At 31.4% G+C, this 144,179-nt stretch overlaps 1 protein-coding gene across 2 annotated transcripts; it reads left to right on the plus strand.

Annotated features, from left to right (window-relative positions):
* The first annotated feature begins 12,738 nt into the window (after positions 1 to 12,738).
* On the plus strand, positions 12,739 to 104,578 carry LOC134722018 (uncharacterized). Of its 2 annotated transcripts, none has more exons than XM_063585433.1 (4): positions 12,739 to 13,241; positions 95,554 to 95,928; positions 98,539 to 98,755; positions 102,206 to 104,578. In XM_063585433.1, exons 1-4 carry the CDS (start codon positions 12,789 to 12,791, stop codon positions 102,382 to 102,384), a joined length of 1,224 nt encoding a protein of 407 aa, XP_063441503.1. In that variant the 5' UTR covers positions 12,739 to 12,788; the 3' UTR covers positions 102,385 to 104,578. The 2 variants fall into 2 exon arrangements, with proteins under 2 accessions (XP_063441503.1, XP_063441502.1); XM_063585432.1 differs by lacking the exon at positions 12,739 to 13,241 and adding an exon at positions 65,392 to 66,327.
* Positions 104,579 to 144,179: the final 39,601 nt, after the last annotated feature.

Raw genomic sequence — 144,179 nt, forward strand, 5'->3', positions numbered from 1 at the left:
GAGTAGGTCTATGGTCATCATATTTTGTTTCAACCGGATTGTGGTTATTCGGAGTCAACGCATTATCAAGATATGTCTTATATTATAACTTAAGGATGTGCTCTACTATGTATCAAAATAACATGCTTTTTAAAAGACAAACAAACAAAAACAGAAAAAATTAAGGGTTCTCTATCCTGTTTTCGAGGTATAAGCCATTGAAACTTTGGCAAGAAATAGTTCTCTCTAGACGTTTTATTCAATTAACAATTACATCTTTTTACTTTTTAAAAAATCAATGCAAAAATATAGGAGTTTTTAAGATGAGATTTTGAACTACTAAGTATATGTAATTATATAACGAAAACATGTAGGGCTTAGTGCAAAAAAATAGTTTTGTTGGCAAAACATAAATAAAACCAAAGAATACCTAATATCTGACAAAAATATAAGAGGAGCGAACTTAAATTGCCGACATTGTATTTACCAATGACAGGACAATAACAATCACATTACATACTGTGAACTGATGCTTATTATCAAAATTTATTTACACCCATATGAAATTTCTGACGTTTACTGACATTATCTCTTACAATAGCGCTAACCCTCTCTCTTTAATAACAGTTTCATCAAATTCCGTTATATTTACATGATGCATTAAATAAACAGTCACAATTAATAAAATAGTCAAAATTTGGGTACATCAGTCATCATCGCATAACAATTTTAAAAGGGACAATCAAACAGAACACAAAAACATCTATCTACGAACACATGGATTGACTTGAGTGTCTGACGTCATAATTTTTTTTAAACGTCACATAAATTTGTCGTTCAATGTGCATACAAACAGTTTAAAATTTATATAGGCAATGTAAGCACTATTTAATAGTTTAGTTCTATGTATGTTGCAGTGTTGTTTGTGTTTTATTGCACTTCGGTATTCTTTTGTTTTGTTGTTTTTCTCTTATAGTTAATGTGTTTCCATCGGATTTAGTTAGTAATCAGGATATTTTTTTACTTTTAATCAGGTTATGACTTTTGAACAGCGGTATACTACTGTTGCCTTTGCTTCGTAGAAACAAAGATTTCGTTGAGAAGCTAGGCTTTACAAATAAAAAAAACCTGATAACATACATTAAAGCTTTATGTATATGGTTAACAGTTATGTTGACAGAGTGAATGCTTTTATTAGTGAAGCAGTTCTAACAGTTATGGTAGTTATATTACCGGAAAAGGAATGAAATATAAAAATGAAGATGTGGTATGATTGCCAATTAAACAATTATCCACAAAAGACCAAACTGACACAACCATTAACAATTATAGGTCACCGTATGGCCTTACCTGTATCTTTTTTTGTTTCTTTTGTTACCTTTTCTGACATCGGACTCGGACTTCTTCTGAACTGAGGTGTGTATTGTTGTGTTTTTTCTACATTAGCTAGAGGTATAGGGGGAGGTCAAATTTTAGAAAACATATTTAACTCAGGACTATGTAAAAAGATGATAACGTTTTTTGTTCTGATTTGTGGTTAACTGCTTGCTATTATCAACTTTCATTTAGACTGTTTTGCAATGTAAGTCAACCTGGTATACATTGTTGAAGGTAAAAAGATGTCATGATACTTTATGCCCACACAAAAAAAAGACATGATGGCAATAACAAGAGACCAAGGCACTTAAAATAAGGCACACAAAAACAGATTAACTTGCATGAATACTTAGGCATACAACTTATTATTATAAATTCAGTGTCTTTGAGAAATTGTAGAGTGTACGGTGTTGTCTGGAATTGTATCTTACTTTTGCTTATGTATACCAACAACAGGTAGGATTAAACTATGACAAATAACACAAGACAGATATTCTCTGGAATTTATTTTTGCCAAGTTAAAATGATTAGAATTAAGTTGCTTATTTTCATATCTATTTATTTCTTACATGTACATAAAGCACCTCATGCAAAGCAAGCATAAGTTTATTGTTTTGAAGGAATAAACATATTACCTTTCCTCATTAAATTATCAATAAACCTGATGGAGGTGTTAATTGTTAAACCGATAAAACGTGTCTACTTAATACATGGAAATTTATTGTGTTAATCAAGACTATATCGTTTGGATTTATATTCAGAGCCAGGTAAATAAATCAAAATATATATTCAAAGTCGATTGTATTATTTTTATAATTTTAATGTTTGAATCTCGATGTGGTCGTAAACATGAACATGATAGTATCATTGAATAAAAAATAAAATTAATATCATACACTATGCTTATCTGAGTATTTACAAGCTATAAAACCCTAATGCAATAATCAATCTTTAATCGAAGTAAGCTTCGAAATATTACGACACAACAATTAGAGGCACTGCAGAATATATGTTGTTCACTTAGTTGTTTGTGCATCGTCACAAATGGCAACTCTCTAGCATTATATACTACGATGATATAATTCATGACTAAACTTTCTTTTCCTTGGTGTTAAGTTTCTTTCGCTCTCCCTTTTATTGTCCTTGCCCAAGGCACCAACAAGGGTTAATAATGCACAGGCACTGAAAGAAGGTTGTGGAGCTAAAAAAATAATTGTTAATGCTCAACCGTGCCCGTGAAGCCCGGTGGTCATTATCGTTTAAACTTTTCTATGTCATATGTTGTCACTATCGAAGTTTATAGTCAAACACTTTGTTTAAGAATATTTTACCAGTTTAACTTGGTCCAATTCAAAGAGCGTCACTAATAATTTACTCATATTTTATTTGGAGAAAAAAAAAGAACTTTGATTAAACAATTCACGTTTAAGTAAGTCTATCCAAGTCTTAATAAAATAGGGTGTGATTTTTTTCCATCGAAGTCGGTCAAAGTTATTGATCAATGTTTTCTCTGACGATTGTCACTATCATGAAATTCACCAAAAAACTTTCAAAAAGAAAGCTTGTCAAAGAACAGCTTGAACGTGAAAGTGGATCTGTCAACAGACGATATGAACAATGTTAACTTGTAGATCTGGTCTTGGGGATGAATTCATCAATTTAAAGTAAATTTATTGTTCGTCTAAATTACAGCCGAACAATGCTATATCTGTATATGTGAGGAAGCAAATATTTGTTCTTCCCTAGGTAGGATTTGTACTCATATATCTGGGATATCGTGGTACCAAATCGCCTTGCACTATGTCCACCACGCTATACTACTTGACCACCTAGGCGTGATAAAAATCAAGCTTCCTCAATGCTCTTCAACTTTGTATTTATTTGGCTCCTTAACTATTTTGATCTGAGCGTCACTGATGAGTCTTATGTAGACGAAACGCGCGTCTGGCGTATAAAATTATAATCCTGGTACTTTTGATAACTATTTACACCACTGGGTCAATGCCACTGCTGGTGAACGTTTCGTCCCCGAGGGTATCACCAGCCCAGTAGTCAGCACTTCGGTGTTGACATGAATATCAATTGTATGGTCATTTTTAAAAATGTTCTGTTTACAAAACTTTGAATTTTTCGAAAAACTAAGGATTTTCTTACCCCAGGAGTAGATTACCTTAGCCGTATTTGGCACAAATTTTTGGAATTTTGGTTCCTCAATGCTCTTCAACTTTGTATTTATTTGGCTTTTTAACTATTTTCATCTGAGCGTCACTGATGAGTCTTATGTAGACGAAACGCGCGTCTGACGTATAAAATTATAATCCTGGTACTTTTGATAACTATGTAGGTGTGCGTGTGTTACTTTTCCTCGTCAGATTTTATCTAGCGTCGAAACACAGTATATGATGATGGAAAATTACAAATCAGGCAATTATCTATCCCAGAGCATCTTACAAATTAATGTAGAATGCAGTCACAAACATAATTATATTATAGGTACTCTGAACCAATGAAAAGTCTACAACATATATAATCCATCGGATCACCAGCAACGGTGATACAAGACTGAAAACATCCTACATTTATTTGTACAAACTATTACTACCCCTTTTTATATTACTATTTGCAATTGTATGCGAGTTTCATACAAGTAAGAGGTTTAGCGCTATAAAATCAGGTTCAATCCACCATTTTCTACATTTGAAAATGCCTGTTCTAAGTCAGAACTATGTCAGTTGTTGCCCATTCGTTTGATGTGTTTTATCATTTGATTTTGCCGTTTGATTAGGGACTTTCCGTTTTAAATTTTCCTCAAAGTTCAGTATTTTGTCTTTATAAACAGAACAAAAGATATTTCAAAAGTACTTTTAAAAGAGGAATGTTCACTTCAACATTGCAGTTCGCTGCTTTTCTTTTAAGTTTATACATATGTTATATACATAATCATAATTATGAATGTTGCTGTAAAGATTTCCTGTGGCTTTAACTGTAAAATCGACTATGATACTACATAAACTTTAAGTAAATTTAATAAATCTTACTTTTTTATAGATGTTTGGTGTTGTTTATATTCATCTTTTTGTTTTTAATCTTTAAGAGACAATAATACACAGATCATAAAGTTAAAAAATCGTAGTATTTGAAACCAATGTGTGAAGTCTTTTACCGTTAGTTTGTAATTAATTCGTCAATTCCTATGATGTTATGTGTACAAAGAAGTTCGTTATATTGCGGCTTTATTGTGACAATAATTGTGAGTTTTTAAATCTCGTTCCATATAATTATATCAATTTCGAGATTAAATAAACGTCATAAATGCATGTCAGTTTGTGGAGTCCTGGAATGTCGTTTAAGGAAGACGACGGTTTACATGTTGTTGGTTGGGTTCCTGTTGTTTATTCTTTGTTTTTTATGTTGCGTCATGTGTACTATTGTTTGTCTTTTTCATTTTTAGCCATGGCGTTGTCACTTTGTTTTAGATTTATGAGTTTGACTGGTCCTTTGGTTTCTTTCGTCCCTCTTTTGTAATGCATTATTATATTATTAGTTACACGTTTCTCTGGGCGGATGGCTATTGCTTTTGTTTGTCTGGAGTTATCATGTTATCGATATTTTTAAGCATTGTCATATAAGTGGGAGGTTTGGCTAGCCATAAAATCCGACTCAACCCGTCATTCCTTTCTGCAAAGTACCAAGTAAGGAAAATGGCAGCTGTTATCAAATAGTGTGTTCTATGTATGTTAGCGTTTGTTTATGTTGAATTAAGTATCCGGTTCTATTTTCCCCTTATAGTTGATGATTTTTTTTTCTCTCAAGCTTATTAACAGCAGTATACTACTGCTGCCTTGATGTAATTCATGTATATATTGTATATCTCTCTTTCTTATTTTTTCGTTGTTTTACGGTTGTAAGTTTCTAAGGTAACCTTGATATTTTTTCTGATATGTGAGTGTCAATTAGATATCAATTTCATATCAGAATAACAAAAGGTTTAACAGATTAACACTCATAGGTAACACATACAAAAACGTATAGGTTACAGAGATTAACACTTAAACATTACACAGTTTAACACATAATTAACTAAGTTTGTTGACCGTTATGGCGACAAATATGTTCTCTTTGTCGTAACTAAAATCCTCTTTTCTCTGAATGTGGCATACCTAGTTAGAATGTGATCGTGATTGTACTTACATGAATTACTAGACGGACGCCACGTGTGGAGCAGTATCTGCTCACTATACCGCATGAGATACTCTCTGGTTTTTGGTAGGGTTTATGTTGCTCAATCTTCAGTATAAAGCAGGTAGATAGTTACTCTCCTTCCATCATATTAGAAGCTCATTCATCTGCAAGGAATATCGGACCTTTTGTTTTCTTTGTCATGTTTTGAGTTCTTTTGATTGTCTGTTGATCTTTTTCGATTTAGCCATGGCGTTGTTGATACAAATAAGAAGATGCAGAACAGTTTTACCGTCATAATAACTCTTGAATTTACATAAAAAAACATGAACATCTGTAAAATACTTGAATGGCTAAGTTTTACTATAAATCATTTACATAGACTTTTTTAAAAGATAATCCTCTATTCTATGTCAATCTTCAGAAAATAATCTTCTATTGAATTACAGGTATAGTCAGAGGAGAACTAATCAATCAATGCATCAATGTTAAAGTAAAATAATTCTTTACTTTCATTAAAACCCGCCATATTGTGTATGTGCTTCTCCAAAGTCTGTAGCCTGCAATTCAGTTGTTGTCGACTGTTGCTATATGTCAGATTTGTTGTTTTTTCATTATTTTGTACATTAACCAGGCCGTTAATTTTCCCGTTTAGATTATTTTACATTTGTCATTTTGAGGCCTTTTTATTTTGACTATGAGTTGTGGCTTTTACTCATTTTTGACGATCACAAGATGGCCTATAATTAGTTGTTAACTTTTCTGTCGCAGTTGATCTCTTGTGGATAGTTGTTTCATTGACAATCGTACAACATCTTTTTATTTTTTTATTTGAATGACGGACCTGTTTGCATCAGTTAAATTAATTTAAAAATGAAAGACATTAATTAATAACATAAGACAGTCATATGACAAACAAGACCCCAATTATCATCATATTTATAGTAACCTCTATCATCATAGATTGTTTACGGAAATGTATGTAATAATAACAAATGTCTTTTTCATTCCTCCTTTATGTCATAACTAACTTAATTACATGTGATTGTTTTAACATGTTAACACAAAATAACAATGAATGATTTAATATTGATAGTCCTCATTATAAAATTATTGTTTATAGACGTTTCTTCGGTGGAATGGTCATAGAAGGTAATTTTATAGATATGCATGTTAAATTCTGCAGAAGTATATAATTACAATCTATAGTTCAAGACAAATTTTTTTTTTTAACTACATAATAATTTTATTCATCAAATATTGCTTTTTACATAAACCATCAAGATTCCAAGCTTCTCTTGACATACCCTGTTACAATCCACTGACTACCCAGGGAATAATCAGCTGATTAAATTAATTGACATACATTTTTTACAAAACTCTATATTAACAATTTTAAAATATTATTCATTGACTATGTGTCTTTTTATTGAAAGTAACATTGGACTTATTGCCTTATGTCCATTAAAATTGGTATCTACTCTCTTGGTGTATTCGTTAATAAAAATTCTGAATACGTCTATGTTTTTTTGTTTTCTGTTCAGATACGTAGTTCAAGACATGTTAAAGTAAGCACTTATATTTTGACGAGTTTTTTTAAATACGTAAATGTTTACACATAAAAGATAGAACCGAATTTTATAATCAATACTTGAATGCATACGTAAACATATAATTCTATTCCTTTCTTTAATACTGACATAACTTGTTTTCAGTATACAACGTTTTCAGTTTATTTTTGGCAATAGTAATCCTATATGCGTTTTATCATTATAACACAATGATAACTTATCTATATCGTGTTGTCTAAGCATAAAGGAGGTTCCAGTGGTGTTACAATAATTTCCTATTCCGATATAATATCACCAAATACAAATTTGGATTTACATATGTTATATCAAGTGTTTGTTTTTGTTCTATAAAAGTAAAAAAGATCTGCATGTTTAGTTTTAACATATTCATTTGCATCGGCTCTCTGCATGTTTTACCTTGCAAAATGAAGGAAAGAGTCCTCGACACACTTATCTCAGGGGTCATTGTGTTTAAAGTATCATAGACAATGAGGTCATTGTCTTTTAAAAATAAGTTGGGACGACCGAGACGACGTCAGATCATTGTGTTATACTCACCGTATACGAATATTAACCAAAGGGGAATGACCTGAATCTGTTTAAAACTTGTCCTGTATATAGTTTATAAATGAGATGACCTCTTAAACATTGGTATAGATATGAGATAAATGACATTTTTTTCATTTACACTTAAATGCATTGGAATTTTGAAATGTTTTATTATTTTTTCAAAACATTTGTATATATGTAGCATATTAGAGATTCCCAATTTTACTAGAGTTGCAGTTATCATAATACGCAATTTATTATTTGTAATAGGGAAAGAAGAATTGTCTTCTTCCTTTATCCCTGTCTCTGACGTAGACATTGTCTGTAGCAATAACCCGAGGTAACAGATAATCTGAAAAAGATTCTGTTCGGACGTTTTGTGTATGTGAAATTGTGAAAATGCAATACGACATCTGCATGCAAAATTTCATTAAAATCAATCGAAACTGCACATTTATAAGAAGTATGGAACGTTTAAACCACATCTATAAGATACAAATATATTATATTATAAAATACCAGTTAGTCAAGGGAAACTAACATTAGGAAAATTGAAATCCATTGCGTATAAGATTCCTTTATACGTATCAAAGAACAAACAGTAGGTGTTTATTGTTGAACCGAATATAGTAAGTAGAATGTGAGAAAAAAAGGAATAATTTGATGCTCATGTATAATTTTATGAATAATACATTGCGTATCTATATTAGAGAGATTAAAATTGGATTGGTTATTCCATTGTACAAGGATCTTCATGACCGAATGTGATAACGTGGTGTAATATCAATTCTTATTCTTTGCCTTATTAATGTTACGTATCTATATTCGCTCTCGTTCCGTTATCGTTTCCTTTAATTTATATTTGGAAACAAAGTATACTGATGATACACACTAACGCAACACTTTATATTTTGGGGAGTAACATTAGATTGAAATATTGTGAGATATATGCCGTTTTGGGATAAGAATAAGTAAATTAAAGGGCAGATCGGTCAATAGGAACTCATATACGCTAAGGTTTCTTTTTAATAAAGTAGTCAGCAGCTAATGTTCCGCTGCTAGATAAATTTATATAATGAAAGTGTAGCTTATAAATATCAATCAGTATAAAATTCTTCTTATAAGACAACGTTCATGGATATGCCAGGTAGTTATAACTCTATTGTTTGCATTTCATATATATACATCTGTTTAGTATTTATAGTAAGGTTTATATTAGTATTATTTGATCACTATTTCAAGTGCGAATGTTTATTTTATAATAGATTTGTTAATATTCAAAATAAAGATAATCCGATTTCTTATATCATGCATGATTATTGATAACAAGTTGTGTGGAATATAAATACGTTAATGTAATATCAACCTAAACATGTATCCTAGGGTCAATTTAATTTGATTTTTTGACAATAATTCATCTGATATCTTACAAAAATAAACTGCTTTCAACCTACACGTTGACTTTCAAGTCAATTTTGATACATTATAGATTGTTTCATGTATTTGCAATTCTTCCAATTAAATTTGGAGTTGGTTTAGAAATACCATATTAACTCAATTTACAACAATTACTTCAAATTTGTCAAAATTTGTAAAAAAAAAAATGACTGCAATGCTTGGGAATGAATTGAATACTAAGAAATACACCCCAATCTGATGAGATTTTTTTACATACAAAAAACGAGGCGAAACAGAGCATGGCAGCATGCTTACAAATAATGCTAACTCATAAGTCGAGATAAAGTGGCATTACCATTACAAAATCAAACCAAACTAAAACCAAAAACAGATTGACGAGATATAGAATTCTAAAGACTAAGCAACACGAATACCACCGTAAACTGTGGATAATTTCAGATAGTTTGGAAAGATAAGAAGATCCTGCTTCTCATAAAATACATTGTTCAGACACATCCAGTAATTTCACATCTTACAATTATGGCAAATTAATAAATGCCACTTAACTACCTTTTAGACATTACCAAATATAAAAGCATTGGTATATTGAAATCTTTTACTTACCTTGAATTTTTTACCAATAGATCTTGTATGTCACCTGAGCTTCTCCCGGTATTTGGAATCTGTTTCTCACTTTAAGATTGTATTTTTGTTTGTTATATATGTCTGCCTATGTTTTTAATTTCAGGCGTCAAAAGAACAAATTAAAATTTTGGCGCTACTATGGAACATAAAAGCTTTTGGGCTTTCTTTTGGATTTCCCCCTATTGTGTCATATCTGATTCCTCAGCAGTCTACTAGTTATGGGTTTCCCCAACGTTTCCGGTATTTGTAACAAGCCCTTTTGTACATAATCTTTCTTGGTTGTACCCTTATAATTGGACTATCCATGCCGGATTTCTTTCTGGGTTGTCTACCTTATACTTTGACTGTCCATGCCGGATTTCTTTCTAGGTTTTCTCCCATAGCCTTTAACTTTCGATGTCGGATTTCTATCTGGGTTGTCTCCCATAGCCTTAAATTTTCCATGCCAGATTTCTTTCTAGGATTTCTACCATAGCCTTTCACTTTCCATGCCGGATTTCTTTCTAGGTTTTCTCCCATAGCCTTTAACTCTGAATGCCAGATTTCTATCTGAGTTGTCTCCCATAGCCTTTGATGTTCTATACCGGTTTTCATCCTGGATTGTCTCCGACAGCCTTTGACTTTCCATGCCGGATTTCTTTCTAGGTTTTCACCCATAACCTATAACTTTCCATGCCGGATTTCTTCCTGTATTGTCTCCGATAGCCTATGACTATCCATAATCATCTACAAGGTAGTAGGGTAATTAACCAATAACTGGATGTTTGGTTTGTGGGCACCAGGGTTTGTTCACTTACCGTTTGGGCTAGCATTCCTAGCAAATGATTATCTAACCTTCCGAGACCTTTAGATTTTGACTGAGGCCTTAAGGTGTCTTGTTTCCATCTGTCACAAAGAGGAGTAACCCATAATTGGGCTCAATAGGTCTTATTGAATGAGAGGCTGTATATAGCAGAAAAACTTGCGCATAATAGAATAACCGAAATCTGCAAAGGACAACTTTTAGTTTGAATTTCTGTAAAGGGCATATCTTTGCTATCATTTGATATCTATTATTTACATTTGTTCACAAGTTATAACGTCCATAATTACGTTGACCTGTAGATATGAATGGCAGTTGATGTTGGTTAAACGTCAAGGAGACAGCAATCCAACAAATAGAGAGAGACACTCACTTCCTTATCTCCGTCCGACTGGTCTTCATTAGCTCGTTAATAGATCACTCATATTGTATCCTAATTGACAAGGAAGACAGTGCATTACAATTAAACATGTGTTTAAATATACACCTCATTTATAACTATCAATATAGTATTTCAATTAACAGTGTAAACTGTCAGTCGACGAAATCTCAGAACATCATTCATTTTATTTTTGTGATGAAACAACATGTCAGAATTAATGAGTAAATTCCAATAACTATGGGATGTGAGGGGGTTAAACTTAACCTTTTTAGGGGTATTCACCGCAATGCATTCTTTAATTACATTTTTGATCAGTAATAAATTAAAAATTGACTATAACCAATCATTCTTGATATAGCTTTTACTTACGTGACATTGGTATTACAGAAGAACTAACCAACATAGAATAGTAATATGTAATATCGTATTATTAATTGGTGGCAGAGTACGTTTGTCCTAGACGATATTTGTTGTTACTTCCGTTCATTATAAATATTAAAGGTCTATATTGTTGGAATGATGAATGAAATTTGAAGTTCGAAAGATTATTTTATTTGTCCAAGTCCTTCAGTCAGGATTGACACAAAATGAAATTGGTTGTTTTATTCAGTTCCTTTTGTGTCCTTAACAGTTATATATTTCAAACTATTGAAACATTTTGTGCGCACGGAACATATATCATAATCATATACGCTGCTTCCAAAAAATCAGACCTCGAGGGTTCTAACCATCCTCTAGCATGCGGTTTGTTTCAAACTTAGTTTAGATTTATTTCGCAATTATATATCTAAATATGATTAGGGTTAACTGCCCGTTATTCTAGAAAGATGTGCACATGGCGATCATACCATATTTGTTTTCGAGAAAAATAACCAATGTACAACTAATTAGAAAATATTGGAAATTTAAGCTATTGTGTACAAAGCCTAGAATATGACAGTTGCTTTCGAATTCGTTTGATCTTGTTTAACTTTTGATGTTGCCATTTGATATTTGTTTTAAGTTCGGTATTATTTGTTATTTTACTTTCAACTAGACAAAAGTGTATATATTTTGTTTTGTATATTGCATCTTTTCGTAAAAATTGAAATATTTAGAAGACCATAGATATATTGGTTATCATATATTTGAGAAGACTAAAACTAAATGAACAAAGAAACCATAACAGACATATTTAGGTTTTCCGGATTAAATAGTTGTTCTGCAGATTGCAACTTACTTCGAGTGTATCGCAGAGTGCAATTTCATTAATTCGAACAAACAATTCAAATTGAAGAGTACAAACTCAGGATTCACTATTAGGACTGGCGTTAATTGATTCAAATGACAAACACACTTCCTATGCAGAAATGAGTCCTTGATGGCTTCAGTGAACGACAAAATAAATAGAAGTTGTTTCCGTTTGTCAGATTCCCACGGACTCAACAAGGTACCTTCATCGATGGCAATATACTGTATCAGATCTCTAACAAGCATGAAGACATATATAACAGTGGTATTATTGGAATAATTTGGTTGTACAGTACAACGTTTAGCAAACGGATCTAAGATAATATATCATGATTTAATTGTCATGAAATTATCGTAAATAAATTAGTGCTAAATGGAATCGATATTAATGTCATTTGAAGAGCTCTTACTAATAACTTGATTAGTTTATGTACAAAGTACTTCGCACGCGTAGTAACAGTGGTGTAAACCAACAAAAGTTATATGTATATTGATGTTCACTTTACCAATAATCATTTGACATTTCAAAAATGGCATCTGCTTCCTATTAATTATTTTAGGTGTATTATTGGAAGATAAGATATTTTGTGTTCCTACATGAAACTGGTAAAAAGCACTTTTATATTGTTATTTTGCAGGTTACGTTTTATATTGTGAATATAACATAGGTGGAATAATGTCGTGCATTCCAAGTAAAAGCGACTCTAATCCACTTGCACATCAGATTCAAAATAATGTTTTGACAACTCTACTTGTTGTGATTGTTTTCACTGCAATTAAATCTTACTATGACAAAATTCGAAGGGAAAAAGCACGTGTTGCAGTTTTTGTCATAGGAACAGGACCGGTTGGGGTAACAGCCGCGCTAGCAGCGGTGCAGACAAAAAGAGTAACACAACTGGTTTTCTATGAACAAGAGGAACGAAATCAAGTGTACGATCGAAATTATCAGATCTGTTTTGACCGAAGGAGTACAAATATTCTAAAGAAATTACATGTGGATTTTGATAATATTGAAGGAATATGGGATGATCGATGCTTTTATACACGTGTTGGAAACTACATAGAGTATATATTTTCAGCTATAAAACGGAGTAACACAGAAACTAAGATATACTTTAACAAAAAGGTACGTGTTTAATTTATAATTTTGATAGAACTGAGCCCCCTTTACTAAATATGGATATAATCTATCCTTTTTATCCGAGAATTTTGCAAACGTTTTCTCACATTTATATTATATGCGCACGAAACATTGTATATATGATACGATATGTTCGTGTTATCATTAAAATAAACACTTGTATGCCATCTGTTATGGTTATTCTACTCTAACAGTTAAAACTTGTGTCCTTAATTATAAATGAATTTTCAAAGTGCATATAATGAAAATGGGTGTACATATCATTGTACTACCGTCACATTTGAGTTTTGAATGTAATTTAATCGTCATCACAGATGGAACTTTTTGATTTAGCGATTTATATCAAACCTTTCGTATACATTGTGACGTTACGTTTTATTAAAATTTAATTATTCTATACTTGAAATACGACTCAAATAAGTTTATTTTTATATGTAGGCAGGGTTTTTTTCACAAAGTATCCCTCGAAGAATTGTTTTGTGTTTAGTGTTCAGTCATTCTTTGTTTCCTTGCTGTATCGTCTCACAGGAAACACACGTTAATGCTCATCAGCTATATTACAAAATGTTTCTACAAAATCTGTTTACCGTAAAAATTCATGAATATGGATTGCAGGAAATTAGAACCAACATCTCGACAAAAGGTTTCTTTTTCATAAAACTCAGAGTGAATACAAATTTAACAAAGCAGATATTTTTACGATATATATTTAGATGCCATTGTTAAAACTCACCTTGAATACAAATTGATAGAAGCAACTATGTTTTCGAAACATATTTAGCTGCCAGTGTGTAAAGTAAGGAGAATACCATTGTTTATTTTATTATAGGTCTCAGTTGAAAAAACAATTAACGTTTCAATATACAATTGCCTCCCTGTTTTAGCCTAACATTGTACAGTGTATATAAATCGTGACCCTATTCATCTGAACGTACAGAATCAGTTATATGATAATTAGCAGACTCACGCGGAATTAATTTCTCAATATCTGCTTAAGTTTACATTATATTGGTTTCATTTGTGTTATACCAACAGAAAAGACTTTTTTTCTCGATATTATATATCAATTGATTAGTTTTTAGAAATAGAAGATTGATGTATAACTAATTCTGAATAACAGAAAGTTGAATTTGGTAGTAACATCCGAACAGATCATTTTGTCTTCAATTATATGGTATTCTGTGACCGGAAATTAGTTTTATGCCAGAATGGTGACATATAATCACACGCTTTCAGATCAAATTATTTATTCAATGACATTTTTAACAAGAAAGGGCAAATGTTTCTTTTTTATTATATTTGTAAGCCTGTTTTCAATTGAGTCTTTTCATTTCCTGGTGACCTTTGGTTGAAATTCACTTACAGAAGAAAATATATATTTTATTTGTTTTTAGTTTTGTGCTTCCTGTAGTCTTACAGAGTAGTCGGATTTTGTACTTTTACACTCTAATTAGTGGTCAGGGGAATGTTGAGTACTACACAAACATGTTTTACTCAGCCAAATTATTGTGTTGACCGTCTCAATCCAGGAGCCTATAATTGGCTCGTTGTTTTGGTTATTGTATGCTATATGTTTGCTTTTCGATTACTCTTTTTAACACAAATAGGCCGTTGGCTTTCTTTTTTGAATAGTTGAACATTTTATCTTGACGGCGCTTTTAATAGCTAAAATATTATACGATATGTTGTTCCACACTGGTGCCCTATAGTTGTTTACACCTTACACTTTTAGCCATATGTGGATAAGGAAGATGCTAAGACCCCCCTTATTTTAATACTGCTAAGGTACCATTCTGAATAAATTATGTAGTGGTGAAAATCACAGTTTGTTGGTTGATATATTGCACATTAATGCCATTTGTTAGCCTACAATAGAAAACAAGATTACCTGTAATGAAAACTAACAGTAATTTATATCTAGATGCGTTACATAATAAGTAATTATAAATGATTGATTGTTTTTGTGTGTCGGTTTTACTACGGAGATACTATAATCGATATCTTTTTTTATATATACAAAACTTACTTATAACGACTATAAGTGTTTTTTCTGTCATATTGACTTTGAATCCTCTTCCAAAATTAATCATGGAAGTCGGAAACAATGTGAGACAGATGCTCACTTGTCATTAAATCAATATACTTATATAACAAAGGAAGATCTATAGAAAGGAATCATTGAGTAGCATATTATATACAGATGATAGCTGTTCGTGTCAAGACTCTGAATTTCATTGTCAAATTTGGTTCCAAATTAACGAAGCATGGATGATGGCGTGTCTTTAACGAAATTAGAAACGCGTAGATCATTTATCCGATGCAAAAGGAAGAACAGACAAATTATTCTAACTATCTATAACATTTAAAGGCATATATTATAAAGAGATGAAAGTATGAAAAAAAATGCATTTTTCATTCCGTTATGAAATTAAAAAAATATGTTTTATTATCGTACATGGGTCAATAGATTTATATGAATATAACATGTGTGATAGACCTTGATATTTCAATATCGCAGATTATCAAATCATGAATTCATTAATGCATCGGTTACGAACAAGAGTTATGCAATATTTTCAATTTTAGATAATTATTTATTGCTTGATTGTTATGGGCTGTATGTCCAGTAGGAAAAATTTCATCCATCAATATATCAGAACACATTCACAACCAATACAAGAAATATATTATACCAAGTGGTGGGTCGATGGAATCGAGGGTGGGAATTTGAAAAATGTGGGTACACAATGCATGTAGTAGATTAGACGACTTATGGGCTTTTCAAAGTATATACAACGATTCTTTCGCGATTAATGAGCTTGATCTTGAAATCACTTCAAATATGTACAAATAGTGGTTTACATTTGCATATAGCGTTGCGAGTGATGCTGTAACAAAATGTGTTATTAAAAGTGGCTCGTAATATCTACTGTGAATGTTCATCTGAAAAACAGTGACATTTGGACATTTGTTGAAGATCTCAGGAAGAAAAAGAATTCGATTCCAATATTCAATTGTCGTATACACATCTTTATACCACTAATTAGTCGTAAATGTAACCTTGATATGTCAATTATTATTAATTAGGGAGGAATGTTTCTTCTTCATCTGTCTGTCAAAAACTACCATAAAAAGAAACCGGATATAATTAGAAAAAAATATCCATCAAAAATAAATTAAAGACAGTTCTTTGATATGAACCAAAAGGTATACTGGGTATGCATCAATCAAACAACAACTAACAAGATAATGAAAACGGAGAAAAAGACATCTAGACATGTCACATGTGTTTCTATTGTGTTAATGCCGTAAGGCAAAATACAAGCGGCAAGCTGTAAATAGATATAACAGTAAATACAAAAGAAATGCTAAATGTATTTGTATTAAGTTCCTTACATGACAAACAAAGAGATACAATAATGTACAGGGTGCAATGTACCGCTCTGATGCACTGCAGTTTCAATGTATTAATTGATAACCGTCTTTACGATGCTATTTCGTTGCTAGTTAAAAGAGTAGGTACGGTATGGGCTTATTTTGGCCTCAAAATTCAGGTTTATCTGTTGAAAGATTTTGAAACTTTTTAAACACTTTTAAAAGTATTTATGTCAGTCGATTCCATTGGTTTAAATGAAATATTTGAACAGATTTAGTCACTAAAGACGCTCAAATTCAAGCTTAGATATTAAAAATCTATCAAATATGCCAACTTTTCAGATTTTTTTTGACAACAATGAAAGTGGCCCCATCCGTGTTTATTCTCAATGGTATGTATTATCATCAGATAAAACTTATGCGGACAAAATTGTATTTAGTTATTAAGAATGTATACTAATGCAGTCACTTCCATATTAGACGGAAACCGTCTAGAAATTAACCAAAATGCTACCATTTCAAAGGTTTCAGTAATTTTGCATGACTTTATGATGCTTGTCCCCGGTACATGTGCATTGTTTTGTCAAACACAACGCATTTTTATGTAACAGACGTAATCTTCTTTCCAACAAATAGCTAAACGTGTACAATTTAACAATTTTGTAATACTGCTATATTTTGGGACAAGAAAAAGGTCTTACTGGGACAACTCCTTTATGTCCTGCGAGTACCTATAATACATTCTAAATTCTACTAATATCTAAGTTTAAATTTCTTTTTTATTAAATTTCTTTGTGATGTTTATAGTCATGTCAGTGATAATTGAATTTTCTTTATTTGACACAAAGTTGTGATATTGTCAAAACATGTACAGATATTCGTGGCAAATAGTCATTTTACATAATATTTACATAGTTCAAACGTTCTATACAAATTAAGCTTTTGTTTCTCTGAAAATCAGAAGTGAAAACCATTGCATTAGAAAATCACATTAACTGCATAAGTACGACCACTCATATCATATACGTAAAACTTGTGTGAACCATTAACGTAGAAGGTTGCATGCAAGAATCGATTATGATTTATATTATGATTCTGCAGACGCCGGTAGATATCTTTGGCATGCGAAGAAATTGCCGATTTTCTATTTCAACTTTCCTATAAAACCATCTTGTAAAACACTTTATATTTATTGTGCATTCATTCTGGCAGGTTTATTGTTCCAAGATAACTTTTAGTCAGTTTTATCTGTAAATATAATTGTTTGAACAAATGGCATTTGCAAATCAAAACAAAAATCTGAACCGTCGAATTGTGTTGGTTAGTTATTTGTATATTAAATATATTTCATACTCGATAAAACAGAGACACAGGAACATGCGCTCTGTGGTTCGTTTATAGATATAAAAACTTACTATGCAGTAGGCTGTATGGTTACCTTTAATTGTTCACTAGCTTGTCCTTTAGTCTCTGATAGATTGCTAAATGGCAAACATTCAACTGCTCCTTACTTTTATGCTTAAAGGGATAAACTCATTTTTCAAAAGTTTTCATGATATTTTACAGTTCGTTTTGATATCGATATTAAAGAAACCGAACTCCAAATGGTTAAAACAAGTTTAACTACAAAAAAACATATAACTATAATGAGGACATTGAAAAATGATCCGTCAAAGTAACATTTTTATTGTTTTACTTATATATGCAAAACTTTCAGATAAGATAAATAATTTCTTGTTTAACATATGGATATCTAGCCTATAATATTTTAAAAGCGTAATTGAGAATTTGTTTCAATAAAACGTCTGTTACTATAGTGGACGTGTATTTAAAATGTTCAAGTATGTGTTTGCATCCTCACCCCGTATAACCCCGATACAAATGAATCCGAACGTTGACACGTTCGAAGCGATAAGCAGGACATCATTTGGGATGACAATAACTTTGAATGCCTCTCTAGAACTTATTTGAGTATATAGAAATATGTCAATGAGCATGTTAGTATCTTTATTCAATTATGCAGTTGTTGTAAGTTTTAGATATTGTATAAACGTTTGATTAAACTGCTTGATGCAAAACGCACAGACATGGTGCAATTTCATACGGTTTACGATGTAAACAATGCTGAATATCTTTTCGTGCATACACCTTTGAGTATTAATACCTTAAGCAATACTAAATAACTAAACATTGAATTACTACGTGCCTTCAAATGTGCCCTAGAACTTAGAATAAACGCAATATCATACAAAATAAATTTTCTCTGACTGTATTGTTCGTTCCACCAAATGTGTCGCGTTCGTTGTGCGTTTTGAAATAATCACTGTACAGTTCGTTGACAAAAACCGTGACAAACACTTTCTTGTCAAGGTTTTCGAGATGGTGTCGGCGACCCTTTTTCTGTATTTTATTGTAAATGTTTATCTGTTAACTTAGTCAAAGTAGTTGAACTTAAAATATCTGTCATACAAAGCCAAAATTGAAATATGTAACTCGCGTACATCTGCATGGAATGTTTCTAATTAAAATTGAGACTTTCAATGTTTTTCCAGATGAAATGAACAGTTAATAAATATAATCCAGAGGAAAGAAAGTTTCAAAAAGTATAGTACAGTCATTAAAACTTTAATGACTTTCTTTTCACAATTTGAGGCTCTTCCAAATGCCGATGTTGGTCCAAATTCGCCTAGACGAAAGCAGACATACATGAAGGAGCTCGTTGAACTTAATTTGCCGAATGCCATAGATGGCATTCCAACTGCTTTAATTTTTTTATTACTTTTTTTTACAATCGGAGCTTTGTATATGTGGTGTGATGGCCAGTGAGACAACTGTCCATCAAAGTTTAAATGAAGTTGGCGTATAAACTATTATAGTCCAATGTACAACATTTAACAATGAGGAAAACCTATACCATACAGTCGCCTAAAAAATGCCCCGATATGAAAAAAAATATGAAAAAAAAACGATTAAACTAACGGTTAATAATGTATAACTTATGAAATGACAGATCTATATAACCAATGCACTGCAGGATTCTGACTTTGGACCGACAAAACAAAGTGCGGCAGGTTTAAACATGTGAGCCCCCAACCCTCTCCCTAACATGGAACACTGGTGTAACAGCAAAACATGATAAAAAAAGTTCAGTTGCAATTGGCTAAACTCATAATGTCGGTACAAGGCACAAAAACCATATACATAAAATATCGACAAAGGAGTAATTGTAGTAACTGATAGTTATTTCAAAGCGAATTACAACTAAGAAGTAAATCGTGTATCCAAAGTGTTTTAATCAGTATATCCTACGCCTTAAGGTAAAGACGTAATAAAACGCACGAACTTGTGCAATGCCAAATATGAACAGTATCGAGAGGATGTACGGTATTATGAGTTCTCATAAGTGTGCGTAAATTATAATAATGTTAAGTGATGTTTTGATTTAACAGGTAGAGCAAAACTTTTTTTATTGTGGCCAATTGTTTTTTTGATTTATGAAAGAATTTGGTGAAGGGTGAGTGGGAGATATACTATAAGTTATAATCACTTTGGTCTTTTTCCGATCGGCAGTAAAAACTGACTGAAGTTGGCCACCCATTTAGTTGTGTGGGATGTAACAGTACACAGTCACGTCCTGTCCGAATGGGAATATAAAATCCAATGTCTCGTGTAAAGAGAGTACCACGCTAACTACAGAGTACGAACCCCTGCAAAAACTTCAAGAGAGGTCTATAAATAGCCTGTTGAAAGGTACCATTTGTGTCCTAATAAAATATACATCATTTTATCCAGTGGCAATCCGAACGTCCCTGACGTAATTCCGGAGGGTCTCCTAACAGGACTTACATGTATGTGTTGCTACTTTGTGCTTATCCTGAACATGCATGGCATATTTGCAAGTGATCGTTAAGCAACCAACAATCAGCCATTATGTACGCGTGTCATAAACAAATAAAAGGGTCCATATAGAGATTCTATTGTTAAGTACCAACAGTAAAGAAGAAACAAAGCAAATGTCTAAGGTTAGGTTGGTGATTGATGCTTTTCTAACCCATAATTTACCAATGACGCCAAGGGTAACTGGGGAATATAAATATGGTCCCTGTGGTCTTCTGTGAAATTAATCAATATTTGAATGAAATGCATATGGGTGAGTATAGACTTTAAAGGTGTTTATAATAACCAGAATGACCTGACCAATCATTTACATTTTTGCACCACAGTAGAAAGACTGTAATGTTCGAGGAATTTAAGCATAATCTTTATACCATAAAAATTAAACAAACACAAAAACTTGAGTGTTGTCTCTTCATCTTTATATCTTCACTTTGAAGTAACTGTATTACTATTGATGGCTATCAGTTACATGTTCCTTGCATACACCTATTCTTGAGCCTTAATGTAACTGTATGGTAATCTATGAGCCCCTTGTACCCGCCTCTGAGATTCAGGCCAAAAGGCTTAACCTATAATCCATTGATTATATTTGAGTTCTTTCTATATCAAATAGAAGATGCGGTATTGAAACAGCTCTTCGCAAGAGACCAAACGAAACAAAAATGAACAACTATTATAGGTCACCGTACGGCCTTTAACAATGAAAAAGCCCACACCGCTATTAAACACACCGAAATAACAAATGTAGTCAAGTGCATACGAGAAAACTAACGGCTCAATTTTTGCACAAAAGTGTGAACAAAAACATATATACAACCACTGAATTACAGGCTCCTGGCTTTGGACAGGCACATACAGAATATGGCGGGATTAAACATGTTAGCGGGCACCCAACCCACCACCTAACCGTTCATTGACTGTTGTATGGTAAACACTTTCAAATATGCTATAAAATTAGAAATCGGACGTGTGTATCTGTATGCTTTGTCATAGTTGCATCTGTTGAGTTATTGTATTTTCCTACCAATTCACACTTTTGTATACATGAGGATTTTTTTAAATGTAAAAATTTCCTCCAAGTGTTTTTCGACAATACAACAGCGTTATGGGTTGCTGTCTTCATGTCATGATGGTAAATTATTATTTTCAAACATGCATATTGGTTATAATCATACCAAAGCATAATCTAATACATGCAAAATTCATTGACAAACGCAATATTTTGTCAACGAAGCGTACAGTATAAAAAGGTGTAATGACAACGAAGCGTACACAACATGAAAATAGAGACATTTTAAAACGTGTATTTTTTTGTTTCTAGATACAACATAAACAAACGATCTTTATAAGTTTGTTAATTTATACTATGAAGTTTTCAAAAATGTATGTTTTAAAAACTATGAGGTACAAGAAACAGTAAGTTTTGAATGTATAAAAATACCAAGCACGTTTTATCATTGATATCGTCGTGCGTTTTTTTATGTTTGTATAAAAAAATGTCACATTTTTGAAAAACCTTTTAGGAACTCATGAGTGTTATAGCAAAGAATATATTGGCGCAAAATATACGAAGAATAGATATTGGATTGTCTTTAAAAGTATGAATTCCTTACTGTCTGAACTCAGTGCTATACGGGGTGCTCGACTCGAACGCGTCAACGTCCGGTTTCAACTGTATCGGGGTTATACAGGGTGATCCTATAGTATTAAATCTTGTATACATTGATATCGTAGTGTACATTTAAAGTAGATACATGTACAGTCAAGGCTTTTATTCATTTTATTCCAACAACACAGATACAATGTACCTTACTTAATCTTAAATCGAAAAAAATAAGAATGTTTGCATGTTATTTGTCAGACACTCGTTTATTCCTTAAAATTACCAATGCACCCGGTTCAATACACGATAGTATTGGCTATCAAACCGCATCTTCTTATTTAAAAGATGGTATTATATCTGCATAAAATAAACACGGAATAACGCTGCAAGTTCGATAGATACGACAAAGCAAATAGGCGGGTAATTTTATAATGAAACTAGGAAATGATATGACACTTCCCCAATAGAAAAAAAACAGATTTCCTATCCCCTCATGCATTACAATCCTTTCGGTCAAACGTACAACACTGGCAATTAGTGCTAGCTTTAGAATAACAAAACCCAGTTTCTATTCCTATACCTTGGCCCATAATAATTGGAGTCATATATGTTTAAATACCCACCTACTGTAGGTCTTTAAAATCTCCTGTTACCCGTTTTGTTTGTTTGACATGTACAATTTAGCTCCCCTTCGCACAGGAAATAAAGCTTCTTGATTGAACTGGATCCCTGTTGTTGTCAATTATCGCTTCCCTAACCTTCGGTGCAAAGCTGTAGATGGAATGGTGGACAAGTTTACTTCTAGCCCAACCCAACGATAATAATCAACTTAAAATGTCGTTTACACGGATTGATTATAAATATAATGTAGTGAAACGCAGTGTAACATCAAATTAACAATAATAGTATACAATTAAACTGTCAATTGTTCTTGAACAATTGAGAGGTCTTTCCTTTTTTAATGTAAAATACATGTTCCAACAGACGTAGAATGTATTGAAAAGGTCAAGGTCAACCTTAAAAAGCTCGAAAACACACTAAAAATCCTTTAAATATAGTTAAAAACACTAAATTCGCTATCTGGGACATGACCTTGACCTTTGACCTTTGTCAAGGTCATTGGTCCCCAATGCCATTACTGAAGACCTTAAGGGTCTAGGACCTTTGGTTATATAGTAAAAGCTGATTTTGTCTTTTCAAAAACCTAAAACAGGGGTTATGCCCCTTATAGAAAGGTCAAATCTCTTTGGTCAAAATGTAACAAAGTTGCGCCATAATGACCCAAACATTTTCCACCATTTAAAACTTCTGTAAGTATAATGCTTTCTGAGATTATCCCATAACAAGGTGTTAGGTCAAAGGTCAAGGTCAACATACAAATTTGACCTTGAGGTATTTTTTAAAGATACATGAAATGATGATGATTGGTGAAGATCCTATGTGTCTTCGACTTATGGTTTCTGAGTTTTGGTGGCCAACCGACACCGGTTAATTTTCATAGGGGCATAACCCTACCAATGAGTCGTTGAATCTTTTCGATCCAAATGTAACGAAGAACCGGGGTCTGGTCCTGAACAAATTTCACCCTTCATTTTTTTTCTACCTATTACGGTTACGGTGTTGGAACGATAACAAGGTTTTTGGGTTTCGGAGGGATTACTCCGAACCGACAAAATATTTCGACTCACAGGGTGAGTTCCGGATAGGTATTCATGACACCGATACAAAGTGTGAACATGAAAGCGACACGTCTTACGGTTACGGAGGGAAATTTTGTCAAAGTTTGGCGGAACAAGAAGACTAATAATCAGAAGAAATACAGTAAGGTCTTTCCCTTTAGTAAAAGGAAAGACCTTAATTAGGATGTTAAATGTGACATTAAGAATTCATGCATAAATTAAACCAAATGTTACAAGAGAGACGATTACTAGTATTTGAAAGAAAAAGAAGATCGGCAAATATTGGTTAACGAGACGAAATTGATCACTTATACCAATGCATATGCGAGATTCCTTGTTCTCAAAAGTATTGCATGGGGGTTATTATAGTGTGTGTAATTGAATGAGCGAAATAGTTTCAATCATAATTTTCAAACATCAAACGAAACAAAATAAAAACTAAAATAGATTCAATAATTTACAAAATGATTAGTGTTGTTTAACTTATAATTGAATCCCATTTCATAAGAAAGAAAATTGATAAAATAGTTGTTAAAGATGAATATATGTATGAATACTCTGAACACGTCAGTAAAGATAATACATTTACAGAATAGCACGCCTGCATTACTTACAATAATTCATTTATCATTAAACATATATTCCACAGTAGAATACAATAAAATATAGAAGATGCCTTTGGATTATTGTGGTCTTAGATTGATATCCCATTGACATAAATCAATTACTATTTTCATTCAACCATTGTTCATTTATTGAAATTATCATATGTACCAAGCAACGCTTGAATATTTTTCTGGATATCATTAATTTTTAGTGCTAGATGTTTCTGACATAAATTGCATGATATATGACTTTAACGTCTTACTGCCTTTTTTATAGACTTTATTGGTCCAGCTAACATTATATAAATAAACTAGATGGCAATGTAAAACTACTTGATGAATGTTCCTAAAAAAATGTCAATGAAGATACTTTGCGGTTAAAATTTCTAATGACAATCTTGTTTCCAAAATTTTAAATGATATGAAAGAAAAACGATGTGGTATGATTGCCAATGAGAAACTCTCCACAAGAGACCATAGAAATAAACAATTATAGGTCAACGTACTTGTTTCAACCAATTTTGTTCAGTTACTGCAAACAGTTGAAATAACCGTCATTTCATTTGATTCAAGACATATATATTCCTATTGGTCTTTCAGCAACGCGATTCTAAATAGTTTAATTGTCTACTTGTGCTACTTCTGACACGGCTATATAGATTCTTTATAAAGAACGTATAGTTTAGGGCGGCATGATTCATAAATCACTCATATCAGCAAATTAAGTACTTCGAACTTACTGCGAGCAGAACTTGAGCGGTTTAATATTGTGCCTTATTGTTTCGTTTGTACTTCTTGTGGTTATATATTAGTACTTTGTTATTTCTGACGCAATCAATGATTGCAGTTGATACAACCCACTTCTTGTACTTCAAATCAAATAAGATAACCAATCCAAAAGTGCATTGTTCTGTAAATTGGATGTTTATTTGTTGCATTTTAATTGATAGAATTTACCAATTTAATACTAGTAGTACTGCGCTTTATGCTACAGGACTGTAAACATATTTCGCTCTCAAATATGATTTTTTTTCTTAAACTGACCGATTTTTCTTAAGGAACAGGATCAACATTAAATAGACCATTATTATGCACTGACTTGACATATCAACGATATAATGATGAGGCTTAGAAGGAAGCTCACAAGGAAGCTATTAAACCAAGAGTTCCAAATGGTGAAGTTGAAATCATTCCTTCGTAAATTTTACGGACGCCATCACGAGTTGGTTGACCGTTATGGAATAACCGTTTCACAAATGATATCGGATATGTTCCTAACGTCGTAACTACAATCCCCTTCCCTTTCATGAATTTGACCTACCGAATTAGACTATTTACCGGATTTGTAATCACATAAGCAACACGACGGGTGCCGCATGTGGAGCAGGATCTGCTTACCCTTCCGGAGCACCTGAGATCACCCCTAGTTTTTGGTGGGGTTCGTGTTGTTTATTCTTTAGTTTTCTATGTTGTGTCATGTGTACTATTGTTTTTCTGTTTGTCTTTTTCATTTTTAGCCATGGCGTTGTCAGTTTGTTTTAGATTTACGAGTTTGACTGTCCCTTTGGTGTCTTTCGTCCCTCTTTTAGAAACGAGGAAATGCGATGCTTTGCCGATCAGTTTTCCCGTTTCGGGCCGAATCCTTATATCGTTGATATATCAAGTCAATGCACTATTATTGTCTTTATACTGCAATCTAGTATAACATTTTCAATTGTCGTTTAGTGTGTAAATGTTATTAATTTGATTTAAATATTGGGGGAAAACCCGTTAAAAAGGCCTCATATCATACAAACGGAAAAACACGCAACACAATGAAATGAAAACCGCAATCGATGGTAAACGAATTCGTTTGCGTACAAACTAAAATAACAAGAAAATACATAAAGCATAATGCGTTAGAGGTTGCAAACTAAACATATTAACAAGTGAATTATGTTTTTCAAAAAATTGTAAACGAAACAAGTTTGAGTCGGGAAACGCATTGTTGTTTATATTGTAAACGTGAACAGTTTGAAGAGGTCCTATGAATAATTAAATATAATTTCGGCATCTTCTATTTGAATTATTCATGATGAAAATAGATATCAGGTAGGTGACTGTTTATGACATAGAAATATACAGTCAACGCATTTTGACTGCTAAAAACACCGACTGCAGAATAATGAAAATAACTGCCTTATTGCGTTATGAAAACAATTTCGTTATGTACTTTACATATCAATCTATTATCATCGCTGTATACCGGTTTTATAAATCTGAACACAAACATTCATACAGTCTAGTTGTGTCTGAGTTAGACATAAACAATCTGGGTAGAGAATGGTATAAACAATGTTTAGTTCAAAAGAGACATGTTCGGTACATGTTAAAACAGCTGACGTATGTACTTAACAGTTCAAGTACCAGAAAATCATATTTTTTGTCTGCTATTTTTGTCTGTGTTTAGCTTTAATAGAACTCATTAATTGAAATAAGATGTAAACACGACAAACAAACAATTACTTCTACGTCATATGGTCTCGTGTGGAGAGTTGTCTCATTGGCAATCATACCACGTCTTCTTATTCGTAAATGAAAAACAAAATAAAAGAAATAAGTTTGATTATTTGAAAACAAATCTGACATCGGGCAAGACTTTACTTAAGACGCAAGCTACGTAAATATCGTGTTAGCGTGACTTGTAGAAACAAAAAAAAACAAAAAATGATACAAAATGGGAAAAGCAACCAACATTGAATGCACTTTATGTGACATACTGTAAAAACAAATAATAAGAGTTGTGAAATTGGATCTTTTACTACAATTGGAAAAATGGAATGAGTTTTTGGAATTTTTGAAAAATTAGTTTAAACATGACATTCTATTGGTATTGTTGTTTTCTTGAAATATCAAGAAATGTAAAATGTGTCGTTCGTAATATACTCGTTTTGTTTAATTTTGCTATTTGATTTGGGATTTTCCTTTTTTAATTTTCCTTGGAGTTCAGTATTTTTGTGTTTTTACTTTTTTCTATGTAAACAAATGTTATAGAAAATTATGAGAATATTATGTACTCAATATAAATGACTTGCTTTGTCCGTTTGATATCTCTCGTTATATTACTGTTGTAAAGCGCCCATTCATTCCTCACTAAAATGTTTATTTCACTTGAAAAATACTAACCTCTAGACAAAAATGGACTTACGCATCATCATTATATTGCCTGATTGATTGTTTTACTGTTGTTTAAAAAATGGCCAATGACTGACTACTGGAACACCTATATAAAAGTTGATTTTATCATCAATATAATATAACACCTGATGACTACTAGTAAATCCTGGTTTTATTGGTAAGATTGTACTTTTGTCTAAAATGGACACTATGTCATGTAGTACGGTGACCAGACACAATATTTTTTAGATTTCATCGTCAAACATACTATATGGCTATATTATATATCATTGGATTCGGATAAATGAGTACTATTGAAATATCGATGTCGTCAAAACGAAATGTGGTAACAGTTTTGCATAAAATGAGGTCAAAGATCAAATTCTGTTTTTCTTTTTTTTTTCTTCCATACTTTCAAAAATTTGAAAAATATGTATACAAATTTTGGTTAAATTCTAGAAACAGACATTTTCTTATAACAATTATCAATGAATTATCTCGAAAATGTTAAAAAAAAAATGATAAGAAATCGATTTTTTCTGGAAATTGGCGTTTTTCAAATACTTGTTCTATTACACAAGATTAACACATATTCTGTTAAAATTACAATAGTTACCTTGCCGGCTGACATTCAGCCTGATCAATAAATGAAAATTATTAATTTACCTGCATCCTACTGGCATATTTTGCATACGATCATTCATGAAATTCATTAAAACTAAAAACAACTCAATACTTTGAAAATAGTTATAATTCAACATTACAATCAAAGAGATCCACACAACAGAATTTTATCTTCTGGTTAATTGTCAAGGAACATGATTTGAAATTTTCTACTTAATTCTGACCCTTTACAGGAGCAAAGCCCCGGACATGTAAGGTTGTGTAGTGACACAAACACATTACTCTTTTTCGTGCAGATTTTCCTTTCAATGTAGAAACAAGATCCTGACAGAATTCTGCTGAAATATGCCCTTTAAAATACACGGGGTGTAATGCATCATTTTACTCTCGCCAACCGTATTCTAAAGGTGACGGATAGGGAATAGCATTGTGTAATGCGGTCCAAATTTTCAGTTTGAAACGAAGTACGTAACAACATACTGTTTCAGTGCCGTCTCACAGGAAGGTATCCTGACTAAACTTACATCTTTACTAGTTGCAAACTTGAATAATTATTATGATGGAGTGGTTTTAGAGAGATAGTGATGATCATAAACCTTTGAAATTATCTTTCATGCCAAATCAAGGGCTTCGTCATTGTCAATATTACCGAAACTCTAAAAACAACTGAAATAGTCGTGCATGTACTTCGAAGTCTTGTAGACAGTTTGTATACCTACTCCAAACAGAGACGAAGTTGCGTCGCATCCGGTAAGTACATGTGCAGCAGGCAATAGTTTACAAATTGTTGGTGAAAGACACATAGTTATTGAATGGGTGAAAATCTCCGCCCATCATGTACACTGCTAATGTTCCACATCTGCAACCACAACTTGCTTATATGTGACATTTTTGTTTTATAATAGCGAACACACAGAACAATTTCACTTGTATAAGAGGTCCGTATGATTGTTCTTTCACTCTTTCATATTTCCCTTAACTCCGTGTCAAAGTTTAAAGCATTGGGTATAGGCCTTCTCTTGAGTGCTGAACAAGCTACGACAACCATGAACAGTGTTGGTATAAATAACTTTGACAATTTCGGTATCAACAAACGTTCTGACTATGTAAAGATCACATGAGGTGGAATCTTATGGGATTTGTAAAAGTTTTCCAGTCAGGAATACTTCTCCGCTCTTTAATCTGATACACTTTGATTGAAGCTGCATATAGTCTCTGTGCGGCGTTCCCTTTCGGCAGACTTTTAGAGTTGTTCGTGTCATAGCGGTCAAAATCATGTGCTACTATGTGCGCCATAGAAATTCATTGGAACATATTTTTTTAATAGAAAGCTACAAGGACCCAGTATGTTTGACCTTTTTAAGCATTAATAAATTGAACCAATGCCATACCATCTCCTTTGTAAGTTGTGAGTGATGGTATAAAGGAATGTAGGGAAAGTGCACCAGAGACTTAAGATTCGAATTGCCTCACAAAATCCGACTTGCATGATTTTCTCATGGTGCCGTCATTTTGAAAAGGGGATAATGGAATAGGTGCGACAAGATATGTTCTATGATAACATCATCTCTACATGTTGCCGAAATCAGTGCACGTCTAATTACAAGTTATGGATTTATGCGACCTGAAAGTATCCCCCCCCCCTCGATCTATAATTAAGGTTTGTGTTTGACTTTGATATTGGACTATAAAAAACCCTTGTGATCTTAAGAAAGAGCACTAGTGATAAAATGTTTAAAAATGTTCAAGCCTTTCTCGACAACTATGAGCAAAGAACTTCAAATATGTCTTGAAGAATGCATTTAAAAAGAGATATTGATAAAACATTGAGGGTGGGATTCTACACCAAAGGGGTCAGTCATGGATCATTTAGATGGTTCACAATGACAATAACATGTTCTTCATCTCTTTTCTTTGCTGTTGGTTTTGTTTTTTCTTGTGAATTTGCATAATTTGCAGCAATTCCATCCCTTTTCAGCATTACACGACGAATGGATTCTATGAAATGTCTAGTAAGGGTCCATCTAACAAACACAGACTTTTGTTTTGTTATGCCTACAGTACAGCCTTATCACCTTGAGGCTTTTAAAACGATATTTTCTGGTACCATGTCATAGTTCTGTCAAAATGTCCAGGAATCTAACTAAAAAGCAAAGCAGCCATCTTTAAAAAGTGATCGAATGTTCTCAGATAATTGAAGCATATCGAGTATCCACCTTCGTGCAGTACAAAAATATAATGTTACATTTGAGATGACGATCTCAAGGAAGAGACCAAATTTCCTCTCGTTCTGCTCTAACATTTGCCAGCTAAATGTCTACTGCTTCAAGGAACATATCCTAGTATGTAAATGTAAGTAATACATCACATCCCAATTGCGTATATGTATCTATAAGAGGCTGTATATGAGCTTTGAATAGCTCCGTCATATGAGCGTTATGAATTTTGTCTGGCTTGAATTGATGAAATAGTGCTCCTGAGACAAATGAATTTGATATTATTGATTAATGAAGGTAAAAATGTATGATATATCATATAAATGTTAATTATTTAAAAAAAATTAGGAAATTAAATTGGAACGTACTCTATTAAATGCAAAGTATTCGTAGTGTTAAACTTTAAAAAAAAATCTTTAATAACCAATTAATTTTGCTAAACTTTATTTGAAATTGTTAAAATAACACGAATAAGATGTAACAACAAAGTATATGATAACAGAAATCATATCACGGATGTTATTATACAATGTTGACCTCAAAACTTTTCTTAGTCGATTTTTCGTTCAAGTAAACTAACGTACATCAAAGCCCATTTTACGAAAACTGCACCGTACGATTTTTTGACGCAAGTCAAAATGTTAAGTTTAACCTTTGAACTACCAATACTGTGATTTATAGCCGTATAGTCCGAATGACAATTAAACTCCTTAAATAAGCGATTTTTCCTTACTCGGTCACCGTACTAATGTATGGTAGTTCTTTATGTCTTCGTCTACAATCAATTAAGCAATTTTTCCAGAATGAAAGGTGTGCAATACTGTAAGTGCTATTGTAAGTTATAGATTCACTACAGTTGTAAACACGGGAAGTGAGTCTCACTCGTAGAAATATTTATTTTTAATACTTTACCAGTTGATTAGTTATCCACTGTAGTGTAATGGTCTTGAGCAATTTAATTTTGAGGTATCAATTCCACTACTCAAAGGTAAAAGGACATTGCTTTTGCATCGTTACAATTAACATATATTGTATTAATAATGTCTGAGTTAATTGATATTAAATAGTATTGATTGGAAATCTACTGCTTACTTTGTTGAACAATACATTAGAAATATGGCAATTATCCGTTATCATGTCAATCATTTATACTATAGAAAATATATTGACAGCCTGTACTATCAGTATGTTAGTACAATGAATCAAGATAATGTATGCTGCTTAATAAACATGAGGTATAGATCAATGGTGTAAAAGGCGACTATACAATTTATAAATTATAACCATAGTGCATCAAATTTAATGAAAAAAAATAATAAGTTATCGGCAGCACATATTTGCTTAAAGCGCTCTCTCCTCTTTCAATGTTTCCGTTATCAAAAGCTCGGTCAAAGAAAAAGGAAGGAGGTTAATGGTTACTTAGAGAACAATAATTGAAAATAACTGTCACGGAGCTGTTATAAGGCACTGGCTTTTAAGACTCGTGTTCATATATACATATTTATTATAAACAAGTTCACTATATATATACTTTCATTAAATTACATTGTTAATACAGAGACACGTCCATTCTCTTTCACTAACTAACTTCAATTCTCTCGAAACTATACATTCACTCACTTTTATCATCACCAAGGCCCTGGCTACTTTCATGACTTTCTCACACATTAAATCGTCATTCATTTCCAGATCACACAAGTATAGGGACAGAATATAAACAAACAGAGACATAAATTATACATTTCTAATTAGAAATGATTACAGTTAAAACACAGCTGCATTATACATTAAATTTAACGGTCAATCAGACAGTCTGCTAAAGTTCATGAAAACAATAAATCTACAAATACTTAACACGCTTGACAATAGCAAATTTTGGCAATTAAATACTGATCTGAGATAAGAAAAAATTTTGCAAAGTTTCACCCTATGACATAACTTATCATAGAATGACTTCAAAACGCTTTCACTGGGTAAGTTTTGTAGAAATTGTTCAAGTAACCAAATTAGATATTTTAGAACAACAAACTCATCATAGAGTTGAAAGAAGGGGAAACTATTATAGCAAGAAATATGACAGTTTTTTTTTAATAAAATGTTGTATTCCTCATTTCTAAGTGGGTGTAAGAACACATTCTTTTTTCCCCTATATTTTAACAGAGACCATCACGTTACGACTGGAGTTTGTGGAGTCATATGTTTTGGTTCATTGCAATCTATTTCGATACTTTCGATATATTACGTCAATAACGTAAGCTTACTGGTATGAGAAGGAAATATCGAGTGTCAATGCAAACAATTCAAAATCTGTAATCGAATATGACCATATTGGTTGGAATATTAACAGAACGACTATCAACAAGACATTTATTGCTGCAAGGAACAATTATACCAAGCGAAAAACAATTTTATTCTCTTATTACATTGTCTATAAGTTCATTAAACATTAAGCACTACGAAAAATATTCAGATTTCAAAGAGGTGATTTCAAGCCATACGAAAGTCAACAGTTTTTGGTTCAGTTTGGTTCTGAAAATTCAACTGTTCTTTTCTAACGTTGATACCATTAAACACTTATCGCTGTTGTTTTTTGATAACATACACTAGATAGAGAGAAATAAACTTACGCGACAATAGAAGTGTTTCTTATGTGTTTAAGTAATATTCATGCAAGAAAGAATTTGGTGAAATTGTAATATTTGACTTTCACGTTGGAACTAAATGTTCATGTAATAACTGCTTTTATATATTGTTTGAATTTTAACAAATGAAACAGAAAATATCACTCGTTATCTTTATTTAAATCATGATAAACCGATTTGACATGAGAAATGATATTAAAATATCGACGATATTGGAATTTATTCAATAATAAGAATAAAATTATGTTAAATCGTTTTTGTGCATTGTTGAAACGTAAGTTTTGGTTACAGATTTTTATTAGATGTGAACAGTTTATAACATAGTTTACTTTAGCGCCAACGCTGATCCAAAACTTTTTGTGTCACGGAATTTGATATCATCATTTTCAACTTTTGGCTACAGATCACTTTAGATTGATTGTTGCACGTCAAATGTTTCCTCTAGGTCTTAGGTCCGAGACATGCACAACATCATACTTTCTTTTTTACAAATCATTCAAAACCCGCTCTGAAGGATAGAATGTGCTATTTTTATTGAAAAATTGTTAGTGTTTTAACGACACTACTAAGCACCACTTTTAACCTATTCTGTGTCGGCCAGTGTTTATTGGTAGAGGAAATCGGAGAAAACCACCGACCTTCGATAGGAAAACTAACGATATTAATTAATTTTGATTAGAGTCGAGTACTCTTTTGAAAAGATTTAATTAACCTTGAAGTATAATTTTTAAAATAAATCCATGCAAAAACCAAATTATGCTAATTTTAATATTTTATGACAACATTGCATTTTAAGGTCATATTTAGCTGTGCAGGTTTGATTGCATCCTGTTATTATCATCCAATTATCAAATTACGAAAACGATCACGCTGCATTTATAGAAATCAAACAGTTTAATTGCAAACATTAATGATTTTAAAGCTTTCATAAAGGACATTGTTAATTTTGCAATCATATTTACATCATTACTATGTTTTTATGTAGTTCAAGGAACTGGCAAGAGATAACGGTGTTTTTTTTTTATGTTTTACAATTTAGCTACATGTAGGTACTCAAATGAACATCTAATATATCTGTCAAAAATAATATAGATAAATATACCAAAAAATAAATTTGTCAATGATGGTTTATTGGATTATATTATCAGTAGCATAACAAGATCATTTCTATAGTACAATGTCGAATTTGTATTTCGGCATGTCAAATTCAATGATGTGTGCAATATTGAATGGTTTATTGCGCGAAAATGAGGCCACTTGAATTCCAAAACTACAAAAAAGTATTTTTCAATTAAAACTACCAAATCACTATTTCCTAATGTTCATTAGGCTGATTCAAAGTCTTTCTTACAACATCGTTTATAAATTTGTTACTGTGCATGTGTATTTGCATGAGGGCTTAAAACTCTTGCATAATGTTCAAAGAGTGTAAAAATAGCCTCATTTGGAGATTTTATTATTATTGAAACGTACGTCTGGCGTAAGTACAAAATTGTGAGTTTTTTTATATATATATAGAGCCCAGGTGGTCGTGTGGTCTAGCGGGACATATATATATATATACAACTCGTCTAAACATCAACCCAACAATGTTAGATCTGTAAATTTGCTTTCGCAAATTTTTGGTTCTTCCCTCGCCGGGATTCGAACCCATGCTACTGTGATATCGTGACACCAAATCGCCTGCACTGCAGCCGTCCCGCTAGACCACACGACCACCTGGGCTCTCAAAAAAAGAGCTTTTGGTGGCCATATGTTACCTTTCCACGTCAGTTTTAATCTAGCGGCGTACTACAGTACATGATATATAAGGCATGAAGATGTTATTGTTACAGATCAGCTAAATTATCTATAGTAAAGGATCCTACAAATTAATGTAAGATACAGTCACAGAAAATAATTATATTCATAAGTACGTCTGAGTCAGTGACAACCCTACAACAGATGTATCCATCGGATCGCCATCAATGATGGTGATACATGGCTGTGTACATAATGTATATACAACTCGTCTAAACATCAACCCAACAATGTTAGATATCTACATTGTTGGGTTGATGTTTAGACGAGTTGTATATACATTATGTACACAGCCATGTATCACCATCATTGATGGCGATCCGATGGATACATCTGTTGTATGGTTGTCACTGACTCAGACGTATATATATATATATATATATATAACAAGTCTAAAAGAATACAACATCACTAAAAACACAATAAAACGAACAATATGTTAGATATTTCAGATAACACATATCCTTCTTCGGTAATTGCACGATGAAAAATGAATCATGTCAATTCAAATTAAGACTCTATCAAAATCTTGATTTATACAATTTAAGCGAACGCTGGAACAATTTTAAAATTTTCAAACACACCGCAAAGACTACAAAAATATGCCAAAAATAAAAAAAGTTATTTACGATGTGAACTGGCACAACTCTAAATTCCCAAAGGTGTTGACAGTTGAGATGTTAAACAACTGCGTGGAAATACAGTCCCAATAAACAGTCCTGATCGATCTAAACTGGTATGATATTTAAAATATGACAACGGTAGGGCATGCGCAGTTGCATCAGAGACTGCGTATTTAAACATCTAAAAAATATAGTAATTTGATGAAAAGAAAATTGAGTAATAAATGTTTACTAAGGTTTAGTAATAGAACGTGGCTGCGTACTTACACATCCTTGCCAACTGTAATCAAAACTTATATAATTCAAAAATTCCTGAAAAGTGTAAGGGTCCAGTACGGAAGCCGTAGTAACTGGCCACAAGTGATGACAGGAAATTAGTGATGGTAGGAAAAATGATCCATCGCCCCGTAAGATTTATCGTTGACTTTTTATTCAGTCATTTAATATTTTTACCTTTTTGTAGTTTGCATTGAGTGTGCTCACTCGATCCGATATTCTTACTGCTTATTCCATCATGCATTTGCAATTTTATTTTAAGAAATTAAGATCTTTTACTATCAAAATTATCAAAACAGAACATCATATTTCAAATTTAGAAACGTACATTGACCAAGGAATTATTCCAAAAGGGTTAGTTTTAAAAGCTTCTCCACTTACAACAGGCGATAAGTCAAACAGATTTTTACATAGATGGAAAACTATTCTATACAATATAGTTCCTTTAGCCTGATGAATCTTTTACGTCAAAAAGCAATTCATCAGGTTAATAATCTATACAAACTTAGTGGTGACTTGCACTGCCGATCTCGTGACCTATTATCTGGTCTTGAACTTGACGAAATTCAAGTACGCCTTAGTGATATCAAACGTATTGAGTCACATAAGCTTCATGTCAAGCAGATAAACAAATTTAAACGTGACGGCGTGAAAGTTATCCACCCTTTAAACAGTCCTTCAAAAAAGTCTAGTAAAAAGCCTCGCAACCGTAGATTTCGAAGAAAAATTCATATTACGGCCAATCCCAACAACACAGTTGTCAATTTGTCAACAGTCTCTTTAACTGAGGATGAAACCAAAGTCTTATCTAAGGGTTTGAATTTTTGCCCTACTCCAAGTAACATAGATAATATGAAACTGGAGGATGACCTCAATAACTTTGCCAGAACCCTCAGAATTAAAGAATACTTTGGTAACAAGGATAGAGAGGAGGATAATGAGGGAGACACAGCCACGTCCAACTCGGAGGACGAAATCATAATTCCGCATTTTAAGAAGAAGAGTTCATGGATTCCAAAGCCTAGCAAATCAGCTACAGTGGAAGATGTTATTGACAAAATCAAATCGGATGTTGTACATCTCGCCAGCAACAAATACTCGTCGTTTTATAACACCACTCCTGACGAGAAAAAAGCCATATAATCGCTGAGAAACCGACATGATATTGTTATAAAACCAGCAGACAAGGGAAGTGCCGTTGTGATAATGGACAAAGCCAACTACATCGTGGAAGCAGAGCGTCAGCTCTCTGATGAGAGATTTTATAAGAAACTTGACTATGACCCTACTTCCGAGTTTAGTTCCAAAATTATCACTGCGTTACAAACCATGCACAATGACGGTCACATAGATGAGGATACAATTGGATATTTAAAACCAGTGAACGCCAAGCCTGGTCGATTGTATCTTCTTCCTAAAATACACAAGGTTAACAATCCTGGTCGACCCATTGTATCCGCTAACGGCCACCGGACTGAAAAAATCTCCGAATTTGTAGACTTTAATTTAAGATGTCATGTAGAAAATCTTCCTTCTCACATTCAAGACACTACAGATTATCTTCGCAAAATGGAATCCATGCACCCTCTTCCTCCGGAAACCCTCCTTGTCACTTTAGATGTCACCTCCTTGTATACCAACATACCTCATGATGACGGAATACAATCGTGTAGGGAAATATGGGACTCTCGCAACACTTTAGAACCACCAACCGAATGTTTAGTCCAGCTGCTTACTCTGTGTCCTTAAATGCAACAATTTTACCTTTAATGGTGATAATTACCTTCAAATAAACGGGACAGCGATGGGGACGAAAATGGCACCGTCTTACGCCAATATTTTCATGGGCAAATTAGAGAAACATATTATTTCATCGTCTTTATCCAAACCTCTGTCTTGGTTCCGTTTCATCGATGATGTTGACATGAAATGGATCGAATCCCAACAAAAATTGGATGCTTTTATCAGACATGCAAACAACGCCCACCAGTCAATTAAATTTACATATGAAATATCCGACTCTAAGATATCTTTCTTGGACACAACTACATCTATAAAGGACGGTGTCATATCAACAGACCTCTACTGTAAACCTACAGATAAACATCAGTACCTTTCTCCCCAAAGCTGTCACCCCAAACACTGTACAAAAAGTATCCCGTACAGTCAAGCTCTCAGAGTAAAGCGGATTTGCTCCTCTGAGGAGGCTGTCACTCAGCGGTTACAGGAACTTCGCGGATTTCTCATCAAACGAGGTTATAAGAAATGGGACATACATAAGGGGTTTGCGCATGCTAACAATAACAGCCGCAAAGACCTGTTACAGTACAAAAAGATGAGGCGCAGCAAAATAGTTCCATTTGTGTTAACATACAATCCCGCTTTTTCAAACCTTTCACGTTTGATCCGTGCCAATTGGCAAAGTATTGCCAATCACCCAAAATTATCCAAAATCTTTCCCGATCCTCCTGTCTTAGCTTTTCGGAGACCAGCAAGTCTAAAAGACTTATTTGTAAAAGCTGCCGTCTCCTCTAATAAAAGCTGTTCAACTACAGGATGGTGCAAGTCGTGTGGTAACAAACGATGTCTGACTTGCCAACAAATAGTGAATACTCAAACATTTACTTGCCACTCCACTGGGTCTGTGTACACAATATTTTGTAATGTAACTTGCAAAACCCAGAATGTTGTATACATTCTTCAGTGTCGATGTGGCATGCAGTATGTTGGCGAGACAGAACAGCCATTCAACAAACGCATGAATGGTCATCGTAGCGACTACACATGCAAGCCCGACCTCCCCGTAAGTCGTCATTTAAGATCACATGGGCACGCCCAAGCTGATCTTAAAAAACTTACCATCACTATCATAGATCACAACGAGGATTGGTCAAAGGCCGACAGACTTGCTCGGGAAAGTTTTTGGATAAGAAAGCTGAGGACAGTTTCCCCAGAGGGCATTAATGAAAAAACATAGAAGAGTCACTCATTTTTCCTACCATCACTAATTTCCTGTCATCACTTGTGGCCAGTTACTACGGCTTCCGTACTGGACCCTTACACTTTTCAGGAATTTTTGAATTATATAAGTTTTGATTACAGTTGGCAAGGATGTGTAAGTACGCAGCCACGTTCTATTACTAAACCTTAGTAAACATTTATTACTCAATTTTCTTTTCATCAAATTACTATATTTTTTAGATGTTTAAATACGCAGTCTCTGATGCAACTGCCCTACCGTTGTCATATTTTAAATATCATACCAGTTTAGATCGGTCAGGACTGTTTATTGGGACTGTATTTCCACGCAGTTGTTTAACATCTCAACTGTCAACACCTTTGGGAATTTAGAGTTGTGCCAGTTCACATCGTAAATAACTTTTTTTATTTTTGGCATATTTTTGTAGTCTTTGCGGTGTGTTTGAAAATTTTAAAATTGTTCCAGCGTTCGCTTAAATTGTATAAATCAAAATTTTGATAGAGTCTTAATTTGAATTGACATGATTCATTTTTCATCGTGCAATTACCGAAGAAGGATATCTGTTATCTGAAATATCTAACATATTGTTCGTTTTATTGTGTTTTTGGTGATGTTGTACTCTTTTAGACTTGTTATATATTATATTATGTAGTGTACTGCATCATGTTTATATGATCCATCGCCCCGTAAGATTTATCGTTGACTATTTATTCAGTCATTTTATATATATATATATATATGAAGGCTTTCAACAAAAAAAAATGCTGCTACACATTGTATCGTTTTCAATGATGTTGTTGCACTACAGTATTTTTGTTGGTTCGTTGTTTTCCTCTATAGTTGATGTGGTTCCCTCGGTTTTAGATTTCAACCCGGATTTTGTTTTCTCTTACTCAATTTTTGACATTTGAACAGCGGTTTACTACTGTTGCCTTTATTTATGTGTCAATTACATTTTAAAGAAGGGCTTCAGTTTAGTTATGTTTTGTCCAAAAGCTGTGTAAAATGTAAAATAACAAAAATACCGAACTTTAAGGAAAATTCAAATCGAAAAGTTCATTAACAAATGTCAAAATCAAAACCTCAAACAAATGAAACGAAAGGAAAAGAACTGTGATATTTCTGACGAGGAACATATATTTCCTTAATAAGTAAAAATGACGCATTGATATCTTTGGGTTAATTTTCTGCTATTTGGTCGGGTTGTAGTGTCTTCGACACATAACCCGTTTGCATTCTAAATTCTTAGTTCATGCAAACGTTACTTGTCATCAACTATCTTTAATTTGCATGCTTTTAAAACAAAATATGTATATATGTTTTGTAAGCTCTATATTACATCTAATAAAGTGTGCCAAAAAATTGAAGATATTGTTATAAAAGTTAAAACATGATGAATAAATGTCTACGAAAATTAATGTTTATCTATTTAAAATATGTAATTGAGAGAAGACAACAAAACATAAGTAACATTTCATGCTGAAGTGAGTAACATTCAAATTTCAAATAACATACACTATAATTGTTAAGCCTTCCATTCAGTTGCAATCGGAAAAAAAACAATTTCTTTTAATACTTATCAGACTGATCAATTTTAGATTAAACGCTTAAGATACGTTTAGTCAAATACTATGCAATAGTACCTGTAAAGCAAGACCGTAACTTGTATTTTGCATGGATACTGAGCTTGTACATACGTATCAAACTTTTATCATAAAGATTCTATCGTTATCAATATTGCCGCAAAATGCGATAGTGCAATCATTTTTATGTGCTAAATTGATTACTTTTTGTTTATGTTTCTACAGACTATAACATTTAAAATTCAAACCAAAATAATAAAATTTCAATGTAAATTGAATTTTATTTTTCTAGAATTTCATGTGAAAAGAATGTCTATGAAAAAGGATTCCAAAAAAACCATGTATTGATAACGAATTTTGTATAGAATGCAAGTTAAAAAAGGAATGGATACAAATATTGTGAAAGAACAATAGCGTTGCTTTAATTCAAATCGTTTGAATTGTGGTAAGTATAGACGAGAGAAATAATCAATCGACCAGGAGAAAGAGAGAATTACAAGTCAAACATTCAACATGTATGTTGAGCACTTTGTGCTGATACAGTGGTAACTCAATAAGATGAAATTGAATCAACAAGATTTCGAGTAACGGTAAAAGACTTACCGTGTATGTGTAGCGATGGACGGAGTCAACTGTAACAGACGAAGTTATACGAGCATTCAAATAATAGTAAGACCCAAGATGTGAAATGAATCAAAGTAAAATACGAAGATGCTATCGGGGAATACATTTTGTTATCTCGGATCCAGTCTGACCGGACTACATTATCGTAAATCATCTACACGTCCGATAGTTTTTACGTTAAGGGCTTAAAGACTTTAAATGTCGAGAAATCATATGGAAAATATATACCCACATCTTCCCTTAGCGTTCAACTAAAGTATTGGTTAGGATTATGATGATACATGTTTGTTCTAAAGTAAAGTACAACAACTTCTTTTAAATGTCATAAGAAGTTCCTTAAATCGTGAAAATGAATCCGCAAGTGTATTCTTTTTAAATTATTAAGAATTCTGCCACATGCATGTATTTCTTTTCCCTACAGATGTTACTTATTATTTAACTGAAGTCTAATGTATAGTGTACTTGTTAAGCCTAGTTTATATTAGATTTAAGCTATAATTTTGATATTTTCCCGAATGATCCCGGAAGAAATGCCTGTATTTAAACCTTTAATATGATGCTATTCATAATTGATTAATAATTGTTCTAGAATGAAAAGTAATAAACTTAAATTGTATGTTTGCATGGTTAAAAGGTTAAGCGTTCAAATGGTAATAAATATTGAATTATAACGTTTCAATCTTAATTATTCTTGCCACATGACGCGATAATGTAATCATTTTTATATGCTTTAATCGCTAAATCTTTTGCCTGTTTCAAAGAAACTAAATATTTTAAGGGATTCCATTTTTGCAGAATTATGCGTGATAATTATTTCATCAGAGCATGTATCGATAATGAGTTTTTCATACAGATTATTGTAAATGTAAGACATCAGTACATCTATAAAAGAACAAGAATTGTGGTTTCATTTGTAATTCTTAACCAATCGAAGTCCTGATAATATTCGAACCCTATGGTTGTCGTTTGATGCTGTATATTACATTTATTTCTCGTCTATTGTTTTGTACATAAATCAGGCCGTTGGTTTTACTTGACTTCATAAACATACATCTATCAGACTGATAGTTTGTGCTTCAAAACATAAAGGAAGTTTAAGTCGAGTAACTATATGGAAATTATATACCAACATGTGCCCTAAGGGTCATAATAAAGTATTCACAAAGATTATATTAATAAGTGCTAACATAAGTTGGCTGATTATGTACAGTCATCAAGGAGATCAAATACAATACAAGACTATTCATCATTACAAAGCTGAACAATTATTGACACAATTCTGCTGTTATGTCTCATACTTTACAATAAATATTTGTTTGTTCTTCACTTAAATTGATAGTTACTTCTAACCTTGATTTATCGGAATATATTATACGTAATGTAGATGTGTTGCAATTATTGACAGAGAAACCGATAAAACAGATATGTCAGTAAAATAAAAACAATTGTGTTGTAACAAAAAGAGGGAAATCAAAACTGTAAGCAAGAGAAGACAAAAAGACGGAAAATATAACAATTTCAATAAAAAACTTAACATTACAACATTGAACAATATGTTATTTGAAAATCTAACATGAATCGTGCAATAAAATAAAAAAAAACACACAAAACATAGAAATAAATTTATCAAAGCAGTTCAACTTCAGAAGGACAAGTTTAGTTGAGTTTAGTTGAGTCTAATAAATATTTACTGTATCCTCAAACGTGGTTTTATAATCTGATATTTTAAATCGATTGACATATGATAAGAAAATACGTCTATCGACGTTACATAAATTATATATGGGTAAAATCCATTAAACACATTTAAACATATGCATTAGAAGCTAAAATAAGGTTTTTTATTTACATCTCATTTCGATAATTTTGTTAATTTCTAGTAATATAAAGATCAATAAAATGTGAACAAACTTAAAACAGGCATTTACTTATAAAGAACATGGTAGATTAAACCTGATTTTATAGCTTACTTATTCTTTTGTTTTTTGAAAGAGGCATAGAATTGTCAATAGCAAAATGGTGAAACTAACACCAAGTAATATTTAAGTATAACAACTTATTTCCATTCTCCGAACATCTTTTTTTGTGGAATAGTCCGATTAATTTGACTATTATTCAAAATATTCCAAATGCATGATGTTTATCATATCGTTGTAATAGAGTTTATTGCACAAATTTGACAAACATGTAACAAATGTGAACGAAACCTGCATATTGTTGAATATATCACGTTGAACTCTTAGACTAAATATTTATGACTCTCATAATAATTAACGATATGTATAACGCTGTTTGTGAAGTTGTCCTTGAAGTCTCTTTCAAAACTACTAACATCTATCAGATAAAACGTTACAGAAAAAAACTTAAAAAGAAAGATCAACCCCAATTGTTTGGTTTAATTAAGGATTGTAGATAGAGAAATTGAAAATATTTTTTGGAAAAAAGTGAAGATAGGAAATTTTATTATACTTATATTATATAGTAGCAAGTGACACACTTATGATATGCTTTTTATGTAGCAACTACATTTGAATGTACATTTGAAGGCACATACCATTAACATTAGATAGGTTTTGTAGCATCTGCGTTTGAATGTACGTTGGTAGACAAATGACGTTAACCAGTTTTGTAATGCAGGAATGTTATTGAGTACATTACACATGTAATGTGTTGGCATAAGGCTTGTGCAATGTATAATTAAATTTTTCATTTTACCGCGAACAATAGTTGGTAATTAGTTGTGTAAATAGACTTATGCAGGAAATCTAGTTTTTAATCAAATTCATTGTTGCACTCAGGGCAACTCCAATCCTATTGTTCTCAATTGACATGTCATCATAAGAAAGAAAACCTGCAATAATTTGCACTCTTATGTTGATGGAAAACTGTTCAATATTTTGATTGCCAAAGGCAGTGTAGAAATTTAATTTAGCATTTACCGTCTTTACAGCGGAAACGACAGAAGAAAAAAATAATCATTTGTTGAATTTATATAATTTTTTTTCACACTTCGTGAACTTCTATGTTCATGTAAGAAGTTTTGGATAAAGATGTTTTTTTGGTTTATTTAGTATTTGAATTCGTCGATTAGAACATATCACCTTAAAAAGAGTGGGAATTTAAAGAGAAACATGTTTAATAAATCAATATTACATGTAATAATCATCGTTTTTGGTAGATATAGGTTTACAAATTTAACAACGAGTACATCTAGTAGAAGAGTGTTCTTATCATTTGAAAAAAAGATAATCAATAGACTGATGAAACAAAACATGAATGAAAATAAATATTAAAAACGCTTTATATGAAAAGCAGTAAATACTGCTCATTTGTTTTTATCAGCGTTTCAGTGTTGTCAGTGTCTTGTAATAAACTCAGATAATCAAACTATAATGAAGTTAAAACGAGAGAAGTAGATACTGGATTTTTACATTTATCTCTCATACATTTCATATTTTTAATCACTCATGATCAACATGAGATGTATAATACATTGTTGTGTATTAGTATTTAACAAATATTTGCATAACATTAGCATTTTGTTATACTTTGGCCCCAATCAACATTAAAATTACATTGGATTGAGGAAATGCGCAGTGGACGCAGTACAATTGGCACCGGCAATGTTAGCATACACTTGAAGGGATAAGTTTCATATTTTAAGCAATTTTGTTTCCAGTGATGACCTGTGTAAAAACTTTTTAGCTTTTTAGTTTGGTTCGTATCAATCATTTATAGTGTTTATACTGTGTTTTGAAGTTTCATCTTTTCGAATTTGACCATGCCACTGTTAGTTTTTCGTTGACTTATACACCTGGAGTATATTCCGTCTCTTCATCAAGTATTTATAGTTAGTTTATTAATAGCAGACTCGTGTAATTTCATCTATTCGAATACATTATTTCAGCCTTTCTCGATTTGAACTGTATGTGCATTGTAATCATTAATACTTTGCGCAGACTGCTGTGAACCTTTGTCAATATATAAATCATTAAATAACGTATCAATTTTTGACAATCGGTTTCACTTTTTAAGATTAAGAACCATGCATGACAAAAATATAAATCAATGGGGCTTTTTTTTTACACATTTATTTTGTATTTGCCTGAATCAACCTATAAAAACAATGTGGTTAAAAGTATTTTGTAAGTAAGTTTAAGGTTTCTTACTAATGTCACAAACTATTGAGCGTTTTGATACTACACTAGGTCAATGACACTGCTGCTGGACGTTTCGGTATAACAAGCACAGTAGTCAGCACTTCGGTGTTGACATGAATATCAATTTTTCATTTTATTAATTTCCTATTTACAAAACTTTAAATATTAAATAAAAAGCTAAGGATTTTCTTCAAACAGGCATAGATAACCTTATCCGTATTTGGCACAATTTGTTTTGGAATTTTGGATCCTCAATGCTGTTCAATTTTGTACTTCTTTGGCTTTATAACATAACTTTTTTGGTATACGCGTCACTGATGAGTCTTATGCAGACGAAACGCGCGGTTCGGGTAGTAAATTATAATTCTTGTACCTTTGCTACTATTGAAGGAGTATAGCTTTTGTTCCTACGTAAATATAACACATAGTCTTTTTACAAAGTAATTAAGAGATTTTGAAACAATTTAGGTTTTGGATTTTTTTTGTTTTATGATGATAAATGTCCGTGCCGTTTCAATAACTAGTTGTGCTGCTTTTGGTCATAAACCACATTAAAAAAAGTTATCTGTTTACTGTTAGTTTTAAATTAAAATGCAGAATTGCAGAATTGCAGGCATAAATATGTGTTATCTTTCCAAATACCAGCGTGGTTGTAAAGACAAATTCCAATTCTTTATTCTATATTTTATTAGTAGAATATATATTTTGTATTTTATCAGCATGGCCATATAACAACATTTCGTGACAAAAATTTAAATCACCGGATTATAGCAAGTTGTTACAACGTCATTGTGCAACAGTATTATCGTTGTTTCATTGGTCATGAAAATTACATGTCAGACGTGCCCTTTCGTTTGCATTATATTTCATATAATCAGTTATATTCAAGTGTCATCATTATATACTTACTATATAAAAAGCTTTTTTCATATTTCCTTTTCTTAAATTTCTAGGACTATTCTATTTAATTTTGTAGGACATTCTCGTCACTTTCTTGTATGAAAGAGTTTGTTAGAGAAACTCAAATCAAGCGTGAAATAAAGTTGAGAATGAAAATAGGGAATGTGTCAAAGAGAAAATGACCCGACCATAGAAAAAACAACAGCAGAAGGTCACAAATAGGTCTTCAATGTAGCGAGAAATTCCCTCACCCGGAGGCGTCCTTCAGCTGGCCCCTAACCAAATTCATACTAGTTCAGTGATAATGAACGCCATACTAACTTCAAAATTGTACACAAGAACAAGACTGACAAAGACCAGAGGCTCCTGACTTGGGACAGGCGCAGAAATGCGGCGGGGTTAAACATGTTTGTGAGATCTCAACCTTCCCCCTATACCTCTAACCAATGTAGAAATGTAAACGCATAACAATACGCACATTGAAATCCGAATCTGATGTCATAAGATGTAACCAAAGATAATAATACATAAAAAAACAACAGACACTAGCAGTTTACTTATATCAATTAAACTGACTGAAAGATTAAGATTTCATCATATGAACATCAGGCACAATTCTTCCCGTTAGGGGTTTAGTACGTATACCATACCATCATAACATATATGAGAAGAACATCAACCGTGTCATGCCAACAAATGATTTGCATGTTGAGCTATATTTATGAATGATGTCCCTATACCGATGATAAAATCTAGTAAATGTTTTGACTAGTTTGTGATATCGAAAACACTGGTGAAATTATTTTTCAGTAATGCATAAATTTCTCTCGTTAAAATCTAAAACTTTGGAACATAAAAAGACCGTACTTTGAACTATAATGGTTTACTAGTACTTTAACCAATTGTGACTTTCATGGAAAGTTGTCTCATATTCTTCATATATCTACTATACATTCGAACTGTTTTAGCCTTTTTCTCAAAAAATCATCTAACTTTGTTTTGACAGCTACTGGTGAATTTTCTGGTAAATGATAACAATATTGATGTTTGTCCTTGGAACCCTTAAGAATGTATTACTACCTAAATTGTGAATTCTTCTTTGATTTTAATTAGGATTCAATGATTGGTGTCATCAGAAATCATGAACCTTTTAAAAAAGTTTGTGCTTGTGCAAACATCACTGATTGACTAGATGAAAATCAAATAATGACTAGAGTTCAGTTGCATTTGCTTATTTCTATATAAAATCTAGCTTATCATGTTTCTATATTTTCTCTCCCTGTATGTCAGTTTCACGAACATAGCGAAAAATGCCCCAAAAATGGATAAATTTTAGTTCAAGATCTTCTATTGACAATTCAGTCGCGTAAATTGTTTTATAGTTATCTTTAATTTTCTGCTGACAATTTATACCCACATGTCATCAAACATCTATTCATGATGTGTCGAGATCTACGTTTCATTATAAATATAGACGTACTTTAACCTATAATGGTTTAATTTTTAAATTGTTATTTGGATGGAGAGTTGTCTCATTGGCACTCACGCCACATCTTCCTATATCTACTTTCAAATATTTCGATTTTGCTTTACGGAAAAAAGTCAAATCAAAAGATGAATTTCTGACCGACGCAATTTGTAAAGTGTTATACGCACTAGGTCATGTGAAATCATTTGTCGACCTTAGTTTGCTCATTATATTTACTGCTTACAGTCTGTCCTTATAAAAAAAATTGAAAACAACACGTTTAATAATGTCATGCGTCCGATGTTACTAATAAGATACTATACTTTATAAACATAGGAAGATGTGGTGTGAGTGTCAATGAGACAACTCTCCATTCAAATACTAATAACAACTTATAAAAGTAAACCATTATAGGTCAATGTGAGGCCTTCAACATGGAGCCTTGGCTCACACCGAACAACACGATATAAAGGGCCCCAAAACTAGCGTAAAACAATTCAAACGGGAAAACCAACGGTCTAATCAATACAAAAAAATGAGAAACGAGAAACACGTATAAATTACATAAACAAACGAAAACTACTGAACAGTAGTACAGATCTTTATATAAAGGCAGTAACTGAAGTATGCAATCGATGGCAACTTTTCGTCGTAATGACACATTTGATGTATTTGATATATATTATACTCCTTTTAAGAAATTGTTTGAAAAATATTGTGATACATGTCATGAATAATTCATTGATATTTGTTTGCTTAAAATAGTTTTATCTTTGGTTCTCCCTCTCCATATTTTCCAAAAACAGAAAGATTTTTTTTTTTATCTCTTTTAAGGAATAGTTCACGTGAAAAAAGTAAAACTTATTTATAACAAACTAAACATATCGAATTTGTCCTGATAAAGCTAAATTAAAACAAATCCCGCAGACACCAATTTATGATAGAGTACTTCTATTGTCGAATGCGCTCCGTCTGGCAATAGACAATGGCGTGTGAATTTGTTGAATCTTTACCAAAATATTAATTGTCGAACAATTAATTCCCTAAGGCCATTTAACTTCAGTAGATAACACTTTTAGTGCAAAGGAACTCTCAACAAGTTGAATTAATGTTCATTGGTACTCTTTGAAATTATGAAGATGAAAGAAAGATTTATTTTCCAATGACTTTCTTCAACTTGTTTAACTTTTATTGATGAGGTTATTAATGTTTGAATTCTAGCTAGAAATGATCAAGCACCTGGCCATGATTTAATTCAAGTAGTGAAACTCTTTAAAAAAGTATTCTTGATTACATTTTTTCCATAGAACATTCAATAAACGTATACAATTTGGTGAAATGTCGTCTTTGTTAATTAAAGGGATTAAAAAATATGTGTATATTTTTCTCTCTAAAATTCCAAGTTATCCATTGACAGATGCATGTCTTAAGTCATGTTCATTTTTACTATAATACATTATTTCAAACAACATATTATGAGCAGCATGGTTTTCTCTATAGTGAAACATTTCATTACGTTTATTTCTATTATAGTTAATTTAGATAATATTTTACAAGAAATTTTAATACATAGTCTATATTGTTTTAAAGCTATATTTTATAAAATTGAATGTTCTTCGAAGCTTGAGATAAGATTGAATGGGTATTTACCTATACCAATAGAGTAAAATATTTTTTTCCGAAAATAACAAGAAACCGACAGTTTTACGAATATAGATATTGTTGAAACTTTTTTTTTTTAATATTCATTTTTTATTGAAATCTGTACATTTGTTAGTAATGAAAACATCGAATACCGGTACCTTATCCCGGCCTCGTTAATGTTAGCAATAGATCATGTAAATATATATGTGTTAGTATTTGTTAGTTCATTTTACAAAAAAAATATATCAGCTGTAGTTACAATATAATACAACATTTTTCATTTGCAATAAGAAAAAAATAACATAATAAAAGTTTAAAAATAAGGACCACAAATACATGTATACATCATATGAGAATAATCATTTTAACAAACATACAGATATTCAAGTTTTTTTAAGAATGGAAAATTTGAGGAAAAATAAGTTAAATTAACCAAAATTTAAAATAAAGAAAAAAAAGAAAAAAGAAAAAAATTAATACAGAAAAAAAAAGAAAATAAAAATAAATATAAAGTTCTGATGAATATTTTTTATGCAACTTTTTTTTATAGTTCAAAAATTAACATTCTATCATGTTTTTCACATATGAATTATAATAGGATTTTAATTACAATCAAAACAAATGAGTAAATAGAATCCACAATTTATTAAAACTCTCAAGTTTAGTGTTTCTTACTGCTATACACTTCTCTAAATTATATAGATCTTTTAGTACTTTCTTCACAGCATGAATTGATATTGTTGAAACTTGATTGTGTAATGTAAACACACATGTCTATAAAGAATATTTTATAATGCTATAGAATTGTCGTTGCACACCTTGAATTTGGAACAACCCTGTTAAGGTGGCTCGTGGGTACAAAAATTTCAGCAAAAAATTAAACCTTTAATTTTTCATTACAAATTTTATTTATTACACTATTAGTTATTACTTCATGATATGGTACAAAAATCAACCCAAAACTTCGATTCGGATTGGCCCCAGATGACTTTTAAACTATTAATATCATTGAAAAAGCTCCATATTATCTCCCTTTGCAGCAAAAATGCATTTTTTTGGCATTAAATTTGAAATATCTTTTTTTACTTATCGGTGACCTATATTTTGTATTATTGTTTTCAAATAGGCTGTACAGAAACTAAATAATTGTAAACTTTAAGCGATTTCTGTAATTAGCTTTTTTTTATTTCGATATTACCTAAACTTTTCCTATTATTTCAACAGAAAAAAAGGAAATTAACAAAAATGTATGCTCCTTCCAGAGGCAAATTGTGGGCTTAAATGAACGGTGACCCCATTTTTTTATTTCATTTTTCTTTTAAGTATATGATAAAATTCATTTATACAAAAAGTATAACGAAATCCTATATTAGACAAAAAATTTGATTTGTACCCAGGAGCCCCCTTATACAACTTTCATAGGTAATGAAAATAAAGATATAAAACAAAAAGCAATATATTATAGGACAAAAAGTGTATATGTTGATTCCAAAATTACAATGGTTATGATAAAGAGGCCAGGATCTACTTCAATAATTGTAAATAGAGATATTAACTGATCATGTACATGTTCTTGTTTGAATAAGTGTTTATTATTAAGTTATTTAAGAGCTGTATGCGAGAATATTAATAATATGCCAATGAAAATAGATGATTTTCCAAAAGACATTTATTGTATACGGCGTTTCTCAAAGGAATGCAGCATATATGACACGATAATATTGAATAAACAAAGTTGTGTGGTATAAATGAATAAGACAGCAACCGAACTGTATTTAAAATACATCTCAAAGTTAACACACATTGTTTATAAAATTTAAAAAAAAACTGATGTCTCTTCAATATATCAAGCTATCAAATTCTAAAACATTTAGCAAAAAACGGATAACATAAACTTGAGAACCAGACGACCATTCACAATCCGATACATAATTCACGACAGTATATCAAAACGAACTAAATGATTTTCATGATTTTTAACACTGAAAATTGACACCGTATTCATCCGTTGTAAAAAAAAATCTTCCTGGAAAATAATTGCAATTTAGAACAAATGACTGGCATATTTGTAGGTAATTGATTTTCTTATCGTAAAAAATATCAGATACCAAAGATGTCTCAGGACGAACAATTACTGAATTGAGAAAGCGTTCCATTATTTTCGACATTTTTTTTTTTATAATAATTACTGTGGCTGTACTGAATTTCGCATGATGACTTTAGTGACATATCTAGGACTAGACATTTATCGAAAATTCTACTTAAAATGAAATTTTTTGTGGACTGTTGAAATAAAAATTACTTAAAAAAGGATAACGGAAATCACAAAATATACTGCACAGTTTAAAATACTACATCAATAACCAACACGCTACTCAGTAGAAAAAAAGACTTGCAAGCAACAAAAATATACATGATAATAGCAACGAACGTCATCGAACGTTAATGGAAACACAACAGTGATACAAAGTACAAAACACCTGCAAATTAGTAATTACCCCTACAGTACTGAGTCTAAACATATGAAAATTGCTACTATTTCATATTTCCTGTATAGAACACATGTAACATAGTTAAAATAATAGAAAGAAATTATTTTCATACTACATTGTTTAAAAATAAATCTTTCTCTATTGATAAGAATAGGATACGAATCTTAGTCTTTGACTTTTTAGCGATAAGATGAAATTTATATTATCACTGTTGTGTTTCCATTAACGTTCGATGACGTTCGTTGCTATTATCATGTATATTTTTGTTGCTTGCAAGTCTTTTTTTCTACTGAGTAGCGTGTTGGTTATTGATGTAGTATTTTAAACTGTGCAGTATATTTTGTGATTTCCGTTATCCTTTTTTAAGTAATTTTTATTTCAACAGTCCACAAAAAATTTCATTTTAAGTAGAATTTTCGATAAATGTCTAGTCCTAGATATGTCACTAAAGTCATCATGCGAAATTCAGTACAGCCACAGTAATTTAAGTTCAACAATGAGTGTAAAAAACAAATTTACGCTGGTATATATATATATATATATAGTGTGTGAAAAAGAAAAGAAATTAATAGAAAAATCTAAATCAAAATTAAAGTAAAAAAGGAGCAGACTTTCACAAAAAGTCGAGGAAACTTTACCAGTGTAAATATGCGATTAATCAAAATGCACCAGGTTGAAAAACTCAAATAATACAGAGGAACAAACAGTGTTTACATATTTTTTTTAAAAAATTTAAAAATTGAAACCTTCCAATGACAGTCGATGGAAAGTGCGAAATGAGAATCTGTTTCTTATTTGATGTAGCAAGTCAACGCAACTGTAGTATACCACTGTTCGAAACTCATAAATCGATAGAAAAGAAAACAAATCCGGGTTACACACTGAAAATAAGGGAAACGCATTAAATATAAGAGAACAACGACACAACAATAAAATGTGACACACACAGAAACGAACTAAGCATAAGACAAAATCGATGAGAATTGAAACGTAATTAGGTTTCATACAGAAATTTGCTGATATATGTCTTTATATTAAGCTATCCACATTACACCATTGATATAGCATCGATATAATGCTCCTTAGTAAACCTTAAACTATTTATGTTTGACCATGTCGAGGGTCGAACCTACGAATTCGAGAACTTAGTTGGGCTCTTTTCCCAGACATTCCCAAGGAAGTTTTGTTATGCTAACATTTCGATTGCGGTCTCAATTTTAGACTTTGTTTTGTTTTAAAAACCTGCTTTTAAAACTAAATCACATTGTGTATTACTTTCGACAAGTGGACAAAATTTAACGTTTTGCTTTGATAATGTTATCATGTTAAGGGTGTTAACGATTTACCCAGATATATGTATATAATTATTCAAAGATATTGAAATATAGAACACAAACTTTTGGATATTATCGTGTTATTTGGTTCCTGGGGTGAACAAAACAGTTAAAATCGTGTCTTCATGGGAACTCATCACTCCAAGATAGTAGTTTATGGGTAGAATTATCTCTCTTTGGTCGGTCTTAATTTTAAGTTACGGAAAATTATTTCATTGCAACTGTCAAAAGCGTACACATGTCTCCATACTTTAAATACTTACCTATACTGCTTTTATTCATCTACTCAAATATCTCAATTGATAATACTTTCAACCGGAATCATTTTCATTAATGCATTTCATTGCTAATTGAATACTATAAAATAAATAAATAATGAGTCCTTTAATCTTATTTCAATAGATCTTGAAAGGAATCTGATGTACAGTAGTTGTCGTTTTTATGTAGTTTATGCGTGTTTCTCGTATTGTATATAGATTAGACCGTTGGTTGTCCCGTTTGAATGGTTTAACACTAGTAATTTGGGGGCCCTTTATGCTGTTCTTGTTGTTCGGTGTGAGCCAAGGCTCCGTGTTGAAGGCCGTAAATTGACCTATAATGGTTTACATTTATAAATTGTTATTTGGATGGAGAGTTGTCTCATTGGCACTCACATCACATCTTTCTATATCTATATAGGTTTTTTTTGTACTAAAGATTTTCTAATTAACTATATCACTTACTTAAAATCTACTCTCAAACTTGGAAAGATTAACATTTGTTATGAATAAGTTTGTGATTTGATTTTTTTTAATGCCATTTTAAGCACCGCATGTAGGCTATTTCGTGGCGGCTAGTTTTTTTATTGGTGGAGGAATTCGGAGTGCCTGGAGAACAGTCAATTAAGATTGGGGTCGATTGCACCCGCATGAGCGGAGTTCGAACTCACAACCTTAGTGTTGACTGGCTAGTAAGTACAGTAGTAACTACTTAGACCACTCGGCCACTAAGGCCTCTAATTATGTTGTGTAAAGGATGGTTAAAATTAAATGCACATTGCAAAATGAATTTTAATAGATTCTTATAATATAACCCTGTGATGATTTTTATCCAAACAATGCATTTTATTTACATCATAGTATAGTTGCAGGTCTTTTCTGGTGAGCTCATCTCAGCTACGTGTAGTATTTACATTGTAATTTTTGGTAGTATCAATCTTTGTGTTTTCTAAACGAAAACAGGTGTCTGAATTCGTGAAGACAAAGTCAACACTATACTAGTAATATTGGTTCCACTAATTGATAAAATATAAAAGTGATTTTCTATTTTCTGAGAGTCTTGATATCTTGAGTATAATTTTTTTTTTTGGGGGGGGGGGGGGGGGGGGGGGGGGAGTCGGCTCAGCATTACTTCTTTTGCAAATGCTAGTGTTCGAGATTTATGGTTTACTTCTACCTGGATAGTTAAGTGAATAGATATAGGAAGATGTGGTGTGAGTGCCAATGAGACAACTCTCCATCCAAATAACAATTTAAAAAAGTAAACCATTATAGGTTAAAATACGGCCTTCAACACGGAGCCTTGGCTCACACCGAACAAAAAGCTATAATTTACTAGTGTAAAACCATTCAAACGGGAAAACCAACGGTCTAATCTTTTAAATCATACTAGTTTATTTATATAACATAGATATAAGAAGATGTGGAATGGGTGTCAATGGGACAACTATCCATCCAAGTCACAATGTGTACGGGCAAACGATATGTTTATTTTAATAAATAAATAATGTTGTTCAGTATATCTTTGATAATTATTTCCTATATTTACAGATCGGACCATATTAGATAACGGTTTCATAAGAATTACGTTTGCTTAACTATCAAACGGGCATAACCGTAGACTTGAATGTTATCTATTAATCGATAGCTCACATGGAAATGTAGGCATTTAGACAGTTTTTCGTTTTACTATTTTCTAAAAAGTTATTACAGTATGAGTATTATAGATTACTTAGGACAGGTGTAGTTTACTAGATGTAAAGACACTGAACGTTCTGAAATGTTCTTCTGTCAGTTATTATTGATAGTAGGTACGTCGTATGTTTCTTGTTGTCGTGATACTTATATTCCAACTAAACTGTTTAATTAAACCTAAAACAATTGTCACATTCAAATATGTGAAGTTGAGACTTGGTTTTATGTTGTTAATCACTTTACTGGTTTTGATGTAATCTTTTGACACAATGTCTTCTAAACTGTTAGTTATGTCTGCTTGGAAAAAAGTGTCAATCTGTAAAATACAGGTTTCAACTCGCATGTCTTTATCCTCAAGTTTGTATCACTGTTTATGAACTGGTCTATTTTATGCAAACTTTAATTGAGGCTTTAAGTTAGTATAATAATACCTTGATGATTTACATGAGAGAATTAAAGTAAAAAAGAAAAATAAATCTTTTTGATGTCTGCAAACAGAACTACATAACTTTGTTTTCCTTCATCTTTTCTCAGTAGAAATTTTTCCTTACCTATTTTTTTTCACACTAGCTAGGTGTGTTATAATCACAGTTTAACACCGCTGGTCAATAGTCATATATCGATTTTACTGAAATAAACCCGGGTCATAAACTTATACCGAGGGAAACACAAGACTATAAGAGGAAATACAACGGAACAACAGACACACTGAACTGTAACAACTACAGATGCCAACATACTTAACGGACTATTTGGTAACAACCGCAATATTCCTGAGTATGTATATGACAAATAAAAAAAATATTGAGTTGAATCTGCTTTTATGATATGGCTAGCCCTACCTCCGTGGCATAATGCAATATTAAAAATACCTCTAATGACAACATAACGTGTCTGGAATACAGAATAGATTACCCCAGATCCTCCAGGACCGAGTAATACATAAATAAATAACATAACAGTAAAATACAACATGATACAGATACCACATTTTAAAAGAAAGTATGATAAAACTTTTTATAAATTATTTTCTTTCTTTATAACGAAGCGTTTCTGGAAAATAACGCACTTGGAAACAGTCCTTAAAATAAAGGATGTTATACTGTAATGTGTTTATCATTAAGTCTACTGATCACAGGGATTTAATAAGAAAGATTAATTGTACACATATATTCATTGGAATTGTTTGGAAACATTACACTTAGTACTTTAAATGCTACCAAGTCAAATTTCTGAGGGTAAAGGCAATATGAAATTCCAACACTATCAAATTTAAAACTGTACAATTATTGAATAATTTTACAATAACAATATTTTCGAAAAAAAATAAATAGCAGAAACTATCAAAGGAAGAATCAAGACTCATAAATCGAGGAAAACTTTGCAAAAAACAACGAAACATGCAAAACAATAGACTAGAACCAAACTAAAGATTGAAAGGAGGTGATCACCGGTATCCCAATTAAATTAACAGATCATGATCTACAGGAGACATCCATTTCGTTTCTCGTGGTAACAACACATTTGTTATATAGTCTCAGTAAGTAATTTCATAATCGAAAGCGTGTGTGTTAATTTTACACGTTTCAACTGTAGCAACAGGTTGAAATTGGAGACGCAAAACATAACCTGTGAACTGAGTCCAGTTGAAATAAAGTTCAGTATATTTGGTTGTTTATGCGTCTATCTATTCTTTTAATTGCTGCTTTTTAATTTAATGCTTAATTGTGCTTGCTGGACCTTTGTTTCTATAAAAGATATTGGATTGTCGTGGGTTTCTATGTGTATTTCTCCGAATGTTTTTAAGTTTTTGGTCAAACTTAATAATTCACAATTAATTTTGAGATATGGCAAATCCTTCGGTAGGTTTTTCAATTTCATTTTCATCGTTTCCTTTTCTTTGTTGACTGTATGCTGCATGTTTTTCATCACGACAAATACTTGAATTTCTGATGCAAACTCTTTTATTTTAGAAGATTGCTCTCTAATTTCCTTAACTTTCTTTTCTTTTTTGGTAAGTTCAGCTGTGCATTTATCAAGTTTTTCCCTTTCATTTTCAGTTTTCGTTGTTAGTTCCGACAATATAATTTCCTGTAATTGATCAAGTGTTTTGTTTATTTCTTCACGTGTTTGGTTGATTCTCTCTTTAATTTTGTGTTCTTCGTCATTGATTTCTGTACCATTATCGTAACAAGACACAATACCTTGTTCGATATTTTTCAGTAAGTTCTTTATATCTTCATCGAGGTCAAATATTGCTGCAGAGTTCTTTGATCCTTTCGCAGCGTCATCTATTCCTATAATATTATCGCACTTACTATGATCTAACTGGATGCATTTCAAACACAGAAGTTGATCATGTTGTTGACAAAAGCTTTCAAGTTTCTTGCTGTGTTCTGAGCAGGTCTGACATACAGAAATGTCGGAAATTTTAAGATGATCAATTATAGATATGATAGAGTGATTTCGGAGAATTTTAACAGTTTGGTGACTTTTGATACATTCTTCACAAAACCCTTCACCACAATCATTACACCATAGCTGTGCCACTTGTACAACTCCACAATGCTGACAGGCCTCACACACCAGTTTGGAAGGTTCAGCCATTTAAGAAATTTAACTGAAAAAAGACTCAAACTGCTATAAATTTAACGTTATGACACAATACGTTCTTTTGAACAGCTAGCAATTTAAACTCCATTTTTACACATCATTTAGAGCAGGGTTTTTTTTATCATTTATTGAAGTTCGTATCTTACACAAGAAGGAAGTAAAAAAGTGTTCTAAAATGTACTTGACGTTTGTTATCGTTTCTATTTCTACAAACAAATAATCTTTAGATGTTCCGAAAAAGAAATATATGTAATCCATTTATCATAAGCATGTATAAATTCTTATATTATTGGAAAAAAATAAGTTTTACCTGTTTACTTCCTTCGTATGTTGTACTTTTGATAACCATTGTATAGAATATTTAAACCTACAGTTGAGGTCCATTTCAACCTTCGCACTATGTAAAATCGAAACAAGATTTCCGGGAATAGGTACAAACCAGATTTCATCCACCATTGTTGACATAAGGATGTGCCTGTACAAGTCAGGAATATGACAGTTGTTTTCCTATACTAGATCTGTTTGAGCTTTTGATTTCGTCATTTGATAAAAAGGACTTTTGGTTTGAAGTTTCCTTGGAGTTTGGTATAAGTTATTTTTTTTATTTTTATAAATACCTTCAACATTTAAGTTTAACCAGAGACAAATAGTATTATATGTCTCTGGTTTAACCTAAACTACCATAAACTAGTATTGAATGAGACATGTATCTCAATTGAACTCCGATAATAAATTAAAGACACAAACCATATAAAAACACAAAACCTGTAAAAACAACAAAACTTCTTAAAAACAAACAAAAAACATATTAACGAAACATATTACGTCAATCATTATTTTTTTAATTATTTTTAAATTTTAGTACAGAACACATTGCATCAGGTAGTAATTAAATATCGGGTAGTGGTAAAATTCATTGAATTATATTTTCCAGTCATATGCGTAATACGAGTCATGTATTGTCCTTTTTTAAACCTTTTATAAGTAAACAGAAGCCATTTAGTTTGTAATTTGGACACATTTTTAGTTATTGTAGGAAGTGTGTTTTTTTTTTTAATATTTTCAACAGTTTGTATTGGACCATAACTGTAGCTACCTAACTTGTCGACTGCAGTTCAACGTAATTAGAAAAAATTACCAACTTTAAATGTTCAAAACAAGATTATTATCCACGAAGCTTGGCAGGTAATAAATAACAGATTCATAAATAAGCAAAACAATAACATGAATAATAATCTAAACGAGAATAGTCATACTTATATATGTTATAAAGAATAAATCATTTGTTTGAACCTATCTTTATTTTAACATAAATTGATCCAGTGTTCATACCTCCTGCACCGCAAAATGGTCAATCAATTTAATTACAGTCCCGGAAGTAGTATTGTGTACTCAAATTTTACTTATAAATTAAACATTAAATCATATATAAGTTATATATTATTTTATATTTTGCATTATTGTTACCTTGTACAAGAATGTACTTGTATCATCAGTGAGCGGTGTCGGATAAAAATCTACCTTATGCATTTGCTTGTATACATAAACATGTATAAGCCTTTGATTGATTTTGGAATATTTTAATACGAAATAAAAGATACTTTTTTATATATTGTGTGGAGTTTTTATAACAACCCAATTTTCATCAGTGACGCTCATATCAAAAAATTTATAAAGCCAAACAAGTACAAAGGTTGAAGAGCTTTGAGGATCCAAAATTCCAAAAAGTTGTGACTAAGACAGCTAAGGTAATCTTTGCCTGGGATAAGAAAATCCTTAGTTTTTCGAAAAATTCAAATATTGAATTGAATGTATTAAAAAAGTACAAATCCTTAAATTAAGTCTTACTTCGGTTCTTTCGATAGCTCATTCGGGAATTCCAGATGAGTTTTTTGGCGAAATCAAATTTCTTTATCCATGTTTTAGCAATACTAAGTATCTTACAAAATATATGGATATAGACACTTTATGTTATGTTACATTACATATTTGATACCAAAACACTTTTACTTATTAAAGCATTGTATATACATGTTAAATCTATTGATGATTGTACATATATGCACTCAAGATGTATTGATAGCTGCAAACAGAATAAGAATGATAACTCAGTATTTTATAAAAATTTCATATTTAAAAGTAAAGTTATCTTTCTTGGATTAGCAACTATCAAAATGGCATATACAACAAATGCGAAAAAAACCTGTCTATATCAGATGTTTCTTTGACATCTAAGCTATTGATTTGACATCTAAGCTATTGATTTGACATCTAAGCTATTGATTTGACATCTAAGCTATTGATTTGACTTCAACATATTGCTAAACTGAAATGACAATAGTAGCAAACAAGATATTCAGGGAAGTATTTAAATAAACAGGTGTTTTAATACAAAATTATGCATGGGAAATCATTCGGATCACAAGTTTCAAAACAGACCAACGAACATAACTTTGAATAAAATCATGTTCACCTAACATAAATGTGCAAACTCCTAATAAGAAGTTGGTATTCATAAATTCGTTCTATTGCTATTCGATAACGCATTGTCATGATTAAAATGCAGGCATTGGTCGATAAAAAGTGCACTGATATTATATGCAAACTTTTGGACAGCAATATAGTATTAATGTCTTTTCGTAAATTGTCTACTTGCCAGAAACACATTTCAATTGTTTTTGTTGGAAACCATTAGCCAACTGTCTGTCCATCCTAGATGGCTGTCTGTAAGTTGTAAGCTTTCAAACACAAACAGAATGTGAAACAAATCTTCCTTTATAGTTATGTATGCGCCTTTTAGCGTTAATAATTGGTCAAGTATATTACAGACATAAAGACATGATGATTTATTTGAACAAATGGTTTCGTTGTGTGCACATGAATACAGAATAAAACCAATTACCAATTCAGTTTTTGGAATCATTTTAAAGTGTTAACCATGATGCTAGATTAAAAATCTTGAATTTTATATTTTTTGGTTAACTCCATAAATCATGTCAAATATTTTACATAATTGTGCTTTAATTTTTCAAATTGTGAAGAAACTAAGATTTTAACTCCCTCAGGAAACGTTGACCTAAGAGGGACTTTATTATTTCTTAATGTTCGTTATGTCCTTTTTGGTAATAAAGGTGTTTACTTGTTTCGCTTCTTTTAAAAACTTCCTTGGCTTTCAAATCTACAGTTTTGCACATTCCTGATGTAAATAAATCCAGATAAACGCTTTGAAGGCCTGAATTTATAACTTTTTCTTTTATTTTATTTTTAAGGCTAATCAATCAAATATAGGCAACAGTAGTATACCGCTGTTTGAAAAATTTATTAATCGATTGAGAAAAAAAACCCTGGTTACAAACTAAAACTGAGGAAAACGCATCAAATATAAGAGAACTACGCCACAGCATAAACAAAACATTAAAATGTAACACACACAGAAACGAACTTCAATACACCTTATCGCTATTAGCCTACTCGGCCGGCCTTTTGACGCACACAACAATCACTTTTCCATTGTGGCGTCAGAAGTTTTGTTTTATGACGTCAAAATTTTACGGGAACCTGTGTGGTATCCAGTAATGGCTGACAAATAGCGATAAGGTGTATATAACAGTGGTCATATTCCTGACTTGGTACAGGTCATTTTAAGAAAAAAAGATATACATGTTTTGGGAATATTTATTTAAAGTAGTTACTACTGATGTTAAAATCTCGCCCAACGATTAAACAAAATTGCAGCAAACAAACGCTACGGGAATCGAATTCGAAAGCTTCGAGACTAGATATGTCGACAGGGTAAGTGTTTCCATCTACGTGTGCATCACCTGCCATGCAAACCATTACGCAATCAAAACGTCGCAATCGGGAATAAGACTCAACAGTTACGATAACAGATCAGTCGATTTTTCTGGCATCTTTATTGTCGTAGAGGTTTTAAGACCGTTAACAAACATGTCTCGTGTGCTTTGAGATACGGACATATAACATGGGACGGTCCACTTATTCGTCAATTCTTAAATGTTGTCGTTAAACTAATGATATATCGATTTCAGTCGTCGATGTACCTTGAAACTCAATTGTTGAGTAAGGATCATATCCGTGTTCATGACATTTGTATAATAAAAATATGGGCTAGCATGACGTAAAAGATATGCATACGTCTCACGGTGGTGCAAAGGGTGTGTTACTGCTGAGAAAGTAGACGACGAAAACTGAAATCATCACGTTTGTCGTAGACTCTAGTTTAAGATATGTGCCAAAAAGAATAAAGATATCAAGAAGAACTTCTAGTTCGTAAAATCCTAAGTATCACGTATATTGTGCATGCGATACAAGCTTTCACTGATGTGTGGTTGATAACAGGACATCATCAATATTTTAAATTGAACCTAAATAAAAGACCACCTTTCTTAACTTTGTTAAGATATTGTATCCGTCTTTGTAACAGTTATTTTTATAGTATGAACTCTGGTTATGCAAGTACAAAAATTGGCCGGAAAATAGAGAAAAACAACTAGTATACATAGCCATTGAAATACTGACCGCCTGTTGCCATATTAATCCACATAAGTCAACAAATATGATGTCGATCCGAAATTCAGCATTTTGATGACATGATCATTCTTGTATTTGTCACACACAGTTGAATATTTCACAAGAAAAGAGTTTTTACCTACAATTATTGTTTGTAGAAAAATATTAGTTTACTGAGACAATTTATCTGATTTTTCACTGTGAATAAGGAGTCGTATATAGCAAAATAATTTTTTTTTTATAAATGTTTCATATAACTAAACACACTGTAAATATTTCGAATGAACATCTGTATAACTTTTAAATTCCAAATCTGATTGTTGAATATACAGTGAACCCTGTTTTAAGAGATAACTTAAGGGAGAGCAAAGAGGTAGTCTCAATAGACAGGTTCTTTATATATGAAATAAACTACAGAAGGATCTGAAAATAATGGTCTTATAACACAGGGGTTAACTTTGTTTAATACGGGTGGTCTCTTAGACAGGTTTGGCTGTATTGCCTTCCAGTATTTCTGTATGCCATCTTTCAGTTTCTTATGTTTTGTTTTGTATAGTATTCTCTGTTTGTTTTGGTATTTTTTTGTGCCATGTCGGTGTTTTCTCGATTTATGAGTTTGAATGTCCCTTTGGTACCTTTCATCTATAGAAATGACGATTTCATTTGAACATCATAAAACAAAACTTCGAGCCAATTTTATACATTATATGTATATGAACGAACTAATAAGTATTCATATAAAATCACCGTATAGGCTTACTATTCATAATATAATAAATTCTGTGGTATTGAATCTAAGAATAAAACGTTATATAGGTTATTAGTAACACATTGACATGAATATATAAGTAGGTAGAATACTATTAAATAAATACTCAGTAACAGTACGTGAAAGTGATAAAAATACTCATCATAGATACCAGGGTTGAAATATAATACATATTCAAGCTGACGGGATATATTTTTCTAGATTCAAATATGCCAACGATAATATACTGCAAGTGAAAATGATACAAACTAGACTAGGCAAACATGTTTTAGTAAACTAAAACTAATATCTCTCCGACCTCAATATATATTGGTACCTCTGGTAAACTATAAGGCATAACACACATATTTCATTACTAGTTTTGTCAATGCAAATAAGAATGTAACATGGTTAATGGATGAATATCTTAAGTTATTTTCTATATATTGAACAATTCATGATATGACAAAATAATTTTTAAGTTCATTAAGAACTAAAAGCTCAAATTTGTTTACCAGTTGTTGCAAATATACTCATCATAGAAACCAGGAGTGAAATTTTGTATCTGCGCCAGACTCGCATTTCGTCTAAATAAGACTCATCAGTGACACACGAATTAAATAAAGTTTAAAAGGCCAAATAAAAAACGAATTAAAAAAGCATTAAGGACCACAAATACAGCTAAGGTAATCAATTCACGGGGTAACAAACAAAACAACAATTCAAAGTTTTGTACACAGTTTATTTATATTCATGACCAAATCAATGATAATTCATGTCAACACCGATGTGCTGACTACTGGGCTGGTACTACCTTCGGGGTGGGGTGTGTCAACCAGCAGTGCAATAGGGTTCTACACGCCTCGACACATCATGCATTCAATCAATCGTTAAAAGTCGAAGCAAGTGTGCGCATAGCAATTAATAATTATGTGTTCATCAAAAATTAAATTCTTAGCCTTACAGGGGATACAGCAACTTATAAGATATGATATAATTATGTTCCAAAAAGTGAAAAAGTTCGGTAAATACGCTTATATCAACCGGTTTGGTTCAATTTTGTCAAAATAAGCGGTTGTATACGAAAGTAGGTCGAAGAAAATATTCCCTTGAATTTGACAGTTGTAGGTATTTAATCCTACATTGTATTGCAGTAAAACCATTCCTATGTCTTGGGTATTTCAAAACACCATTATTTTTTATTTGGGATTTCTATAGAAAACTTTGTATTCTTGAGGTTACATGGTGACTAAGCCTTGTACACAGAAGAAGGGGAGCAATTTGATAAGTTAACTTCCAATGATGTTTTTTTTCACGTATGCAATGAAATGTTATGTGAACTTTTTTCTATAGAACTGGACAAGATAAAACTTTACTCGTGCCAAGTATTTCTTTATTTGAAACAAAGATCAATTCTGCACATTTTTTTGAAAAGTAGACTAATAGGGGAAAATCAATGGTGGTATTACACCTAAAGACTGATGTGAATTGAGTGATGCACCAAAGCTGTTTTGATAAACGTTTTCAACAATATGTTTCATTTATATTCAATATATTTAAGTCCAAATTATATTAAATCATATTTAAATCCAAATTATCGGCCCAATTCTGGAATTACACAATCTACAAATGGAAATAATATGAATTAGAACAAGAAAAACCTTCCATACAAAAGCATTGTAATAAATGATATATAAATATAACTGTAGAACTGCTTTGATATTTTCTTGATAATTAGAAAAAGGTGTCAAAAGAAATATGTATAAAGTTCTTGAACCGCATTACTTCTTATAACCGTTTCACATATGATATCGGATATGTTCCTTATGTCGTTACTACAATCCCCTTGCCTTTTCATGAATGTGACCTACCGAATTAGACTATTTACCGGGTTTGTAATAACATGAGCAGCACGAAGGTGACCCGTGTGGAGCAGGATCTGCTTATCCTTCCGGAGCACCTGACATCACCACCAGTTTATTTTTGGTGAGGTTCGTGTTGCTTAGTCCTTGGTTCCTATGTGTTGTGTCATGTGTACAATTATTCGACTATTTATAGATATAGAAAGATGTGGTGTAAGTCGTTTTCATATTTCGTCTTGGCGTTGTCAGTCATCGCCACTGTTTATTTTCGATCTATGAGCTTAACTGTCCCTCTGGTATCTTTCGTCCCTCTTTTAAATACGTTCGTTCCTAAACTAAAAATTTACAGGGGAAATGTGGTACAATGTACTACATCATAGCAAATCATATTGTTTCCCTTTTACGTGCATCAAATGAATATACGATACCATTGTTCAGGAATAAAATAATCAATAACAATTTAATGTATAGGTGAATTTGATTTACGCTGAACCGATTCTTAATAGGTATTTTACATTTAAGTACAATGGTAGTACTTAGATTTTGATAAGCAAATTGATATATTTTCCTTTTAACCCGAGAGAGATATGGCAATAAAATGATAAATCACTATTCAATTAACGTTTTGCATATGGTTAATATTAAATTAATTATAAATATTGAAAACGTGGTTGCTTAGCCCTATCTTTAATCTTTTTCTAATGAGATGTAATCCGCTTCACGCCTTCTGTACATTTTAATAATATCAGTACGTTAACATACGACACAGTTACAGTGATAGGGGTAAACGATCGTATATATAATAACGATCAAAGAAAAATTGAATAAATATCGCAGTGTGCTATAACGTCACTAGTGATCCTCAGCAGCAAGAAAGCTTAATGACCACAATTCAACGATCTGTCGCAGTGGTTTGTTTCCCTGTAGCGACGTACCGGTTTTAACTTAGTTATTATAAGTGGATTATTTTTATAGGAAGGTAAAAATGACAACAAGAATTAATCTACATACATGTGTTATTTTTAGCATACATGGAAGAGGAAAATATGTAGTTCTGATTTGAGAATTGATCTGATCGTATAAAAAGTATATTGATCTTCACCGACAGGTATATTTTGTTTGTTATTTATACGGTGTTATAAAACTGTCTATTAATGTGAAATAAGATATGCAACGTCTGAAAAAACAATCAAAGCAAAATCATGCAACGGTTCGGATTGAGTAACGACAATTTACTATTTAGTGAATATTTCTTTGAAATGGATGAATTCGAAACACAAGTTAGCTTATTCATTACAATAGCTATATTAGCTGCATTTGCTGGATCAAAGGCAATTTATGACCGGTACCGAAAATCATTCACCAAAATTAAAGTTGTGGTTGTTGGCGCTGGACCAATAGGGTTATCGTCTGCCATTATCGCTCTTAGATCAACAAAAGTTTCAAAAATAACGATTTTTGAAGAAAGGGAACGAAACGAACTTATCTACACTTCTTATCAAATAAGTTTTGATGATCAGAGTATTCAATTCTTGAAAAGTCTTGGAGTAGATTTTGATAATATTGAAGGTTGTTGGAAAGGAAACTATTTCCAGACAAACGCAGGTGTTTATATGCAATACATTTTAGAGAAATTAAAACTATCATCAAATAAAACAGTATGCGACATTCATTTTAAAACACGGGTAAGTACTGCCTAGTATTTAAGAAATAAACTATATGTTGTACATGTGATGTGACTTGAATGCTGAAATCCGGAATCATTTTTATTATTGAAAACTGGCAACTAGTGTGGGTCAGAATGGTAAAGGCTATAGCTTTCAAAATTAGGCCATTCAAACTTACATCAAAGCAAAATGTGCTTAGTAGTGTCGCTAAACACGGCCAGGAAATTTATACTAAAACACTTTTAATACAACATACACGTATTTGTTTTATGTCATCCATAAACGTATTTCCTCGTGTAAGTTATTGAGAAATATGTATGTAAACAATTCATTTACACGACATTTTAAATTGGTTCACAGTGAAAACGGAACAGAAAGTCCGGAAACTTTTACCAAAACTTCCGATTTAAATGTATTACTGCGGATGTTAAACTCATTTAATAACATGTAAATATAAACTGTTGCATCGAGTCTGAAGTATTTGTTGGTTACCGTGGAATGTTTAATGCATAACAAATTTTAATGAGAATTCAATATGTATCACTTAATCTGCATATAATGAGATTTTTCAACATGAATGTAGATAAATTACAGACGTAATACAACCTACAGAATGGTGGTCATGATTAAGAAAGGTTAAAATATAATTAATTTTCACTACATTTTGATTCAAGCCTTTTAAACTTTATATTGTTTATACAAAAGTAGTACCTATACTTTGTGAGTCTGTCCATTACCTCTTGAATATAAACTAAACTCTAAGACCCCCATGTGGTTGTTGGTCAGCAAATAGAATTAAGGTCTCCGGGACGTCTCCCATTATAAAGTTAACTCAATACTTTAGAAGAACTGACATCCATGGGTATGCACGATATACAAATCTGGTTAGAATTCGGACTTTTCATCGAATATGTCGGAGAATTCAACAGTCTGCTTACGTTAAAGACTATGCACCAGGTTTTTGGGGGGTTAAGGGCGCTGTTGCAACATTAATTTCTGATCCCATCCTACATACCCTCTTTCTCTTTTTAAGTCTACATTTTAACCTATCCAATTTGAAAATACAGCTTATTACATGTATTGTTGTTTTCTTTGAAAATGCATGAAACATGTCTTACTTGACGTTATGGAAACAAACAACTAATCAAATTGAATGAACCAATAGTAGGATATTTTTTTGTAAATAAAAAAAATAATGTTTTATACAGTTTACGCTTTTCTTGATTTAACTTCTACAGAAACGCTCAATCTTAATTTAAGCCCACAAAGGTATAAAACCCTATAGATACGTTTGGAGCTGAGGATGTAAGAACCTTAGTTTCCTAACAATTTCTCGTTATCTTTAGTTCTTTTTAGGGTTGGTACTTTTCAATGTGTCAACGGGGTGTTTTAGAAAATATGTTAAAAACCATGTCGGTACTGAAGCACTGCTTCTGATCTGACGATACCCTCGCGAGATAACAATCCACCAGCGGTGGCATCGACCCAGTGTAAATGTCAAATCTCTATTTATGGTCTGTAATAACGAATTACGAATAATAAGTGATAATTGTATTGTTGATATATACGAATACCGAATGGCTCTTATACTATAGTATCACTCATACAGTACTGTAAATATGTGCACTTGATAAATAATTTAAACGATTTTTATGTTGTTGTTGCATATAATGAAGTAGTATTTCTAACAGAGCTTTCACACGTGTTATTTACAAAGAACAGAAAACTATAAATTGCATAATTGTAAAACTTAATTAAAAACGAATTAGTTTTTATACTTAACGAAGCTGTCGCATGCTGTTTATTGCTTTTTTGCATTTTCTTAACTGGGTTTTACAGTGTATCACTAGTTACATGAACATTGTTAGTTACTTAAGTTTTATTTTAGATACAAACGTTGGTACAATTATTTAGAAAAAAAATGGGCGTCAGCTTTCCAAACCCACATCTGTATTCTCCCAATTATATAACTCCCATGGATATTCACTAAAACCTCAAGAACTCTTAAGATACATGCGCACTTTATTTGCTGATCAAGTAGTTTTCAAGACAACAGTTATTATGCTGCAACATGGGGTCTCCAAAAACAGGCATTCGATGCGGAGAATGATGCAGTTCACTTAAACTATCTACACAAAATTTCAAATTATTTATGGAACAGCAGACAATCAAATAACGAGTTTACCAGGTGTTTATGTTTTCTTAAATAAAGAGAGTTTGTTACTGATATTGGCTTTAGCTATGATCACTCTGGGAAGACGGCGATTGTAGGCGCGGGTCTAGAATTTGAGGTATAAGGAGCCCTCGCGAATTCAACGATATGTTTGAAGAACGCTCAATTTGTATTTGAAATATTTTATCTATGTATCTGTGCTGATGTTAGGTAGCGTACATGTCCCTGTGACCATCACCCCATTTGTCCCTGAGATATTAGTCGTGTTCTAGTATATCTAGTATATGAACTGAAAAGTTCATTTTGATGACGTCCATCAACTGTCAAGATCAAGAATGGAAATAAAAGAACATTTCCTTTGATGTATTGATTATTTCCTATAGTATTTCCTTGACGACACGTGCATCCGGTGTATTCATCCCATATCCTTGCTTCCTCTTATTAGTCAAACAGTAAAATAATGAAGCTTACTTCGGAGTTATTGTAAAAGTTTAAAAGATCAATTACTAGTAAAAGTTTCAAAGACAGCAAGCACATTTGTGTATACTTAAAATACCGAATCAGATAGTATTGCCTACCAAACAAGTTATTATAATACATAAATATTTGATTCAAACGCGATATAGCTTATAAGGTGTAAATAGTACTTACATAGAAGTACATTGTATTATCAATCATTATCTAAAAGATCAGTTTTTTGCAATTAAACTAGAAAAGTTCGTATCTAGAAAAAGACCACGTTTGAACCCGCTGTATTTGTTTGCACCTGTCCCAAGTCAGGAATCTGTTTCTTGATGTTTGTAGTTTTCGTTTTTATAGACATAAGACCGTTGGTTTTCCTGTTTGAATGGATTTACTAGCCATTTTAGGGTACCTTTATAGCTTGCTGTTCGGTGTGAGCCACGGCTTCGTGGTGAAGACCATACTTTGACCTAAAATGGGTTTCTTTTACAAATTTTGTCTTGGATGGAGAGTTGTCTTATTGGCACTCATATCACATCTTCTTATATATAAGAAAGAACAGCTATTCATAATGTAATACAATAGCCGTAATAAGGTACCAATAGAATGACAGAAAACAATAAAAGATATCTCTCCATGCAGATCCGAAACTATTAAACAGCTTCCGAAAGTGTTACTGACTGCATATGAAGATTTTGAGATAATGACACTTTTCAAAAATAATTGCTGTTTTTAGAACAAGCGAAAAGATGATATATTTATTTATTACTTCTATGTAAATCAGAAGTAGTAGTTTCGTATATGATACAAATATAAGAGGCATCCTTCAAATTATTATGGCAATCATCAGGTGCTATATATACATTGTACATGCGCCGGAGACTGACAATGGTCATAAGTATGATGAGACTGAAGGGATGACAATTACTTTCAGAGAACTGAATTTATTGCGGATATAAAAGGGCACATGTATATGTTGATTGTAAGATTTTAAATAGAAACACAATCGCATTAAATGAAAGAATTATTTCATAATTTCCTTATGGTTTAATTTATTTTTATACGTTGACGATTCTAAGGTAATGTACTGTAAGAAACCATTGAACAAGGGCTTATGTCGTACTTAATATTTTAGTAGTGTGTTAACTTTTTGGGGCTATCAAGGTTGGTGAACCGGAAAATTGATATATAACCACTCAGTGTGATTAAGGACATATTCTAGTCACTTACTTACTACAAGGTCAAGGCCATGCATATTTGATTTATTATATTTACAAGCAATTATCTTTAGGAGTGATAGTGAGCGTTATCATTGAATAACAGTATAATTATTATCCAAGTAAATGAAACCACCATCATTTCTACACTTCAGGTTTTCACATGTTAGAGAAAATAAGAAGCACTAGGTAGTTAAAATCTTATCCTTAAAACTTTTTGACCGCTTCTAGATGAAGCAAGTTTTAAGATAGTTTGTTTGCGTTAAGTTTTGTTTATTTAACATTTTTTATATGTGGTGGGTTAAATCAAGGGAATTAACTAAAAAGCCCAAAACTTTAAACGCAAACCGTTTGATGCTGGTTCACCCCTTGTCAAATACGCGCTGTGCTTAACTCACATCAATATGTCTCTAAATTACTTTCCCCCAAGCAGTTCAGAACCTGGATCGTGTGTGTTTTAAAGTAAAGTGAAGGTTCTAATATACATGAAGGGGTAAGGGTTAAGGATGAAATAGAAAGTTCAAATGAGTATAATTTTACTTTTACTTGGCAATTTTACTTTTACTTAGCATCAGTATATTTACTAATATATTTACAAACTGCATCCCAAATAATGTTTGAACGTCATGGCGGAACGTCGAAAGTCTAATAAACCAAGAAAATAGTTACTGATTTTTTTTTTAAAAGTCGACAATTGAAAATAAAATTCATGTAAAAATGTGGAACATATTTCATTATAGGAAAATACAAATACACTTGAAAAAAGGGCAATTGAAACAAACAACTGCCACTATACTATTAGCTTTCTGTGAAGAAGAAAAATGTTTTTATTTGTTAACATGTGTCACCAACACGGTTATAAATGTTCGACAATCTGTCCATGTATGATTTGACATTTAATATCTTTAACACGCATGTATGAAGTTCAGATAATTCTTTTTTTTCCAAAACTTTAGTTTTTACAGAATGCAGCTTTCATCATATAAGTTAACTCAAATAAAGTGAAGTCTTTGGCTCCTGTGTTACATGTTGCTTTAAAAGGTATATTCTCAGTGAACGAAAAGAATTGGAAATCTGTTATTTAGGATAGCTATATATAGAAAACAAAAAATTGTACATACTGGCCCGCTCGCACTATCATTTTATATGTTCAGTGGACGGTGAAATTGCGGTCAAAAATCTAAATCGATGCATTTCAAATGGAACAATCATATCATAGGGAACATGTGTACTAAGTTTCAAGTTGATTGAATTTTAACTTCATCACAAACTACCTTGACCAAAAACGTTAACATCAAGCTGAACAGACGGACAGACGGACGAACGAACGGACGGACGCACAGACCAGAAAACATAATGCCCCTCTACTATCGTAGGTAGCGTATCGAAGTTGGGGCATACACATACACTGACGAAACTTGAAAATATTTCCTGTTTTTGTTTTTTTTATCCGTAGTGTGAAATCATTTTGTAAGAAATGAACACGAACAAAAAATAGATTATATATACAAAGCACTTATCTTTCAATGAAGCAGAAATCCAACGACTAAAAAAAAACAAGTTGTCAATAAACGGTGTTCAATATTCGACAAGTGACCAAGTCATATGTGTAGCTGTATAAAAGGCCACAAGTCTGAAACTTCAAACGGTCTTTTGTAAGACTACTTGAAAAAGCCGAACTTAAAGGACAAAATAAACAGACTGATAAAAACTACAGGAATAAGGAAGAATGACATATTTCTCTTGAATTTATTTGACATGCAAAAGACTTTTTTTTTTTAAAAGTGTTCCAACCCGTTTGAATTAAGAGAATTCAAGCTTTAGATGTGTACTTTGAAATTCGAGCAATAATGTCACTGATTTCTAAACAGATGAAACAAATTATAAACGCCAGAAGATATGCCAAATCGTTTAGTCCTGTTTTGGGTATTTTTCACAGGAATGTATACAAAGTTTATTCTTTGTTGGGGGTAGAGCATATATTGTCTTTCATGTACAAAGTAATTCATTCTGGCTAGAGACGTCCTTCAAAGCTAAAAAGTCGACATAAATATAATGCTTTAACCTTTTGACAATATTTTAAATTGTTGAAAAAAGTTTTATGTGATGATAAAGAGAATTTTTTATTTTTAAAATGGTGACCTATTTGGTCAGAATATAAAAGAAGATGCCGCACCTTTTATTCTTTTCGTCCAATTTATGTATTATTCGAATCAAAGTATGTTGCTGCAATAACTATAATTAAAATATAGCCTTCAGTCAGAAAAGGGCTGGTCTAACATCCATTTAAATGTTAATAGCGCCAGTTCGTCCTCAATATTGATTATAACTAACCATAGTAAGGGCGGATTTTGAAAGTATATGGAATCAAATTAACCAGCTTAAAATATCTTTTATATTTTTATCATTAAAATAAGGTTAACGAATGTCTTAAAAGTGGCGAAGAATACGGTGAAAATTGATTAGTTTTTTTTCCACTCACATGAACTAACTTAATTTGAATGCGGTATACAAGTATAAACGTTGCAAACTTTCATTGAATTGCGTTTTAGAAGACCCAATTAATAGCAAAGGTAGAGAAAAGAATTAGGCATACAATATATATTCACAAATAAAGAAAAACCCAAACACTGTGATAAATATAGGAAATATAGTTTAAACAGTTATTTTTATATAGTGGATTGGGAAACAAGTTTTGCAACTCATATTAATCACTTTCCACTTCGCGGGTGCGAGTGCTGCCTTGTAGCGGCATAAGCATGCTCTTTTTCCGAAATCTACAAGAGTGTCATTTCCATGCAAGAGGTATGGACCTCTCTTAACAGGAGTCTGTCATTTATCGTCCGCTTTCGATGGACTATCGTCGTTTCCTCAAGACCATACTCGCAAATGGTGTCAAAGGAAACCGAAAATTCAGTCCATGAAATTTGCATCCCAGACGGGAATCGAACCAGGAACCTCTGTGTTAATAGTCCAGTGCACTAACCACTACACCTCGGCTCTCTTTAGGAAATATACATCTTACAACAAAATCCAGTCGAATCTGTATGTCAATATCGACGTATTTGTATATTGCAATTGCCTCAGTTTAGCAACATTTAGGTCACCATGACCTTATTTTATTCGACCCGGGTATTATTCTGACACGTTAGTCCAGGACCGAGATAGGTCGCGGAATGATACCGAGCCAATATGGAAAGCACATGTATCAATGTTTTTAACTTGATTTCTGAACGACTACGCGACGTCACAAAAGGTAAATATCAGCTTGGGTGGGAATTTATTGCTAGTTTTCATCCACACGTAACACATATGCAAAAACTATCATAGTAATGCTAAGTATATGAGAAAATATAGTACGTAATTTAAAATATAGATATCAAAAATGATTTGAAGAAATAAAATTAATGTAAAAAAATACCAAAGGGATAATTGCATCATACGCAATAGCACATATAACACCATATCTTAAGAAATATAAACAAAAAGACACGCGACGGTCTAATAACTGGATTTTGAACTCACCTACTACGAACTGTAACCATGTATTTTTTAAACTAATAAAAAACAGAACACAATTTGGCAGAGAGTTATAACATGTCATATGCAATCTGATTTTATAAGTTTTCATGCTGATTTCACTTACAGCAAAATCACTGACAAATTGCCCACAATGAAAGTTATATAAGCCTATCAACATGTATATCTCCTTTACTGTGAATTGGGTTTCCTATAAAGCATCTCTTCACACTAATAGGTGAATCCTCTTCAACATTATTGTTTTGATTATGTTTGTTTGACAGAAAAAAAAATTCACTTATATTTACGTGTGGAGTTTGGCATCAAGTATAAATGAATAATAAAAACAAATCTGACATAAAACATTAAATACATTTATGTTTATTGTACAACAGGGTAATATCAACACTGGTACATCGGTGTTAAAGACCGGACTTTGACCTTTCTTTTACAAAATGTGACTCGGATAGAGTTGTCTCCTTGGCACTCATACCATATCATTTTTTTACATATCTTTTGACATTGTTCATTATCTAGCTGTTTAATTTTTTTTTTTTTTTTTTGCATCCACCTGTTTCACGACTACAACTTTAATACATATAATGTTCAGTACTCACAATTACCTTTTTTCGATGTTTTGTTACACACGCAGTGGTGGATCCAAGATTTTCATAAGTGGGGGCCCGATCTCATCACGTTTCAGTGATTGCCTCTAAATTTGTTTCTCAAAAGGGGGCCCGGGTCCCCTGCCCCCCCCCCCTAAATCCGCCTCTGACACGTACGTTATGTCATCCCTTAAAATTTGGACGCCATGTCACTTAGTGTCCTGTATACTAGAAATAGAAGAAGAAAATTTTGGCAGATGTTGGTTATTTCAAAACAACGTACAATTCACATTGACCTATATTCTTGTCATAAATGGTTCGAGTACACAGTTATTTCGTAGTGCATTTCTTTTTGGACAATAAATGTAAATAAAAAAATCCCACCTAATATATAACATTTTTACAGTGTGTTGTACTACTTTTGGGACAAATTATCAAAATTATAGAAAACTTCATCAGCTCTAACTCAAAATATGGACAATTTTGTGTTAAGGGGGTCTTGAAATCTTTTGACAGCTTCCGAAGTGCTAATTTTTTACCTTTTTCAGCTGGACCTAATCACTACTTTACCTAAATATTTATGACCCAAATTTTTTTACAGTGTCATTTCACCCCCAACTTGCTATATGAGGCATAAAACATGGAGAATTAAATTTGGAAGGGGTATAACAAAATTTGGCAAGTAACACACTGTCCACATTAAGGACTATGAACAACGAAAATCAAAGGACGATAACTGTGTACTCGGACCAAATGTGGTCTTACTTGAATGAAAAATACATTTACAGGTCTAATTTTACAAGGCAATCTTGTTTTGCTGTCTATTTTGAACATCAAGCAAAATTGTTTTCCAATTTAGATATTCACCGTGTCGTTTTGATTTTAACTTAAGTAGCTAGGGTAGTACTTTACACTTAGATCATGGTAAGTCACGATAGATTGTTTTAAAATATTCAAACTCATGTGGATATACTGCAACTGATCTGCGATTTATCGGTCTATTCAATCTTGCAAAATAAATATGTATATGAGAACCATAATTAAAACATGAAAATTCATTTGTCAATTAAGTGCATTAAAACTTAGTAATCATTATGAATGTTAATCTAATAATCTTTGAATTTGGTTAAATCTTAATAAATACCACAGTCATCAGATTTTTAGATTAAATTATGTTTTGTATTTCAATAAGTGAATAATATATGTTTGCTTTTTGGTACGTATGCTTTAAGGATAGGTGTGATCGGATGAACAAATAACTTTTAGGGAAAACGGTAGTATTTATTCTGCCATAGGCGACAATACTAACATTTTCTAAATTAACCAGTTTTTATAATAAAAACTTGGGTAAAACAGTTATGTGTGGTGTTTGTACTTTATTACTGTAATATAAAAATTGAAGCCAAATAGTATCATGACCAATTTCCAACGGAGCTGGTTTATGTTAACCATGCCCACCGTCATTTTGCACCAAATTTATAAAATTTTGGAAGCCTTTTCAAATAATTCTCTAGAAAATATTTCAATAGGTTTTAAAATTTATATTGTAAATATACAAACTGCAGTTATTCATAGATAAATAAAAAATATATTGTACCCTTACATCCAATCACAGCGCTCATAAGTTGACTTCCTTCACCTGTCTTGGGTACACAAAAGGCCAACCTAATGCTGGGAAAATGTAATACTACCGTTTTCCCTTTAGTGACGGGTGCCATCCTTGGTACATAATCTGCTTACTGTTCCGGAGTATCTAAAATCCACTCAGTTCTTGTTGGGATTCGTGTAGCTCTTTTTTTTTAAATTTTGGTTTATTTTTTTGTATTCTGTTGTTTTTTATTTTTGTTTTTTTTAGTCATGGAGTTGTCAGTTTATTTTCAACTTATGAGTGTGTATATTGCTATTGTATCCGTTGTCTGTATTTGCCTCGATAATTTGTAACTATAAGAATTAATGATGTGGTGAAACCAGCATTCAATTTGATAATGAGTACAAGAGAATGGAAAATTCTAGATCCAACACATGAGTAAAACCCGTAAAATTTTTCAGATATTACATAATTTGTTGATAACTTGATTGTAATAACCCACCATTTTTTTTCTGCGGAACAAGTCAGAAATAATGCAGTTATTGATTGTTCATTACATTTGATTTTGTTATTTTTTTTGGACTCCCGTTTTTAAATTGATCTTGAAGTTCAGTATATTCTTGATACTTTTTAATTGGTAGAACATGCTTAGAGTATAAACAAATATGCAATATTACCAATGTTATTCTCATAAAGAATACAAAATTTACATCCTTAAGTTCATTTGATAACCATCAGTGAGTAAATTATTTTTTTTATAGAATTGTCCTTTACTGTGTATTAAGGCTTTGTTTGGCATACGAACGAACATAGTTATATGTATATATGAAGCAATGTTGATTGGTAAACTATTTTTACCAAAATTTAACCCCTGGGCTGAAAGTAAAATTCGAGGTTATACAGTACAACGGTTTTTTTTAGGTTTATTTGTGTTGTTAGGTTGCTGTCTTACTGACATTTACCCCCAGATCATCTTTAAAACACACACACACACATACAGACACACACATTTTTTTTTTACACAAACACCAGTGCACATCAATACGTCACTGTAGAAAATAAAACATTAAAAGAATGACTGTTGATACTATAGTTTGTACTTTATGATTCTGTCAATGACTGTTGATACTATAGTTTCTACTTTATGATTCTGTCAATGACTATTGCTACTATAGTTTCTACTTTATGATTCTGTCAATGATTATTGCTACTATAGTTTCTACTTTATGATTCTGTCAATGACTATTGCTACTATAGTTTCTACTTTATGATTCTGTCAATGACTGTTGATACTATAGTTTCTACTTTATGATTCTGTCAATGACTATTGATACTAATAGTTTCTACTTTATGATTCTGTCAATGACTATTGATACTATAGTTTGTACTTTATGATTCTGTCAATGACTATTGCTACTATAGTTTCTACTTTATGATTCTGTCAATGACTATTGATACTATAGTTTGTACTTTATGATTCTGTCAATGACTATTGATACTATAGTTTGTACTTTATGATTCTGTCAATGACTGTTGATACTATAGTTTGTACTTTATGATTCTGTCAATGACTATTGATACTATAGTTTCTACTTTATGATTCTGTCAATGATTATTGATACTATAGTTTCTACTTTATGATTCTGTCAATGACTATTAATACTATAGTTTCTACTTTATGATTCTGTCAATGACTATTGATACTATAGTTTCTACTTTATGATTCTGTCAATGACTGTTGATACTATAGTTTCTACTTTATGATTCTGTCAATGACTATTGATACTATAGTTTCTACTTTATGATTCTGTCAATGACTATTGATACTATAGTTTCTACTTTATGATTCTGTCAATGACTATTGATACTATAGTTTCTACTTTATGATTCTGTCAATGACTATTGATACTAATAGTTTCTACTTTATGATTCTGTCAATGACTATTGATACTATAGTTTGTACTTTATGATTCTGTCAATGACTATTGCTACTATAGTTTCTACTTTATGATTCTGTCAATGACTATTGATACTATAGTTTGTACTTTATGATTCTGTCAATGACTATTGATACTATAGTTTGTACTTTATGATTCTGTCAATGACTGTTGATACTATAGTTTGTACTTTAGATTCTGTCAATGACTATTGATACTATAGTTTCTACTTTATGATTCTGTCAATGACTATTGATACTATAGTTTGTACTTTATGATTCTGTCAATGACTATTGATACTATAGTTTGTACTTTATGATTCTGTCAATGACTATTGCTACTATAGTTTCTACTTTATGATTCTGTCAATGACTATTGCTACTATAGTTTGTACTTTATGATTCTGTCAATGACTATTGATACTATAGTTTGTACTTTATGATTCTGTCAATGACTATTGCTACTATAGTTTCTACTTTATGATTCTGTCAATGACTGTTGATACTATAGTTTGTACTTTATGATTCTGTCAATGACTATTGATACTATAGTTTGTACTTTATGATTCTGTCAATGACTATTGATACTATAGTTTGTACTTTATGATTCTGTCAATGACTATTGATACTATAGTTTCTACTTTTTGATTCTGTCAATGACTATTGATACTATAGTTTGTACTTTTTGATTCTGTCAATGACTATTGATACTATAGTTTCTACTTTATGATTCTGTCAATGACTATTGATACTATAGTTTGTACTTTATGATTCTGTCAATGACTATTGATACTATAGTTTGTACTTTATGATTCTGTCAATGACTATTGATACTATAGTTTGTACTTTATGATTCTGTCAATGACTATTGATACTATAGTTTGTACTTTATGATTCTGTCAATGACTATTGATACTATAGTTTCTACTTTATGATTCTGTCAATGACTATTGATACTATAGTTTCTACTTTATGATTCTGTCAATGACTATTGATACTATAGTTTCTACTTTATGATTCTGTCAATGACTATTGATACTATAGTTTCTACTTTATGATTCTGTCAATGACTATTGATACTATAGTTTCTACTTTATGATTCTGTCAATGACTATTGATACTATAGTTTCTACTTTATGATTCTGTCAATGACTATTGATACTATAGTTTCTACTTTATGATTCTGTCAATGACTATTGATACTATAGTTTGTACTTTATGATTCTGTCAATGACTATTGATACTATAGTTTCTACTTTTTGATTCTGTCAATGACTATTGATACTATAGTTTGTACTTTATGATTCTGTCAATGACTATTGATACTAATAGTTTCTACTTTTTGATTCTGTCAATGACTATTGATACTATAGTTTCTACTTTATGATTCTGTCAATGACTATTGATACTATAGTTTCTACTTTATGATTCTGTCAATGACTATTGATACTATAGTTTGTACTTTTTGATTCTGTCAATGACTATTGATACTAATAGTTTCTACTTTTTGATTCTGTCAATGACTATTGATACTATAGTTTCTACTTTATGATTCTGTCAATGACTATTGATACTATAGTTTCTACTTTATGATTCTGTCAATGACTATTGATACTATAGTTTGTACTTTATGATTCTGTCAATGACTATTGATACTATAGTTTGTACTTTATGATTCTGTCAATGACTGTTGATACTATAGTTTCTACTTTATGATTCTGTCAATGACTGTTGATACTATAGTTTGTACTTTATGATTCTGTCAATGACTGTTGATACTATAGTTTCTACTTTATGATTCTGTCAATGACTGTTGATACTATAGTTTGTACTTTATGATTCTGTCAATGACTGTTGATACTATAGTTTCTACTTTATGATTCTGTCAATGACTATTGATACTATAGTTTCTACTTTTTGATTCTGTTATTTTTTCTTAAGGATCCATGATTGAGAAAATCAAATCTAACTGATGAATGATTTTCTAGATAATTGATTTCGATCTCATTACTGAATTTTCTTGGTTCTGTGAACAATCACTTCCGATGTTGCATAATATAATGCCACAGATTAATCCAGCATTAGCTTAGAAAAAATATCGAAAGTATCCAAAATGATATATACAGTGCTTTGTTGGTTTTTTAGGGTTTTTTTGTTGTTTTTTTTGTTTTTGTTTGGTATGTGTTCTAGTTGGTTTCGAAACAATTTTATTCATTCCTTTAAGTCAGTGTTTATTTGGTCTTTTAAATCTTTACTCAAATAGTAAAATTCTGAATCTTTTTTTCAAATATGTCAATTCAATTGATGATTTAATAGGATAAGAAAGAAGGATGTACAATATGTCATAAAATTGTCAAAATTGATACAAATGACCTATGGTGAAAATTTTCACACAATTTTTGGCAAAATTAAATACTTTTTTTATACTTATACATTTACATCAAGCATTTTTTTTTTTGAGGTAAAGGTTTTGATCATACCTAAATATAATTTTATTGAGATTGAATGAGGTGAAAATGAGAAGTATTTTCTATGCCTGTTTTCCAGGGTATTTTTCTTTATGGGACAAAGTTGATGTACGCATTGATATTACAAGTCTATTTTAGTATTTTTATTATATATGTTTCTCATATTCGTGGTTGTATTGGATATCTGTTTATGAACTCGTATTGAAACATAATAAGATTTTTTAATCTAAGACTATTTTATTTTTGAACAGTTTGTGTTGTGTTATCCACGTACTTATTCCGTTATATTTGATCCTTTTATCATTATTTAATCTTCCGGCATATATGCTTTCAAAAACTCACAAATGAAAAGAATTATAACAAATGTTCACTAAGTATTTTTCTGTTCCACTTGCACCATGCTATGCTAAAATTAGTTTTTTAACAGCTTGCAGGATAAATCAAGTAAATATAAATACTACATTTGCCATATGTGTACAATTACACCGGTTACTTAAAAACTGTTTAAGATGAAGAAAAATGACCTCTTCGAAACTAGGTTAACTAACTAGATTAATAAGCAAATAAGATAAGTAGGTAAGCTAGAAATTACGTAAGTAGGTAAACTTTGCAAAAACCAACATTTCGATTTTTTTGTAAACGTCGAAGCGATTGTGCAACGTTGTTTCCATCGACTCTTATACAGTTAACCGTGGATTCGATGGTAGGCATCTTCCTATAACAATTGGCGTTATAGGAACATAGCAAACAAGTTGTGAAATACGCACACTGTATAAGAAGAGACGTCGCCGTTCAAAAGGGGAAAATAAACAACCGAGACGCAAACAATCGTCTCTTGTGTCTTAATTTATTGTATAGACATTCCTGTTTGGTTTCTTTTGGATTATATTGATATACACGAAAAACGTATTAAAGTCAAATCAAGACGATATTTTGAAAAATCTATCTCAAGCATGGAGTCCCTTAAAATTAATTATTATATCATCAAGTCTGATTATTGATGAAAAACAATAAAAAGTTGAATAAATCCTGAACATAAAGATACAGCACTAGATAAAAATATATTATTGAATATCTCATTTGACCAAAATATCACTTGGTGTAAATTAACAAATTATCAGAATTGACGAACAGACGCCATTGATGCCTTGATTTGTATTTCAGTACAACAAAGAACAAACACTGTTTTTTTCGGATATTGAATTGTCATGGCAACATTTAATCAAAAGTCATTCATAAAACAACAACAACTGTTACAACAACAGTACACGACCAAACTGATATTGTTCAATCAATAAAATGTTGATGACGATTGAACTAATCATTGTATCACAGCTGGGCGATCCAAAGCTGGTGTACTGAAGGGCGGTCCATTCAGCAATATTTCAGAATTAGCAGCTGGGCTATCCATAGTCTGCATAAAATGAAGTAAATTACGCTCCGGTTGTGTGACTGCTTCAGCATGTTACCATGACGGATATGTGTTTGAAGACTGGAGCATCTGAAAAATAAACAAAACCAGCAGCAAACAAAGTTCAATTCTTAAGGGTGGGAGAGGATGGGTCTTAATTTTTTAACGTCCTCTCCGTTCGGTTTTCAAGGTAAAAGAGACCGTTAAATTGCACGGACTTTTACTACTCGGCTGTCACATGCTCAAATTAAAATATAATAAGAGTAAAGGACGACTCGATTTGTCGAGTCTCAATACATGTATATGTTAATTCAATAAATTAATTTAATTTTCATTTAATTAAATTCTATTACTTTAAAATATGTATCTCTTGATTAAATCTTCATCTGTAAATAACAGATACAAACAGAATTATTTGCAGGTTTATAGTTATCTTAATTCGATCTTAAACGGTAAAATTATTCATCAATCAAATGTAACGGATGAAAAAATAAGAAGCAGCACATATAGTTGTTATACATGCAGCTTTTTATAGCGTCTATATTATCAATAAACATTCTAAATGTGCCTGTCCCAAGCCAGGAGCCTATAATTTAGGGGTCGTCGTTTGTTGCTGCATTTTGTATTTGTTTTCCGTATATTAGACCTACATAAATCTGGTCGATAGTTTTCCGTTTGAATGGTTTTGTATTTGTCACTTTTTGTGCCTCTTCAGACTTGCTTCGCGGTATGGGTTTGCTCATTGTTGAAGGATGTACAGGTGATTGCCATTCTCATTTTTTTTTTTTGGGGGGGGGGGGGGGGGGGGGTATACTCAAAAACAATGTTGAGCACGATTCTCAGACTTTTTATGTCCGCATAAACTTTGGAGTGCAGAATTTTATGACCTTATTCTTAGCTTATCGCAAAGTGGAAAGAGATTAATATAAGTTGCAAAACTTGTTTCCCCAATCCACTATAAATAAATATGTTTAGACTAGCTTATTGCTAAACAAGTAATTTAACACAAATATACAGATATTCATAATATGCTTTCAATCTCAAGAATAAGATGCTGTTCACATTCGATCCATTGTAAGATAATACTATCAATAAAGAAAACAAGTTTGAAAATTACCCTTGTAATCTTTCCTTTGCCTGGGAAGAGACTGTTTGATCAAAGACGTTATAATACTAATGTAGTAAATTAATCGGTGAAGTACTCTCGGGGATTAATATCGAGTTCTATAACACGCCAAACATACTTGGATTTCAAACACGGTTTTGCCTTGAGAACTTTAAATGTTTGTTGACGCTTCAAGAAACAATCTGTAAGATAGCGTTACGTCTTTGATTGCATTGCAAAGGTTAACAAGTTTGTCATTAGTTGGAATATCTATACGGAGATAAGCATACCACACAAAGCCTCAATATCATGAAATCGGCTCAACTGGATATTTGAATAGGAAGCAGATTTTCAGATAATTACAAAAACGCTTTGTTGTGTTAAGTCTTATCAGGTTACCAAAGAAATATTGTCTAGTCGATAGTGGTTGATTAAATTTGGCTTTAATTACTTCTTATGGCGTTTTAGAATTAGTGGTTAGTGGTAAGGAGCGAATAATTTGTCTCCTTTGATTACCTTTAGATTGGTTTCATTAGAGGTTGTGGAAATAAAAGACTGTTATTTTATCTGTGTTCTAAACGTCTTGATTTTATGTGCCTTTTATGGAAAAATTATGTTGTCTACAAACTAATCGTACTTATAAAGCTTAATATTAAAATAAAAGTACAATATTGTCTTGAATGATAATTGAGTGGAGTGTTATCCTTTAACAGTGGTATTACAGTACTTGAAAGCAATTACTCCATGTATGTTACTTATCGTATTAAACTTCAATTACCGTCAACATAGATTTGTCTCGACCCAAGTGCTTTGATGTCTCTCTCATTTTGATAGCCAATAGAAAATTCTTATGTTTTCTTGTTCATTTTAAATTGAATTTTATTTATGTGCTGCAGATAAAAAGAATATGAACGTGAAAGAAACAATCAAACCAATCGGACGAATATTCAAAGCAAATGGTAAACGTAAAGCCGTATACAACACCCTGAATAATTATAGTATACATGGCTGACTGAATCCTCGATAGGCCATATACAAAATCAACCAACATAACTAATTCCTATAATTCGCCCGAAGTTTTAATAAAAAGTTCTGAGATATGAGTATATGACATCTACACGGCGTTGAATGACCTTTTAAAACAAAAATTACTTTAATGAAAAACTTCTTCAAAACACGACCATATTGATGTACGTTAATATCCTTTCTTCGCGAAGCTTGTTCATTGACCTCTCATGTGTTTTGAAATAACTGTTAAATCGTCTGTAATTTTATAATCGATGAATCTATTATAATTGTTAATCATCTGTTTTTCTCTACATTTTACGGTAACAGCAGTTTGATATTAATATTTCATTCTAAGATTGTAGCGTTGTGGTAGTTAAGACGTAAAAATCAATTCAAATTACATGAAAGATTGATATCAATCAATAAGATTTTTCCAAGAATGAAATTCACAAACAATATCTTGTTCTTGAAAACTCTTATCAAATGTATTGTGACAACTAATTTAGTTTCCATGTAGTTTTTGAAAGATAACGCAGAAATTGCAGAAGTTCGCTGTGACAGAAATGTCTTAAGGAAGCTGTGATGTCTATATGTTCGACGATAGATTTTTTCTTAAACTTCTGTAAAAGACATCTGGGTCTGTTTCCTTCAAAGGAGTAGGGGCTTTAATGGCCTAAAATGGCCCCAGATTTACAAGATAATAAAAATTCTAACAGAGCAGATTTTTCTCCCTAAAAAATTATATTATGAGTCAATGATTTAAAAAAATGTTTTTATTTAACCAAAAAAGGTTGAATGACGTCACAATGGTAGGTGCAAATGACGTCATAATTGGGAAAATAAGCAAAAATACAGAAAATTTGATGTTTTTTCTAAATTTTGACCACAGCACCATGCTTGCACCAATTAGAAATTTTAACATTTTGACAAGTTCATACATATCAAACTTCGGATAAAAAAACTTTTTGGTGCAAGATTGGTGCGATAGTTTATTTTATATTTTTCATAGCCAAGCGGAGCAATAAAAAGCTGAAATGTGCCATCCAAATTGAACCTTTTCATCTGACAAAGTTTAGTTTATACATTTTTATGCCTATAGAAACTTTTTTTTTTGTTTATGAATGTTAAATGTATTCCTAATTATATATCCGTAATTTTATCTAGTTCAATTTCTTAAAAAAATCCGAAAGTAATGAACTTCATGTGTAAGGGAGTCAACAACAACTTTGAGGATATTTTTTTTGAATTATGAAATTTTAGCTAGACCTTCAGTATAACAAAATCTGTACATTTCTGATGTTTTTGCTAATTATCAATTCAAAGATAATTCAAATTCTGTTGTTTGAATGGGGCAATCTTCTCTCTCTGGTATTAGGGTCAGATCCATGATTAATGTTATGAAAAAGGGGGGCGGGTATTTTACTTAAATTTCTATAATTGGCGAGAAACACGAGATTTATTTTGAAAATGAAACTACCTATATATCAATTGGATAATTTGTGTCATTGTGGGTAATGTGCATAGAGAACAAGTTCTATAAAATTTGATAGTAAGAAAACGGAAACGGCATAAGGTAGACTATCCATATATCCGTATATCCATGTATATATAGATAAGTACGTCTGAGCCAGTGACAACTCTACAACTGATTTATCCATTGGGTCACCAGCAGTGATGGTGATACATGACTGTGTACATTATGTATATATATACAACTCGTCTAAACATCAACCCAACAATGTAAGATCTGTAAATTTGCTTTTGCAAATGTATATTTATATGGATAATTGACCTTTCCATGCATAGAAACAAGAGCCTGAAGTCTGTAAGCATACAACATGCCTGTTACCTTTTTAAAGGTTATTTTTTTAATAGTTTTATTAACATGCGTAAAAATAAAGTGCAAATTTTAAAATGTGACCCGGTTTTTGTTGTTAATTCCCATTTATGGGCATTATGTTTTCTGGTCTATGCGTCTGTTCGTCAGGCGTATGTTAGTCTGTTCATCCGACTGTCCTTGTGTCTCGCTTCAGGTTTAAGTTTTCGGTCAAGGTAGTTGCATCTGACATCAGACTCGGACTTTTTTTAAGTCAATTTTACTGTGTGTATTGTGTGTTTAATTTTTGTAAACTTTGGCTAGAGGTAAAGGGAGAACCTTTGAGATCTCAAAATAACATGCTTAAGCCTGCCGATTTTTTAGGCCTGTCCTAATTCAGGATTTCCTGGCTATTGTTAGTCTTCAATTTGGGCATCCATGTACTATAAAAGACACATTCTTGTTTTCAATAATTTGGACGAATATATAATGAATATTGTCATGATGATCAAAGACCTAGTCATACGACCCTTAAGATAATAGTGAAGGTGAAAAGTAAACTAGTCACGTTGACAAGAACTACAATAAAACAAATAATATATATACATGTATATAATGAATATAGAAAAAAAATAAGAATGCAGATTTATTTGAGATAGTAGCATGTTCCAGTTTTGTAATGCTATAGAATGATACGGTTATAAGTCTGGATGTCTGAAATAGATAATAAAAATAAGATGAATTTCGAAAAGTCAACCGGAACGATCCTTTACATATGTCTAGAAGGGGTGGGGTGGGGTGGGGTGAACTTCAATACTTAATTGATAGGGGTGCCGCGGTTTTGTCACCTCACCCAGTTTTACACTTACAAAAATATATACCTTTTCATAAATTGCGTAGGAAAAAAAGTTACCTTTTCCCATATTGATTTGGTTTCATGTGGTTTTATGTTAAAGAGTAATAGCTTAGTGTTAAAAAAAATGTTGATAAAGACACAGCGAGAACACCAAACAAGTTGACAGTCAAAGAAGTTATGGGATCTTTATTGTCCTTATCATATATATCTGATAGTTTTCTTGACTTTTCACTTATTCAAGCTTAAACAGGTGTAAATAGAAGTGCCCCCTTCAACCCCACCCCCTTCCTGAAACATAACTACTGTAATGGAAATTCACTGACTTTTGAAAACACCCTTCAATGCATGTGTCTGTATCTATTTATCTAAGATAATTAATTTAAGATTTCTTAGCGCTAAATGTGTCTTGTCTTTATTTTATTCTTCTTGTCGCTGATAAGTGAGACCCCACCCATCATCATATGCACAATCTGTATATATCAGCAATACCCGGTGTTTTGTTTTGTTTGTTGATGTTTCAATATTGCTTTCCCCCCTTATATTTACCTTGGAATTTGTTTCTTTTTACAATTTGCATCTTAAATTGCCTTTCTGTTGCAATATATTTAAAATTGAATCTTGTAAAATAGAAAACAAATTGCGGTTGCCATGGGCACAGATGTGTTGCTAGGGAAAAACAACAGTGAATTTGGTAAAAATGTGCAATTAATTATGTAATATTTAAATAGTGTACAAGTGAAAAGTTCACTACATGCTATACAGGTTCAATTTTAAATATAAATATATTAAAGCTGTATAATAATCATATTTGATGAGTTTAACTCACTTGTGGTTTAACTCCGCCATTATAGTGGTTGCTAGGCAACAGAATAAACGACCTAGACCCAAAATTCAATTATTTTCAGAAGGTCTATGGTATAGACTTACAACATGACAAATTAAATGAAATTTGGGGTGGGGCCAAAAATGGCCCTTATAGCCCCTAGTCCTTTCAGTATAAGAATTGACGGTCATTGACCTTTTTCCGTTGAAATATATTGAATTAATAAAATCACGGTTATTTTGTATGGGTTATATAGATGAAACTTTAATTCTTATAATTATGGAAACATTAAACGATACTTTATGGATCTTTATGAGTAAATTGCTTATAAAACAAATACAAAAAAAAACACAATTGGTCATATCAAATTCAATATAATCATCTGCCCTTGATTATATACATTTGACACTCTAATTTTTTTTATAGTTTTTTCTTTCAATTTCAAGTTTTATGTGTTTTTGTTGTATATTGATTGATAGGTGGGAAGATATTTTTTAAATCAAACATGCATACTTGCCACACGCCCAGAATGGATGCTCAGAAAAAGACACCCGATCTACCATAAACATAGTTACATAGTTTGTTTACAATAAGAACGATGACTGTTTAGTGACCCAACTACAAATCCCTCAGGTATCTATCGAAGTACTGCGTAACAGTATAGATGTCACACTTGTTGAATTTAAAAACAAAAATTTAAAACATATACAAAATATTCATATTTCAACATGCACCAGATTAAAATGGACATATAAAGCATATGACCGTTATTTTGTTTTACATTTTATGAACCTCAAGCTAAGATTTTTATGTGATCAGGTATATTCAACATAACCATATACATGCAACTTAATTCGGTTAATGCGAACGGTGATCTTATAAAATACATGTAGATATACAAATGTAAGAGATTTTATTTTTTTGACAATTTGACCATAACTAACAGCAGCCTTCTTTTTGATACATTGATTCTCGAGTTAAATGTATTATTTACTGATCTCCTTCGACGGGAGGAACTAACCACTTACAGTGTCATTAACATACAATGTAATGTCCTGCTAATTGACGTACTTAAAAATTCGTGCGATTTTTTATGACGCACTTAAATGTACTCTGACAACATGTAAATGTTGCTTTATTAACGTCCAGTAGCAAATACTTCACGTATATTCAAATGGAAGATTTCTTAGTCACGGACTGTGAAGAGAGAACTAACATGCTCTTCATATTATAATGTCATGCACACTTCCGTAAAAATGAAAGATGTGAACTGTAGTTATGTGTATTCGTATCTTTTTCATTTTTGAAGTCTTTAAGCTAGTATTGGGTTTTAGAAAGAAAAAAAATATAAAAAAAGAACAAAAAATTAAGCACAACAATCCGTGGATAAGATATATATATAAAGGTTGCCAGTTCTTAGAAATATAGAATTCAAAAATATTTATTGACGGAATACTTGAATTACGTGATACATGTAATAAAATCAATGCATATACTGTTCGAATAGAATAGTCCTGTCTAGTACGAGATGATATATTACTTAATTGAGAAAATTGTAAACTTCGCACGATTCTCAAGTATTATGAATTTATGGTGAAGTGATTTTAAGCAGCGTTTATTAATTGTGTCACTTTGAATACAGTTGTAATATGGTAGAATCGGAAGAATAAGGAATACATTTGAATACTTGTCTTTGAACTTCTTAGTTTATATTTTACGGTGATTTAATATAACAGGCTTTTCCATTTTAATTCCCTTTGTGCTGGTTAATTAATTAGAAACGAGGCATGCAAATTACTCTTTTCTCCTTCTGATGTATGCAGGTTTATTAAGCACGATGGAATAGTTTTCATCGTGAAAATAAATTAAGGTTTACCACGAAACAAAGTTCATACAAGTATATACAAGTTGTAACGAAATCAATCATCAGATTTTCATGAACTCAAGGCATTAATCCATACAGGGATAATTAGAAGAAAAGCATACAATACCACTACCAAAAAGTAAAACAAAATAACTTTTGAACAGCAAAAGTGTGCAATCATCGACAAAGACTGAACAACACGGCTTTTTTCTGAAAAACGGATGTGAACTCTGGTTACCCAGAATGATAAACATTTACTTGTATTCGTCTAATGCAAGTAAATGTTAGATGACAAGTCTCATTTGGCAATTTCACAAATGTGAAAAAGACGGAAATGTTGATATGATAGGTGGAACATACCCCTTAGAACAAAACAATTTGTTTAAACAGAGATGCGTGTTGTGAGCTCTATTGATCTAGTTCTAATGCTTATAACATAATGCCAATGAAACCACACTAGCCTGGTCCTGTACTGTACAATATAACACATTAAAAAGTTATTAACCACAGTCTGAAAACAAACGTTTTACATTTGAAACAGAACTAGATTAAATAACGAAATAATTGTTGTGAAGAAGTGATAAAAATAATTATCAGGTCAATGGTACAATCACCATGTTTAAAAGGTAAAAAAATGAAAACGAAGCACAACGTGTGCGATGTTTAATATTAATAAAAAAAAAAGCATCCTACTTGCAATCCACATCCGTGGACATTTTTCATACTAAGACTTGTAGATGCCCATTTTATAGTTAACGCAATGTTTGTTTTCCGTCTTTTCAGCCATGACCCTTTATTTATGCTCTATATAAAAAAGAAGATTTGGTATGATTGCCGATGAGACAACTATCCACAATCTGCATGTTTACTACTCATGTATAACATAATGTAAAACCGTGGTCAAAGACCTAGACATGTGTCGACATTTATATCTTTCAAATGAAAAAAAAGTATCTGTATGATTTGCCTTCTCACTATGATTTGTATATCTACATATACTTGAGTGCAATTTATTTTCAGGTTGACACTTCTGAAGACCATTCTAATCAGTGTCGATTTCAACTATTACTTCGGGGTTTCATAACATACATACTAGTGTTATATACCCTTAATGTTAAATGCAGCGTTGTAAGGGGAAACAACAAATACCAATTTGAAGGTCTTTGATTTTAACTAGCTACTCTTGCTTTGCTCGAAACGAGCTTTCTTCTACGTCATCAAGTATTTATTGGCTATAATAGTAGGTATAAACCTTGATCTACGTGTGACCTAATATAGCCTTCATTTCCGGTCATTCACCGTTTCACAATTACATGGTAAGAGCTATTAAAATGTAATGTACAAATACATTTGTGTTCATATCTATGTCCACGGTAGCTTTAGTCATGTTAGTGACCGATGAAAGGTGAGAAACCCAATTTATCCAACTCTTTATATAGAAGTACTACATAGTCATTTAATTGTTACCTAAAGGAACAAATTGTTTATAATAGAATAAGACGAGGTACACTTTCAGTTAACGTGTTCATATACGTTGGTAATGAATAACTCAAAATGTTTCAGCTTTACTATCACCCTAGGCAAGGTGATTTGATATCATGGGTATCAATATTTACCTCAAACTTATGTTTTCATTTTGTCAACTCTTTTCTCTCAGAAACTCTAAATTACGGCATCAATGGCTACATGTTTAATAATGTTGTACCTATTTATTCCAATGATGTATATACAGATATCCTCATACCGTTGGGTGTGTGCGTTAAGTTGGAACGGTAGTATTTAATACTTACGGTTTCTCACTTTTGAATCTACTTGGGTCACTCTATCTGAACACTGTGTTTAGACAAAAGATACAATATCTACTGAACAGAATAGATCATGGAAACATAGTTTCATAAGCTGAGGCATAAGTCAGATTTAGAAAGATATGAAAAACAGCTGAAAATGAAATTTTAACCAACAATTGTATTCACCGTATGATAAAAGGCGTTCAATCACTAGAGGCTTTACTTTATAAAGAAAGCAGATTAACAGGTCTTTATGTATTTTCACATGTGTTCGGAATATTATAAGGAAAGAAATATGGTTAACTGAGGATGTAGGATCTGGGAAGTGAAATTTTTGATATAGAAATCATTGTCTCTTTTCCCCAGGAAATACTATCTTTATACAAAACTCGTATTTCCATCAGCAATCTCAGCGACCATGTAGTAAAGAAAAACAAGCTCATGTTATTGCTTTCATCGTGCATGAAAGGTATGTCACTGAGCCCCTGTAGTACAGTTTGTAACATGCTCTTGGAAAAATAACTCTATTCTCTATTTACAGAAAATCTTTATAAATAAAAGTATTATCACGAGAAAATAGGAAAATATCTAAAGTGTTAAAAAAAGCTATGAATAGAAGGATTTTTAGAACACTGTAAAACATATAGATTGAAATTGAATTATTTTTCCAAACCACGTTTGCTTGTAATCCAATGGTAATAAATCAAATCTTCCAATTGCCATTTCATCGTTTGAAAACAAAGTGATTAGCCAAAATCAATTACAATTTTAATTTAGATTAATTGACAACAGATCAGTATTTCTGATACCAAAGTACGAAACAAATAAGAAGATGTGGGAGGATTGAAAATAAGACAAATATTAAAGAAATAGTACAAGAATTTGGTATGTTTACAGATCACTGTTCAGCCCTCAACAATTAACAAGACGGACACCTTATAACAACGCATTTAAGGCACCGGGTTGGCTATTTCTGAAACAATTCAAATTGCAAACAAATGGCATGATTTAAATTAAAACAGCAAAAGAAAAAAATAATAGTAGGCTGGAACCAACAACAACAACAGTTTCTTCAAGATTTCTGGCTTTTAACAGACACATAGAAACTGTGACGGGGTAAAATTTGTTGTGATTGTGAATGCTTAATGCTTCCACTGACTGTCGTGATAAAACAGCATAGGAACAACTGCATTTATTGGTTATTGTACCAATGACTTTAATATAAGTCAATTTTAGAATAATTTGACTGTCCAGGATCATTTTGTTCTCAATCTCTCCCTTTTTTCATTTTTGTTGAAAAAGTACGAAGGTCTCTCTGAGATGATTGTTGATTTGATTTGACAAATTACCGAATTGATTAAAGATTTTGATATGGTGGCCTACGATTTTATAAGTGTTATTCATATTAATGTGCTACTCTTAAAATTATCATATACAATGAAAATAATTTTTTTTCTTTGAAGAAAAAACAATGCATTTGTGGTAAAGTAACACCATTGTTTGGTATGGCTGTTTTATTGAAACACACTTGAATGTCATATATACTAATGTTGATTTTTTTTATCTTGTTTCCTGTAAAATATCTAAACTTGTTTGCACTGAGGTGTCCTTGGACCTTGTTTCTTTATGTTTTTATAATCTTCACGATGAAATTCATATGAAGGTGAAATTAAAAGTTCAGAGTTTCGTGCTTTTTCAAAATCGGTTAAAATTGTACAGTGTTTTTTTTATTATGTTACACTTTATTAAATTCCGATAATGAAGATAAAAATGATAATAATAATTTCAAATCAAAGTATATTGGAGCGTACGTGTAAATCCTATTTAATTATTGAAGTCAGAGGTTGAAAGAGGCAAAAGATATCAAAGAGACATGCAAATGTCATAAGGCGAGAAAAAACTGATAACGCCATTACAAAAAAAGGACAGTACCAACAAAAACCTTAAGATTGAACAGCATGAACCCCACCAAAAAACAGAGGTTGATCGCAGGTGCTCTTGACGGGTGATCAAATTAAAAAACAACGCCGTGTTAATTGTGATATTTAAACTTGTATGCACTGCTGTGTTCCCGCTGTGTGTCAATTTCCTACCCCCTGTCGGGTTATTTCTACTCTGTACTCATTGGAATACCTTAAATCATATTTACTTTTATAGTCCGCTTCAAAGGTCGTTAGCATGAAAGCATTGTATACTGTTAAAATAACCCCATTTGATCAATCATATGTTGTGAAATGACTATGTAAACATTTATGTTAACAAAAAACAGCAGGAAATTAATATAGAGATGAAAATGCTATGCATAAATATTGCATTTCTTCTTGCCATTAAGTGCTGTATGTTCCTGGAAAATAAAACCAGTGTTCAGTTATAACATTCATATAATCTTTTATCTTATTTCTTAACCTAAATGTTTGTTTGTTACCTCTTGTTAATTAACAATGTGTAGGAAATATATGATAAAATTTAGATTCGTTTTGATTTGCACTTGAAGTGTTTTTTTATTAACTCTGCTAGTTACGTCTGAAGTCGTTATGGGTACATTTCTGGTGATATGTTTTTGGTAAAATCGTTATTCCGTTTCGGGGTATTCATTTGATAGTGTTTCTTAAAACTTTGATGTAATTAATAGATATAACAAGATTAAATAATAAAGTCTGATTACTTTGATGTCAAAAACAAACTATATTTGTTTTCAATTAATGTTGTATTCGTTCAATAAACATTGACATGATCAATGATGGTGAAACTTATGTTTGATGGTATTATGTTTACAAGACGGAAAATAAATAAACAATCCAATCAAAACACCATTAGGAAATGTCTCAAGGGAAATGGAGAAATGCGTTTTACTAAAGACTACTGTTTTTATGTAAATAAACAGACAATTTGCCGCTGAGGCTGCACACATCTGTACATGCGATGCTACAGAGGGTACAATTATGTCAGAAATAAAGCGTTAGTTTCTATATACATGTAGGTTATTTTAAATGAGGCTCATTGTTGAAGGCCGTACGATGACCGATAGTTGTTAATTTCTATGTCATGTTTGACCTCTTTTGGAGAGTTGTCTCATTGGCAATCATACCATATCTTCTTTTTATATATAAACAACTGCAATACTTGTGTTGGTAATAGTACTAAATCATTTACCTAACGATAACAATGAATTCACGCTCACTCAGTCTGTCAGAGCCCTTCTAGTTTGGATTTGAAAAGAAATTAAAGAGTAAAGTTCTTGCATGTGTATAAGATGAACAAAATTGTATAAGTATTCAACATAAACACACAAGGTTTTGTCCTCTGCTAGATGTATTATTAGATTTTTATCGATCCGTTTAGAACCTTTGGCGACACCACAATTTAAAGGGTCTATATGAAGTACGATTTGACAATTCAACGTTTACCTAATCTGACTCAGTCAATTGATAATCTGAGCGCGTAAAGAAATGGTCCCGTCCACAATGTTATGAAAATGATTTTAAGTACATTTTTGTTTTAGTTTAAAGCCATATTTAGCTTTATTGAAGACAATATAAGTCCATGGTTTGGCTTGGCATTTCTCCTTTTTGAACTTTATTTTCTATGTCTAATTGAACACGTCTTCACAAAGTCATAATTTTCATCGAGTAATAACAGAGCTTTTATTCATTATGTCATTTCATGCCTATTTTAAGGAATTGCTCAGACTAAAGCCTTACGGTTGACATGATAGAAAATATAATCACAAGTCATTAGATGTTTAGAATCTGTGAACATAACATATTGCTGTCATAAAAGCTATTATAAATATCTTTTTCATAACGATTTTAGAAACCCCCAATAATTCATGCTTCTGAACTTTTGCAATGCGTTGTCATGGAGAATCAGTAATAGTGATTAAACAGATTTGTTTAAATCGATCTTGATTGGACAGATTTTTTTAAATCGATCTGCGTTTGTTACATCTTCATTATACTTGTAGAAAAAGTTAAAACTTCACTTGCAAAGCGGGCAACATACGTTTAATGTCATCATAGTATACACAATGTGTTTTTTTTTAAAGTGTTATATCTACGCTCTTTAGATATACCTTTGTTCCTTGGTCTGCTTATTACGATTTATATTTTACCACATCCTCTTTGTTTTTACCATCTAGTATGAGTATCTTTGCGCAAATCTTCAGATTTTCATTTTTGTTTCCCTTATCTAATATTTATAAACTGATGCAACACTGTCTAAATACGGAAACATTTTGTATTTGTATTTTGTAAAAACATTGAAGGCAAGGTAAAAGTTGCACCATCCTGTAATTAAGATCGTAGGTCTTATCTTTGAATGTATATGTGTGTTTGATTTTGCTCTATACTATTTTACCATTAATTGACTTTTTAAAGATCGATAGAATTATGAAACAAGATCTTTAGTGGTACAATAGTTTGTTATTATGTCGAAAAATAGTGTATCAACATTGCATTAAAGTAAATTGGGTTGGTTTATCCTTTTGGAGATATGCATTGTACAAAACATCTATTTCATTTTATCCCTTGAATACTTTATATTTTCGTGAAACTGTATTCAATTAGTCCAAGAGCTTGGAATTTATGTTTTGCTTTTTTCATTGCAGTTCTGTCGAGAGACATTGAAGGATATAGAAGGCATACAAGGAAGATGTCTAGTAATAACATCCGATGGACGTAATGGCCAGGCGCAAAGGATTCTTGGACTGAACGACTTTAGTGAGCAATACTCGTGTGGTGCATTCGGAACTGTTGCTGCTGTTGAAAGAGCAGATTTACGAGAAATTCCTACACCGGAAATACGTGTTCATAATTTAAACTTTGATTTGTCAGCATATGGAGGCAGTGCTCCTGAAGCAAATGGGACGCCTGGATTTAGTTTAAAAATATTTGGAAATAGCAAACATAGATTTATTTCCTTAGCAATAGCAAAATGTGATTTACCTGTTGTAAAAGCTTTACGTACCATATTAGACAGAGCTGTAAGTTCATATAATACACAAACTAGGGTTCCTATGCGCACGTATTTACCCAATCAATTAATGTCCGTCTCAAAGGTGTTGTTAAGGGCATACGATACAGTTTTGATCCTGTATTTACAAGTTCATGAAAATTTGCATATAGGCTAGTTTTTACCTGATTAAATCAAATATGTAATAAAAATTATACCTTCATGTGCTACTTTTTGAGTTAAATGAGGTCGAAATTTTGTATGCTCAAAATTCAGATTTGTGGCCGTAATTTCTTTTTCGAAAGAAAGACATAACTTTTTTGTTATAAAAGATAAACACAAATTGTTTTTGTTACATAATCGGTAATTTCTGTATTTTATAAATATCCTAAAAAATATGCAATTTTTTATTCAGAAATAACTCATTTTTATCAAATGTTCATGAATTGAGGAAAAAACGTCATTTTTTACTGCATGTTTATCAAAATAAAAAAAATCCTCTACTTACAGTTTTATAAAATTTGGGTCACATAATCTCCCTGCAAAATGAAACAAAATCCCGTTTTGAAAAACAGGGGTCCATGAACTCGTTTTCAAATTAAATCAGTTTGAATGATGAAAATCAGTCGAAAAATGCATCTTTTCCCGATATGTCACAGTTTGACGTCGCGAAAATAACAAATTACGTTAGCAACGTCATTACCTTCCCTGTAACTGTATCGTATGCCCTTAAACGATAAATAAACAACATAAATATGACACTTTGCAGTAAAAAACATATTTTTAATGTCAACCTATAATTTTACTTATATTTCTAATATCATTTTGCTGTGCCATCCGAAGGCTTTCTCAAATAACGTGTTATCCGTTTGTTCATAATGGTATTTAACAGATATTGATTCTTGATGCTTTGAAAATATTGGAAGGTTCTTATACTCAGGATCTTCGATTAAGCATTAATATCCATATTTACTTTTTTAAATCAAAGTCGCACAAATGATAAGTCAAACCTGTAGACACCCTGGAATCTAATAACATACTGTAAACATCAGGCGAATGTTAACATCAGAATATTGAGATTGAAAACTCGAAATGTGTCATAGAGACAACAACCCAACCAAAGAGCGATACCTTACGTGCTTTATTCTTTGATTGCCAATTTGCCACAAATTCAACACAAAAAGTCAATGATGTGAATAACTTGAACAAAAATTAAAATTGAAACATGAACACAATTCATAGCGTAAATAAGCTTTTAATGTTCAGGGCATGACAAAATTTGAATCAGTTCAAAAAAGAGAAACAATCTCAGTTGATTATATTTCTTCAATATATATGTTGTTCATTCAAATATTATTGATTTATGACAGATTTATACACCATTTGTTTACTTGTGACAAATATTGACGCGGACAGATTATGAGACTGCGTTTGAGCCGAAATATTTGACAAAGTATGAAAATCTCAGTCAAGATGATATTGTTCGTTTTGTGTAACCAGCTGTTCTACTTTTGTTCTCTATTCAGATAGAGATAAGTGGGATCAATTTATATATTTTGAGTGTCTCCTTCTTAAGCAATTGTCAATCAGAATACGTTATCATTAAATTGTCCCTGTCATATTAAGGAAAAATTCTTGGGTTGGGATTACAGTATTTATTTCGGCGCCTAGACTTTATCGTTGTAAGCTGTCAGAAACAATCTACCAAGTTATTGACATGACAACAGATATCATAAAAAGCAAAACAGAATAATTAAATGTTGTCGTCAGAGCAATCAATTTATAGTTAATCATTTCAAAGCTCAGAGTCAGCTTTATTAAGTTTTGTGGTATATCTAAGAAAATCATGATTATTAATCTGATTGTTTGCTTGAAAACAGGCTTTGTTGTACTTACATAAGACAAGTTACATTTAGAAACTCCAAATATTTATTTTAGGTAATCCCGTTTCATGTAGACATTGTTTTCATTAAAATGTTTCCCCTTTAAGCATTGTCTTTCGTCGGTACATTTTTACAATAGCAACATCTATGAAACTACTTAACAAATGTGAGCTCACACTTGACTTGATTTGTTAGTTCTCTTAATGTACTTACAGAAGTTGAACTATATCACATATTGTCTGAATATTTCCTTAAGATTGTATAGATAAAAAAAGGCAACAGTAGTATACCGCTGTTCAAAACTCATAAATCCATGGACAAAAAACGAAATCGGGGTAACAAACCAAAACCGAGGGAACGGCGTTAAATATAAGAGGAGAACAACGACACAACACCGAAACGCAACACACACAGAAATGGATCAAGCATCAGACAAAACACCACGAGAATAACAAATATAACATGAAAACCAAATACATGAATTAGGTATTCATGTATTTTGAATGCAGTTTCCATATAAAAAAATATACATGTATTTTGAAAGCATGTTTTTCTATATAAAAAAATATTCATGTATTTTGAAAGCAGTTTCTATATAAAAAAAAAACTTTAAGGGTAAGTCAAGAAAATTTTCCACGTATAAATGTTGCGCTACTGACAAAATGTGTTAAACCAAAATTTAAATTAAGTGCATTAGAATTGTAAATTATTTCTACAATCCTGAAGCAATTAAATTTATATATTTTTATGTTTTGTAGATGATGCGGAATATATTTTTAAAATGTTTTAACACGTACAAGTTATCATCAGAACCATTACTGAGTGAATCATATGCCTTAAACCATATGAAGTACAGTCCGAGACTGTTTGAAATAAAACTTTCCCAAAGAAGTGAAACAGTTGCCTATTTTGATGACTGTGATATGTTTGTGTTAGCTGAAGGGGAAGCTGCAGCTTTTCTCAATTTTCATACGGGTAGGTATAACCTCAATTTTCTAATCAGTTTTGAAAAACACATTTTTTCTGACATGCTTCACTAAAAAATAGAAATATGGAAAATGTATGTATCCCTCGGTTAATGTAAGACGAACCTGCTTTCATTTACTCGCCTTCTGATATGAAATTTAACGGTAGGGAGTTGTTTTTGGCGACACATGCAATTGCCTAAGCCATTTGAAGTCGCACATACAAAGGATTTTTGTATGTGTTGTCCAATCTGTAGCTTTCTGTTTACTATTTTATGGTATGTGCGTGCATCTTGTTAGCATTTCCCTTGTCATAATATGGTCTTAGTTGTTCAAAATTATGGGTTTCGATTGTTCCTTGATATTTCACTTTTTCAAAAGAAAATGTTTTACGTTAACTGAATGCTTCATAATAACGATTCAAAACTAACAACAGCAAACGTTACAAACACATATAATTCAATATGCCAGAATGTTCTTGAACACCAATATTCCGAACCATGCATGAAATTTAAGTAAAAAACGTCACAACAGAAACAAATATTTGAAGCCAAAATGTTAAAAAAAATATTCCGTATTTGTTTTGTAACAAAAATTTGTGTTTAATTTCGTACTTTCCTTCTGATTTCTGATGGATCATGTATGGTACAATACGTTGCTGCAACATTACTTTTATCTTTCTATGAAAAATTAATTAGACCCTAGTCACGATCTGAATATTTATTCGGCTCATTTGCAACAAAGATCTATTTCAGGTTGGAAAATAGACAACGAAAATATAGTTTAATTAGTGAGAAGTGTAAATTGAGGTTTCAATTTATATTTTCTTCTATAATCTGACGTAATCAGACCTGAAAGTAATTGGAATTATACGTGCTACTGTCGTCGATGTCACATACATTATTTATATTTTAAACCATTTATCTAATTCCTATCTAAAAATATCACAACGTCGATGGGTTCGGTGAAACTCAAGACATTTGGCATTACGGATAAACTGTTATGTGTAAATATTCGTAGTATAAATATTTATCTTTGGTTGTGACCGAGACAATTCATATTTTTTTGTGGTTTTCATTTCGAATAGACCAAACTAGCAAACAAACCTACTATTTTGGCAAAATAATCGTAAAAAGATTACACATTGCAGTACGCGACAATTACGGAACCTAGATTCAACACTGACACAAATAAGGCTATCTGATTGTTTTGGAGAAGAAACAAATGATAAACACAATGAAAACGTTTCATTTAAAATATTACAATATAACAACGAACATTTAATCTGAGACAGTAGTCGTCTCAGATTACAATACGTGTTACCAATATCTCTCCTCGCCTGGGTTACAAAGACCTTGCAATGACTGAATTTTTGTTCCTGTCGAACTTCTGGGAATGACAAAATAGTTTATTGGTCAGTCTTAAAGAGCTGTTTAGATTATAATGACCGTTTCAGATAAAAAAAAAATAGTTTATGTATACATGTAGTGCTTTTAAAGTATGTTTGCAGACTAAATACTATTTCGGTTGCACAAACGTTATACATGTCAAAATTCAAATTCACACAAACGTTAGAAAAATCAATCATTTGTCTGTAAAAAAGGCAATGCAAATATTTGATCAGAATAGATAGCATATCTATTTCATTATTTAAATAACAAAATGCAAAACCACAGCGCTGGAAACTCTAAAGCTAGAATCATATTAAGATTGAAAATAATGTAACATCAGGATAAAAATAATTCATTTTGCTACATCTCAGATTTGAATATAAATCTAGTTGAATTAGAATCAATCATGTTGGATACTCATATTGATAATTAATTAAACTAAAAAAACTCTAACTCTATATGTAGTTCGTTAACAAACTGAAGCTTTGCGTCTGCTGCCAAGTTATTGCAGCAATTCACATTAACGATATTGGATCTTTACGAAAGTTTTTCTGGTTCTCTGAAATCAACATGTATTGGCACTAAACATTTCCATTGTGTTCATGGCTATTAAGTCGTTAGTTGATGTGAGAAGACACCTCGATCGAATAAACAAGATAACAATATTGTTAGGTATAATCTAGTTTAATTGACGTATTTATTCTATTTTTTGATTGGTGATTATAGACGAACTAGATTTACAAAATAGGGATGTTGAGGTCGGGATCAATAATAATCTAACATCATTAGCACGTCCGATATAGGTGTAAGGAGCTATGGTCTTCAAGGATAGATAAACATTTAATTGCAAAACATCTGCAATGCAAATTACTACAACATTTCACACAGTGGTCAATTAATCGCAGAACGTGATAAAACAGGCTAAAGATTCAAAAGAGAAAATCAAAACTAACAAAGACCAAAAGGGAACAAACCAAATCATGGCAAAACATACATAATCATAAACGTATCATTTACAATTACATCAGTAATGTACTTTCAGTATTATGCAAAACAGAAAGTGCACATTTTTTATACAATGAACGAGCAATTCTAGTAAAAAAAAGCACACGTGTTCTTTTATGAACCAAACCTTTCATGAATTGATAAAGTCATAAAGAAGTCGTTCCTTCAAGACTAAACAATCAAAGAGTAGATATGTTAACCTCCCAAACAAATGGGCATCATTTCAGTTTCACATGACATACTAAGGCATATTCTATGGCGATATAGTTTATAAATAGGAAGATTATTGATAGTTAATTGCTACCCCTTAAGTGTTCAACACTCTCATGCAGATTTATAAGGAGAAAAAATAAATTGGTCACAGAGGTTCAGTTTGATGACATATTATGAGGGAAAATATATAAAGGCAACAGTAGTATGCCGCTCATTGAAACCCATAAATCGGTTAAGATAAATCAAATCTAAATTACAAAGTAAAACTGAGGTAAACACATCAGCTATAAGAGGAAAACAACGAAATAACAGAAACACTTAAGTGCAACAAAAACCCAAAATGACGAGTCAACACACACAGAACGAAGTTAACTATAAGATAACAACTGCCATGCTATCCAATATTTTTACGGTTGAAGACTTATTTCACATCATTGCAAATTTATTACAACGTATGTTTTGTATGTTGACGATCAAATACAAAATTTTAATTTCTACTGAACAGCTGAATTTTATAATCATCACATTTCATGCCTTACAATGCTCCGTTCAATGTTGATACCAATATATGACCTTAACAAGCAGCTGTCTATTATAGTGACAAGACGGTTTACAAAACTTAGATTAATACTAGTATTAATTTATATTTTCACACACATAGTCATTTCTATCTATAGTGAATAAATCAGTTTAATCTACTTTATAAAAGAAAAGTAGTTGCTGTCAAATTGTGTATTAAGGCAATAAATAATATACTTCATATAACACAAGATATGTTAATGATTATGCAAAACCTCAATGTTGTTTTCTCTCATATAAATGAATGACATTTCACATTCTTGTTTTTACAGGTTTAGATATAAATCCTGCCATAAGAGGATTAACATCACTTGGACGTTTTATTGAAATGATAACAGTTGCCGACACTGAACATGCGGTTTCTAATGCCTTAATGTATAAGATGAAGCATTCCGAACAGTTATTTAGAGACTTCGTAAAAAATGGTATTCGAGAGTATATGCTGACGTAATAATTGATTCAGATTATGAAATGTGTTTGTAGAGTACAAGAGACCAAATTGCCATTAGAAGACAGAAGACTACCTTATATCCCTCCTATAAAAACTATTTATGAATTGAATGTCTAAATATGTTGTGGCTAAAAAATATAGTTGTGTTTTTTGCCCCTGTACATACCTTTAAATTTTACTTTTACCCTAACACGAATATTTCTATATTTAGTATAATTATGTAAAATATTTGAAGGCTGTTTTCCCTATATACCAACCCTCAATGTGTATTCCTACCCGAACAAATTTTAAGAAAAAAATAACAGTATACCATCAATAATGACCAGAATATTAAAAATATTAAATATTTGAAAAATATTGTACCTTTTTTTCCCCTTTTGTTCTACCTAGAGGCACAAAACAAATTCGTTCATTTATACATTGTATTATGTAATTTGTTATTGGAAGTTGTATTGCAACTTATCTGTCAAATCAAGTTTAACTATTTGTTTTTAAAAACTTGCTACATTTTAGTCGCGATAGAATTTGATTTATTACTTTTTTCTTCCATTGCATCAATTTAAGGTTGTCTTCACAAATGGTATCATTACCGCATTGTGTTACATTTGATTCATTTTTTTTTCTGGTACTTACATGTAAGTTCGTAGGAACATTCAGTACAAAAGCTTTAATATATGTTATTCGTTTTACATTTCGTACTTTTGGAATGCTATTTGCCTTCCAACAGACGATATAACATTCAATTCGTTTTGTAATCACTGGTACAAGCACATGTGAAGACACAGTGCCAAAAGAATGTATGTGTATAAGAGTGAATAATATTTAGATTCTAAAAGTTGAACCAACATTAAACATTTATTTATTTATTTTGTTTTACTTATTTTTTTTATTTTTATTTGACATAAAATAAATAAGGAAGATGCAAGTCATGTCAAATTAGAAAATGCAGACACTTTGTTTTCTACCTTTAGTTCCGTTAAACTTAACCCTCATTTATATATATTATTAAAAGAAATCTCTCACAATTTGCAAGTAAAAATGTGTATTTTTTTTTTTATTAATGCCTGAAAAGATCGCTTTCTAATCAAAGTTATTCACCTTTAATCAGTTGTTACAAAATGATATAACTGCGATATTTCCCATAAAGATTTATGAATGCAGTTGTAACGCTTGAAGTCCTGATGCAATCAATCCAATTAAATGATTAGTAACACGATGACAAATATGTTTAAAAATGTTTAAAAAGATGTACATTTTTATTTGATGTAGGTATTTTCTTTGATACATGTATGTGCTCATTGTAATTTTTTTATAAGACAACCTTTTGCATCAATTGCTTTCCAAACATCTAAGAAATACGGATACTGTTTTCACACGATCATTTGTTAACCGGATTTTTGTGACAAAAATGTCGGTTATTGATTTGGGGATGTACGGCGGTCGGGCGGGCGGCAACCAAATGTTGTCCGTGCATTTACTCATGAACCGTTCAACCAAAGCTTCAAATTTTAATATGTTGTTACAGACAACAAAATTAGGGACAAGTTCAATAATGACGATTTTGACTTTTACCGTTCAGGAGTTCTTGAAAGATTGAAAAATAGCTTTTCCAGTCGTGTCCGTGCATTAACTCATGAACTGTTCAACCAAAGCTTTTCAAATTTTAATATGTTGATACTTATGACAAAATGGAGGTCAAGTTCGATAATGACGATTTTGACTTTTACCGTTCAGGAGTTATGGTTCTTGAAAGATCGAAAAATGTCTTTTCCGTTCGTGTCCGTGCATTTACTAATGAACCATTTAACCTAAGCTTTTCAAATTTTAATATGTTGATACTGATGACAAAATGAAGGTCAAATTTGATATTGACGTTTTTCACTTTCACCGTTCATCAGTTATGGCTCTTGTGATACTGTCCAATATTTTTGGTAGTTATACCCCGTCTCTAGGATTGATGGCGAAATTGTATATACCTTGTCCGTCTGTCCTTCCTTTCAACAATTTTTACAGTTGATAGTACTCAACATAATGTCATCCTGTTTGGTCAGCCGCATGACTGTTGTTATTTTGTGCACATGTCAGACCTGTATAACACATATCTTATATTTGCCCATTCTTGTTATTTTTCAATGTTTTGAAAACTTTAGAGTGTTATGTCAAACATATCTCCAGTTCTACTGAACAGAGGGAAATTAAAACAGTAATAAGTTGTAACTAGTGCATGACGGGTTTTTTATCTGTAAGTGACCATCATTTAAGCCCTTCAAACCCTAATACTTTGAATAAGGAAAAAGATATGACGGGTACTCAACTGAGTTTCTTAGGATGATTTATTCGAAACCTTTTAATTCACATTCATTTTCATACAATAAAGACTACAGAGTAAACATGTGCCATAAATGAACACGTTCTGTGACAAAAGACCAATAAATGTAGTAGTCTGATTGGCATGACAGTTATTAAGTAACTTGTATTATTTTTAGCAATATTTGTTCTTTTCTGTGATTACGTTATTATACATGTCAGACAATTCCATTTGTTTTATATTGTAGACAAATAAATTATTTTATAATTAGTGTAGTTTTTGTAAAATGCATACATGTTTATATTTTCAAATTGGCAATACTTTTATTAAAAATTTACAGTAAACTATTATTATTGGCACATCATTTTCGGGTGTTACTACAAAATTGTTTGACTTTCGTCATCAGATATCACATAAAAAAACTCTAAACTCTAAAACAAACAGACATAATAGGTTACAATGTCAAAAATCGTGTGAGTGCAGACAAAGTTGTGATATAATCTTAATAACTATAACAACAAACAAATATGTCAACAAAGAAAAAATCAAAATGACAAAGCACTGCAAAACGCTACTGTTTTGATATATTTAGTCATTTATTTTACGTTAAATATATATTGTATCAATCATGCGTTGTTTTATGTTTATTTTTATATTAATGGTTGCCCAGTTTGTCTTGCGAATACTCTCTTCTAGTGTCCTTAATTGCATTTTTATTTTCGAATACCTTACGGGGACCTAGTGTAAGTGGATCTTCTTCAAAATGAACAGACATTGTCTATTTTCATAGAATTAAACGTATAATGTGCTGACTGTCGTACAAGTTAGAGGTTTACCTAGCTATAAAACCAGGTTAAATCCACCATTGGCTACATAAAAAAATGCTTGTACCAAGTCAGGACTTTTACAGTCTATTTGTTTGATGTGTTTGAGCTTTTGATTATGGATTTGATTAAGGACTTTTCATTTTGAACTGTCTTCAGTCATATTTTTGTGATTTTACTTTTTTCTGGATAACTACATAAGAAATAGTTCTTATTTACTTCGTATAGAGCTATTAAAACAAACAAAAACACGATTATCAATGTACGTGATCTATAAACTTAAAGAGCAAACTGTTAACATGTTTTTCCACATTTTTGTGCTTTTTTCTCATTTCCGGTCCGGTGTGAGAAAAATATTTCTCCTCACTAGTGAAAAATCTGTTCTCAATGTGTAGAGTTTGATTAACAAATGATAAGTAAAACGATCACAAATTTACTATTGCACAATGACACAATGACGGGATGTATAAGTACATAGTCACGCCATGTATGTACGGAAGAGATTGCTACACAGATAATAATGGATAATAAAGAATGTGACGAGTTTGCTTTACGAATGATAGTTAAAACGATCATATTCATAGAAAAATCCTTAGAGTTTAGTTACTTGATCAACTTAAAGTTTCGCTTCAATTTGTACATTGATGCTTGGCATAGGAAATCCATAAGTCAATTTTACTGTTTCCAAAAAGTATGAATTATTAACTACTTAGGATTTTATTGACCCAGCCAGTTAACCTTAGCCGTATTTTGTACATTTTTTTAGAATTTTGGGTCATGAATGATCCTTGTCTTTGTTTGACTTTCTTTACTATTTTGACCTTAGCGTCACTGATGAGTCTTATGAAGATGAACACGGCTTTGGCGTATTAGATTGTAAACCTGGTACCTTTGATAACTATTAGCATGTCGAAATGTTCTATTGTATTGTTTGTTTGTGTATTTATCTGTTCTGGATGTTCTTCCATGTATTTGTACTGTAGTCTTGTCATGTAATATTGTCATTTTAGTGTTATATTTAACATTGCAATAACAAATGTGAGGCTTGGCTAGCCAGAAAACCAGGTTCAACCCACCATTTTTTCTTAAAAATGTCCTGTTCCAAGTAAGGAAATGGCACTGGTTATTTTATAGTTCGTTTATTTGTGTGTTGCTTTCTCTATTGGTATTTTGTTGCCCTTCAGTGTTACTGTTGTTTCGTTGTTATCCTTTTATGTTTAATGCTTTTACCTCGGATTTAGTTTGTAACTCGAATTTCAATCGATTTATGACTTTCGAATAGCGGGTTACCACTGTTACTATTATTTGTATATATTTGTATCTGCGAAAAAGCGTAATCAAAATAGATATTTTTAGAAATGCTCACACAAACAGCCTTTTAAATCTAGCTGCAAAAAGTTGATCAGACTTCTTCTGAGAGTTTTAGCTTTGTCATCGGATAATTATAACCACCGACTTAAAGTTAAATATCATCAAGTTATGTGAGATAAAAATCCAGTTTCAAAACAAGTGAAACCGGCATTACTTTGAATTCTAATATGACGTCTTTATTACGCTTGGTTAACAAAGCCGTGTTCTAATGAGTACAAAAAATATGTTTGACATATGCGCACGGTCTATCTGTTTATATTTACGTTATTTCCATCGTTATCCTTTCAAATATTTACATTTAAGCAGCTAACATAAACTTTTATTATATATTTTTATCAAACAACATATATTTGCCCTGCTCGTATTTTTTTTTTAACTTTTTCAAATATGAAATGTAATATACAGACTCCTCGGGTGGACATGGAACACTGAGCCAAACATTCTTACGGTATTTTCGAACGCTTCGACCTTTAAATATTTTGTATTTGTCATATTAGAATCGAAATAATTTCTTCAAGTCATGCTCTATGCTCATTTTAACATGGGAAGGCATTATATTTGAACACATTTTACAACTCGCTAACGCTCAGTGTAAAATATCGACAAATATAATGCCTATCCATGTTAAAATGAGCATAGAGCATGACATGAAGAAATTATTTCTTAATTTGTACATCTAAGATTTTGTGATCAAGATTGATTTGCTGAGTTTCAGCCAATATCCAGATGAGAGATATAATATGGAACACCAGTATAATCCAAACAATCGAGTCTTCAATTTATTGATAAGATTACCTGTGACTGCGTCATTTTTCATTATCGCCACATTCATTATGAACCTGTCCCAAGTGAGGACCCTATAGTTGAGCGGTTGTTGTGGTTTATTTCTTTTAAATAAGTCTCGTAAGTAGTGTTGTTATAAATAAAGCTATTCGTATTTTTCATTAATTGTTTCCTAATTTTTATGACTAGGCCTTTTATTGACGACAATAGGCTATGATTTTTTTCTCATCGTTTATGGTTGTCTATAATCGGATAAATCCACTTCATTCGAGGTTTGATGTAAAATTGTCACATTCTGTATTTTTGAATACTCGTCAGGACACTGTCGGCATAACATGTTTACGGCTCGACGGACGGGGGATTTGAACCCATGCAATAAAAAGTTATCATTTCTGAATATATGTTCTTTTATTTTTTTAATCTTTTCTGAAGATAGTACCACCAAATATTAAAGGTGAGTAGGATATCCAAAGCCTCAACGCAAAACAACTTGTATAGAAATAATATTGCTTTATTTATTTTTTTTCCAAAAAATTTAATTTATTTTCATTTTTAATTGCGTTATTGCTTTTCTAAGGCTACGAAATTAGGCATACATGTACTCACACGATTTTTTCTTCTGAATACCCATAAATAACTCTTTTTCAATTTCGAAAAAAGATAACAATTAAGGAATGGCTGTAATATGTTTTCTGTCTATAGATAAATAACATAAAAAAGTGGTGCACGCAGCACAACTAACGTAGCAGATAATGTAATGGTGTGCACAACATTTTGGAGGTTATTGATAGAAAAACATATTAAATAAAGGCAACAGTAGTATACCGCGGTTCGAAATTCATGAATCGATTGCGAAAAACACAAATCCGGGTTACAAACTAAACCTGAGGGATAGAAATCAAATTTAAACACATGTCTTTCTTATACTTAATTCCAGTTTAAAGGCGTAAATCATTAAAAACTTAGCTGATATACAAACTACTTTCAACCAATAAATAGATGTGCCTTATCGAAAATTTGATTATTTTCAGATAACACAGACAGCTATTTCACTCGATTCAAAGAAGTAAAAGGATTGTCAGACATATCAAGATGCTTTCCTGTCCAATATTCATTAATTCAAACGAATTACCATAATATCTTATTTTGTTCATTGATAGTGATTTCGTTATTTTGATAAAATAACTAATGTCAAAAACTTTTACCACATATTTAACCAAAAAGATTTCTACAATGTTGTATTGTGTGCTATTTTATTCTTTTGCTATTAGAATTAACATTAATTTCTACTCTTTTATCTTATTAGCTATTATCGTCTATTTATATTCCATTTCAAAAAGTTGTTTTTATACATAGAACCAATAAAGAATACCATTATGATTTTGATTTATTGGAAATTAACTTTCACATTTCTAAAACGATAATAGCAAGGGTGAAGATAGGAAATATTATGTAAATATCGCTATTAGAATAAAAAAAAATGTTATACACATGTAAGGAAAAAGGTATGAGAGAACTAAAAACACAAAACAACAACAACGAACTCTCGATTTTTCAATATCATATTCACCAACAAACGCAATGTATTGTCATATTATAAAACTCTGGGAACCGGAAGTTGTTTTTAAAAATGAAAGTCATTGTCGAATACAAAATCAGGATATAACCCATTCACAAAATACAAATTTGACGTCTTTGTTAGTTGAATAATTCATATCATCATATAAAAGCCAAATAGAAAGTATATACTCATTTCATAAAAAAATATAAGAAAATCTATCTGACCAATTAATATTCTAAATCATGTGAAACTCCCACAAAAGACCAACATGACACAGAAATAAACAACTATAGGTTATCAGTTTGAATATGTCGCAATAAAATAGATGAAACAGAGATGATGTAAAAAAAAAAAAAAAAAAAAAAAAAAAACCAATAAGATGACCAATAAGATGATTAAATACGTCAACGACATTTGGTATATAGCTCACTGACGGATGAATCAAATTGCAGCTGAGCAGATGGTATAGAAAAGATCATTAAATGTTAAATGCCATTTTTTATATGTAGCAATATGACAGATGATGCATGATGCGTTTCCATAGATGTTGTGCAAAAAAAGATTAAGTGTGACAACTTTACAAAAAAAAATTCTTTCGACAACATGCTTTAACTTGCTATTCACTTGTTCTTCTGACGTCTTCACCGAGACTGCCTAGTTAATGAACTTAAACATGTATAACTATAGTATAAAGCTAAGCATACAGTGACAATAATGTTAATATCAATCTTAAGGTGGTATGGGTGTCTTCCTCCATTTTGAATTGTTAAAAACAGAAAACCAAAGGTCCAGATTTTCCATTAAGTTAGCAAAATTTGATGCAGGAATGCAGATATCTAATGTGAATTTTCATTTATAAGAACCAATTTATAAAAATATAACATATAAATATAAATATTTTTGCAAATGTTAATTATTTTTGGTCGTTTTTCCTTTTTTTAAATTGATATTTTAACTATAAAACAGTACATTTTCTGAAGGATTCTACATGGAATTTTTCTATTTTGTATTTAAGCCGGAAAAAACGTACGATGACCATATCTTTTCTTTTAATATTCTCAAAGCAGTGTCTGAAAGCTATCTTTTCCTGAAGTATTTAACAATTCTATCATTTTGTTTAGTTTCTAATCACAAAATGGTGCTTTTTCCTGTATAATCAATACAAAATATGTCATTTTGTCCCGTCCTGTAGTTTTAGAAAATGAGCGGTAACCTATCATTTTTATTAAATTTTTCAACATGTATAAATAGATACTACGTTTTGGCAAAGTATGAACAAATTCTATCATTTTTACCTTAAGCAGCCATGTCTTCTTATAGATGAGGAAATCCTTAATAGAGGAAAATACCGATTTTTAAATGAATTCAAGCTATTATGAATTTATGGTGAAGTGATTCTAAACAGATACCATGAAAATATGATTTTTTTTTGGTGTTATTAAAATTTGCAGTTACAAAATGTAAGAAACTATTAGAAGTCAAGGAATGTATCTCCCTCTTGCAAAGCGCTGAGTCCTTTCACGGAATTGGATATACTTTTTGGACCTTTTGGATTATAGCTCTTCATCTTTTATATAAAATTTGGATTTCAAACATCTTGGCCACGAGCATCACTGAAAAGACATGTATTATCGAAATGCGCATCTGATGCAGGAAAATCGGTACCATTAATGTTATTATAAGTATCTTTCATATACAAGTACTATTAATATGAAAAATTTGTCTACAAAAATAATTAGGAAAAATTCTCAAATAGTTAAAAAAAAAAAAAAAAAAAAAAAAGGAAAAATTAAAAGAAACAGACCAAATGATGGAAGGAGACGAAAATAAAAGATAAAATATTAAAAAGAAAAATGTAATAAATAGTTAAGTGAGCTTAGTGTGTGTACCTTAAACATTATTTTGCTTTTGTTGTGTATGTTTATAGAAGGATAGTTAATAAAAACGTTTGATTCACATTTGTTGAACGACTTACATTGAGAGCGTCCAATCACGGAGATAGTTCATCAATATTTTTCTGTACAAATCAATACAACCAAATATTTTCAGAAGGATAAACACTATTCGAAGTTTGCATATGGTATTTAAAAAAAATGGTAGAATACCACGTACTTTAAATGTTTCTTTTGTCTTTAAATTTCTGCCCAGTGACGTACATCGTATCTGCTTTTCCTCATGAACAGTACAGTGCATATAAAAATATTAATTTATGAAGAATGGAAGCCCGGCTACCTTTAACAAACTGCTTAACAGAAAGATAACACTTTTTTCATGTTTAACCTAAAGTTTATGTTTATATTAATAAATATCGTAAACGTTGTTTTTTAGATTTGAGGGGCAATAATTATTGTTTGACAAATAATACTTTTTATTCTTTTGTTAGCAACCAAGCAACTCGCTTTCTTGATTTAATTGGTTTATGTCAATTTGCGGCGTTCATCCAAACTCGCGTGAATCTTCTACTTTCGTCATCAGATATGACATTATAAACTCTAAAACAAAAACCAACATTTTATTACCTTTACAATGTAAAAAGTAAAATTTAAAGGATTTGATGCGTCTTTAATGCTCAAAACGTTGGTTTTATTTTGTAACGATCATAAACTAAACAGGTATAATTACGAAATTAGAAGATGAATTCGATCGCATATCATTTTACCCGAACAAATATCAGCAGTCTGAAAAAAAACCTGACCAATTCACATAGATATAAGACATGAAGCCAACAGATCAATACACCTTATTTTGCCCAGTTTGCCTCTATGTTTTTATTTTGTTGTCATGTCGAATTCCTTACGGAGATGTACATGATGTAGTGTTGTACCTCAAGTTGGTCGAATTGAAAAGGCGTTGTCAAGTTTCATATGATTAAACTAATTATTGTCTTGAATTGACGGATCTTACTGTTTGGTAACTCCTTAAGAAAGAGTTCTTATATATTTCGTAGATAGCTATATAAAAAGAACGATGATCAATGTACGTGATCAATATACTTTAAGAGCAAAATGTAAACATGTAGATTATTATACATCAGTATCGATTCCATAGTTGATTAGGTTTCTCTGTCAACCGAAAGTAAGAAGAAAAAACAACGATTGATTAATGTTTCTTTACGAATCAGAAAAAAAACCAGTTGCTGTTATCATCCAAGGGATTAGTCAAGCAATGAATCCAGCAATGAACACTTAGCATTATGGAAAAATTGTATTGCAGGACATCAATTCATTGAAATTTGTTTGTGGGATCTTTCAGTCAGTACAATTACTTGATCTACTTACAGTTTCGCTTTAGTATATGCATTCGTGCTAGGCATAAGACATGCAAATGTACATTTTGCAACATTATTTCACTGAACACAAATGATTTTGTTTTTATTCTATGCTGTATTGCTTCACGTCAGCCATTCTTAAAAACTTTCCTAGATACTAGTACCTTTCCCGAAATGAGATGAAGTGTGAATGAAATTGTAATGATATAAAACATTTTTGTAAGATTGCTGCTAACACTCGAGCTTAAACCGCTTTCGTTTCTCTCTTTTGATAGTAAAGTATTTCATTATATTTGGTCACAGATTCATATTGAGCTAGAAAAGTCTCGATTATCATTGACTCAGCACCATTATTTTTAAATTCCGTTTCTTTTTCAACACTTTCAATGCCTGCTAATCCATATATCTATGTCCTGTTTTTTTTCCTTTCCATGAAACTAATGTTGCTTGACTCCGCCAAGTAAGGCATTGTTTTCATCAGTGCCTGTACCGTCATAGACAATTGGTTAAACATGTATTTTCTACATGGCAGTCATGATGCGTTTCTAGGTCTAAGGACTATTAATGTTTCATCGTATGAACTTACAATCTGGAACCATTTTTTCCCCTTGAAATAAAACAGTATATAAGACAGCAGGGTTCAGTACAGCCAACACCCTGCTGAATATACAAGTAATGATTTAAATGTTTTGTGGCATCTTTTGCAAGTAACCCTGTCGTGTCATATATTAAACGCATTCTTGCTTTATCAAAGTACGATTTGCGAAACCAATTCGTCTTTTATTCCTACATTCTTGATACAGCATCGCTACTATGGCACAATAGCTTCCTTATGTATGTAGTACACATGTTTAAATAACGCCAGGGTCGGCAAATCCTGATGGGAATTTGTGTTTAAACATGCCTCTTAACATTGTTCATTCCATTCGTATTGTTATCGTCGATTTCAGTCTTTACCTGAAGTTTAACATGTTTTATATTAATAGCTGCAAAATTTGACCATAATTACAATGCTTTTTAATTTGTTTCAGTGTAAAAAAATATAGACTGCTAAATGTTTAGCTTTTGCTAATGTTTTCTCTGGAAACGTTCCTATCCCTTTATGCGAATTAGCGTATGCCAAAATATTTTTGTCAGAACAGTTCACATTTATAGCCATTATTTTTAATCTAGCTGCTAACAGTTGATCAGAAATTTTCGAAGATGTCTAGCTATTTCATGGAATGACCACTGACAAATAGTTATATATCATCAAGATATATGAGATAAAATTCCGTTCGCACAAAATAAAAGCTTTCTTTCAACTTATCATCGTTGCAAGACCAGCGTTTAATATACAAAAGTCACTACTTTGAATTTGTACATTTCGGATCTTGTTGATAAAGTATGTTTTACTGATATTCAGGATTAAATCAACTACTGTGGATTCATTAATATTTGTTGGATACCAATTTTCGTGGATTTCGTGGGAAATGGTGAACCACGAATTCAAATGCTCAACGAATAACATATTTTTAAAAGGCCTTTTATACCGAGATTGGCAAAACCACGAAATCAAATATCCACGAATATGCAAGTTTTCAACATTCCACGAAAATTGATACCCACGAAAAAAAATGAATCCACAGTACCAATATCTACACGATATATCTTTTGTGGAATACAAGGATAAGCCAGACAATCGAATTATCAATCTGTTGGAAAAGATAACCTGCGACTGCCTCATTTTGTAATTATCGCCACATTCCTTATGTATAATAAAGAATATGTTTTATGATTGCAATAAGACAACTCTCCATAAGAGACCAAACAACACAGACATAAACAACTATAGGTCAGTGTACGACCTTCAACAATGAGCAAAGTCCATACTGCATAGTCAACTATGAATGGTTCTGAAATGACAAAACTTAAACAATTCAAACGAAAAGAGTAACGGCCTGAGTCATGTACAAAAAATGAACAAATAACGAATATGTAACACATCAACAACAAACGAAAAGCATTGAATTACATGCCCCTGACTTGGGATAGGCACATACAATGTTCATACAGAATGTGGCGGGGTTAAACATATTAGAGGGACCCCCCTAACCTTGGTCCCAAGTCAGTAGAAGAGGGGGAAATATACCAGATGAACATTCAAACTCATTATCGAAAATAAACTGACAATGCCATGGCTAAAAATTAAAAATACAAACTGACAAATAAAAATACACAAGAAACAACGCAGAAAACTAAATACTGAACAATACAAACCCCACAAAAGGAAGGGTAAGCATATCCTGCTCTGCATCTGGCACCAGTCGTGTTGCTCATCTTATTACAAATCCAATAAATAGTCTAATTCGGTAGGTAACATTCATGAAAAAAGAAGGGGATTGAAGTGATGACATAAGAATCATATCCGATATCATTTGTGAAACGGTTATGCCATATCTTGATGAGTGGTTATTTTGTGTTATTTCTCTTAAATACGTTTTCGTAAATTGTTTGCTATAAATAAAACCATTGGTTATTTTTTCTATTGAATTGTTTAATAGTATGATGTCAGGGCGTTTAAAGCCGACTATAGTGTTTTTTTTCCCTCTTCATTGAAGCCTACATGGTTGCTTTTAATCGCTTCCATCCCCTTTATTCGTATTTTGGCGGGAAAATGACCCATGAGCTGTCATGTCGTTTTGAATACTCATCAGGACAATGTCGGCAAAACATGTTTTCAAATTTCTGAATATTTCTTCTTATGGTTTTTTTTTCTCTTTTACAAAGCCAGTACAACTGAATATTAAAGTGCGGTACGCTATCTAAAGCTTTAAACAAAACATTACTTTTAAGTTGTGGTTGTTGGTTTTTTAATGCCTTGTTTAAACATACTCATGCAAAAATTGTTTTCTAAAAAATAACATTGATTCAATTTTTAAAAAATGGGTACACGAAGACTAACCCGTAAATAAACTCATCATAGATACCAGGACTTAATTTAGTATACGCCAGACGCATGTTTCGTCTTCAATAGACTCATCAGTGACGCTCGAATCCAAAAAAGTGAAAAAGGCCAAATAACGTACGAAGTTAAAGAGCATTGAAGACCAAAATTCCTAAAAGTTTTGCCAAATACAGCTAAGGTTATCTATGCCTGAGGTAAAACAAGCCTCAGTATTTCAAAAAATTCTAAATTTGTAAACAGCAAATTTATTAATATAACAATATCAATGACAATTCTTGTCAGCACAAAAAGTAAAGTAGATAATTTAAAAAGTAAAATCACAAATATACCGAACTCCGAAGATAATTCAAAGCACACCACCTGATTTTGACCTTATTGACAGAAAAAATATTAAAGACATATCTTCTCATTTAAATCAAGATTCTAATTTTAAGGAGCAAATCGTGACCAACGTTGATGATGTCACAACCACGTGGCGAAATTATACTTATATCCAACACGATGATATGCCTCATCGAAAATTCACACAGACAGAAATTTTACCAGATTGAATGTTGTAAAGGGACTGTCAGACATAGCAAGTTGCGCCCCTGTCAAATATTCATTCTTCCAAACAAATAACCATACTATCTTATTCGTCCGTTGATAATGAATTCTTTGTTTTAATCAAACAGACTTAACCTAAAAATGTTGACATACTATGTTTGTAGGATATTTCGTATTGCAATTGATGTCTACTCTTTTATCTTATTAGTTAATATTCCATTACGACATTTCGAAGTTGTTTTGATACATAATGAGAATTTTATTATTTGTATTAGAATTTAACCTACACATTTCTGAAATGGTGATTTTTTAGCAAGGAACTATAGTGACAATATCGGTATCAAAATGTTGAAGACGTTGAAAACATTTCAGTGAAAATGTTGTCAGAAGTTGAAATACGAATAAAACAAAGTACAGTGCATTTTTTAATCTCATATTTACCAATATCTTAGCTTTTGATTTATATAAGCGAAAACAGAAGTATAACTCAGCAATGGAATTCAAATACTAGAAAACAGAATATAACATATTTACAAATTAAAAGATAGTCGTCTTTGTTTTTTAAATTTTTTCATAAACTCTGATCAAAACTCAGAGTATAATTTCAATTCAGTAAAATAATTATAATAAAACGTATCTGACCAATCCTTAGTATGTCAGCTTTAATCTGTCGATGAACGGATGAAACAGAGATCTCGTTATTTAAAAAAAAAAATACATTGGTAATATATAGCTATATGACGGATGAAACAAATAGCACCTGCACAAATGATGTGGAAAAGATAATTAAATGTTACCAAGACGTTTTTGATATGTCGCGATACGACGGATACAACAAGATTCACTTCCACAGATGATGTAGGAAAAGTAGATTAAGTGTGACAACTTTAAGAAAAATCATTTGACAAAATGCCTTAACTTGCAATCAACTAGTACTTCTTATGTTTTTACCGAGGGTGCCTAGTTCATGTACTTAAACACGTATAATTATGGTATAAAGCTCGGCATTACGTTACAATAAGGATAATATCACTCTTAAAAACAGGCATGTCTACTTATAGATGATGAACTCCTTAATAGATGAAAATACCGATTTAGAAATGAATTCGAGCTATTATGAATTCATGGTGAAGTGAATCTGAATAGATTCCATTAATTTTGTCGATTATAACCAGTCATGATTTAATAATGTTACACAATTAGGATTATTTTGAGATAGGTCTTTGGTAAATCATTTCAATTTTTAGTTGATTAGTTACATCATGGCAACGCATTCATTGCTTTATTTGTTTAAATTGTGAAACCGACTATAATAAGTATCGTACGTATAATATTAATTGGATGCATTTGTCCCCAAAAATAAGTAGGAAAAAATAGCCATGTCGAAAAAAAAAAAGTTAAACAGGAACAGACTAAATTATGACAAAAGACGAAAATAAATGAGAATATGTTATAATATTAAAACATATATTATAAGGTTCAGTGAGCTTTATATTTGTACCTTAAAAATTAGTTTGCACATGCTGTGTATGTAAAGAAGGATAGTGTATAAAAACGTTTAATTTCGTTTTTGAACACTAACATTGAGTGCGTCAAATCCAGGAAATAATTAATCATTCTTTTTATTTAGAAACCAATGCAATCAATACTTTTCAGAAGGATAAACACTATTCGAAGTTGTGCATGTGGTTTTTAAAATTGTAGCATACCAGATATATGTTTACCTTTTGTCTTTCCGTTTTTGCCCATCACGTACATCGTATCTGATTTTTCTCATAAAAAGTACAGTGCATCTAAAAAAAATAAACAATTGACAATTTACAAACAGCTGAAACCTGGCTACAGGACAATTAACAAACAAAGTTACAGAAGGATAAACACTGATTTTCAATATTTAACCTGAAGTTATTATTGAGTAGTTTGTTTTTTAGATTTGAGGGGCAATAAATATTTTCTGACAAATGATACTTTGAATTCTTGTTATAGCAACCAAGCAACTTTTTTAGACATAGTTGTAGTATTTCAATGTGGGGGTTAATACAAACTAGCGTGAATCTTTTACTTTCGTCATCAGATAATTTAATAAACTCTAAAGGAAAATATATTGTATTATCTTTACAATGTTAAAAGTAAAATGTTAAATGAAATTATTTGATGCGTAAAGGACTGTTCAATGATTGCTCGAAAAGTCAACTTCAGGACTGGTCCATGGTCAGTTATACAGTTAACTCTGGACGAAGTTAACTTTGCCACAAACAGTCCTACACACAAGTTAACTTATGACTTGGTCTGCTATCAAAAGTCACACATGATCCAAAGTTAACTTTAGTCTGGTCTGCTACTCAAAGATAAAAAGTAAAATCACAAAAATACTGAACTAGGGGAAAATCAATTCGAAAAGTCCATAATAATATGGCAAAATCAAATAACAAAACGCATCAAAAACGAATATACAAGAACTGTGATTTTCCTGACTTGCTACAGTCATTTTCAAATGTAGAAAATGGTGGATTAAACCTAGTTCTAAAGCGCTAAACCTCTCACTTTAATGACAGTCTCATCAAATTCCGTTATATTTACATTGACACAATAAATAAAATAGTCGAAATATGGGTACATCAGTCATCATCGTATAATAATTTTAAAAGGAACAATCTAACAGAACACAAAAACATTTACTATCTACGAACACATTGATTGATTTGAGTGTCTGACGTCAGAAAATGTTATACGTGACATAAATTTGTCGTTCAATGTACAAACAATTTTAAAATTTACACAGGCAATGTTAGCATACAGGGTTAAAAAATGAAAAGTATGTAAGAATAAATTTCAGAAAAAGACCTAAATTTAAACTAGTCCAAAAGTTATATATAGAGTTTATGAGAATCCAAAAATAGTTAATTCCACTACGCGATTGAATGATTTTGACGTTCGTCGTTCAACGTATATAGTAATTCATAATAGAAATATATCATAATGACATATAATAGAACAATATGATACTGACGGGATCTTTTAAAGTACAAAGTAATGTTATAAGAACAAACGAAATACATAAAGTCTCATATGCAAAACAAACCACCGAAAAATGAAAGACAATACAAACACATTGACGAGATGTTAAAGGTGATAAAGTTAACTTTGGTCTGGTCTGCTCCTCCAGAATAAAGTTAACATGATCCAAAGTAAACTTGTAAACTGGACTGCTTTGATCGATGCATGTCATATGAGTATTGACTTCCGATCAGTGAAATGCAAACGATCTTTGTCTTTATCAGGCCAGGCAAACCTGTTCATATATCTGGTCAGGTCCGGTAAGGTAGACCTATCCACGGGTCCCATCTGGTCAGGCAGACCTGAATACAAGTCTGATCTAGTCAAGAAGACCTGTCAATAAGTCGGTTCTGGTCAAGCAGAGAAAGTTTACTTCTAGGTCTGCAAAAATGTTCCCAAGTTAACCTATGGAGCAGTCGTAAGGACTGCTTTAAGTTAACTTGTATATAGGTGAGGACTGCAGTCAACTGTATGTCAAGCATTTTGACCATATATTTTGCGAAGAAGATTGAAACTCAATGTTATATTGTATGGTATTTCATTTTTTACGCTTGTGAAAGTGCAATTGATTTCTTTTCTTTCATAATAAAATACATTGTCATATAGCTGTGAATGTGAAATTGATAATTTTTTGAAGTAGTTTTGATACATATAATCAATATATAAAATTGTATTTCATTTATTGAAAGTTAACCTATACATTTCTAAAAAAGTTAGGACTTATAATGAGAATATCTCTATCAGAATGTGGAAGATATTGAGAACATGTCAGTGAAATGGTCTAAGAGATCTCCAAAACGTATACAGCAAAATACTGTGCATTTGTCAATCTCATATTAACCAGGCAACTGAAATTTACGGTCTTTTATCGAACAGAATTATAACTCATGAAACTTGCTGAGGTATTTGTGTTCATAAATGGAATTCATTGTCAAATACAATAAAAAAAACACAGTATGTAACATCTTAATACATTAAAAGCTGGTCGTCTTTAAAAGTTGAATTATTCATAAACTCTCAGAACTAATTAGAGAGTATTCATTCATTTCAGAATAATAACATTAGACATGTTAGATGCATGTTTCCTTATAATACGTTATTCTGATAGGCTAACTGCACATCACGTGTTATTCCGTAAGCAATTGCATTACACAATAAAAATTATCATTTATGATCACACGCGGTCCCAAAATAAAGTGTACAGGTGAATTAAATAATAACTTGATAAAAATCGTGTTTACATGATCCTAGCTAGGAAAAAAATTATTTATAAGTATTGAATGCTTCTTTTTGTAATTTTATAGGGTTGTAAAACCGTTGACCGTGCGCACATTTTTAGAATGAACCGCTTCCGCGCTTCATACAAAATGTACTTCGGTCAAAGCTTTTACACCTCAATAAATTTACAAAAAGAAGCATTCAATTCTTTAATAATAATAATTAGATGTGTCCGAAAAAATGTTAGTATGTCAGTTTGTATCTGTAGAGGTAAAAAAAGGATGAAACAGAGATGATTTAAAAAAAAAAAAGAGGGTGATTAATTACCAAGATATTTTTAATATATATGACGAATGAATCAAATAGCACCTTATAAAATGATGTCAAAAAGCTGATTGATTGTTACAACGCCATTTTTGATATGCGATATGACGGATGTTATAAGATTCACTTCAGAAGATGATGTAGAAAAGAAATTTGAATGTGACAACTTTAAAAACTTTCGACAACATGTTTTAACATGAAATTCACTTGTACTTCTTGATTCTTCTGCGAGGCTGCCTAGTTCATTTACTTTAACACGTATAATTATGAAATAAAGCTAAGTATTACGTGACAATAAGGTTTATATCACCCTTAAACAGTCATGTCTGCTTATAGATGAAGAAATCCTTAATAGATGAAAATACCGATTTCTAAATGAATTTCAGCTATTATGAATTTATGGTGAAGTGATTCTAAATAGATTCCATTAGTTTTGTCGATTAAAATTAAGTCATGATTTAATAATGTTATAGAATTAGGATTATTTTAAGTATAGTCTTTGGAAAAATCATTTCAATTTTAAGTTGATTAGATCCAACATGGCTCTGCACTCATTACCAGATGTGTTTATATTGTGAAACCGACCATGATTCTTTCACATATATAAACACATTATACGATATATTTGTCCACAAAAATAAGAAGAAAAAATCCTGAAATAGCCATGTTGAAAGAATAAAGGTTACATAGGAATATACCTTAACATGCAAAAAGAAAGTAAATACAAAATTTTCAAAACAACATTCAATTTAAACCATTTAAGCTATTCGGACTAGGTATGTAATGTACATGTCCAGTTTGTAATGGGTAGTTTTGACTATGATAATAATTCAGGGTGACAAACAAGAACCGAAGGAAACAAATGAATATCTATTCAGCATTGATAAAAGAAAAAAAACTAACCTCTAAAATTTATCTGCAATAGAAAGGCATTTTCTAAAGTTGAGTGAGCATAAATTTGTACCTCATGAATTATCCTGTTTATGTATGTATTGATAGAAAAGGGTACAGAAATATTTCAATTACATTTTAGAACGACTTCCATGTAGCGCATGTAGTGCATCCAATCCCTGAAATAATCCTTGATCCGTTTTTTTCTATCATTTCAAAACATGTTCTTTTGACTACTGTTGCTGCCACAAGGCTATAAAAGATATTTACGAAACCACTTTTTAAGATATTCTCTGTTAAGCTTCATTTTGTTTTTTAAATAACAAACAAGAAAGGAGAAAAATTACCAGATCCACATTTTTTCTTCTTCAGAAACCTATTCAACTTAAACATAACAGAAGGATAAACACTATACAATGTTGTGCAATGTGGTTTAAAAGATGTTAAAATACCGCGTTGATATATACTTCGAATGTGTCTTTACGTTTCTGCCCACTGATGTACATTCGGTATCAGTTGTTCCTCGTACAAATTACATTCATTATTTTTTTATGTTGGTTTTGAGTACTGTTTTTTATCTTTTGATCTTTTTACGTTTTTTTTTCTGCCATTTAAATCTTAGGTTTTTTTTAGAATAATAGAATTGAACATGTTGTTAACATTTGATAAGGCAACGTGTTGAATTTGTTTTTGTTTTGGCAATGGGTCTTTGTATTAATTGATCTTCAAAATTCTTAGAAATATTGATATTTTTTTACACGAACATATATTTGTTTTGGAATCAATTCGTTGGATAGACTATTATTACATGAATAACGTAATATTCTTTGTCAGAACTTGAATCATTAGATTAAAGATGAAAAAATTATTTTTTCAATCATTAAAGATACTTTTATCTGCTCGGGTTAATGATGCAATCTAAAAGATCATAATTGTATATGATAAGTCTATTACTCTGTATATAGGAATATCAAACAGAGTATTACATCATATTGCACGAGTTTGTACTTAAATATACTGCAAGATGAACTATGGGCTATCAAATATGAGAGAATGCAGCATACAATATATGTCAAGATACAATATCTTAAGTAATTAGATATTCTTAACATTTTAGGTATATTTTAAATGAAAGACCAGTGATAATATTTAATTTTTTTTTAACAAAGAAATCGTTTTGGCGAATTTGATATTTTACCATATTACTGGTACAACTATTATTTAGGCACTGACAAAGTCACCAGAAATGAAACATGAAGTTCTGTAACGACTGTAGATTGTGTTTAGAACCTCATACAATCAAACAGTAGTTGCTGTATATTAAGGCTAACCGGGTACCGGTCGGAGTTTATGAACATGGGTTTTTATGTACTTAAAAGTTGACTTCTATTTGCATACTATACAGAGTACAAAGTATCAATGTGCCATAAATAAACATGTGCTGTGACAATATACCATTAGACAAAGTGTTCTGATTGGTATGGAATTGATAAAGTAGTTTTTTTTTTACTATTTTTAGCATTTGTTTTTCTTTTTAGTGATTTCTTTATTTTAAATGTTAGACAAGTTTATTTCTTTTATATTGTAAACAAATTAATTATTTTCTATGTATAACGTAGTTTTTATAAAACTTATACAAATTTGCCATACTTTTGTCAAACGAGTGAAATATGCACCATTATAAGGTTTTATTTAGTAAACGCACTTATCCTACAGTTTTCTTTAATTTCAAGGAAAACAATCTGTCAATAGTCATACATAGACGAATACGACTTCTGATATTACATCAAACACTAGACATTTTCCTGCAAGTTTAATGAAATCATAGAAGGTAATATACTAATGTAACTTACATTTATCAGATATTGACGTGATAATTCATAAAGGAAAACACAAATTTAAGCAATTCTGAAATATGTTTTATGATTACTGTGGATTCATTAATATTCGTTGGATACCCATTTATCGTGGATTTCGTGGGTACAGGAGAACCACGAATTCAAATGTTCAACAAAATACAAATTTTGTAAAGGAACGGGTGTAGACCTTGCTAAAACCACGAATTTAAATATCCACGAATATTTAAGTTTTCCTAAAACCACGAAAATTGGTACCCACGAAAATAAATGAATCTACAGTATAAAGCAAAACATTGTCGATATCAAAAATTTTAAACTAAATATTAGTTATGATCAAAACGTGAGTTTGATTTTTTGAAAATAATTTAAAGATCATGAATGTGTTTTGTCATTTGATTTTGCCATATGATTAGGGTCTTTCCGATCTGATTTTTCTCTGATATCAGTATTTTTGTGATTTTACTTTTTTTTGTAATAAAACAAAAATCATCGATTAACGCTAAAAAAGACACGAAACAATATCTGACATATGTATTGTTTAACTAGGTCGATTAATTTTATATAAAGAGAATCTAAAGTTTATCAGACCCTCATGGTGAATATGTTACATTTTTGTGGAGCAAGAGTGCAATTCACCATTCAAAAAAAGCAACAAACATATTCATACGAATTCAATCATCTGCATTAAATGATTCGCCCTGTACTAGAGTTAGTAAAGAAAATTGTTTGTAGTTGAAGTAACAAGACAGTAAGCAGCACGTTTGTGCTGACATGAGTTATAATTAATATAAGTCCATAAGAAATAGTTCTTATGTACTTCGTAGATAGTTATCAAAACAAAAAACGATTATCAATGTACGTGACCAATATAGTTAAAGAGCAAACCGTTAACATGTTGATTATTACACATCCTTATCGATTTAATGGTTGATTAGTTTTCTATGTGAACCGAAAGTAAAAAAAGATTCATTAATTTTCAGTACGCTCCGGAAAACAAACCAGTTGATGTATTGTTCCTACAATGAGCACCAACCAAGGGATTAACAGGATAGTAATGAACACTAAAGATAACGAAAAAGAAATCGTATTGCAGAAGATAAATTGAAATTGTCTGTAAAGTTTTTACAAACGATAATTAAAAACCACCACATTCATTGAAATTTGCTTATATGGTCTCTTAAACATATTAGTTACTCAATCTACTTTAAGTATCACTTCAGTTTGTGCATTTATGTGTGGCATAGGAAACGCATTGGATCAGTTTTTATAATTATCTAAAATAGCACAAATTGTTTTGTTTCTATTTCTGCTTTTTTTTGTCACACAGAATTCGCTAAACAGGAAATTACTATCTGCATATGTGGATGTTTTCATTTAATTAAGCACATGTCGTTTTGATTGTAAAGTACAACTTAGTTGTTAGGCTTCACACCAGCTCTAAGTCGTTGCAATTTTTAAATTTTGCTAAAATTTGCCTATCCCTAAATGAGACGAAGTGTGATTGTCACTTTACAGAAATAGAACATTTGTTTCTTCCACTCTTTTGTACGATTGCTTCTAGTACTGCTATCCTTTCTCTCTATTCTAATGCGACTGTCATACAAGTAAGAGGTTTAGCTAGTGATAGAATCATTTTTTCCGCCATTTTCTACATTAGATAATGTCTGTACAAAGTCAGTAATGTGACAGTTGTTATCATTCCTTTGGTGTATCTGACCTTCAGATTCATTCGTTTGATTAGGGGAAAAGTAAAGCCACAAAAATACCTAATTCAGAGGAAAATTCAAAACAAAATAGCATAATCAAATGGCGAAGACAAAGGCTCAAACTCATTAAAAGAGTCACCGTTTAGAACTTTCCTCTGAGTTTGTTTATCTTGCAGTTGACTTTGAGACGTAATCATAAAATGTTTTCTTTGCTATACACGCACACACGTAACATTTATTTTATGTTGGAAATATAAAATTTTCTGTTTATGAAGAAAAAGCATAAAAATGTGATTCACGAAGAAGAACCGGCATAGCAAATTATCAAAAAGTGTGCATCACATTTTTTCAGATTATTGACTTAATCATGTCTATAAGCTGATAGACGCAAAAACAATTCAGCGAATCCAAAGATGTGCTATATTGAAAACTTCATTATTTTCAGATACATATATCACAGGCAGATATTTTATCAGATTTAAAAGTTTTGTTCCTGTCAAATGTTCATGCTTCCAAACGAATAAGCATATTATCGTATTCATTCGTTGAAAATTAATTCTTTTCATTTTTTATTTTCAAAAAGACTTTTCAAGCAATTTGACCATATATTTTCCGAACAAGATTGAAACACAATGTTATGTTGTATGATATTTTATTCGTTTTCACTTTTAACAGTGCAATTGATTTCTACTCTTTTATAATATTATTCATAATCGTCTAGCTGTTCACATTTAATTGCTAAATTTTGAAGTGGTTTTGATACATATAATCAATAAATACAATATCACATTTTTTTTAAAGTTAACCTGTACATTTCTGATATAGTAATGTTTAAGTTAGGGACTAAAGTGATAATATCATCTATTGACATGTCAATGAAAAGGTCTGAGAGAACTCAAAACAAAGGACTGTGTGCATTTATGAATCGCATATTCACCAGGAAACTTAACGTTAGGGTCGTATTATCTAAACGAAGTATAACTCGTGAAACCTGCAGATGAAATTGTTTTCAGAAATTGTCCAATATCAAAAAAACATTATGTAACTTTTGTACAAGTTGGTCGTCTTTTTTGGTTGAATCAGCTATAAACTAATTATGTGAATGATCAAAATAAAATTAATCTGACCAATCCTTATTATGTCAGTTTGAATACGTCGCAATTATACAGATGAAACAGAGATGATGTAAAAGAAATTTAAGATGATTAAATACGTCAACCAAATTAATAATTTATAGCTATATGACGGACGAATCAAATTGTACCTGAACAGATGATGTAGATAAGATCATTAAATGTTACATGACATTTTTAGCATGTAGTATTATGACGGATATACATGATGCGTTTCCATAGATGCTGTAGAATAGAAGATTAAGTGTGACAATTTTAAAACAGTTTTTTCGACAACATGTTTTAACTTGCAATTCAGTTGTAATTATTAAGTTTTCACCGAGTTGGCCTATAAAAAGAAGATGTGGTATGATTGCCAATGAGACAACTGTCCACAAGAAACCAAAATGACACAGACATAAACAACTATAGGTTACCGCACGGCCTTCAACAATGAGCACAGCCAATACCGCATAGTCAGCTATAAAAAAAACACGAAAAAACAATGTAAAACAATTCAAACGAGAAAACAAACGGCCTTATTTTAAATAAAAAATGAACGATAAACCAATATGTAACATAAAAACAAACGCAACAATGGAATTACAGGCTCCTGACTAGGGACAAGCACATACATATATAATGTGGCGGGGTTAAACATGTTAGCTGAATCTTACCCCTAACCTGGAACAGGGGTATAACAGTACAACATAATAACGAACTATAAAAATCAGTTGAAAAAGGCTTAACTCATAAGATGGACACAAATACAAGTGGACTTGGCCGGGTATTTGTACATCCCGACAATAAAAAGACACTAGGAATAGATCTGAGAGTATTCGCAGTTATCTGACAGCTAGTTCAGAGCCACTAACAGCTATTAAAAAATCATGCATCTAAGACTAAACTAGCAAGCTGTACACATCCAACATCCACTTGATTTAGTGTAAAGACGTCATAAACAGTCAGAGAAAAAAGCATGACCTTGTGCAATGCCAGTTATAGGTTTTGACATGTTGATGTACTGAAACATGTATAATTATGGTATAAAACTAAGCATTTCGTGACAACAAGGTTAATATTACTCTTAAACAGTCATGTCTGCTTTTAAGTGATGAAATCCTTAATAGATTAAACCAAAAAATACATGAAGTCTAGCTATTATGAATTTATGGTGAAGCGATTCTTAACCAATTTTTTTTCGACTGAGATGCAGTAATGATTTAATGATGCTACAGAATTATGATTATTTTAAGTATAAGTCTTTGGTAAAAATCATTTCAAATTTGAGTCATTTGTTTATTTGTTTGTTTCAATTACATATATTATTAAAAGGATAAAATTGTCTACAAAAATGATAAAGAAAAATCCTAAAACAGCCATGTCAAAAATGTAAAGTTAAAATGAACAGATTCAAACGTGCTTGTATGATATTCAAAACAGGACAATTATTTGATCTCTAGAAGGTTTCGCTATAGTTTGTGCATTATTGCTTGTCATATGAAAAACATTGGCATTTTTTTCATAATCAATAATCTGATTATAATCTGACGTAACACAAATGTTTGTTTCTATCCATGGTCATTTGCTTCTCACAAGGAATTTCTTTACAATACTTCTATTGCAAAACTTTGCATTCAATATTTGCATTTATGGTTGTTTCGGTAAATTTGGCGCCATCTGCCTTGATTATTGAGTACAAATATGTTTTTTGCTTCACGTCAGACTGAGGTTCTGGCCATTTTCATTTTTCTTATATCTACCTATCCCTAAATGAGATGAGGTGTGATTGCCTTTGGTATAAAACAATTGTTATTCCATATTTTAGTACAATTGCAGCTTATATTGCTTTCGCTTCTCTTTATTGATAGAACAAAATATGCCATTATGTTTTATCTATATTGAGCTACATAAGTCTAGATTGTCTGTGACTCAGCACCATTTTATTAAGACTGGTTTCTTTTTCAACTCTCCTTATCCACGTTTATCTATACATCTAGTTCTCTTTTGACGGTTGCACGCAACAAATGGTGTTTTACTCCGCTAATTATGTATTTGTTTTCAACAGTGCGTGTACCCTCTAAAACATTTGGTTAAAAATTTATATTTTTTGCAGGGAATGCTTAATAAAGTGTTGCGTTTCTAACTCCACGGACTATTTGTTTTTCAATGTATGAACGTAGAATCCTAAATTATCTTTATTTGTCGCCTGAAATATAAAAAAAATATATATTAGAAAACGAGGTAAATACGGCCAATGCAAAGTTTAACAGAGAAGTAATCCCTTTCGTGTCAAATAGTAAACACGTTCACGTGCACAATGTACAATGTACACATAAAATGTATTTATTTGATTTGTAAAGTATAACATTTCAGGATAACTGTAATATTAGTGTCTGTCTATGAAAAAATATCATAAAAAAATTGATGTGTATATTACCCGCTTAGCAGATTTGGTAGTGGTGTCCATTACATTTTGATTTACAAAAAAAAATTCACAGATTTTTTTTATGATTTTACTATAAATTAAATATTTAAAGAGTAAATTATGAAAACGTCACGTTACTTAATTATGTCTATGAGCTGAGAGACAAAATATTCTTAGACACTCAAAAGATGTGGTACGTCAAAAGGTGGCTCGGCCCTTTAACAATGCGCATATTTTAACGCATGTTTCTTACGACGAGTGCCTTGGAAACGGTCGCTTTCAGGGGTCTTCTCAAAAATAGCGTTGACGACCTTGGAACGCGGGCGTGTATGAAAGCACCCTTGACGATGTAAACAAGTGATGCAAAACGTTCTTCAAAACAGGAAATACGAACGGTCAGAAATTCAGAGTGCTTTCTTCATTTTTCGCATAAAAGACTAAAAGGAGAGAAATATACGTGATTTAAGCGTATTAACATTAAAAAAAAAGAATATATAAATACTGACAAAGTCACATGTATGACTGCGTCGACGGTGCCGCTTCGCTCCAAAAACGCATTATCACCTTACACGGTCCATTTCGTACCATATTTTGAATTAAATGTCGATTGAATATTAAATGATGTCTTGGAGATTTATTTTTGAAAATGTTTTGCCCATGACACAATGATAAACTTTGAACAAATAATAGCGATGTAAACACTTGCATGTCATCGTACAGCTTTCCCCGTATAGAGTATGCTTTAAAGGCATCGGGGCAGGTACTTATCAAGATATCCGTTTGGCGTTTTATAACAGTTTGTTTCTGTCATAAATCTCTTTAATATCTTTATTTCCAGTTTTTTTATGGGTTTAATTATTCCCGATAATGCGATATATTTTTACACTGCAAAATTTTGTTAATTATAGTTAAATATTTTTTATTTTCCCCAAAACAAATTTGAACATTTTCATTTAAAGATTTGTTTACCTTATCAATAAATGAGCACGAACATCATCTGATAAACTTTCTTGTATCACAATTCCATAATTTCCTGAACACTAGACTAAGTCCTATAATGTAAGACCTCGGGGCCAATGTTTTCTATTTTATGATTTTTGTCTATTACTTAATTTGCTTATTGTTATTTTGATGATTTGCAATATTCTGTTGTATCTATCAATATGTCAATCGAGTTCAAATTAAATAAAAAGAAACATCATGAAGTGAATCAGAGCAAGTGTTATTATTATAAAAGACTAATGGATCCAGCAACTTATTTCACAAAAATGATTATTGGTTTTCCTGCAGAAATAAAAGGACACTTCAATAATTGGCTGTTTTCCGCCTTTTCATGAATATGAAAATTGATTAATCGGGGCGGATTCAGCCATTTTAAAAGGGGGTTCCCAATCCAGGACAAAAAGGGGTGTTCCAACTATATTTTCCCATTCAAAAGCATTGATCGTCCAAAAATGGGGGGGCCACCCCCCGGAACCCTCCCCTGGACCCACCGCTGTCAAAAGTAACCGGGACTGGCCTGGTATTCCGACCTATGATATATAATTCCTCAATACTGCATGCTTTGGTTACTATGTCGGGATTTTTCTAGGAACATCCACAGCGTGTCGGGCAGTCACAAACACTACTTAAGACTTTATATATATATAAATCTATACTACTAAGTTCAGGAAAAGTTTGGATGGTAATTTTTAAACTCCGCCCAGTACACAGGAACGCTATATTAGCTGTCTATTTTTGACATGCTTTTTTAAAAGGTAAGATAATAAGGGAAATTCTTGATGATGAAAATAATTAAAGTGGGGTAATGGCATTGCGGCAAAAAAATGTGAATGACAATTTTGTTTCTGAACACGGCCGATTTAATGGTATTTGATCTTACCGTGGCAAAGAAATGTATAACTAATCTATGCGCGATGATAAAAGTAGATGATGTTTTTTTATTTACTTTATTGAAATTCAAATTTGAACTTTGGTGGATATTTGTTTCATTGCCAATCATACTACATCTGCTTATTTTCAAATCTTATGTTTAACATAGAAATATGACTAATCTGACAGATGATCCCTTGATTATACAGGGTGCTCAAACAGCTGGATGTATACATACGAAGCCTCGTAAGGTCAAAAGGGTGAATTTTGCCTATACATGGACCAAGCATAATTGTTCACTCATTCTTACCAGCACAACAACAACAATATGGCAGTCCATATATTTAGCTCATTTTACTTTGCATAGCTTACATAATTGATAATTTTCTATATGTTCTCATCCGTTTTATGTTTGAAATATTTGCCAGTGACGATTCAGTATGAACAAATTAAATATTCATTATGTGCAATAAATACAAAAAAGTAATTTCTTGGACTTTTAATTGTTTGACTATGTGGTATATGGTTTTATTGGTAATTGTACGAGGACACAATTGTTATCTTCTAAGTAATCTTCCTATTTTTATACCCAACAAAACGGAGTTGCAAAGGGTATAATGTTTTTGACCCGTCTGTCTGTCCGTCAGTCAGTCTTGTTTCTTGTCATCACAACTCCTCTCAAACAGAATTTCATGAAACATTTTAAGATAATAAGGACGTACTATGTAGATGTGCATGTCAACAGGAAATTAAGATTCATTTATTTTTTCTAGGAGTTATGCCCCTTTGAACTTATTTACTGCAATATAGCACTGTAACAGTTTCTCATCATCTCTCAAAACGCACATTAGAATTTTTGAAACCTTTTTAGATAATAAGGGCATACTATGTAGATGTGCATATCAACAGGAAATTATGATACATTTTTTTTCTTATACCATTTGCTTTCTTATTTTATTCCTCCAGTGACAATGTGGGAACTGACTGCCAAAGCGGGACCGGCTACAGTTATTCGCAATGTTATCAACCAATGAGCCTGCACCCTATGTCAGACTCTCCAACAATCATCCCATCAACCAAACATTTTGAAACATATTTAGAATTAAGAAATAGACAAATCCATGAAATTAGGTTAAGTTCAGATAAACCCTGCAAGACAGACATTTTTGTTTTTTATTCATTATTTTGTACACAAATCACCCAATAGTTTTCTCATTTGAATCATTTTAAATTGTTCATTTGTCATTTCAAGGCCTTTAAAACCAACATAGGTTTCATGTATAGTTAATTATGTGTTGTTTGGTCTCTTGTGTCTCATTTACAATCATATCACATCCTCTTATTTGATATTTTAATTTGTTATAATACATTAAATACACCAAATATTCATGATTGATTGATTGTTGGTTGCTTAACATCCACCAAATATACATGAAGATGACCTATTGATTACACAATTTAGCATATGAAAACAGAGGACTTACTGTTGATCAATGAACCATACAAATGATTATGTGGTTCATGATACATTGTAATTGACAGAATTGTAAACTTCATGTATTGCACACAAATAGTTTATCTACTACATGTACCTTTTAGTATTTATTAAATGAGTATATGCCGACCATGTTGACGACTGACAATCATTGGTATACATGTACCATATTACCTCCTGAAAACAGGCGTAAAAAAAGGCCCAACTAAATCAAATTTTTGAAACGTTATTGATTTTATTCATCAAATGTCTCTGAGATCAAATTTATAAAACATGTATTACAAATGTAATATTGTTAATTCAAATGTTCTAGTATACATGTAAGCATTGTTGCCATTTATACGACATGTACATGTACAATCATTAGCTGATCAGCTCTATATCTTCATAATTTTTATTCTCCTTCACTGTTTTTTTTTATAAGACTCAATATATATATATATATGATCTTTATTCATCATTGGGACAGGTAGGTGAAGCAGGTACTTTTGATTGCATTTTTTAAGGATTTTGACAGCACTAAGGCATATACATGTAGTTCCAATTTATAGTTGACCTCTTCTCCTCAATTGGATTGTGGCAACATCCGCAACACATATTTGCATATACATGTAGAATGTTGTTCTTAAGTTTCAGCACTTTACACATAGTTTCCGGTTGCAAGACTAGATGATACTGGTTTCTCATAAAATTCTGTCAGTACTGTGCCAATAGTTTCCAAGTAAAGTTGAACATTCCAAGATCACTCCTTCCATTTGCATGTACATGTACAAATGTACTTGCAGCCTGAAATTAAATATCAGAGTAATTCTGTCAGAAAATCAACAATTATTGACATTCAAAAGCATATAGATGTAGACTTGTTCATAATGGGGAATGTGTCCATAGGACACAGATGAGCAGCCGCTTGCATGTAAAGAATGAAAAGAGTGACACCACCCAAATTTTTACTTAATCTGAGTTGTGTTGTAGTAAGCATTGCATATAAGTATCACAATATTTGGATAAAGCAAACTTGTGTTAAAGAAAGGAACAAAAATTTAGCTATTTTAAAATTTATAAAGGGGCATAACTCTAGAAAAGTAAAAGCAACCCCACCAAAAATTCAAACCATGTGTGTTTGTTGGTAACAAGAATAATATATATATGCATTAATTGTGAATTTTATTTAGTTTAATAACATTTGTAGAAGCAAACTGAAGTTAGAGAACAGAAAACAAATTTCGGACGTACATGCAAGTTTGATAAGACTGACAATGCAAGGAAAATCTAACTTAATGCCCCTGCCAGTATGGTGTAAAAATAATGAAGAATTTGTTGTGATCAATAACTAGCAAACAAAATATAATTACATGCACAACAAGTGTAAATAGTGATTTTGTTTCTATAGGTTGAATAAAGGCTTCTTGCTGTTCAGCTGCCTTAATTTTGAAAATGCAGCTCATGCAGTCCTCATGAATAAATTATGCTGAGGCTTTTTGTACCCTATATCTATATATATATATAGGATACACAAATTTTGTATTTATTAAAAATTACTATTCACAAAGCAACAATTATTTTCAACTCAAAATACAGTACCTGGCCAAAAGTAGTTGTCACCTGCATTTTTTTGCTACATGTATATCATGTAAATATTTTATATAAAAACACATTACTTCAAAAAAATATATTGAGGGCATTTAAAAATGTATGGTTGGATTTAATTTATATCTACGAGAGCTTAAAAGAAGTAGAATGGTCTATATTAATATGTGTTTATTTGATAATAGGTTCGTTTTAAGTGTTTTTGTTTTTTTCTTGAGAATGCATAAAATATTTTTCAATAATTATTTTATTTATATATAGCAAATGCCAAATTTCTTAACAGAAAATAATGAAAATGAGACTAAAAAAGAATAATACCACAATATACAAACATGTGACAATATTGCTTCTATTGGTACCAGGTTGCTTAAAATCAATCCAAAATGACCCCAAAATATTTTTTTTTAATGTTGTTTTAAATACAATATATATATGTTTAAAAGATGAACAGATGTATTGCCTCCTACTGTAAGGGTTATCATTTACAAATTAGGCCAATTATGTAATATTCTAAAGAAAAAAGTCATTCAAACCCCTTGAGAACCTTCATTGATAATTGATGACCCCCATTTTATTTTACCTTAAAATGCTCGAAAAGTTCATAGCTTTGACATATCTGTTTTTTAAAAAAATCTACCGGGGAAATTTTACGAAAAATCGATTCAATCAATATTTTTTGGCTTTAACTGAAACTAGAAAATGCAAAATTTAGACATAAATCTGAAAATAAAAGGATTTTTAAGTCAAAAACAACAACGGGAAAGGTTTACATTTCAAATTCTAATGTTTTTTCATATAAAAATTATACTGACTTGGTTTTAAAACTCTTTAAATTTGATGTAACCGTTATTGTTGTAAGGGTGGACACGTTTGGAAAAAGGGTCAAAATCGCACATTTCGCTTCAATTTGAGGGGAAAACGAGCCTGGTGACCCCCTTTTTTCTTTGCATTTTTGGATTCAGCATAAAAAAATCTACAGAATAAGTGAAAATAAAAAAAATCTACCGGGGGTCACTATTGGGGTGAGCCACCAACCAGCATGCAACAAATTTATGAATTGGCATTTTTTTATAATTCTTAAACTTTTATAAAAATATATAAGAGTGTATATGTTTATTAATAAGAATGATAATAATAAATTTCCGACCAAGTCCTCATATGTCAGTTTGAATCTACCGCAAAATTGGATGGAACAAATTATTATGTTAGAAAAAGATGATTTATTACTACAACGACCTTTGGCATTTATTGCTAATTGATGGATTTAATATGTTGCACCTTATAAACAGATGATGACCAAAAGATGATTTAATTTTTCAAATGCATTTTTGATATTATGAATGCAACAGGATTCACTTCCATAGAAGATGAAGAAAAAAGGTTAAATGTGAAAACTTTACAATATTTCATTTGACAACATGGCTTAACCTTCAATTCATTTGCACTTTTTTAATCTTCACTGAGGCTGTCTGTTTCATGTACTCAAACACGTGAAATTATTGAAAAAACTATGCACTACGTGACAATAAGGTTAATATCGCTCTTAAACAGTCATGTCTGCTTTTAGATGATGAAATCCTTTATAAAGAAAATATTGAATTTTAAATGAAAACTAGCTATAATAATTAATGGTGAAGTGATTCTAAACCAATTCCATTAATTTTATCGATTAAAATGCAGTCATGATTTGATAATATTGCAGAATGAGGATTATTTTTTAAGTGTAAATCTTTGGTAAAATCATTTCAATTTTTAGTTAATTAGATACAACACGGCACTGTTCTCGTTACCTTATTTGTTTATATTGTGAGACCAACCATATAAGTTTTTTTCGCCTACATATACTATTTATAATATCAATAGGTTTAATTTGTCTACAAAAATTAGTAGGGAAAAATCCTCAAATTGCCATGTAGAAAGAAAATAGTTAGATAGGAACAGACTCTCAACCATAAAGAAAGAAAGTACTAAATTTTTCCTACATAAAAATTATTATTCAAGCCATTGTATTGGTTAATGACATGGAATGTCCCGTTGGTTTGTGTTGTATATGCGATTTTTTGTATTTTTTTTTGTTCTTATAACCTGTACTTTACAAGATCACGTCAGTATGATATTGTTCTATTATATGTCATTATGATATATTTCTATTATGAATTACTATATACATTGAACCACAAACGTCAAAATCATTCAATCGCGTAGTGGAATTAACTATTTTTGGATTCTTATAAATTCTATATATAACTTTTGGACTAGTTTAAATCTCGGTCTATTTCTGAAATATATTCTTACATACTTTTGATTTTTTTACCCTGTATGCTAACATTGCCTATGTAAATTTTAAAATGGTTTGTATGCACAGTGAACGACAAATTTATGTGACGTATAAAATTTTCTGACGTCAGACACTCAAATCAATCAATGTGGTCGTGGATAGTAGATGTTTTTGTGTTCTGTTAAATTGTTCCTTTTAAAATTGTTATACGATGATGACTGATGTACCCATATTTTGACTATTTTATTTATTGTGTCTATTTAATTAACGCATCAATGTTAGTATAACGGAATTTGATGAGACTGTCATTAAAGTGAGAGGGTTAGCGCTATAGAACCAGGTTTATTTCACCATTTTCTACATTTGAAAATGCCTGTACCAAGTCAGGAAATGACAGTTCTTGTCTATTCGTTTTTAATGCGTTTTGTTATTTGATTTTGCCATGTGATTATGGACTTTCCTAATTGATTTTCCTCTAAGGTCAGTATTTTTGTGATTTTACTTTTTTGTAATGGATATTTTTTACGAAACATTCACATTTTAATTAGGAGTCAAAACTAACCATAAATGAACAATGAGGTCATAATTTTATCTGAAGATTTACCCACATGATACATTTATATGCGAATGCATAAATACAGGTTATGGCCATCAAGATAAATAAAGGCAACATCGGTTTACCAGTATTCAAAAGTCGATCATCGATTGAGATAAAAACAATTCCGGATTACGAACTTAAACTGAGAGAAATAAATAAATAAACATTCGGCATTGAAAAAAGAAAAAGAAATTAAACCTCTTAAATTGACCTGTAAAAAAAGGCATTTTATAAAGTTTAGTGAGCAAAATGTCAGATCTGATATGCACCTTATTCATGTTTTCCAGTATTTTGTATTTAGTTCTGCAACAACTGTACACTTTGTTTAGAAAAAAAATATACAATTAGACAATATTGGCTGCAGTTTCAGGCAAAACGTGTACCGAACGTAGTTTCTATTCATGATTCATTTTGTAAGTTGACATTCGTTTCCAATATATTTAGACTACAGGGTATCCGTGTGCCATAAATGAACAAGTTAAATGACATTATACCATTAAATATAATAGTCTGTTCGACATGACATTCACTAAGCAACTTTACTATTTATTTGGTGATTACGTTATTATACATGTCAAACAGTTACATTTGTTTTATACTGTAGACAAATAAATTTTGTTATATATAAAGTAGGTTTTTGTAAAATGCACAACTCTCTTTATACATATTTGCAATACTGTTATCAACCTTTTATTGTATATCTATAGCTAATTCAACCACTCACTCGGCAAAATGGTCATTGTTGTATTAAAGTTCGTTTGTGCGTGTGTTGCATGTTATTGTTTCTGTCCTCTTATATTTGATATGTTTCCCTGTTTTAGTTTGTGATCCAGATTTGTTGTTTTTTTCTCAATCGATGAATGAATTTCGAACAGAGGTTTACTACTGTTGCCTTTATTTAGCAACACGAACCCCACCGAAACGATGCGGCTGATCTCAAGTGATCCGTCACAATCTCAATCAGAACATAAATACACAAGTATATATCAAAAAAGGAAATATAAAATTTAACAACCACATGCATTGCTAATTATATATGTATTTAAAATCAACCCAAGTGACTACATGGCGAGGTTCACATCAATAGAGTTGATAATCGCGTGTTTGATGCTCGAATGTTACGTCACACAGGAAAGGATATAAGAGAATTGTGTCGTTTAAAGTGTTTTTAATAGTATGATAAAATAAAACATATATGTTGGGATATTAAAAGTACAAAACTACATCATATGTACCAAAGAAACACAAAAACAAATAAAAGAACAATGTAACACGTTATTAAAATGATATACAACGTCAGTAAACAGAACCTTTAAACCTAGACCGTCATGTATTATTTGGAAAGTTGATGCAAAATATTTACCAAGGTCTTGGTACCTTACGCTGAACCTTTTTTCAGACAAAGGACTAAACGTTCTTTAATGAACCCCTGGTTTGTCATCTTTCTGCTCAGAAACTGGTGGCGTTTTACAAAGTCTGAATAAGTGCTGCAAGGTCTGGAAAAAAAAAAATTAGGGAAATGTATATCCCATATCATGTGAAGTTGGTATATCGATAATTTTAAAATTAAAATCGTCTCGTTTGTCATAGATTATTGTACTAAGATGACTTTGTATGTCAAATTCAATGTATAAATCTAACAATGGGGCGGAGAAAGCTGTGTTTGCTGTTTCTTTGATTGCTAGTTCTGGGAAAAATTTTAATGGGACCAAATCAGAAAAGTTCGGAATGTTAATGGAAAGAATATCATTAGTTTATCTAAAAGTCAAATTAAATAATACGGCTTCTTTGATCTTTTTGATTGATGACAAGTGTCTGAAGAAACTCCAATATGTGCAAGGTATTTCGAAAATTTATTATTGAAACGTATATAAATATAATAAAAATAGTAAGTAAGTCCATAGTACATCAGCAAAATCGAGACAAGTACATAACATTGATGTTTTAAATCCTTCTATAAACGTATAATATGAATATTGCTGATTTGGTATTTGTAAAAAAAGTTTTAACCCAGTGTGTTTAAATATGGAATTTACAAAGTTGAAAAAATCAAGAACTTGTTCTATGAAAATCCAGGATATAGTATCAAAAGATTTTTTCAAAGTCAATGAGTAGGAGAATTCCTTGAATATCATGTTCTTCAGTGTTGTGTAGGAAATCGTGTATCAATATGGGGTTTTCACCAATAAATTTACCAGGTATAAATCCTGTCGGATCATTATAAATTAAGATTGTTGAAACTGATTTTATCCCTTCTGCAATGCAACTTGATGATAATTTATAAATAATATCTAAAAGACTGATTGGCCGCCATTTCTTCATGTATTGCTTTGGTTTGTCACCTTTTGGTATGCAAGTTATAATACCTTGTTTTGGGGTAATAGACATTTCCCCCTGATTATAACCATTTTTTATTTATCTATGTATGAATTTACCTATATCAATCCAAAAAAAAAATCAGTTGTGTATCCATCCGATCCAGGGTTTTTCTCATTTTTCATTCTTTTAATTGCATCAGTCAATTCTTTTATGATATTCCCCCTTCTTAGGACTCTTTCAAAATTTCAGATCATTTTTGAATATCTTTATGGGGTAAAGCATTATTCAAATTTATAGATGTTATTGTCTCATTTTTGGAATATAGATTTGTGTAAGAAATTTTGGCTTCGTTTAGAAGTCGTTTTTGGGTTTCAATTATATTTCCTGATTTATCAATTAATTTAGGAATTGGAGTTTTTTTACTTCATTTTTTGTCTCTTAATTTATGAAGTATTTTGATGGTTTCTCTCCTTCTTCTACCCATTGTGTTTTGACCTTATATATTGACCCCTCAATGTATTTTGTCTGATAATTTTAAGACATGTTTTCTTTTTTTTTCTATCTATTCCAAAATTTCATCTGTTTGGGTTATTTCTTCCAACTTGTTTAAATCCCCAGCTAGCAAATGTTCTAATTAATTTGTTTCTTTCTTTTTAAATGAAGCATATGATATTGTTTTCCCCCTTATTTCAGTAAATAAAATAAAATTATCACTAATTGTGAACTCAATTTCAAAGGAGTCTACTAAGATAAGGTTTTCTCGATTCTATACAAAAGAAGAATATTGCTCTTTAGTTTTATTTATTACCTCTTTAACAATATGGACATAATCCGGATCTGTTAAATTTCCATAAACCCCTCCCAATTTCGAAGTTATTAAGTTTTATTCGTAAAATAATAGGCGAGTGATCTGATCTATAACTATGTTGTATCTTTAAGTCATGTACATTTGGATAAAAGCTCTGTGAAACTAAAAATTAGTCTGGCCTGCTTTATAGGGCTAGGTTTCCTCCAAGTATATATTTTACTTTCTGGATATAGTCCTCTAAATGGATCAGTTAAGTTATAAGTTTCCTATTTATCTAAAACTTTTTCTTTGGCTTTTTGATTATTTATATCTAAGTAATTAAAAGTATCAAGGTATTGATATTGCACTCAGTTATAATCTTCTGTCACAATAACAGTATGATTATCAAATTCTTCAATTATTTCACAAACTTTATCATAGACATCAGGGCTGTCACTATTTGGACCATAATGTTATTAAAGTAATATTGCTATCTTCAATTTTAATATTCAATCCTAACAGATTACCATTTTGATCTTTTTTACTTTGTTAAATCTTATAATCAAAATTATTTTAAAATAAAATAGCCAGTCCTCCTTGATTTAAAGAAAAGATACTAAAGACACATTCTCAACCCCATTGATTCTTCACAAATTGTTCATCTTTTTCAGAAAAGTGTGTATCTTGAAGACAGTACATGCTACATTCTTTTTCTCTGAGATAGTCTAAAACATCTCTTTGCTTTTCAATTGAATAAGTCCTTGGCAGTTGTATGAGACAATCTGAATAAGCTTATTTTTCATTTAGAATATAAATTACACAAACGGTATGAAACAAATTTATGTAAAATGACTAAAAAAGGTCCCACACAACTGGCAATAAGTAAAGTAAAGTGAACACAATGTATGTTATGTGGTAATAGTCTGGTCTCTGGTTCAAACATGATGTTAATAGTAATTCTGCTGCTATGAGTTTCTATACCTAAATGTATATTTGTCAATATAAGTATAAACAAAATAATAAAACATTATAAAGAAAAGAAAAAACAAAAAATAATTGAAAATAATAAATAAGAGTAAGTTAAAAAAAAATACAAGATATATACCTGCAAAGGGTATAGTCACCCAGTTTACTGAAATTACAATTTATGGTCTGCTCTGGGGGCTGTATTTGTTATACTTTGATAAAAACAATGAACATAATGAACTGATCATTCATTTAGTTGATAACTAGATATATGAGTAAATCATCTGTTCTCATCACATCATTCTTTTGTAGTTTTAATTTGTTAATTCTAAATTTACTGAGTACAGCTCTTGTTTCAAAATAAAGTTTTATTCCAAATGCAATGAATATCTTTATGAGCTATTTCCCATTGATTGTAAAAGTAGATGTGTGTAAAATCTTAAGAAAAAAAAGTCCTTTACTGTTCCTAATTTGTCACCTTTTAAAGATGCTTCGGTTTAAAGTTTTTTTCATTTTCAATTTTCAATGTTACGGTTTCATTGCATCTTTATGAACATGGTATAAATATTGTTCATGAAGTAGTCTTTACTACAGTTCCTGAACATTAGTCCTCACAGTGGAATTTGAAAATGAAAACAATATATATAACAACAAATTAAAAACTACTAATTGTGTTTTAAAAGCAATGTAAAAATATTGCAATGTATACAAATGCTTCCTATTCAAAACATGAGGTCATAGCTTATTGGACAATCATGACAATGCAAATGCTAATTCTGCTATCATCTACATTTATCCATGTGTTCTGAAAAAAGGCCTGCTTTAAATTTCAATATATGAGTTATAAAGAACTTATGTGACTGTTCCAAGTCAGGAGCCTGTAATTCAGTGGTTGTCGTTTGTTTCTGTATTACATATTTGTTTTTCGTTCATTTTTTTATATAAATAAGGGCGTTAGTTTTCTCGTTTGAATTGTTTTACATTGTCTTATCGGGACCTTTAATAGCCGACTATGATGTATGGGCTTTGCTCATTGTTGAAGGCCGTAGGGTGATATATAGTTGTTAATGTCTGTGTCATTTTGGTTTCTTGTAGACAATTGTCTCATTGGCAATCCTACCACATCTTCTTTTTTATATTATCATTGTTTATTGAAACTACTTAAATTAAACAGTCTAAAGTATATGATTATGTTAACATTGTTTCGTAGTAACCTTAAAAATTGTGATAAATAATATGTATTGTGTCTCTTTTTACACATGTATGTGTTTGAGTGTTTCCACATAATATGTACATGTATCATATTATATTATATGTAACCGTCATTTTGAACCAATTAATATTCTTAACCAGGATACATGTAAGTAAGTCATTGTTTTATAGAAAAAGTTATTGTACATCATTAAATGTGTACATAAGTAAATCTATTATCTATGGAACCTTTTTATCATATAAATCAATACGAAATTCATTCGCCATCTCAGAATCTAATGCACTGTGAGTAAAACGTACACCAAATTATTTTTATTGGTTTATGAATAATATAATGTAGCTTAATTGACCAAAAGTACTTTAGTAGTACATGTACATATCTAAATTTCAAGAATAACCATTTTAATATTAGGCCTTTAGCTTCCGAAACTGTGAATTATCAAGTTGAGATCAGAACATGCTAAACATGTAAGAGGCATGTATTATTGAATTATTGTATGTCTGTTGAGTTTCATTACTTTAATAAGCTAAATAGGTCGACGTAATTTTCTACGAAGTGAGAATTGTTAATGTGTACACGAGTGAAAAGGCGACACTTGTATACATGTTCAAACTTAAAGGTTATCCTGAGCTTGGTGATTTTGTACAACTTTTTAACTAATTTCTTACATGAAGGTGTTTATTTTGACAACATCAGGAGCATACCACATAATTCCTAAAATAAGAATAAATGGGACAACGAAATCAACTTTGTTTTATAAAAAACACTATAATGATAAATATCAAAGCAATTACTTAACATTTTTTTTTTTAACATCTATTTCTACACGGGTTTTTTTACGGCAATCACAATCGCGTGCGTAAAAGTTGTTCTGGGTAAATAGCTTCCTTATTAGAAACATCTCTTTATCAAGGGAAGTATGAACAGTGATTCAAGTTCTGGAATGTCGTATCAACAGCGATATGAACACCAAATACAGTGGCTTCTGGTATTTTGCTAGATAGAAATGGAAAACGTAATTTTGGAAACCTGAACTTTTCTATTTTATTAAGTTGTACAGTTGTATTCGCAAGCGATCCTTATTGTTAATTCCAAGATGTTATAGATAACAAAGGGCACATGTTATTCATCAATGATATAATAACAAATGTACACCAACAGCATAAAAAAACATTGCCTTTATTTATGTTCTTCGCCTTAAAGTTACAATGATGCCTTCAACATGGAGCAAAAACATTCAATTAACAATAGAAAGCAGATGGTATTGTATATGGTGTATTCATTATTTAACATTCAATGGGAAAGATGTGTTCAGCATAGTCACCAACTATAACCAACTATAAGTCATGATTGTTTTAGGTTCTTTTCATACGTCATAAGATTTGCAATTATGTAATGGATTGGATCGTGGAAAATCACTTGAAAAAAGTCAAAAATATTTAACGAGCATCTGTTCATTTCTCAAAGGTAGCCAAATTGTCTATTAAATTGTGTTACGGGCTGCATAGATGAATAACATTATTACCAGGAAAAGGATGCACAGAGATACATTCAATAAGAAAGACATCACGCAGAAAAATACGATCATATTTGATCTTTTTCCAGTACATAATATTTAATCAGTTTCCTTAGAGAAAATCTTTAGACATTAATGAGTATATATCATTATCATTAAAAATATTGCGTTTGCAGGATACTGAAAACGAAATCGTGTCATATTGATACGTTTATACGACAATCGATGCACAAATTATACTGTTTTTCATCAGTGGTTGTCAATCAGTAATGTTTTATCAGTTAGATGTTCCTGTCATATTGCGATAAGGCACGGAATGCAGAATAGCAGTATTAACTTTGACACCTAGACATGATTATTTTCAGACGTCAGACAGAATCAAAGACAAAACCGAATAATCGAATACAGTTAGGGATAAGACAGTATGATCTAAGCTTATCATTTAGAAATTAATTTCCGTGTCATACCAATGTTAACTAATGTCAAGATTCTTTTTGTTCATGTTCATTATTTATAGATCTTTATATTGTACATTATTTGATGAATTCTTATTGTATTATTTTGTTCTGGTGTTGTGCTGTTACACTCGTGTCTCAGTCTACAGGGATATGGTCGCTCTCAAATATGTTATCTCCGCCAAATTATGTATGTACCTGTCCCAAGTCAGGAGATTGTCGTTGGTTCACGTCTGTCCTTTTTTTGTAAATTGATTTCCGAAAGCATTTTTTATTCTCGAAGTTTGTACAGTTGCCTATAATTGCTGACACTCACTGTATTTCGACTTTGATGGATAGCTGTCACATTATTTTTTTATATTTTGTATAAGTGAATATTTGGATTTTTTATTATTCTTAAAGTAAACTTAGGCCAGCAAAGTAATCAGTCATAGCCGGGAAATATTTTTACAAACTCATGCGAAACAGAATATTCTTCTGAAAAGATAACTAGATACAATGATGTA

Source organism: Mytilus trossulus, chromosome 6 (assembly GCF_036588685.1).
Source record: "Mytilus trossulus isolate FHL-02 chromosome 6, PNRI_Mtr1.1.1.hap1, whole genome shotgun sequence".
In the NCBI taxonomy this organism is placed as follows: Eukaryota; Metazoa; Mollusca; class Bivalvia; order Mytilida; family Mytilidae; genus Mytilus; species Mytilus trossulus.

What these genes read in the sequence shown, in the direction of transcription:
- LOC134722018 (XM_063585432.1), top strand. Translation starts at nt 65,845, where the DNA reads ATGCAACGGTTCGGATTGAGTAACGACAATTTACTATTTAGTGAATAT. An exon ending in GTACCATATTAGACAGAGCT is followed by an intron (nt 95,929 to 98,538) that starts GTAAGTTCATAT and finishes TATGTTTTGTAG; the next exon opens with ATGATGCGGAATATATTTTT. An exon ending in TTTTCTCAATTTTCATACGG is followed by an intron (nt 98,756 to 102,205) that starts GTAGGTATAACC and finishes TTGTTTTTACAG; the next exon opens with GTTTAGATATAAATCCTGCC.